Source organism: Schistocerca serialis, chromosome 3 (genome assembly GCF_023864345.2).
Source record: "Schistocerca serialis cubense isolate TAMUIC-IGC-003099 chromosome 3, iqSchSeri2.2, whole genome shotgun sequence".
Lineage (NCBI taxonomy): Eukaryota > Metazoa > Arthropoda > Insecta > Orthoptera > Acrididae > Schistocerca > Schistocerca serialis.
In genome coordinates, this window is record NC_064640.1 from 110,644,815 (window position 1) to 110,788,993 (window position 144,179).

The 144,179-nt window shown below is 39.4% G+C and overlaps 1 protein-coding gene across 2 annotated transcripts; it reads right to left on the minus strand.

Moving 5' to 3' along the window:
• Positions 1 to 15,573: 15,573 nt before the first annotated feature.
• LOC126469792 (TAR DNA-binding protein 43-like) lies at positions 15,574 to 100,431 on the minus strand. 2 transcript variants are annotated; one of them, XM_050097044.1, is made up of 4 exons: positions 100,099 to 100,431; positions 90,643 to 90,770; positions 42,096 to 42,236; positions 15,574 to 18,858 (listed from the first exon to the last, which is right to left on the minus strand). In XM_050097044.1, the coding sequence occupies exons 1-4, from the start codon at positions 100,334 to 100,336 to the stop codon at positions 17,905 to 17,907; spliced, it is 1,461 nt and encodes a 486-aa protein (XP_049953001.1). In that variant the 5' UTR covers positions 100,337 to 100,431; the 3' UTR covers positions 15,574 to 17,904. The 2 variants fall into 2 exon arrangements, with proteins under 2 accessions (XP_049953001.1, XP_049953000.1); XM_050097043.1 differs by having other exon boundaries at positions 90,643 to 90,812.
• Between the last annotated feature and the right edge of the window lie 43,748 nt (positions 100,432 to 144,179).

Here is a 144,179-nt window from a genome sequence, read left to right on the forward strand (position 1 = left end):
GCACACATCATTAGTGCTGAAGTTCAATTCTAGCAGGTCAAAACATCATTAATGGTGATGAAATGTATCAGTGCCAATTTGACTTACAAACAAACACTTGTGCTTTTGGATTTTGCATAATGATGGTGTGGAGCACACCCTCTACTCCAAGTAGATACACTGCCAAATTTGCACTTTAAGGTAGGACAATAACAGCAGACTAGTATCGTGGAATATCTCTTTCTAAGCTTTCCAAAAAGAAATGTCGGATGGGCCAGTATGGGACCTTGAACCATGACTACAACATTACTGATCACAGAAGGGCCGAAACAAGGGGTTTATTTTAGGGCCTGCCTTCTGCAAACTGAACTACATCCACTTCACAACTTACAAATGGACATGTCATTTCTCTTTCTCTCCCTGAAAGTCACACAAATCTTATGTTGAGTTCCTAAATGGGGGTGAAACTGCTCATGAAGCCATTCTCAATAATGTAGGTCAATGAAAAATTGTTTTTACTACTTTTTGTTAGGTAATAGCTTAATCAAACAGTTTTTTGGACACAGAATCCATAACTGACTTGTCTTTTACCTGTCACACACATAATGTCACTATGTGAGTTCACTTATTACACAGGAATTGTGTGTCTCCAGGCTTACATTACTCCCTTCCCATCTTCTTAAAGGATCTAATACAGATTTTTCTATGATTAAAACACTCTTGTTTCTCACTGACAATACTCTAATTTTAAAGGAAAAATATCAAGGTGGCTATTCACAATACGAATTTCGAGGATCAAACATTGTTAACACATTGAACCTTTCCAGCATGTTGGCTAGAACATAAACATAATGTGCTTGTTTTTGTCGCATAAGAATTTCCTAGAATGATATGCAGTCCTCCCTCACTGTCATCTTTTTATTAAAAGTGGAAATCAAATATAAATTTTTGAATGCCAGGTCTAACAAACATATACATACACTTACTCGCAACTTTGCCTCTGACAGATAAGGCAACTTCTCGCAGAGATACTTGAAAACTTTTTCAGCTTGGGTAAGTCTTTCACAAACTGTTTCGTTAGGTTCAACTTAATGTGTGGAGGTAATAATAGAATTTCTCTTGGATCCATGAGGTTCTCACACAACAAGAAGAGCCAAAGTACTGAAATAGTATATGAAACATAAATGTTTATAAATCTTTAATACTGCATTATTAAAAATATTACATGTTAACTGTAGAGAAAAAGGTGGGTGACACAGATCTTTGTAATCGTATTTAGCACACTAAAAATCACAAGAATAAACTACTTTCTTTACAAAAGTTTCTCCATTGTTGACATGTTTCACCTAACCCCAGGACACATATCTTGGATCCTTCTTTAGGTGGTTGAGGAGAATGTGCAATGCACACACGCATGAAACTTTAAGGGTAGGTAGGTAGGTAGGTAGAGAGAGAGAGAGAGAGAGAGAGAGAGAGAGAGAGAGAGAGAGAGAAATTGGCATTCTTGCTTCTTCAATACTTTGGGACAAATGTGGTTACACGGTGTAAACTTAAAGAAAAAGCATAAATACAAACAGAAAATGTGGTCTTTGTTATAAAAGCTTATTAAAAACAGCATGCAATAAAAATAAAGCCTACATTAACAAATGGAAAAGTGTGGCTGACTGATCCCTCACAGAAAACATGGTTGAACCACCTACCTGACATATTAAGATCATTATCTTAATAATTTAGAGCGTGCCACACATATCAGAAAATCTTAAAATTCATATAACCTTTATCTGTTAAAGTAGAGGGCAGATCCACAAATATCTCCTCTCTGCCCTCTTGTCTGACTAGAAAATAAGATCACTTAAAATGTACTGAAATCTGTAGGCAAAAATACTGCTAACTGGACATTCTCCCCACAGGAGCAGGAAGCCATGTGCAATTGGACCATCATATTCATAGACAAATAAGAGAGTCATACGATTTATGTGGTTGGAAAGAGGTACTCTGAATCCAAGGAGCAGACTTAAGTGGCTGCAGCATATTGTATGTCACTTCCTGCCACTCTTCTTCCAATCAATGTATGACTGTGCCTCACAAGAAAGAGCACAGCACAATGAGTCAGAGTATATTCTCTATGTGCTGTCTTAATGACTGCATCTACCAATTCATTTCCTTGTGTTCAGGTAAACATCAAAATGACCTTTGTAGGCACAGAAGGGTGTCCTGGAAAATCTGCACTAATTTATGCTAGCATTGTGTAGATTGAAGGACACTGACATATTAGGGATACGAAAAATTTCTCAGCACGAACATTACATCTGCTCACATGTAACTCTACACCAAATACTGTGTATTCGTTTGAGAAACAGATCTTAGACACTCAGGTACAACCACAGAGAAGCCAAGAATATCTCACTGCTTAAACTCATTCATGAATACTGTCATAAAATTAGACATCTCTCCTTCAGTACAGCTGCTGCTATAAGAGGCAAACTGCATTTTCTGTAAATCCCCCCGATAGCTTCTGATGAGTTCATGGAGCGATTGACTTGATCCACAACACTCATGATGATCGTTCCTCACACTGCTTTTAGTTAGTTGAGCCTTTACCCACAAACCTAAAAGCCTGCATGGTTCTTTGCAGGTGGTTGACATTCCAAGCTTCATAGGGATGTGAATGATTCCATGGTAGTATGGAAATGTGAGCCCTGCAATATGTTCAAAGTACATAAGAGTTTCTAAAGATACGTGTTTCCAAACAGCTTTATCTTAAGGGCAGCTAGCAATGTAGTCCCAAAACACATTAGGATTATGTAAGAGTCCTCAAAGAGAAGGAAAGGACAGGAGAGCAGGGTCATAAGATTTGCGATAGACTCCTTGTCTTCACTTTCATTTGGAGGAAAGTACAGGGAACCTACAGTAACTATAGCAGGTACACTATAAAGAGGGACTACTTTTAAGTGGGGAGGGGAAGAAGTGAGGTGACATAGATTCCCTCAATGAAGGTCACATCTTTGTCTTTAGTCCTCTATCCACTGAGGCCATTTTTTTCAGTGTGGTCTACAACCTCTTTGCTTAGGGATGCCAATATCTTTAAAATTTCTCTTGCTTCTATCTCCATGCTAAGAGACTGCTGGAGAAATATTCAAAGAATTTCACAAGTGAAGATGTGGCTTTTTTTCCATGGTCTGCTGAACCACAACTGCCAAACATTGACTCCCCATTACATGCCACAATTGCATTATTATTCGAAAGTTAAAAGAAAAGTAATGCCTCCACCTTCGTTAATTGAGTTTGGATGGGAATATTTTAATAAATCAAATGCAGAATAATCCTTGGAATGTGATCTTTAATTACCAATATTCACTTTTCCACATAATCACCAACCAATTGGATACATTTCTGCCAACGATGAATAAGTTTCCTGAAGCCGTCACAGTAGTAGTCCACACATTGTTTCCGCAACCACAGTCTCACAGTTCTCTCAACATCTTCATCAGAAGCATGATGTCACCGCAGATCATCTTTCATTATCAGGAACAGGTGGAAGTCAGATGGCGCTAAATCTGGACTGTACAGAGGATGTCGTACGGTGGTGAAATTCAGTCTACTATGGTGGCACGTGAAGTCATTGTCATGCTTCAGGACATGTGACTCACACGTTCTTGTGAAATGCCAATTGTGCTTGTAATTTCTCTCTGGGTGATAAGACGGTCGTCCTGAATCAATCTGTCAACATTTTGCTTATGAAACTCTGTGGTTGCTGTCACAGGACGTCAAACTCTTTCTTTGTCACGCAGGTCAAATGTTCCCGTCTCAACATCTTTAAACTTACTCACCCAACAATGCACAGTACTCACATGAACACAATCACCATAAACTGCTTTCATTCTCTGATGAGTCTCCTTTGAGGTGACATCTTCTGCTGTCACGAATTCAATGACTACACGTTGCTTAAATCACATTGGCCGGCCATCTGCGCAGAGTTCCATACTTCACACTGTAACAACACAACCGTTCAATGCTAAGGCTTCCCGCCAACTGGAACTGTAGAGGAGAGGCTACAGAACAAGCCAGTACCTGCAGCATACCAAGGCTGCCAACTGTTGAAGAGTTACAAAGGTGGAGGCATTACTTTTCAGTCAACCCTCATAACTCAGGCACCTAAAATAGTGCAAGCAGTTTAATGTATATGAACTTTTAGATGGAGTAAGTCTGCGTCTTGCATGCACAGCCAAATTGCCAGCATCGCTGGGACACCTGCGGTTCCTAGTAGGCCTTGAAAACTGGCATTTTAGCCGCACAGTGAGTTGTGTTCCTGGTTGGTTGTGGCAATTCAATCTTGCATCTACCTCAGGATGGGAGTAAGCAGTTTGCCACCAGGCTGCTCTGCATTTGTGCTTGTTGTACATTTGTTGACCTTGAGCATTCTTTACATCATTTTATGAGATCTGTTCTTTTGTGAGGAAAAAATGAGTTTCAGTTCGTAACTTTACTGAAACAAAAGATCGCTCTGAATTTCATTTACCTTAAAGTAATGGTTCCCAACCTTTCTGACACCATTACTTCTGAGTGCAGTGAGCTATTTGCTGGTGTTCCTCTCGCCACATCATCTACATTAGCACCTAAGTAAACTTTAGAATTAAAAAGAATGCTTATTTTTAAAATAGCAAAAGATAGATTATGTTAGTTTTGTGGGTGTTACAATAAACTAACGATACAATTGGTATTGCTTATTTATGATAACCTTTGAGTTTTCAGTCCATTGGGAGTGCTATCTACAGCTCCTTCTCACAGAAGTAGTTTAACTCTCCACATTGAGGATAGACACTTGTTACAAAACCCGCTTCCTTTGAGCCACTTCTCTCCCTAGTGTGAATTGTTTCACCCACACACTGCACAAACATTTGAAATCAACCATGTGTGTACCAATTTACTTCCGTAAATTGATTGCTTGATTGCTGGACTGTTTACATCCAAACTTGCAGAAATTGGAAGACTTCAGGCAGATAATACTTTTTGTCTGACCACCACCAATAATAATAATAATAATAATAATAATTATTATTATTATTATTATTATTATGTTTCAAGGATTAGGTCTTTTGGCCTGTTCCACCTCAGAATTGTTCACACCATCTCTTTAGTGACATCCAACATTTTTCTTGCCATTTGGGTTACACTGCACTGCAGCCTTTAGTTATCCTGTCATTAGACATATGTTGGACATTCTTTTTCAGTTATATTTGTAAAGGGTTCAACATTTAGTCCTTGTCTAATATTGGTATTTCTTTTATGGTCCAACAATGAATATCCTGCTACAAAGCTGAGAAACTTTGCCTCTGATGATTCGATTCATCATAATTAATCAGATGTTGGAGTCCAACATTTGCTACCATGCAGTGGCAAAGGCAATGCTATTACTTTGCAGTATTTAATTAATGTTTCCTTCGACACGTTATATTTTAATGTATGTTGTATAGTTCCACAGAATGTGTGAATCTGGTCAATTTTAAGTAAATCATCTGACTTGGGAAATTTAAAACTGCACCCTACATATTCAGACTCCCTTATATGTTCAATTATTTGTCCATCTATAACAATTCTAGCTCTTATGGCTTCCAATCCTTGAAATACCACCCAGGAATACTACTACTGCTACTAATAATAATTAAAATAGTAATAGTTATATGCTAATAATAATCACAACACAATGTAGCCCCAACAGCAGTGTAGAAGATATCACATTGTCATTGTTCTGTTGTGCTATCAATTTTGTTTACCTTTTGCAGAGTGAATAATGAAGCAATTTTTGGTTGATTGCAGGAACTACCTACATCTTGAGGAAGGTAATTCTATCAGATGTTTATCCATAAGTGATACATGTGTCTCAATTTTGCTGTCACAGGTTCATGGTACAAAGCATGTGTGTAGTTGGGCTGTATCAGTAAGGTGTTCATATCTTCTTTTCACAAGATGCAGTCTACTCCAAAATGCATCATGCTTTAATGCTAGCACACTTATTGGGGGGGAATCACAACACCAAGGTGGAGTTGTGTGACTTAAACAAAAGTTGGTAGGCATGTTTCTACATCTGAAAGATGTCTATAAAAATTTCATGCCAGTTGTATATGAGTGGCACTACTAGTGCCACTATGATGATACAAATCAGGTTTGCTTTAAATACGTGCTGTAACGGTCATGTGTGTTAGTTACCTTTAAAATTGGGTGTGGTGAGTTGATGTTAGTCAAGAATGCCTTTAAGATGACAATGACGCTGTTTGACCGAGGTCATGTAATAGGGCTATGAGAAGCTGGATGTTCCTTCAACGATATTGCAGAAAGACTTGGCAGGAATGTAGCCACCGTGCACGATTGCTGGCACCAGTGGTCACAAGGAAGTACGGTTGCAAGAAGATTGGGCAACAGACTTCAGTGGTGTCAAACGAGAGCTCTTTGGAGGGCAGGGTGGAATTCTGTTGTGTTTTCTGATGGCAGTTGGTTCTCCTTCGGTGCCAGTGACGGTTGTGTGTTGGTTAGGAGGAGGCCAGTTGAGATTGCAACCAACCTGTCTGCATGCTAGACACATCGGACCTACAATTGGAGTTATGATCTGGGGTACAATTTCATATGACAGCAGGAGCACTCTCATGGTTATCCCATGCACCCTAACTGAAAAATTATATGTCAGTGTGCTGATTCGACCTGTCATGCTGCTGTTCATGCACAGCAGTTCAGGGGGTGTTTTACAACAGGATAAAACTTGCCCACATATCACAGTAGTAACCTAACTTTCTCTACAGAGTGTAAATGTGTTGCCATGGCCTGATCAAACACCAGATTAGTCTCAAATTGAGCACATATGAGATGTCAAATGACAACTCCAACGTCATCCACAGACAGCATTAACTGTCCCCGTATTGACCAACCACATGCAATGGGCATGGAATTCCAATCCACAGGCATGGAATTCCAATCCACAAACTGACATCTGGCACCTATACAACAAAATACATGCATGTTTGCATTCAACGTTCTGGTGGTTACACTGGTTATTAACCTACCAGCATTTCACATTTGCAATAGATTATCTCACACTTACATTAAATCATGATCTTGCAGTGTTAATCACTTTCATATGTTTCCTAGACAAAGGTATGCCCAAAATTTTACTACTCTACGTTAATTATTTTTTGCTGTTACGATATTTTTCCTAGCATGTATATGAAAAAATATTCTTATTGATAACTTATGTAACCAGTATTTCAGTCTTACATTAAATAGCGATAATAATAATGGTCCATTAAAAATAAGTCAGTTTCGTGACCTAAACACAATCAAAATCATTTGTTTTTGCACCTCAGGGAGTAATTGCCCACAAGTCTTTTCTAAGGTGATAACTATGCCTTAACATCATATTTTCCTTTGTTAGATGTGGAGTCAGTTCAGCACAAAACTCACTAAAATAAGAACCATTCCAGAGTACAAGAGAGACTCTAAAAAGGTCTACCATTATTTTTTTATCAACTGTGAACGAACTGTATATTTAACACATTTTTAGCATTGGATAAATCCAATGATTTGTTGACATCTGAATTATTTTTCAGTAATAACCTCTTAAGAATCAATTCTGAAACTGGCCTGGCTCACAGAAGAAAACAGCTCTTGCCTCTGAGATTCAGCATGGAGCTAGTGGGGCTTACTGAATGCCACAGCTGTGGGCGAGCATTACTACTGCTGCCGCCCCCCCCCCCCCCCACCCGCCGCTGCCCCTTCCAAACACACACACACACACACACACACACACACACACACACACACACACAAAATGGTTCAAATGGCTCTGAGCACTATGCGACTTAACTTCTGAGGTCATCAGTCGTCTAGAACTTAGAACTAATTAAACCTAACTAACCTAAGGACATCACACACATCCATGCCCGAGGCAGGATTCGAACCTGCGACCGGAGCGGTCGCTTGGCTACAGACTGTAGCGCCTAGAACCACACAGCCACTCCGGCCAACACACACACACACACACACACACACACACACACACACATTTAAAGCCATAATTTAAGAACACAGCACAGCATTTAATGTATTTAGTTTCAATTGTTATATACTATTACTGTTCTCTCAATCGTCCGAAGTCTGTAGAAAACAATGTGGAGTTTATATGAGTAAGCCCTGATGCAAACCATTATTTATTACCCAAACTAGTTTTAATGAAGTTGTGACATTATCAGCAGCCAGAAAAAATATAAGGTAATAGATGAACATTTCTCTACAACTTATGTACATTAATGTGTTAATCAATGAAATACTCTGTGATACTAACGTCCGCATGAGCTCAAACTCACCAGGTAATCATATGAACATCAAACACAGAATCCCAAAATGTTAACAAATGTAACACCACTGTAGTAAATAACCCATGGGTCTGACCATCTTGCCACATGTTGTAAAAACTCACACAATGCTAATATACTTTATCCCTGTGCAAGAAAGTACCTACATAGTAGTTACCAAAGAAACAAATCAGTTATTTAACACATTTTATTCTGCTGATTCCACTTTACTAATCATCCCACTACAGATGTAAATGCATAATTTTAAAGTTAATTAAGGTCAACTGTAGATGTTGGTCACAATAAGAGCCTGTGCTGCAGATGGCATTCTGTATTATCACACTATGTAACTAACTATAAGTGACAGTCAAATTAAAACAAGACAGGTGGAAAAAAAGTTGGTAAACTGTTTATTATTTCAAAAAGGTGAACTGTTAACACATTTACCCCACCGTGAGACAAGATGGTCACTGCCTTCTTGTAAAAATCTTTGCAGTTGCCTACTGAACCATTACTGCATCCATGTTTGTCCTTCCCCACATGTTCCCAAGATTTTTCTGAGTACACTGTAGAAATTTAACTGGGAAGCCTTATACATCCTCCACGCAGGCCCAATCCCTCGCCATGTGATTTCCATATTTTTGGAGCATTGAAGGAAGACTTTTGTGGCTGATGACTTGCTTCAAAGAGGTGTGATTTTGTGGACAATCCTGTTTCTGTATGCAGGCTCAAACATTTTTCCATGAAGAAACTGACCATCTTGTCTCACAGTGGGATAAATGTATCAACAGTTACAGCAATTACTTTTGAAATAATAAACAGTTTACTTACTTTTTCCCATCTGTCCTGGTTTCATTTGACCATTCCTTATACTTGTTGAAACATGAGGGACGGAGGGGGGGGGGGGGGGGTGGCAAAAAAGGGGTCAAAAAAACCATTCCGTTCAGTAGAAAACTACCATTCCGTTCAGTAGAAAACTACTAAGAACACTGAAACTGAAGTTTATTTTATTGCATATTTTTCTGTATTTTCAACTATTTCATGATTAAAATCCCACTAATGGTAAAACAGCAAAAATTAATTTGGTAAACTGTTTTCCATCAAGGCAGACACAGGCACATTGTGCAGTGCCCTCAATGCATATCTGACAGTGAAAATGCTTTGTGTTTGCTTCAGTTTAAAAATCAGAATCAAGCCATCTTGGACTATTTCACTTGCAACTGCATAAATGATTTCACATACTGAAGAACACTTGACCAGTTTTAAGAAGTCGATTTTGTTACCATTGAGCTATCCTTGCAGTCTCTTAAATTAGAAACCATATTTTATCATCACTCTGTGTAAATGCATATTTCTGCTACATACCACTAGAATTTAGCAAAGTAAATCACAGTATTTTAGAAACCATTAATGACATTTGCAAAAGTTAAACAGTGTCTCTTAAATTGTAATATGCAATTCCTAGATTCTGGGTTAAATCTGGACCTCCCATGGAAGAATGCAGTATCTTTTCAGTGAACAGTCTTATCACCATAATTACAAGCACATAAAATTTGGGGAAAATCCTTTGTTTTTATTATTAAAACATGCATGTATTCAGTATGGCAGATACCACCAGAATCTTAAATTTTACCTCATGACTTTTGAGTAACAGTCCATTAACAAAAATGAACTTTTCATTTTATACAAAAATGAACTTTTCATTTTATAGCTTATAAACACTTTCCATGAAAAAGAGTAGATTGAACATATAGTGTAAAATGTAATGCCAAAAAATATGAAAGCTACTGTATATTAGAGTTTGCATGGGCAAATTATTGCCTTAAATGTACAAAAGACCACTAGCGAAAAGTTCCATTTAACACGTCGACTCCCACGAGGCCACTGGCAGCCACAGCATAAACTTATGCCCGACACTGTGACTATGAGGGTGTCAGTCAATGTGTTAAATGAAATTTAAGCACCTAGATGAGGGGGAAAGAAAAAGGACATGAATCACCAGGAATAGTACTGGAAGGACTTTAAAATAATTAAATGACACATAAATATGATACGGGGAAGTCCTAGGGGAAAAACAAATAATGGAAAAAGTAAAGGTGATCACTCAAAATATAGTTTAGGCATTGAGTGGTCAGCCACACAATGCCTCAACTTGCTGAATGGTTGTCTTCACTCCTTCCATTACTTGATATATCATGCTACCATTTCATTTATGTTTACAAGGTATTTGATGTTCTCATGTGCAGCAACACACTTGCCAATATTCTGGGTAGCATAATCATAGTTACACCTACTGTAAAATGTAATAAATATTAAAGCCTTATAGCTCAGGTGTTAGCCAACTTTGTGCCATATGCATCCAAACCATAATGAATTGATACTTTATTTATTAGAAGATTGCCAAACACTATATTTCAATCTCAAATGCACAAAATTTGGCATTAGTAAAGCTTCAAATATCATTTTCTGCACAAAGTACCAAAATGACAAGGACTAAGTAAAAATAAATTTAATTAAGTTTTGTTGATTATTATTGAACTGATAAAGTGTTCTTTAATGAACAAAGAAAATGTTCCAGTTCACAACAGCCTTTAAAATCACCAGCACAACACGTGACTGAAGATGGAAAGGATAGGGAAACAACAACACATCATGAAGTTTTCATATAATTGTCATTCTTTTGTCTGTATAAACACACAATTTAAACTCACACCAAAAAAACAAAAAACACTCAAGATTTGCCTCTCTTTATAGCTTACGTACACACATTGCCAACAATGACATTAATTTATTTGTACCATATTTGCTTCCACAATATTTTCTATTAATAGCAAACAAAATGAGAATCCTGATTCAGAACTTTCCCAGAAGAACATAATTCTAAAAAGTGCTTTCAAAGTAACACTTTAATCCACATTCTACACGGTATTTTGTAATGACATTTTCACAAACTTAAAGGTAATCTAAAATCTGGTGCTAAGGAAGCTTTTCTCAACAATTCAGTTTTAGTAAAAACAGTTTTATATAATCCAATAAGAAGAAAACAACAACTTCACCACAATAGTGACTCTTCCTCTTTTCACACTATGTCTTCACAGTGCAATGGCCTTTTAAATTACTTGTATTACATAAATATACCACAAATCTGGTCTTCATTTACACAACAATTTTCTCGGCTCTGAACAGCCATTGTTAACAGAACAAAATAACTGAGCTACTCTGAATGCACTGGGCAGAGCGTGCAAACTAGTTTACACAGCAATTGCTACCATTCACAGCCTCCTTTAAATACAAATTACAGTACAGGGGCATATAATGTGTGGAACACTCATCATCTCTTTACAAGGACACCAGTTATGTAATGGCACTTCCTGTCCCATAATTATTTTGAACTGACTTCTGTTATTAGATTCAGCAAATATTTCATAATTTTACCTTCTACTCCATCCATTTCTGTTCAGAAAACTATTTTGTCATTAACAGATCCTATAAACAGACTACTAAGAGTAGTCACTCACCAAATTTTACTCATAATAAGCTATTGGTTAGCACTTCTGTCTGCTCAAATGCACAGCATTTCAGGATTATAACTTCATGCAACAAAAATTGTACTGAACTACAACAAGTGTAGTTGGTACACTGTTGAATTTAGCATAATATACTACTTCTCAGGAAATGTACTGATGAAATATGCCAGTAGCAAGATTTACAGAACATGAAGATAGTTTTCACAGTTCACACATTCTGGCACAGAACATGACGTTCATACATTCTGGGACAAAACATGAGGTTGTGATTATGTGAACTGTGAGGATTAACAGAGTCTGAAGCATTAGACAGAAAATATACTCCTCAAGGAACATTTACAAACAGCGTTTTTTGAACTGCATAACTGGGAAACAACCTTATTTACCCCCACCTCATAAAAAAAAAGAAATCAACTATTCCATTTCCACAAATAAGTGATATAAAATGGAATAATGAAATATAAATACAGTTGAGCATTAAGTACAGGACATTACCTTGAGAAATTCAGCAATCCTGAGAACAACATAAAATCACTTCCTGCTTTTGCCTACATTGACTGACTGAATTACACAGTAAGTGATCTTTTTACAACTTTTTCCCACTGTAGCTCATTTGTGAAGACATATAAAAGTAGGGCAAAAGGTTAAGTGCCAACCAAAATCAAAGACCCAACAATTGCATGAAACAACTGACATTTTCAACCACAAAAAATTTATCCATTCAGTTAAAAGGCAGATAGCGACAGCCATATCTAATAAAGTTGCAAAAAAAGGGAAAAAAACTAGGGCAACTATGTATCCATTGTAAAAATTTACTAGTTTTTCACATAATAGAAAGTATTAGGACTGACAGGTTTCATAATGAAAATGGTGGCCTTTTTTCCCTTTAAAGTGTTCCACAAGCAAATAATAAGAGTTGCACAGTATTATACACAACCTTCTTGCTCCAGACCACACTTAAATTACATTCCTTTATAAATACTGCCCACACTGAATTGCTCTCACTTTACATTTTTTTTTTAACATTCTGAAGAAAATATAAGATCCATGCACTTTCAAACCAGTAACTATATATATCCATGCCATCAAAAAGTATTTGTCATATAAAAGAAACAATCATACTGTTCTCAATATGATACAACACTTTAACACTCAATAATAATATAATATATAGATTGTTTAGGAGATAAATAATTATCTTTAATATACAAGTACTGGTAAGCACTACTTTTTACACTGTTATAATAAAACTTCTTCATCAAACACACTCAAAACGACAAACAAGCATTCGACATGCAGACGGGTTCAAGTCATCACTCACTCGCTCTCTTTGAAGGTAAGGTCAGACAGCTTCGGTACTCTAATGTAATAAACAAAAAGAATATCCAATAACAGTATATGCTATGAACTTAACAAAATAGCAACACTGAAGAAAACTAAGGTGTTAGATTCAGCCCTTCATTATGATATCCTCCAGTTCCCATGTCTACTAAATTACTGATGTAAAACTTCAGAAACAGTAAAGTAGTGCCTGGTATACTTAACAAGAAAAACAACATCCAGTGTTTACAGTATGAGGCCCATAGCTAAATATTTCACATTTGACGGATGAGGTGGGTGAAAAATGACATTTCTTCTCTTCAAACCCTTTTTTGTACAGGAAAGGCTGAATCAAACTAATTTCTTACGACAGAAGTTAGGTACGGTACAGTACAACAGAGTAGGCAGCTCCATATAGTGATGCTTAACATTCACACATTTTATCACAGCTTTATCAAATTGTGAGCCCTGTGTCTCAGACGACAGTTAAATGGAAGAATTTTAAATGATACAACATAAATACAAGTCCCACCCTAACTCATTCCTCACACTGAGAAATTCCCATTTTTATGAGTAGATGCATGGTAACATTTGCCACAGCTGACAATAGTGGTTTTAATTCAACTTTCAAGTATTATTTCACCATTCACTGGCACACACAATTAAACAGATTTCTGGATCAATTTTATACAAGTAATTGGTCCAATCACTTTCAACTTTAGTCTGTCAAAACATATAAATTAAAATTACTACACATAGATATCTTTCTTTGTTCCCTGAGAGATTTATTTTTCATTCATCCATCTTCTAAACAATCTACAGGAAACATATTCTCTTTTTCACATCCACCAATGAATGTGACATCTCTTTGAGAGATAATTTCTGTTTTAGTGAACATAAGATCTGAAATATTCTCATCACCAAACCGTTTACTCATATCCACCGTGGCGTAACTATGTAAGAAACATTACTAAAGTTGGTGTCATTCATTCTATAAAAAGAGTAACCGAGAACATCAAAATATTGCTAAAATACTGTGTTTCCCTTCTGAAATTATAAAATATTAAAAACTGTATCAAATGCACACTGCATATCTTAATCTATAGACAATATAACAGTTCTCTCCAGTCTAGTAAATTCTCATCATTTACCTTTGTATCACATTAATTTGCACACTGTTTTAGTTATTTCTGGATTACAAATAAACACATCAATTAGTTTAACAATATAGTCTCCTTGAGCACAAAAACATTTTGCACATATAGCGATGCCTTTAAAAATAGTTTCTGTCAGCACACAATACATCATCCATAAGATAACAGCAAAAGATCAGCTTATTTTGTCAAGTTTTCCATTCTGAAACCAGATTTTTTTTTTTAAACAGAAGAAAATAAAATAAAAGGAAATTAAATTCCTTCCTCGAACAAAACCATTCTCACAGTAGAAATACTTCTATTAAGTTCAAATAATGTTACTGTAATAATACAAATAATAATATTATTAATAGTAATAACAAAACACTGATAACTAGGCTGCTCTGCAGTCTTATACTTCTTTAACTGTCAAAAAACATATCACATTGAACTGCAAGTGAGTGATTCCTTTCTTCCCTGAGGCATGTTTAGTTTACACAGTGAAAAACAAATGGGAGAAAAACTGGCTGCAGATTGAGAAAGATAGGCACATTAGGCTACGAAGTGCAAGTACAACATTCTCCTACAGAATAAAACACTTTTTCGTGCACATTCTTAGGCACATCACTAAATCTGTCAAAGATACCAATTGTTAACACTTTCCAACTTTATGTAACAAATGTAACTATACAAGTACAATAAGGCAGTAAAAACATGAAAGAATTTTGTATCCTTTCCTAGCAATCGTACATTGAAAAACCATATTCAGTTTACTTATATACAATCTCTCTTAATACAAAATAACCACAGCAATTATCACCAGTCACTGCACAGCTCATAAAGTAGTTTAGAGAGGGGGGAGGGGAGAGGAGGAGGATTGGGGAATGGGAACCACAACTAGAGAAAAGTCATGTCCATAATAGTATTGTTCTTCCTGTAAATATACACAACCTAAATTGTCAATGCATTTTCTGAACACCTAATTAATATCATCTTTACAGCAACCGTTATTGCCACATTAGACTCATAACACACATGAGTTCATTCCCAATACTACGAGGGAGAGGTCAATTAGTCAGACTGGAATTAACAGACAGACAATATTAAATGACCAGAATATATGATTAACTGACCTAAACAAATTTGAGTCAAGCCAGTCACAGGACTTACAACATGGTCAGAAGGAATGAGGGAGAGGCTGAGAGTGCTGGAGATGGGAGACTGAAGAGAGGAAAGACAAGTGGGAAATGGGTTGGTGGTGGGAGGGGGAGGGGAAGGGGAAGGGGAGGGGGGAGAGGGAGAGAGAGAGAGAGAGAGAGAGAGAGAGAGAGAGAGAGAGAGTGGGGAAGGGTTCTCTGATCTAAGGTACATATGCTTCCAGTGTCCAGAATATATCCCTCTTCCTATACATCCCTCACCTGTACTACCTGTCCGATATACAGGGTGGTCAGAAAATGTCTGAAACGCTTGTAGTGATGTTGTAGGGGAAGTTGTACTGAGACATAAATGTTAAGAAAAAAATGTGATACGTTGCGCCGTTTCCGAGTTATTTAGCATTGAAGTTAGCCAATCAGATCGTCGCGCGCGTAAATTCAAGTTTCAGCTAACAAGACAAAGCACTCGTTGGGCAACACCGCCCCTGGTAGGCCGCTTGAATGTGAGCGTGCGATGCCCCGATTGGCTAAATTCTACACTAAATAACTCTGAAACGACGCAACATATCGCATTTTTTTCTTAACATTCATGTCTCAGTACAATCTGCCCTACAACATCACGACAAGCGTTTCAGTCATTTTCTGACCACCCTGTATAGGTAATTAAAGAAAGATATATTACATACAGAGGAGGTAATGTTTTTTTTCCCTCAATTCATATTTTCTTTTCCAACATTCAAACAAAACAGTGCAACAGTATTTTTCATACTATTTCTACATTCTTCTCTCAGTTTGATAATTTTGCCTTGCTAACACTTTACACCCCACCCCCTTGCCCGTAGCATATAACTGAGCCACATTATGTTGCCAATGATAGACCTTATCATTAATTCCATTGGCCCAGCACACTACATGGCCATTTGCATTCAAATGTCATACAAGTGTGAAAACAAATAATGGCCTATAATTTTTATTTTGTGCTTTGATTTTAAAACATGGCAACTGTAGACATTTTTGAGAGACTGTAATAAAGAGAAAGAGGAAGCCGTAAGGCCAATGAACTGAACTCTTTAACAAGAAGTAAACTGTAATTAGTAATCGTATAAAATATCTATCGCGATATTTTTATAATGCTGTCATTTAATTATAAAAATATATATGAAAAGAAAACTTAATTTCCTCAATTTCTCGAGCAAAATGATCCATTTCTAGTTGACAATATTAGGAATAGATTGAAATATATACACTATCAATGGAGGTTCAGAGTGAAAGTCAACTACAGTTTACAAAATATTAGTAATTTACATAAAACAGTCTGCAAAGTAATTACTACAACTTGATATCAACACACTTCTTACATGATGTCATTTTTAATCACTCCGCCTTCATTTCTGATGAAATATCACAAATGACTACATTGGCTACAAGTAATTCTAAAAGACCATATTATGTATTATAGTGACCAGAATTCTGGAAACAAAGTAACTAAGTGAAATGAGAAATAATCAGCTTGTTGAGATTTCTGTTACTCACAATACATCTCATGGGAACTCATTTTATCGTCAGATGTACATACAAAGTCAGATGCAGAATTATTGTGTAAGTTTCAGAAATAAGGTTACCAAAGGAGAAACAAAAATCTGACCCAACACTGAACTCAACAAAACAAGAAACCCTCTGTGAAGCATGTACATATATAAGCTATTCAGCTCAATTCATGATTATCTGATGCCAGTACTGAGATGAAGTAATACATGAACAAAAGTTATAAAATTTTAACAATTAAAACAAGGACTGACCTGATATCCATTACAAAATGGCAAGGTTCTAGAAACAGAAAGAACAAAACTTTTCTGAGCACAGAAAGTTAAAAATTTTATAATTCTGCCAACACTCGATTTCATAAACCCATGTTGACTTCATACTACAATGTATTAACAATGTCACACTGTGCTATGAGTTCCCTATCTTTACTGATGATCATGATGATGATGATGATGATGATGATGATGATGATGACAGTACAAAGATTTGAGGGAGACGGAGAATATTTTTGGGATTCTGGACACTGAATACAAACACAATCATCTTACTTCAATTGCGCTGGATAAATGACTTTTCTTTCAGAGCTCTGAGATGCACATTTAAATGTTGTATTTCACAAAGATAGGTTTTCCTATGTTCAGTATCTATCTTAGTAATCAGAAATAACTGGCATGACTTCAGATGAAAAACCTAGGAAGCACAAGTCTAAAATTTCGCGGCAGTTACAGAAGCACCAATGACCAAAGTGGGCAAGCACTTTTCAGAATGACATGACTTACCTTAAGAATATAAAATGATTCACATCAGTTAAGAAAGCATTTTGTAAATAAAGAAAGCATTGTCCTTGTGTTGGAAAGTGTTAAGGACCTGACAGCACATTTTTCTCCACTTTGCTTTTACCTGCCTATTCATATTTCAGGTAGCCTTCCTTGTTGCCTCTTTGAGGCCACGACCCAGGGGCTGGACCAGGCTGCTGGGGGGTACTCGTACCAGGAGCACTGCCAGTTTGACTGGCGTCGGTTCCCCCAGTGGGAGTACCTTGGCTCATCCAACTGAGAAAACTACCTCCAGCTTGCGCTCCTGCAGCAGGGGGTGCAGCTCCTTGCTGAGGTGCAGGGCCCGGCCCTGGTCCACCTGGTGCTCCAGCAAATCCCGGAGCTCCAGGCTGACCGAATGCTGCCGGACCCGGGCCTCCCTCTGCAGCACCCCCTGGCCCAGGTCCTGGAGCCTGGCCACCTTGTAAATTGCCTATGAGACCCCAGCCCGCCTGATTGAGAGCTGCAGCCACCAGTGCAGGATTGACAGTTACGGCTCCGAGGTTCAATGCACCCATGCCTAGTGGATTGGCAACATTTTGACCAGCCCCACCTGCAGCTGGGCCACCGGCCTGTCCTGTAATACCCAACGCTTGGAGATTGGGCATGTCTAGAGCCCTGCCTCCTGGTCCTGGGCCAGCCCGGTTCCATCCGCCACCACCTGCACCACCTCCTCCCGGACCGCCAGGATGGTGATAGTGGTGCGCAGCTCCTGCCGCTCCCCCGAAAGGGCCTGCCAAGTTCTTCGGCTCCCGAGATCCGAGGCCTCTGCCCCCATAAGAGCGACCGTTTGGATCCGTTTTCGGTGCCGCATTGCTCACATGTACCGAGACTCCTTTGATTATGTGGTCTTCACCACACAAGTTCTGAGCCACTTCTGGATCCAAGAAGGTGACGAAAGCAAATGCACGAAATGGTTTTGGGATGAAGACGTCAGTTACTTCCCCAAATTTGGAGAAATACTCACGCAAGTCATCCGACTGCATATCTTCAGTGCACCGTCCAACAAACACTTTACATGGAACTTGCTGAACCTGTCCCTCCTGTAACAAAAAAAGAATAGACTATGAGCATTTCCAGAAAGTTTCTACATTTGTGTGTCATAAAAATTATTTCCTCCTCAATCATAAGACAATAAACAGTATCACAAACTCTGTTTCTCAACAAACACATTTACATACCACGGAGAAATACGGGAAGGCTGAGGCAGAATAGGAGGCGAACAAAAGAAAGGAAGAATGAGGGCTGGGGTCTAACATCTTGCAAACAAGGTCATTGGGAGACAGAGGACACACAAGCTTGCATTAGTGAAGAATGGAGAAGGAAATCAAATATGTGCTTTTCAGAGGAAACATGCTAGCATTTGCCTCAAATGATTTAGGGAAACCTGAACCAAGGTGGCTGGATCAAGATTTGAAATGCCATCCTTCCAAATGAGAGTCCAGCGTGTTAATGAAAGCACCAACTCACTCAGTGGGAGAGAAGAAATAAGGTACTGTGTTTTAATTTAATGTTTTTCCATAAAGTCACAACCACACCATGTTGTACTACCAAATAAATCACAATATGCATGTATATAAGCATAAATACCCACACAATCAAGATGATGCGGAATTGGTGTGGAGGTCAAGATCAAAAATAAAATCACTTAAAACATATACAAAAGCTACTTCACATGTCCATTTCCAGTTCACTACTACAAGCAGAGAAATATTATGGTATGGCCAGCCATCCAATGTAAAATGCTGCCATCAGTGATTACGTGAGGGTGGGTTAAAATTTTAAGTGTGTTGATGAGTATAAGATCCCCAATGAGATAAACAGAAGTAAAATCTGAGAAGCTTCAAATAATATTCATAACAATGAAAGCCTACTGTTTGTCCTTTGAATAGTTCCTGAATCTTGGGCAATGCCTTGACAATTTGAAAGTAAGTGCAAGGTCGTTAAACAGTAAACTATCTGCATATTCATCTATGAACAAAAAAATCCAGATTCTTCACCCACAAATGTGCTTCAAACCTTACAACAATCATCATCAACTTGAAACGTGGACATCACTCATCATGGATCCATAACCTTCTGTGCAGCTGAAGCCAAACATATGTACTCATAAAAGAATTTGAGTGACTCTTCAGCAACAACAATAATGTTCCTCACACTACACAATTTATTTTTATTTTTTTAAATTTTTTTCCAATTAAAAAAAAAAAAATAGGAGGGGAGAGTGCCGTCAGTGAAGAGTGTGTTGACACTAGTTTTCGTCAACAACAGGTTTACAGAAAACACTTTTCAATATTGGGGTGAAAGATTTCAATTAAATACCACGGGGAATGAAAATATGATGAATACAGCATGACTGAGATGGAAACTAAGAAGGTAAAACAAGGACCAGACATGATGAAAAAATTCCTGTCAATTTACAGTGCAACAAGCACAGTCTTTGTTGGAATGGATATCAGGTACTTAATTTTCTTGCACCGGCTGTATAATTATTGGCAGAGTGAATGAGAGAATAGTTATATTGAAAGAAAAATTTGTATCATTTTGACCACTAAAAGGTATTCATATTTGCTCCTAAGAAAGATGTGGGAGACATATATCACTTTCTAGGAAGGGAGCTTGAAAGAACAGTAACACCTCTCACAGAACGTAAATAAACAAGATGCAAGTGCAGCAAAGGGAGCTGCTATTTCTTTCACTTTTAAAATCAGTTTAATAGTAAAAATGGACATATATGGTGTGTTACTGAGCTAACTCCCAAGCAATATTTTAGTCAGAAGTTAAACACACAATTTTATCTTTTCTGATTATGGCAACAAAGATGTCAACCTGGACATATGGGATAAGGGTCAAAGAACAGTAAAAGCAAATTCATACTGTTCATTTTATAAAACAGTATGTTATACACAAAAGATAATTATCACTTCCAATGGCTGTTCATATCAGAATAGGGAAAAGGATTTGATGAGTGCTCTGGCTGACTTGAGACTGAAGCTGGAGGTAATTAGTGTCAACCCAACACTAGAATGTCTTTTCAGCCATTAACATAGCTGTCTGTGTTTTTCAATGCTCATTATTTCCACTTTAGTATTTTAGGTCTTGAACCTGAGCATACATGAGTCATCAGTAACATGGAGGAAAATCCCATGTCCGGTTTCTGTTCTTTCCATCCAGTCCACAACTATTTTTTTAAGTTCACTGTTTCACTCAAGTTTGACGTACACAATATACTTATCTTACACAGGCTTGTTGAATCCAGCACAATAAATCTTGTGTAACTCAGGTATTGGCCTATAAAATTTGACAACTGAACCTAATGAAGGATAGTTTTATGAATGAGAAGCATACAGAGTTGTTGTAGGAAATACGATTTTGGCACCAAATGAAAGAAACTCTACCTTTTTATGTAACTTTTGCACACTGTTACACTGGGAGGGGGAGAAAAAAAGGGTTCTGTGACATGTGAACTGTAAATGACCAACATACTTACGGGGGGTAGTACATGTCTACAGTCCTGGCACAAGTCGAAATACCTACATGGTAGTACTGTACCATGTCACTAGAGCAGCCAAAACAAAATGATGTAGCTCACTGATATAGTGGAAACAACCTATAGCACTTTGTTTTAGTTCCTCTAGCCACATGCCACGAAGCTGTTACATGGCTATTTCAATGTATTCCAGCACTACAAATATAATAATTAAAAATTTTTATGATTTTTGTACAACTATCATCATTGTTTTAGTGTTTGTTTCCATGTACAGCTGCCTAGTATCTTTCATTCTCTGGGATTCAACAAGAAGTCTTACAGGAAGCATGCAACCATATTATATAATTGCAATAGTACTGCACAAATGCTGAAAATGTCACTTAGTAAAACATCATCAGCTGGTGCTACATCTGACAGTCATGTACGTAACGTACAACTTCAGTTCATCTGTATATCTTGATGTGCCTGCTATCTGATGACAAGTTATCCCAAAATACATAATATTAAAGTCAAAAATGGAAAATGCAGGATGGACTGTAACAATATCATGAGAAGGAATGTTACTACTCACCATATAGTGGAGATGCTGAGTCGCAGACAGGCACAACAAAAAGACTATCATAATTATAGCTTTCGGCCATTAAGGCCTTCATCAACAGTTGCCTGAGACTGCAGTCGTGTGTGTAAGTTGCGTTTGCGTGAGTGTGTATGCGTGTGCATATGTGTGTCTATTGTTGACGAAGGCCTTAATGGCTGAAAGCTATAATTGTGAGATTCTTTCTGTTGTGCCTATCTGCGACACAGCAACTCTGCTATATGGTTAGTAGCAACTTTCCTTCTCATAATATTGTTAATGTTAAAGCCATTCATTCACTAGTTTATGACATTTTACTAAGTGACCTATTCAGCATTTGTGCAGTACTGTTACAGCCTTCCATTCTACCATTAAACTGACTTCTTTACACAGCTACAACAAATATCTGTCACATTGTCATTCTTTCTACTACAGATATCATAATTTCCTTTTCTTTCTTTCTTTCTTTCTTTCTTTCTTTCTTTCTTTTATGACTTTCTCAGACATGTAAATTTCATCAGTTAAAGCATCACTCTTTTGTATGCAAATTGTGCAGGATCTGAGGAGACTTTATTCATTTTGTCCTCATAATATAACCTTCAGAAGTTGTGTAACAGCAGGCTGATAGCAGCTGTAGAACTTGAGTAGTACAGTGACATTGTGGCACATGGATGCTTTAAGATGGACTGATTCACATACTTTTTAAAAAAGTATAATTGAACAATGAAATGCTTTAGTATAGTGCATCAATTTCATATGTTCAGGAGTGTAGAGATATAAGAACAAGTTCGTTGCTGCAGTAGGACAGAACTTTTTTGAATTAAAATGCAGTAAAAGGTTTTAATTGGTGTAATAAGACTGAGCATTTAGCATACAATACACTACAGTAATTGTCTGCCACCATGACAAAACCACTGGAGATGGCAACAAGAAGAACACACTTCGAAATTATTTCCAAACGTGAAAACTAAGAAAGTGATGGAAGACCAAAGACAACAGCAATGAGAAATTTGTAATAGCATCTTGGCTAAATAACATTTGCAGATGACAGTTTTTAGTACAGACCACATCAACCAATCAAGGCAGACAGTCGTACAAACAAAAAATGTGGAAGTAATTATTTGAGAGAGTCACTGATTAGTTTGAAATAACTATGAAATATATGTGGGTCAAAGCAAAGGCAAACTTTGTTCATGGTAGCAACCTTACAGTAATTTATTTGAAAATAATCATATTTGTTAATCATATGTCAGTGTTTTATATATTCAAATGAACCTTAGTAATCTATAGAGTATAAATGGAGTTTTACTTGCCCAGTCTATGAAATCAGAAATCATTGATTTTGCGAAATGTAAAAAATTATTCTGGTGCAATCTCCAATGACAGCTATTGCAGATAACTATTTGGTACTAAATAAAACACAGAACTGCATATCACTATTCCAAAGTTGGAGATTCTTAGCCACAAATAACTGGCAATGCAATGATAACAGCCACACAGACAAGTCAATAATTAGTTTAGTACATAATCCTGTTCAAGAGAGAGAATTCTGATTTGTGAAGCTTCACAATCATCAGCTATAACGAAACCTCTGTTGTTTTGTCATCATTAATCTTCAGAATGCATGTCCTATCAGTCCATCGAAGCAAAAACTGAGATGCTATATGTGTGAGCTTCAATATCTGCAGTTTTAAATGAACATGGTTTCAGCAGGTCATATGGTTTTTCCTGCACTTATACTACATCAATGAGATAGTAGCGACAATCGTGCACTGCCAGTTTAATAACTTTATGCCCATTTTGTTTCGTGATCTCATTTATTTCATTAGAACAGATCATGAGCTTTAAGGCACCGACAAGCAGCAATTCTACTCTGGTTTATGACAATTTGGGGGAATACCATCGCTCAATAAGCAGTGTGATAATATTGGATTTCCTGGTATGCATAGTAGGGGCTTTGTTAGTTTTCAATAAGTCCATACTGGCATTCTACATTACAGTAACTGAATCTGGAGGTGGCATAGCAATAACTGTTTTGTGAATATGTGTTTGAAAATACTGTGCATTATTTTACAATGGCTACTTTAGATTTTCAGCACTGATGCCTTAAATGGAAGCTTACTCATGGAATCAGAGCAGTACCTGCTGATTGTGCATTAATGATAATAAGATAAGCTCCTTTACCTACTATAATTTTCAGACTATCACTCCTGTCACTAATTTTCTATCACACTGATGTTTCATGATCCTTGCTTATATATATTTTCTGAATGTAACTAATGTACAGTGTTCCACTGTTTCCTGTCTCAGATCTCTTTTATTCTTCTTTGCAGACACAATATCACTTCTCTTTATAAGTAATATCCTGCCATCAGTAATTTAATCAAGGCAGCAGCCCATATCCTTTAATATTTGTAAATTTTATATTGATATTCATTAAAATTCACAGCTTCATTCATATGCAAAACTAAGTTTTCTGCAGTTGGTTATTGCCCTTTAGAATACACACTGAATATGTAGCCTTGTGAATCTTATAATGAGACTTTGACATTTTAGAGCAGTATGGTCAAGACTTAAGAACTTGTGTTGACCCTTTTTGTAGATTCCATTTGTTCACCACCATCAGTATCTGAATCATCCGAGGACAACAGAGCAGCAAGTTCCTTGTGAACCTCATCTGGAACACTGAGTACAGTTTTTGGCATTGTAAAAAACCCACAGTTTGTGAGATTTTTAAATTAAGTTTCATTTTCTTTATTAAGAGCACATAAGTCCTTTTAATGATGCAAATTGGTTTTGCAAAAACAAAAAAAAGTGCAGCTGCGCTTTTCCAAGAACTCAATCTATGAATCAAGGCATCATGATAGAAGGGAATCATTGAATCTGTTTCAACGTCATAAGCAGAGTGTGGTTTCAGCAGTCTTTGTTGTTCATACTGGAATTGGGACAGTGATGTAAGCCCTTCTTCAGAATTATTAAAAATGGTTTGATGCACTCTGAATAACCATTTGTGTAAGATGGTAAGCCAAGTCCGGCAGATGCAACCAAATGTCACAAGCAAAATAATTTAATGAGACACCTTGAAGCTGTCTTGTAAGAAAACATTTCTACTTTTAGTGCATACTTGACAACTAAGTTGGCAACAAATGGCTCTGTGTGTCTGTGGACTACAAAGTTGCAAATTTCTTGGTTATAATTAAAAAAGGAAAACAGGCTATCACCCATCAATAGATAATTGTACAAAAGCACTCCTTCAAGTACTAGACATACCTACATGGTTGCTTCTTGAGCAATACTAACCCATACTGTGTTTTAACTATTGGTGGTACATCTACACAGTTGTGTCCAGGAACATACCAACTTACCCATGTTGTGTTTTAATTGTTGGTGGCAGTCTGGTCGTTAGGGTTATAATTTTTGGTGGTTACCAACAACATTAAAACTTAAAACACAGTGCACATTAGCCTGCTCTTTCCAATGAAAGAAGAATAAAGAAATTGATGTTGCGTTGCTAAATATCACCATTAAAAAGTACATGCAAATTTGACACACAACGTTTCTGATAGTATGCTTACATAACAACAACTTCTAGAATACTCACAAATAACTGCTGCAGTTTGGTACAATTCTTAACAAATTGTTTGTCCAAAACTCATTGCAGTCACAAAGTGAATGAGCAATTGTCACAAGTGACTTTTCCCAACTTTGACTTAGCATGGCAAGAAAATGGTGAATGACACAGCCTTGAAATTTTAAGTGTGAAGAACACAAAACACTGTATCTATTCCAAATACAGTACACTGCTTATGCCACAACTAGTTGTGATTTTCAGCTGACTTCAACTTGGCCAAATCTGTCATAGACCTTGCATAATATTTTTTAGCCATTCTTGGCAATTTTTTAGCTGTATGGGTATTAGGCTGTGGTCTGAGGCATGTTTCTGTGCCTGATGTTTCATCTCCCAATGCTGGAGATGTCCTCAATGGATACAAAGATTTTGATAGTTACCTTTTGAAACCGAACAATTTCATCAAGTCATCCACAGAAAGCCTCCTAAAACCTTGATTCCTTTTACTTTGAAATAGAATTTCATACATATTTGTTTTATTCTACAGGAAATATCTGCACAAAATTTCATTCAAATTGGAGATAGTCACATGGGAATGATTTCTAAAATTGGTCACTTGATGTGGAATGACCCTACAGTTCTAGCTTGTTAGTGTAGCATTTTGTGCTCTCTAGTCAGTCACCTGTAACAAATGCTACGAGAACAATATAGTCGCCAACATACAAACACGAAAGTGAAAACTGCCACTGAATGTTCAAAGCACACTCAGTTACACATAGAAAAACAGAAGCAAAAGAGTAACGCTACTACCTGCAGCGTAACATAGTGTTCTCCCTCTTGCCAATGTGCATCTTCTCCACCCTGCAGCGTAACAACAGTATTTTCCCTCTTGCTAATGTGCATCTTCCCTGCCTTCTTAACTATACAGCACGCCTAGCACTCATGGATCCCTTAATGCTTCTGCATTTTCAGGATTTTCTCTATCTTCCATAATCACTGAAAGTTAATGCAGCTATTTCACATATTTCCATTTTTTTAAACAAATTGTTATTCATGATTCGCATGTCAAATGTCACCAACAACTATCTCTGGGCAGTGTTGCACTTACAGTTATTATCTGTTTCTACACTAGCCAAGTTGGGACACTGGAGTTCATACCCCTTGTGAAAATGGCTTGAGCAATGTAGACTTTAAAAAGTTCAGAACATAGCACTTACACAAATTCTTCAATTGAATCATGTTCTGAATACTTTTAATCTGACATCTACACCATTACTGTATTAAGTAATCCTTCTTTTCTGAGAGAGTTTACTGGCCACTTACAGCAAGTTTATTGAAGACAGAGCACCAGTTAAGAACACAAGAATGAACTGGGCATGGACTCATGGCTGCAATCAGTCTGGTGAAACTTCAGGCACAGGCAGAATTGAAGCTGTAAGAGCAGGTCGTGAGTCGTGCCTGGATAGCTCAATCTGTAACAACATTACCCGCAAAAGGCAAGGGTCCGAGTTGAATCACTGTCTGGGACACAGTTTTAATCTGGCAAAATTTTATATGACACGACAGCAGAGAGAAAGATTAATTTTTGTATCAGTATATTAACCTGAAGTAATGTAGGGAAACTGCAGGAAAGTTAAATCCGGGAAGCCAACTGCTATTTTGAACCAGTTCCTCATGTATCTTAACTGACATGTCACCTTGCACAATGTGGTGTCCTTGCATTAACTGGAAAAAGGAGTATCACTCTGATGCCAAAAGTTAGTGTAAAATTTAAGAAAGTGCTGTAATTAACAGTGGTTTGTGATTTACAGGAGCAATGTAGTTTTAACAAAGGGAGACAGACACTTCTCCACTTTTTCTTATAATTACAGGAAGAAAATGTTGCTCTCTAGTTAACTAAAAGGTGACTTCAGGCAATTCCCCCCCCCCCCCCCCCCCCCCCCCGCTCCTACATAAACCCATAAAAATACACCAATCCTATGAAATGCTGTCAAGAATGTAGCAGTAAAAACTGGCATTATAGGATTTTTCATTATAGAATTACTCTTTGCAAAAATTTTCCAATAACTATGGCACCACAACTGTAACATGGAAAAATGTTTATTGTACATTAACAGACTGAATTATCTTTAAATGCACAACACTATATGATGCACATGATACCATCTAATACAGTAAATTTGCAAAAATCAAACCTCAATCTATTTAAACATTATGTTAACTTACTGTAGATAACTTAACTATTTTGGCCAATTTACCGATGTAATAAACAGAAAAGTTAGATGGATATTTTACAAGAACATGAACATAGTGAAAATTATCAGTACTACTAAATGGGATGAGAACTATAGTAAACCCTTATTAAAACAGAGAAAGTGTGTGATACCTCTCTCTCTCTCTCTCTCTCTCTCTCTCTCTCTCTCTCTCTCTCCATCCCCCTTTTCCCTCACATGTATACACAAAGGTATACATTGGGAGAGGTTACAGAGCAAATCAACTGCTTCCACAATATATTCAGAGGATGCTTTGACTTGTTCTCACAACAGTAATAAATATTCTCTTAATGCTTACATTAAGTAATGTTTCCCTGTATTCCTGAAGCTTTCAATCACTGTAATACCACTTCTATACTTTATGTGGGGTATAATATGAGTAGGCTTATTGTACAGACCGTTTGTTGAAGATCTTTCACAGAAGAAATTTCTTCTGTGAAAGACCTTTGACAAAAGGTTTGCATGATAAGACTACTCATATTATACTCCACATAATGTGTAGAAATGGTACTACAATGATTCACAACTTCAAGAATACAAGGAAAAATTTAGTGGTTGGTTGGTTGGTTGGTTTTGGGGAGGGCACCAAAAAAGTGAGATCATCAGTCCCATCTGATTAGGAAAGGAAGTCAGCCATGCCCTTTCAAAGGACCCATCCCAGAATTCGTCTGAAGCAATTTAGGGAAATCATGGAAAATCTGAATCATGATGGCCGGGGGTGGGTTTGAACCATCGTCCTCCCGAATGAGAGTATAGTGTGCTATCCACTGTGCCACCTCACCCAGTGAAAAATTTATTAACATAAGCATTAAGAGAATGTTTATTTACTACAATTGTGAAAACAAGCCCAAGCATATTCTGAAGATAATGTGGAAGCAACAAATTTGCTCCAAGCAGGACTATCTAACCATTCCCAATGCAGCTTCCCTGCACAAATGAGAAATGCTTCCAGTGACAGTCAATCAAAGCTGAGAGGTGCAGGTTAAAAAGAATGCGAAAAGTGCTGTTGCTACTGGTCCTACCACCAGGCCTGGAAATTCAACTGTCTGCAAGCTGACAACTTCTACAAGTATTTATGAATATAACTTGACAAGAAGTTTTACGTGCCAACACATCACTGTTACATACAAACATCTCTATCTGGAATAGCAACTATTTTGCATGAGGTATTAATAAAAGGAATTACACCGAGGTGACAAAAGTCATGGGATAGCAATATGCACATATACAGATGGTGGTACTATCATATACACAAGGTATAAAAGGGCTGTGTATTGGCGGAACTTTCATTTGTACGGAGGTGATTTATAAGAAAAGGATTCCAACGTGATTATTGCCTCATGATGTGGGACATTCCAATTCAAAAATCATTAAGGAATTCAATATTCCAACATCCACAGTGTCAAGAGTGTGAACAGGAATCAATGTGGGATGCACTACAAATGTATTCGTTGTTAATGGGCTATGGCAGCAGATCACCAACACGACTGCTATATTGCCCGCAGTGCCCTGCCTGGGCTCATGATCATATCGGCTTGACCCTAGACAACTGGAATACCATGGCCTGGTCAGATGAGGCCCGATTTCAGTTGGTAAGAGCTGATAGTAGGGTTCGAGTGTGCCGCAGACCCCACAAAGTCATGGACCCAGGTTGTCAACACGGTACTGTAGACGTTGGTGGTGGCTTCTTAATGGTGTGGGCTGTGTGAATGGGGACTGAATTCTTTGGTCCAATTGAACCAATCACTGACTGGAAATGGTTACGTTCGACTACTCGGAGACTTAATGTTCCCAAACAATGATGGAACTTTTATGGATGACAATGCGCCACGTCACCAGGCCACAGCTGTTCACAATTGGTTTGAAGAATATTCTGGACAATTTGAGTGAATGATTTGGCCACCCAGATCACCCAACATGAATCCCATCAAACATTTATGGAATGTAATCCAGAGGTCAGTCCACGCACAAAATCCTGCACTGGCAACACTTCCACAACTATGGATGCCTACAAAGGCAGCATTACTCAATATTTCTACAGGTGACTTCCAACGACATGCTGAGGCCATGTTACATCTACATCTACATAGTTACTCTGTAATTCACACTTAAGTGCCTGCAGAGGGTTCATCGAACCATTTTCCTACTACTTCTCTATCATTCCACTCTCGAATGGTGTGTGGGAAAAAGGAACACACAAATCTTTCCGTTCGATCTCTGATTTCTATTATTTTATTATGATGATCATTTCTCCCTACGTAGGTGGGTGTCAACAAAATACACTACTGGCCATTAAAATTGCTACACCAAGAAGAAATAACGGGTATTCATTGGACAAATATATTATACTAGAACTGACGTGATTACATTTTCACGCAATTTGGGTGCATAGATCCTGAGAAATTAGTACGGAGAACAAACTCCTTTGGCCGTAATAACAACCTTGATATGCCCGGGCATTGAGTCAAACAGAGCTTGGATGGCGTGTACAGGTACAACTGCCCATTCAGCTTCAACACGATACCACAGTTCATCAAGGGTAGTGAATGGCGTATTGTGATGAGCCAGTTGCTCGGCCACCATTGACCAGACATTTTCAATTGGTGAGAGATCTGGAAACTGTGCTGGCCAGGGCAGCAGTTGAACATTTTCTGTTTCCAGAAAGGCCCGTACAGGACCTGCAAAATGCGGTCGTGCATTATCCTGCTGAAATGTAGGGTTTCGCAGGGATCGAATAAAAGGTAGAGCCATGGATCGTAACACATCTGAAATGTAACATCAACTGTTCAAAGTGCCGTCAATGCGAACAAGAGGTGACCGAGACGTGTAACCAATGGCACCCAATACCATCACACCGGGTGATACGCCAGTATGGTGATGACGTATACACGCTTCCAATGTGCGTTCACCGCGATGTCACCAAACATGGATGCGACCATAATGATGCCATAAACAGAGCCTGGATTCATCCGAAAAAATGACATTTTGCCTTTTGTGCACCCAGGTTCGTCGTTGAGTGCACCAGCGCAGGCGCTCCTTTCTGTGATGCAGCGTCAAGGGTAACCGCAGCCATGGTCTCCGAGCTAATAGTCCGTTCTGCTGCAAACGTCGTCGAACTGTTCGTGCTGATGATTGTTGTATTGCAAACGTCCCCATTTGTTGACTCAGGGATCGAGATGTAGCTGCACGATCCGTTACAGCCATGCGGATAAGATGCCTGTCATCTTGACTGCTAGTGATACGAGGCCGTTGGGATCCAGCACGGCATTCCTTATTGCCCTCCTGAACCAACCGATTCCATATTATGCTAACAGTCATCGGGTCTCAACCAACGCGAGCAGCAATGTCGCGATACGATAAACCGCAATCGCAATAGGCTACAATCCGACCTTTATCAAAGTTGTAAACGTGATGGTACGCATTTCTCCTCCTTACACGAGGCATCACAACAACGTTTCATCAGGCAACGCTGATCAACTGCTGTTTGTGTATGAGAAATCGGTTGGAAACATTCCTCATGTCAGCACGTTGTAGGCGTCGCCACCAGTGCCAACCTTGTGTGAATGCTCGGAAAGCTAATCATTTGCATATCACAGCATCTTCTTCCTGTCGGTTAAATTTCGCGTCTGTAGCACATCATCTTCGTGGTGTAGCAATTTTAATGGCCAGTAGTGTATTTCCGCATTCAGAAAAGAAAGTTAGTGACTGAAATTTCATAAATAGATCTCGCCGCAAAGAAAACTGCCTTTCTTTCAGTGACTGCCACCCCAACTCGCGTATCATATCAGTGACACTCTCACCCCTATTGCGCGATAATACGAAACGAGCTGCCCTTCTTTGCACTTTTTCGATGTCCTCCGTCAATCCTACCGGTAACGATCCCACACCGCGCAGCAATATTCCAGCAAAGGACGGACAAGTGTACGGTAGGCTGTCTCTTTCGTGGGTTTGTCGCACCTCCTAAGTGTTCTGCCAACAAAGCACAGTCTCTGTTTCGCCTTCCTCACAATATTATCTATGTCATCTTTACAATTTAAGTTGCTCGTAATTGTAATTCCTAGATATTTAGTTGAATTGACAGCCCTTAGATTTGTGCGATTTATCATATACCCAAAATTTATCGGATTTATTTTAGTACCCATGTGGATGACCTCGCACTTTTCTTTGTTTAGTGCTAATTGCCCCTTTTCGCACCATACAGAAACTCTCTCTAGATCATTTTGTAATTGGAATTGATCATCTGATGATTTTACTAGGCGGTAAATTACAGCGTCATCTGCAAACAATCTAAGGGAGCTGCTCAGATTATCACCTAGATCATTTATGTAAATCAGAAACAGCAGAGGGCCTATGACACCACCTTGCGGAATGCCAGATATCACTTCTGTTCTACTCGATGATTTACCATCTATCACTACAAACTGTGACCTCTCTCAGAGGAAATCACGAATCCAGTCACACAACTGAGACGATACTCCACATGCACGCAACTTGATTAATAGTTGCTTGTGAGGAATGGTATCAAAAGCCTTCTGGAAATCTAGAAATATGGAATTGATCTGAGATCACTTGTCGACAGCACTGATTACTTCATGGGAATAAAGAGCTAGCTGTATAGCACAAGAACGATATTGTCTGAATCCGTGTTGGTTCTGTATCAATAAGTCATTTTCTTCAAGTTGATTCATAATGTTTGAGCACAGTATACGCTCCAAAATCCTACTGCAAATTCAGTGATATGGGTCTGTAAGTCAATGGATTACTCCTATTTCCTTTTTTGAATATTGGTGTGACCTGTGCTACTTTCCAGTCTTTAGGAATAGACCTTTTGTCAAGTGAGCGGTTGTATATAATTGCTAAGAAAGGCACTATTGTGTCTGCACACTCTGATAGGAACCTGATTGGTATACCATCTGGACCGGAACACTTGCCTTTATTAGGTGATTTGAGTTGTTTCGCAACACCTAAGATATCTACTTTTATGTCACGCATGCTAACAGCTGCTGTGGTTTCGAATTCTGGAATATTTACTTCGTCTTCTTTTATGAAGGAATTACAGAAAATTTTATATACTAACTCCAATTTAGTGGTACCATCATCAGTAACATTTCCATCGCTGTCGCTCAGTGATGCTATTGACTGTTTTTTGTCACTGGTGTACTTTACACATGACCAGAATCTCTTTGGGTTTTCTATGATATCTTGAGACAATATTTCATTGTGGAAACTATTAAAAGCATCTCACATTGACGTCCGCACTAAATTTCGAGCTTCCGTGAAACTTAGTCAGTCTTGGGGATTTTGTGTTCTTCTGAATTTGGCATGCTTTTTTCGCTGCTTCTGCAACAGTGTTTTGACGTGTTTTGTGTACCATGATGGATCAGTCCTATCTCTTATTAACTTATGCAGTATGAATCTATCTATTGCTGTCGATACTGTATCTTTGAATTTGAGCCATATCTGGTCTACACTTACATAATTAGCTTGGAAGGAACGGAGACTCTCTCTTAGGAAAGCATCAAGCGAATTTTTATCTGCTGTTTTAAATAGATATATTTTACGTTTGTTTTTAGTGGTTTTGATTGATATGGTTTTGAGCCTCACTACAATGACCTTGTGTTCACTAGTCCCTGTATCCATCATGACGCTCTCTATTAGATCAGGATCGTTTGCGACTAAGACGTCAAGTGTGTTTCCACAACTATTTACAATTTGTGTGGGCTCATGAACTAATTGTTCAAAGTAATTCTCAGAGAAAGCATTTAGTACAATTTCAGAAGATGTTTTTTGTCTACCACCAGCTTTGAAAAAGTATTTTCGTCAACAAATCGAGGGCAGATTGAAGTCTCCACCAATTATAACTGTAGGAGTGGTGTGCTTATTTGTAATGAGATTCAAGTTTTCTTTGAAGCGTTCAGCTATTATATCATCTGAGTCAGGGGGTCGGTAGAAGGAGCCAATTATTATTTTGGTACAGCTGTTGAGTATGACCTCTACCCGTAGTAATTCGCAGCAACTATCTTTTTCAACTTTACTACAAGATAAACTACTACCAACAGACACAAACACACAACCCCCTTCTTGATCTAATCTATCCTTTCTGAACATGGTTTACGCTTCTGTAAAAATTTCAGCAGAATTTATGTTTGGCTTTAGCCAGCTTTCTGTTCCTATGATTTCAGCTTCAGTGCTTTCTATCAGCACTTGAAGCTCTGGTACTTTTCCAACACAGCTAAGACAATTTACAACTACAATACCGACTGTTGCTTGGTCGATTCTCGTCATTTCTTTGCCCTGTACCCTTTGAGATTGGAGCTCTTTTTGAACTTTCCCCAGACTGTCTAACCTAAAAAACTGCCCAGTCCACGCCACACACCCCCTACTACCTGTGTAGCCACCTCCTGTGTGTAGGGGACACATGACCTATTTAGCGGAACCCGAAACCCCACTACCCTATGGAGCAAGTCGAGGAATTTGCAGCCTACATGGTCGCAGAACCGTCTGAGCCCACGATTCAGGCCCTCCACTCGGCTCTGTACCAAAGGTCCGCAATCAGTCCTGTTGACGATGCTGCAGATGGTGAGCTCTGCCTTCATCTCACTAGCAAGACTGGCAGTCTTCACCAACTCAGATAGCCACCGGAAACCAGAGAGAATTACATTGAATTGCTGCATTAGGCTGGGCAGAAGCATGTCCGACGCAACATTAGGAGGTATTCCATGACTTTTGTCACCTCAGTGTACATTTTAAATGACTGAAGAATGTAAAGTATTACCCATACCAAAAACGAAGCCATTTGTCATGACAATTATCCCCCACCCTGTGGTGTGGGTTATACGTCTTAATTTAACAGTACCTCTTCAATATCAGAAATCTATATTTCATCAGTTATTCATACTCAGAATTTGTTTCGGATGATAGCAATTGTCAAGTTGTTTTTGAACTGCATAATATCATCACACCACTCTCTCTGCTCTAGCTTTTAAACGTGATTCAGACACACATATTAGTAACACTACCCAAGGGAATTAATGATTTCATTGTGATCACATAACTACTGTTAAACTTTACAATCATGTTTAAATTACATTTCATGACTAAACTGTTACAAATAACTTTCATATAAATGTATACACTGACTGAAATAAAAATCACAACACCAAAAAGTAATTAATGTAGAGTAATAAAATTTTGGGAATACATTTGTTTAGGTAACATATTTAAGAGATTAACATTGCAAGATCACAGGTTAACGTAAGCATGAGATAAAAACCACTGCAAATGTGAAATGCTGGTACACTGATAGCCACTGTAGCCACCAGAAAGTTGAATCAAGAATGCAAACACGCATGCTTTCTGTTGTACAACTGCTGGATGTCAGTTTGTTGAGTGGAGTTCCATCCCTATTGCACTTGGTTGTCCAGTATGGGGACAGTTAATGCTGGTTGTAGATGGCACTGGAGTTTTTATTTGACATGTCGCATGTACTCAATTGGAGGCTGATCTGGTGATCAAGCAGGCCAAGGTAACATGTCGACACACTGTAGAACATGTAGGGTTATAACAATAGTTTGTGGGTGAATGTTATCTTGTTGGTAAACATTCCCTGGAACGAAACTTCCTGGCAGATTAAAACTGTGTGCCCGACCGAGACTCGAACTCGGGACCTTTGCCTTTCGCGGGCAAGTGCTCTACCATCTGAGCTACCGAAGCACGACTCACGCCCGGTAGTCACAGCTTTACTTCTGCCAGTATCTCGTCTCCTACCTTCCAAACTTTACAGAAGTTGATATCCTCAATATCCTTTCTTTCAGGAGTACTTGTTCTGCAAGTTTCGCAGGAGAGCTTCTGTAAAGTTTGGAAGGTAGGAGACGAGATACTGGCAGAAGTAAAGCTGTGAGTACCGGGCGTGAGTCGTGCTTCGGTAGCTCAGATGGTAGAGCACTTGCCCGCGAAAGGCAAAGGTCCTGAGTTCGAGTCTCGGTCGGGCACACAGTTTTAATCTGCCAGGAAGTTTCATATCAGCGCACACTCTGCTGCAGAGTGAAAATCTCATTCTGGATTCCTTGGAATGCTGTTCATGAATGGCAGCATAACAGGTTGAATCACCACACTGACACATACTTTACTGTCAGGGTGCGTGGGATAACCAAGAGAGTGCTCCTGCTGTCATATGAAATCGCCCAACAGACCATAGCTCCAGGTGTAAGTCCAGTGTGTCTAGCACACAGACAGATTGGTTGTGGGCTCAACTGGCCTCCAGTAACCAACACACGGCAATCGCTAGCACTGAGGGAGAACCAGTTGTAATCAGAAAACACAACAGAACTCCACCCTGCCCTCCAATGAGCTCTTGCTTGACATCACTTCAGTCGAAAATGGCGGTGGTACCGTACATCCTCGTGGCCACCGCTGCCAGCAGTCATGCACACTAGCTACATTCCTGCCAAGTCTTTCTGCAATATCGCAGAAGGAACATCCAGCTTCTCATAGCCCTATTACACGGACTTGTTAAAACTCAGTGAAGTGTTGATAATGGCGCCTTTGTCACCTTAAAGGCATTCTTGCCTAACATCAACTCATCATGTCCAATCTCAAAGGTAACTAACGTTCACGACCATTAGTGTGTATTTAAAGTAAACCTAATTTGCATCTTCACAGTTGTGCTACTTGCACCAATCTTAAGCAACAGGTGCAAAATTTGGAGAGACATCTTTCAGCTGTAGAAACAAGGCTACCAACATTCATTTATGTCGCATAACTCCTTCTTGGTGTTGCAATTTTTTTCTGTCAACATAATTCTACTGGCTTTGACACATTGCTATCACTTGTAGAAATAATATTAATTTAACCTTCTACAGAGACAACTCTCAAATTATAGGTTTGGTAACACTGTACTCTTGAGCTCATTGTCAGTTTTGCTACTTTTAAATGTTTCTTTCTGATATAATTTAAGAGTAGTTCCTGGATATGTTAGTGCTGGTACATAACAGAAAATGATGACATATTTTATGCCTAATTTTATGCAAGAGGAACATTTGTATGTAATGATGTAATTTTGTATTTTGTTGGATCTATGGGTTTATTTCATTGAATTTACTCTTGAAGGTTTTATATATCTAATCAGCTATGTGCAACAACTGTGGATGCTGGTTGGGTGGTTGATTGGAGGGAGGAGAACAGACAGTGAGATCATTGGTCCCGTCGGATGAGAGGAAGGTTCGGTAAGGGAATAGGCTGTGGCCTTTCAAAGGAACCATCCCGGCATTTGCCTGAAGCGATTTATGGAAATCATGGAAAACCTAAATCAGAATGGCCTAACATGGTTTGAACAGTCAACCTCCCGAATTTGAGTCCAGAGTGCTAACCACAGCGCCACCTCGCTCAGTCATGGATGTTGATGGTCAGTTACAACATGGCTGTTTTGATCAAATTGTAGCCGATGGCTTCACTGGGAATACTGCAAAGGTGATGAAATGAAATGCTTATTGAGACTCCCCATGTCATTGTAGATAAAGTCCAAAACACCAGAAAATTACTGAACAGGAGCAGAAGATTTATGTCCTTCAGGTAGAGCTAAAACATGAAAAATCTTAAAGCTAAAAGGCGAGAGGGAGAGGAGGAGTAGGAGGAGAGAAAGGGTCTAGGTAAAACACTGTAAGCAAGGCTGAATTTTTTTAGCAGTTTTTAAAGCCAGTTACTCAACAGATTTTACCTGCAGGCAGGATTAAGAGAAGGAAAAGCTTCATATAGATGTAGAGGAATGTATAGTGTAAGAGAACAATCCTAGGAATCATAGATAAGTTTTGAGATAAACAGAATAGGAAAGATAGTTCTGCTGCTAGGAAGAAACACAATGGGTCCTGGACAACAGCTGAAGCAAAATTAGGTTCAGGATACCAGGTAACAAATAAGAGTTAGACTTAGCCAGGTAATAGAAAACTTAGGATAAATGTGTAAGGGTTTTAGCAAACACAATTGTCTGTTTATAGATGGAGGAGCTGGAAATAGCCGGCCTAAGGATGTAAAACACATTATTGGACATGAACTGGACAAAATAAGAGTAATTATCTTACGGGGCTTTGTGGTGCCATGAACGGTTTTGGGCTAACTCTACTGTAAACTGAGTAAACACAAAGCTGGGCAGGCTCCTTGGGATGACTGTGAGTTCTCATATTGCTGGGTTTTTTTTCTTTTTTTTTTCAGTGAATCCTATAGGAAGATGGCATCATACATGTTAATAAGATGGGTGAAGACAAGTTAGCAGATCTACTGGCAGAAAACATAAGTGGGTTCTCAAGCACACAAAGTGTTATGTCTGTGGTTATTTGGGTCAGGCAAGACAACTTTTTTATATTAAACTCCAAATTCAGACAGACAGTGTTACAGGAAATTAACCCTTTCACTGCTATTGACATGCTCTCTGGATTCTGTGCTGAGCACAGCTTTTATGGTGGCTGTACTGCTCGCCAAATGTTGAAACCAGTGCTGGGAGATGGCATTCTGGCCGCAATGAAATACTTATCATCTGCTTTTAAGAAAACTATTTGCTGAAAAAAATTGATTTTTGCACCGCAAAATAGTTATCTTATTTTAGAACAACTATTCATTGAAAAAAATTGATTTTTACACATCTTACAGTCTGATACCATCTCTCAATAAAGGACTGAATTTCTTTTTGTTATTCATCATAGTTATTGCACCACATCAAATTAAGTAAAACATTGCGCAGTATTTTAAAGAGTTTGCAGAGGTGAAAATGTATTGCGTATGCATGACCTCTGCATATGGTCAAGTTTAGGTCATCCACTGCAAGTGTATGAAATGTAATATGATAGTGAATTTTTATTTAAAATTGAGAGCAAAACAATATCTCATTTTGTTCTTGAGTTATTGACATTTTCCGATGGACGTTGGATACGCTCATTACTGTCCCTGTTAATAATTAGTTATGTGGTCATAATAATCATCATATTTCATGAACGGTTCAAGGTATGAAAACAAGTTTTCTTGCAAATGAGAGCACACAACAAGGCACATACGCTGTACAATAAATACTCAAAAACTTTTCATTCACCAAGATATGGAAGTAACTCGACCTCAGCAGTGACAGGTTGGTGGCTCAGGATGCCTACAGACATCAGCATCATAGTAGACATGCATATACATGTCCACAGCACCAGGGAACTGTGAAGCAGGAGGTGTATACGTGTCCACAGCAGCAAAAGAGTTAAACTGACAGAGACTGCCAAGCAGTCATGTGAGAATAGAAGAAAAACTGGAAATCAACTTACTTATTCAGAATATTGGGGTATTTGGGGGGGGGGGGGGGGGGGGGATGGATGTTGAAAAATATACAAATCTACACATGCTACTGTTACAGTATATACGTCCTCACTAAATAATTTTGAAATGTTCAGAATTAATCTTTTGCCTTATTACTCTTGTCTGTTGGACTGGAAGAAATAAGGGATTATTGATGTGTGATGATTTTAATGTAACTTCCTTAAAGGAATATGATGAAATGTGATGTAAAGTTACTATTAGGAACTTGCAATTCAGTATTAGTCATAAATTTCCCTATTCGATTTGCTCAAGCTAGCAGCATGTTTATAGATAATGTATTCATACAAAAAGCTGAAACTAAACAAACATGTGGTAAATGGGTTGCCAGATCATGACATTACATAACTTAACTGCAGGTTCAGTATAGAAATGCTCAAAAGAAAACAGTGAGTGTAATTAATAATAAAACTATCAAAGTTTTCAACAAATGCTATATTGGGACCGATGACCATAGTAGTCTGGTCCCTTTAATCCCCCAACCAACCAACCAACAAATGCTATAAAAAGTGTTGGCTGGGGTGACATTCACAGTAAGTCTAATTTCAAAATTTTTAGTAAATTGGTATCCATTACTTGAAAGGAGTCTACAAACTAACCAGAACAAACAAGGATCAAGTTTTATTTTGTAAACATTACTGTAACAACCTCAGTAACAGTGTTCCCAGATATGTGACAGCACTGTCATGTTTTACAGACCAATGTTTGGGCCACTTACATTCGTGGCCAAAAAATATGTCTGCAAAATGACATGACAACACTGTCACAAAATCAGAAATGTTTTCCTGGAGAGGACACGGCTGCAGAAACCTATTCTCAGACAGTGCTGTAACATATTACGAAAAGTTGTAAAAATATCCAGTATGTGTACCTTGTCAGAAATTGGCAGCTCAAACAATAAAATCAAATCAATATGGAGTATTGTTAAAGAAGAAACAAGGAAAGAAATAAAAAAGACAACACTATTTCTGTTACAGTCAATGGGAACATGAAAGGCAGTTTATGTGCACTGCACATCCTTAATAATTACTTTTTAAAAGCAAGACGACAGAAAACTGGTTCAAAAAGTTCAGAAGAGAAAGCAAAACAGTACACTGAATAATCAAGACAGAGAAAATTAAGTGAAATGAAAATTTTTCACACATCACCCACTAAAATAAAGAAAATCATTAAAGTCCTCAGTTTAATAAGCAACTGCTGCAAAATACTAACATGAATTCTTTACAGATGAATGGAAAAACTGGTAGAAGCCAACCTCGGGGAAGATCAGTTTGGATTCCGTAGAAATGTTGGAACACGTGAGGCAATACTGACCCTACGACTTATCTTAGAAAATAGATGAAAGAAAGGCAAACCTACGTTTCTAGCGCTTGTAGACTTAGAGAAAGCTTTTGACAATGTTGACTGGAATATTCTCTTTCAAATTCTGAAGGTGGCAGGGGTAAAATACCAGGAGCGAAAGGTTATTTACAATTTGTACAGAAACCAGATGGCAGTTGTAAGAGTCGAGGGGCATGAAAGGGAAGCAGTGGTTGGCAAGGGAGTGAGACAGGGTTGTAGCCTCTCCCTGATGTTATTCAATCTGTATACTGAGCAAGCAGTAAAGGAAACAAAAGAAAAATTTGGAGTAGGAATTAAAATCCACGGAGAAGAAATAAAAACTTTGAGGTTCGCCGATGACATTGTAATTCTGTTAGAGACAGCAAAGGACCTGGAAGAGCAGTTGAACGGAATGGACAGTGTCTTGAAAGGAGGTTATAAGATGAACATCAACAAAAGCAAAACGAGGATAATGGAATGTAGTCGAATTAAATCAGGTGATGCTGCAGGAATTAGATTAGGAAATGGGACAGTTAAAGTAGTAAAGAAGTTCTGCTATTTGGGGAACAAAATAACTGATGATAGTCGAAGTAGAGACGATATAAAATGTAGACTGGCAATGGCAAGGAAAACGTTTCTGAAGAAGAGAAATTTGTTAAGCGTCAGGAAGTCATTTCTGAAAGTATTTGTATGGTGTGTAGCCATTCATGGAAGTGAAACGTGGATGATAAATAGTTTAGACAAGAAGAGAATAGAAGCTTTCGAAATGTGGTGCTACAGAAGAATGCTGAAGGTTAGATGGGTAGATCACATAAGTAATGAGGAGTTATTGAATAGAACTGGAGAGAAGAGAAATTTGTGGCACAAGTTTACTAGAAGAAGGGATCAGTTGGTAGGGCATATTCTGAGGCATCAAGGGATAGCCAATTTAGTATTGGAGGGTAGCATGGAGGGTAAAAATTGTAGAGGGAGATCAAGAGATGAATACACTAAACAGATTCTGAAGGATGTAGGTTGCAGTAGGTACTGGGAGATGATGAACATTGCACAGGATAGAGTAGCATGGAGGGCTGCATCAAACTAGTCTCTGGACTGAAGACCACAACAACAACCACAACAACAAGAACAACAACAACAAAGTCCTCAAAAACAGAAGTTTGTATGGAGTTGATATCCACAATAACACATGTAAAAGTAGTGACCCTAAAATATGTAATGTTCTTAATTACATGTGTAAAATTCATTAATTCAAGATATTTTCTGTACTCATATTAAAATATGCCATTTTTAGGCTTCCCTGTAAGAAAGGTGCCTCCACTGATATCAATGATTGCTGTTAACTTGTTTCATTCAAAATACACAGCCGAAACAGACTTTGAGAATATGCTGATGGAAATATAATTTCTGATAAACAGAAGAAGTGTTTGTAAATGTAGTTGTTTCTGCTTAACAAGTCATTTCACACCACAAACAAGTTCCTGATTGAATGTAAGTAGTAAATTACAACTTACAATTGACCAACATGTAACCACACAGATGTACTTTTTGAACTGTGTATGCAATATTGTTTATCATGAATACGATCTACGGAACATGGAAACAACTAAATACATTTCGTATGCATTCCTGACTAAATTATTCTCAGTGGGCCAATGTTTAAGCTATGACAGCATGCAAGTTTAGTGATGGATCAAAAGACTGTAATAGCATACCTTTGAATTTGGGATCTTCACATCACACCACCTCCCATCAATCATATGCCTCTGTGCTAAAACACGCATCTGTGAATCGTAGTTTCCAAAACGGATAAATCCAAAACCTTTTGACTGGCCAGATTTGGGATCTTTCTTCACCTATAAAAGTAAACAATTTGATTACCAGAAAGCAGTTTTTAAAGCCAAACACTCTCATGTAGTGCAGTTAAATACATTATCTTAAAATATGATGATAAACTACAGTCCTCACAACTAGCAGCATTCAGCAAGGAAAAACAGAATATACATGTTAGTCATTTCAAGAGCTGATACACTATCAGCAGATCTCAAATACATTGACATATGCATTGTTTCATGTAGTGCAATAAGTTCTTGATATAAATATGACTCAAATACAAATCATAATTTCTGTTGTAGCCAGAACCATGGATTTTGTACTGTAAAAGTCTTGTATGTCCCACTTTAGCCAAAATGTTCACTTCTGCCCTACATTTTGCAGCAGTTACCTGATCCAAATTCAGTTATCTTCCATTGAATCATCCAAGGATGACTAAAACTATCATAACTATGAAGGCTATCTGGTTGCTGGCATTTTGCACCAACAAATATCTACTAACACATAAAACATGGTCAATATGCATGAGAATAGTGTGACAAGATATGACAAATGCCATGGCCCTGCGCAGAAAAAAAATGGAGGCTCTTCCGAACAGAATTAATCTCTTTTTTTTAAAAAAAAAAGAAAGAAAGAAGAAAATTTACATTACATGAAATGAGTGTATCAATAGAGTGAGAATTTTTCAGATTTCCCAATGGTCACTGCACAAATAGTTGCTGGGTAAATGATTCTAAATACTACAGTGCAAAGCAACATGCTAAATGCCACAGTTATAATATTTTTGATCACATCTGGTCAATAAGTAAAGGGACAATGTCCTAAAGTAAATTTATAACCAAAGTGGTAGTAATACAACCACATTTATTTCATCAGAAAGCAAAAGCCTCATTATAATACACCATTCAGAACTCTACAAATGCTTTGTGGACTGTAGCATACAGCAAATCCATGAAATATCTTTAACTGTTACACGCTTCTCATACATGATCCTTAACAATACCCCTCACGTCCTTGTCACTGAACAAGATACTGGAACTCTCTGGTTCTGGAAGCTGTGCCAATTCTTCTCCTATTGTCCTATCAGGAAGTAAAGGCTATTGAAGTCTAGGTTCAAAAGGGAACACACAAATGACAACGCAAAAGTTAGCAGAGATTCTTGTGTCTGTAAAAAGATCATGGCATGAAGCATACAACTACCACTATCGTACCTTAGCCAAAGATCTTGCCGAGACCTCAAGAAAATTTTGGTCCTATGTAAAATCACTAAGCTGTTTGAAGGCTTGTATCCAGTCACTCGTTGACCAGTCTGGTGTGGCAATAGAAGATAGCAAAAGGAAAGCTGATGTTTTAAATTTCACATTTAAGAACTAATTCATGCAGGAGGATTGTACGAACATACCGTTGTTTGAACATCGTGCAGACTCCCATATGGAAGACATTGTGATAGACATCCCTGGCATAAAGAAGCAAGTGAAAGAGTTGAAAACAAATAAGTTGCCAGATCCAGATGGAACCCCAATTAGGTTTTACAAGTACTCTGCAACATACACCCCTTACTTTGTTTGCACTATCACAAATCTCTCGCCCAGCACAAAGTCCCAAACGAATGGAAAAAAGTGCAGGTGATTCCTGTCTATAAGAAGGGTAAAATTACTGATCCACAAAATTACAGACCAATATCCTTAACACTGGTTTGCTGCAGAATTCTTAAACATATTCTCAGTTTGAATATAATAAATTTTCCAGAAACAGAAACGCTTCTGTCCACAAATCAGCACGGTTTTAGAAAGATTGCCTTTCTCTCAAATGATACCCTGTGAACTATAGTTGAAGGGCAACAGGTAGATTTCAATATGCCTAGATTTCCATAAAACGTTTGACATGGTGCCCCACTGCAGGCTGTTAACAAAGGCATGAGCATACGGAATAGGTTGCTACATATATTAGTGGTTTGAAGACTTCTCAAGTAATAGGATCCAGTATGTTGTCCTCAGAGTGAGTGTTAATCAGAGACAATGGTAAGGTCAGGAGTGTGCCACGGAAGAGTGATAGGATCGCGATTATTCTCAATATACGTAAATGATCTTATTGGCAGGGTGAGAGGCAAACTGCAGCTGTTTGTTGATGACGCTGTGGTTTACATGAAGTTGTCACCACTGAGTGACTGTCGGAGGAGATAAGATGACTTAGGCAAAATTTCTAGTTGGTGCAGTGAATGGCAGCTAGCTCTAAATGTAGAAAACCATAAGTTAATGCAGATGAGTAGGAAAAACAATCACATAACATTCGAATACAGCATTAACAGTGTGCTACTTGACACAGACAGGTTGTTAACTATCTAGGTGTAATGTTGCAGAGTGATATGAAATGCAACGAGCATGTGAGGATTGCAGTGGGGACGATGAACGGTCCATATCAGTTTATTGGGAGAGTTTTAGCAACATGTGGTTCCCCTGTAAAGGAAACTGCATATAGAACAGTAGTGCAACACATTATTGAGTACAACTCAAGTGTTTGGGATCCACTCTTCCGGTTAGATTAAAGGAAGATACTGAAGCAATTCAGAGATGGGGTGCTAGATTTGTACCAGTAAGTTCAATCAACATGCCTGTATTATGAAGATGCTTCACAAACACAAATGGATATCCCTGGAGGGAAAGCGACGTTCTTTTTGAGAAAAGCTACTGAGAAAATTTAGAAAACCTGCAATTGAAGCTCACTGCATAACAATCCTACTGCCATCAATGTACATTTCACATAAGGACCATGAAGATAAGAGATGATAAATTAGGGTTCATATGGAAGCATGTAGACAGCTGCTCTTTCCTTGCTCTATCTGCGAGTGGAACAGGAAAGGAAATGACTAGTAGTGGTAAAGGGTAGCCTCCGTCTCGCACCGTAAAAGCTTGCGGAGTATTTATGTATATGTAGATCATGGACTATACTACATCAAACTTCACACCCGACAGTGCTAGAAAATCTATTATTTGGAAGTTTTATCATACTTTTTGTCATAGCCAAAACTTTTCTGATGGGATGGTGTATATATCTACTACACTATAAGTGCCTGAGAAAACCTGAACAACAGGAAAATAATTGACATAGCTGCCAGAACCAGTGAAGTAGCCTGTCAAGAGTTCCAATATCTTTTCCCATCAAGGGGGAACTGAGGGCTACTGTTAAGCATCATATATGATAAACATGCCATGAAAGTGTGCAGATGGAAGAAAGTTAGAGTAGTAATCACTGCTTCTGTTACGTAAAATTCTGCACAAAAGAGAGCATTACACAATTTTGTACTGTGACACTGAAGCAATACACACACATTTTAGATGTTCATAACATACACAGAGATATACTTCATCACATACATCAGAAATCAAGTTACTTCAATCAGTTACTTTATTATTATGGATTTTCCAGTGTGAGAAGCAAATGAAGAACACACTGGGAAAACTTGGAAAACAAGTTGGCAACTCAAGAGAAAAGTGAACAAATGACATATCATTAACATAAGTATCTGTCAAACAGCAGCCAAAAATTCTAATGAAGATGAACAATGAAAGAATCACCAATATTATGATCGCCGATAAAGCTCCAAAACATCTAGTTAAGAAGGCAAATGAAATCCTAAGGAATGTGCTATATGAGCATTATATAATTAATTAACTCTGAATATAAAGGAAATAAATAGCATGAATTTCAGTATAAACTGGGAAAACAATTGTGACTCTCTAAACGTAAATGGTAACCTATAGATTATGTAGCAAACAAAGGGTTTTGGGGACAAATATTAACTGCTGATTGACATGGAATGAATACACAGTGATGCTGGCAAAGAGAATGTTTATGTGAATGTAGGCTCCCCTGGCAAATACTGCTGGCGAAAAGTTCTTTGTTTTCCAGCTGGGTGCCATACTCATGTCGAGTGCCATGCTCATCATCTTCTGGCAAAGAGTCAAGATAAGCGGTTGCTGTAATATTTGTACTAGTGGAGAAACCCTCCAACTGGCCATGGGTGGTCCTGTACTGTCCAGCCGACAGGTGGGGAGGGGGGTGACGCTACAGTGATGAGGGTAACGGGTGTTCCATTCACATCTATGTGTGGGCGTTCTAGCTTTGTCTTGCGAGTTGAGTCAGATGGGGTGATGGTCACACTCTTGTCATATTGCTGCTAACGTTGGATTCCATGCTGCACTTAGTTTGTATCCTTTGTCTCTGTTGAAAAGATCATCGTGTCCCTGTATTTCAATGGATTCCTTTAAGGTACTGTCTTAATATACAGTTGCTCGGCAAAGCACTTTGATGTCCTGAAAGTCAAAGGTGTGGTCTTCTATGATGCTATCCTTTGCTATCACTGATTTTTCCGTCTTCCTCAGTCGCACATGCCTGATATGCTCCTCACAGCTGTTTTGAAATACAGCATTGCATTTGCTCAATGAACTGTTGATCTCATTTGTAGGCAATGCTGTACATTCCTTTTTATGTGGGTCATTTGCAGAACCAAGCCACTTTTTTGTCTTGGTTGGACGACAGTTTATATGTTGGATTTTTTGAGCAGCCTCACAATTTTGGTTCAGAGTAATCCAAGGAATGGAAGGAAAACAAGTCTCTTGTCATTGTTGTCTTCATCTTCATCATCTTATTCTTCTTCCCAGTTTCCAGCATCTTGTCTCTTCTTGAATGCCCTACGAATCCGTGCTTCACAGTACCCATTTTTGCGGAATACTTCTCTCAGGTGGTGTGGCCTGTCTCGAAGACTTCCTTTAATGCAGGCATCTTGTGTCCTACGTACTGCGATGGTCAGCACTGTCTGCTGTTGTGCTGGATGGTGGTAGCTCATTGCATGCAGGTACAGGTCTGTGTGTGCCTTCTTCCTATATACTGAATGGACTAGTGTATCATTAACCATCTTCCTTATTGGTACGTCCAAGAATGCGAAACAACCATTCTCCTCTATTTCCACAGTGAAAGTGATGTTTTCATGGGTACTCTTGAGGCAGTCCAGAAACTCATCCACAGCCTGTCTGCCATGCTCCCATACCACAAAAGTATCATCGACACAGCAGAAGAAGTGCTTGGATTTCTGGCAAGTAGTTTGAAAAGCAACCTCCTCAAAGTGTTCCACGTATTGGGTTGGGATCACTGGAGCCAGTGGTGATCCCATGGCATCTCCATCCATCTGTTCATAAAATTCTCTGTTGAACTTTAAGTAGGTTGTCATCAACGCATGTTCAAAGAGTTCAACTATTTGTGGCTTGAAATGTTGAGACAAGAATGCCAAAGGAGTCTCGCAGAGGTAGTTTCTGAATAGCAATGTAAAGTCAAAACTAACGAACAAGTCATGTCTTTGTAATCACATGTCTGTACATGTTGTTGTTGTGGTCTTCAGTCCTGAGACTCTTTTGATGCAGCTCTCCATGCTAATCTATCCTGTGCAAGCTTCTTCATCTCCCAGTACCTACTGCAATCTACATCCTTCTGAATCTGCTTAGTGTATTCATCTCTTGGTCTCCCTCTATGATTTTTACCCTCCACGCTGCCCTCCAATACTAAATTGGTGATCCCTTTATGCCTCAGGACATGTCCTACCAACCGATCCCTTCTTCTAGTCTAGTTGTGCCACAAACTTCTCTTCTCCCGAATCCTAATCAATACCTCCTCATTAGTTACGTGATCTACCCACCTAATCTTCAACATTCTTCTGTAGCACCACATTTCGAAAGCTTCTATTCTCTTCTTGTCCAAACTATTTATTGTCCATGTTTCACTTCCATACATGGCTACACTCCATACAAATACTTTCAGAAACGACTTCCTGACACTTAAATCTATACTCGATGTTAACAAATTTCTCTTCTTCAGAAACGCTTCCCTTGCCATTACCAGTCTACATTTTATATCCTCTCTACTTCGACCATCATCAGTTATTTTGCTCCCCAAATAGCAAAACTCCTTTACTACTTTAAGTGTCTCATTTCCTAATCTAATTCCCTCAGCATCACCCGACTTAATTCGACTACATTCCATTATCCTCGTTTTGCTTTTGTTGATGTTCATTTTATATCCTCCTTTCAAGACACTGTCCATTCCGTTCAACTGCTCTTCCAGGTCCATTGCTGTCTCTGACAGAATTACAATGTCATCGGCGAACCTCAAAGTTTTTATTTCTTCTCCCTGGATTTTAATCTGGTTTCTTTACAAATTGTAAATAGCCTTTCGCTCCCTGTATTTTACCCCTGCCACCTTCATAATTTGAAAGAGAGTATTCCAGTCAACATTGTCAAAAGCTTTCTCTAAGTCTACAAATGCCAGAAACGTAGGTTTGCCTTTCCTTAATCTTTGTTCTAAGATAAGTCGTAAGGTCAGTATTGCCTCACGTGTTCCAACATTTCTACGGAATCCAAACTGATCTTCCGCGAGGTCGGTTTCTACCAGTTTTTCCATTCGTCTGTAAAGAATTCGCGTTAGTATTTTGCAGCCGTGACTTATTAAACTGATAGTTTGGTAATTTTCACATCTCTCAACACCTGCTTTCTTTGGGATTATTATATTATTCTTGAAGTCTGAGGGTATTTTGCCTGTCTCATATGTCTTGCTCACCAGATGGTAGAGTTTTGTCAGGACTGGCTCTCCCAAGGTTGTCAGTAGTTCTAATGGAATGTTGTCTACTCCCGGGGCCTTGTTTCGACTCAGGTCTTTCAGTGCTCTGTCAAACTCTTCACGCAGTATCATATCTCCCATTTCATCTTCATCTACATCCTCTTCCATTTCCATAATATTGTCCTCAAGTACATCGCCCTTGTATAGACCCTCTATATACTCCTTCCACCTTTCTGCTTTCCCCTCTTTGCTTAGAACTGGGTTTCCATCTGAGCTCTTGATATTCATACAAGTGGTTCTCTTTTCTCCAAAGGTCTCTTTAATTTTCCTGTAGGCTGTATCTATCTTACCCCTAGTGAGATAAGCCTCTAGATCCTAACATTTGTCCTCTAGCCATGCCTGCTTAGCCATTTTGCACTTCCTGTCGATCTCATTTTTTAGACGTTTGTATTCCTTTTTGCCTGCTTCATTTACTGCATTTTTATATTTACTCCTTTCATCAATTAAATTCAATATTTCTTCTGTTACCCAAGGATTTCTAATAGCCCTCATCTTTTTACCTACTTGATCCTCTGCTGCCTTCACTACTTCATCCCTCAAAGCTACCCATTCGTCTTCTACTGTATTTCTTGCCCCCATTCCTGTCAATTGTTCCCTTATGCTGTCCCTGAAACTCTGTACAACCTCTGGTTTAGTCAGTTTATCCAGGTCCCATCTCCTTAAATTCCCACCTTTTTGCAATTTCTTCAGTTTTAATCTACAGTTCATAACCAATAGATGTGGTCAGAGTCCACATCTGCCCCTGGAAATGTCTTACAATTTAAAACTTGGTTCCTAAATCTCTGTCTTACCATTATATAATCTATCTGATACATTTTAGTATCTCCAGGGTTCTTCCATGTATACAGCCTTCTTTCATGATTCTTAAACCAAGTGTTAGCTATGATTAAGTTATGCTCTGTGCAAAATTCTACCAGGCGGCTTCCTCTTTCATTTCTTAGCCCCAATCCATATTCACCTACGATGTTTCTTTCTCTCCCTTTTCCTACTGTCGAATTCCAGTCACCCATGACTATTAAATTTCCGTCTCCCTTCACTGCCTGAATAATTTCTTTTATCTCATCATAAATTTGTTCAATTTCTTCATCATCTGCAGAGCTAGTTGGCATATAAACTTGTACTACTGTAGTAGGCATGGGCTTCGTGTCTACCTTGGCCACTATAATACGTTCACTATGCTGTTTGTAGTAGCTTACCTGCTTTTTTTTTAAAAACCTACTCCTGCATTACCTCTATTTGATTTTGTATTTATAACCCTGTATTCACCTGACCAGGAGTCTTGTTCCTCCTGCCACCAAACTTCACTAATTCCCGCTATATCTAACTTTAACCTATCTATTTCACTTTTTAAATTTTCTAACCTACCTGCCCGATTAAGGGATCTGACATTCCACACTCCGATCCGTAGAATGCCAGTTTTCTTTCTCCTGATAACGACGTCCTCTTGAGTAGTCCCCGCCCAGAGATCCGAATGGGGGACTATTTTACCTCCGGAATATTTTACCCAAGAGGACGCCATCATCATTTAACCATACAGTAAAGCTGCATACCCTCGGGAAAAATTACGGCTGTAGTTTCCCCTTGCTTTCAGCCGTTCGCAGTACCACAACAGCAAGGCCGTTTTTGTTAATGTTCCAAGGCCAGATCAGTCAATCATCCAGACTGTTGCCCTTGCAACTACTGAAAAGGCTGCTGCCCCTCTTCAGGAACCACACGTTTGTCTGGCCTCTCAACAGATACCCCTCCGTTGTGGTTGCACCTACGGTACGGCTACCTGTATCGTTGAGGCACGCAAGCCTCCCCACCGACGGCAAGGTCCATGGTTCATGGGGGTACATATTTTCACAAAATCAGCTGAGTTCTTTACTTGATGACTAGTGCCCCACAAGCAGTTTTAGAGGTGCCACCAGATATTTGACCAGTCTGTAATTGTGTGAATTTATGGTGTCAAGTAATGGCTGTGTGAGGGCTATGGTCTTTCCAGTTGTGATGTATGGATGTGAGACCTGGACCATTAGAAAGGCTGAACGGCGAAGAATTGACTCCTTCGAATTGTGGTGTTGGAGGGAACTTCTTAGAGTTCCATGGACTGCAAAGAGAACCAACAGATCAATATTGGAGCAAATTAAACCAGATTTCTCCCTGGAAGGTCTAATGTTAAAACAAAAGCTGACCTACTTTGGACACACAATGCGAAGGCATGCCTCACTGGAAAAAAACATTAATGCTGGGGAAGATTGAAGGAACTAGAAGAAGAGGACGTCAGAGGATGAGATGGATTGATGGCATCACAGAAGCAATGTGTTCCAACCTGGAAGGTCTACGGGAGAAAGTGCAAGACAGGAAAAAGTGGCGTGATTTGGTTCATGGGGTCACGAAGAGTTGGAACCTACTAAAGGAATAGAGAGAGAGAGAGAGAGAGAGAGAGAGAGAGAGAGAGAGAGAGAGAGAGAGAGAGAGAGAGAGAGAATGGCTGTAGAGCTGGCCTTTCCTTGTGGGCTTCCATCAATCAGTAAAGGCGTAGCGTTTCTGGATGCTCTGGCTGATCTGGCTTCTTCAATGGAGCCACGGTTTTCCTGGGCATCATCGAGATTGGATCCACTTTGAGCTTCCTGTAGGCGGGGGACATTACGGGGTGGTTTTATAAGATTGCTAAAAAGCAAGAAAAAATGTTTGTTTCATAAACAACTAATCTTACTTCTCTACAGTCTCCTGGGAGGGATATACACTTGATCCAGAGATACTCCAGCTTTTTCTTTCCATCAGAAAAATAGGTTCTGGCAAACTCTGCAAAATACTCATTGACTGCAACTATCACTTTCTCATTTGATGAAAATTTCTTCCCAGCAAGCCAAAGTTTAAAGTTCAGGAACAGGAAGAAGTAACTTGGGACTAAGTCTGGAGAACAGTTTGGATGAGGAACCAATTCAAAACCCAATTCATGCACTTTCATTGTTCTTGTCACTGATGTGTTGGATGATGGCTTATCCTACTCAAAGAGCACTTTTTGCATGTCAATCTTCGTCTTTTTTCAGCCAATTCAAGTTTCAAATGCTCCAACAATGAAGTATAATAGGATCCAGTTATGGTTCCACTTTTTTCCAAATTATCTATGACGATATTCCTCAGGAATCTCAAAAAACGGTGGTCATCACCTTACTAGCTGACAAAATGGTCTTTGCCTTCTTTGGTGCACTTCCACCAGCCTTTGTCCACTGTTTTAACTGCCATTTAGACTCTTGGTGTGAAATGATGGCTCCAGGTTTCATCAACAGTCACAAATTGGCACAAAAAGTTTTGTGATTAAACATCGGCAGACAGTGTTGAAATGCTGTGCTGAATGCACTTTTGGTCAACTGTGAGCAATCGTGGCACCAACTCTGCACACAGTTTCTTCAAAGCCAACTCTCCGTGCAGGATATTATGTACTCACACAGCTGAGATGCCTACAATCTCAGCAATTTCACGAGTTTTTATTTGTCGGTCTTACATTACCATATCATGGATTTTGTCAATGATTTCCTTTGTGGAAATGACCTCAATTGGACAGCCAAAGTATGTTTCATCTTTGGTGCTTGTCTGACCACATTCCAAAAGTAAACAGTCTTCAGTGACAGTGCAAAGTCCATGGGATCTTCATGCAATTCTGTTTTGACTTGTGTAGCAGTCCCTTCAAATGAAAATGTTTAATAATAGCACAAAACTCAGTTTTCTCCATTTTCAATCACAGTTGACACACACAAAAATTCAAACAGCTGTCAACAAAGAACTGTACACTGTATATTCTTGAAATTCTTTATTCAATCCTTGAAATAATCCTGCAAAAGATGCAACATAAATGTCCCCTTATTTACCAGGCTTATCAAACCACCCTTGTGTTAGTGGAGTAGAGGAAGCAGTCCAAGGTGTGTCAATGGAAGAAGCAGAGGAGATCCACATGAAACCTGCAGGGTCATCAACAACTCCTGACTTCCAGAAGCGAACATGACTGTGGCTGGACAGGAGGCTATCCCATCACTGACAGAGGATGCTGACACTATGGTCCTTCCAGCAGGCAAAGTGGATGCTACGGTGCTGATATGCACCGATGACTACCATCATAAAATTGGCTTACTCTACAGGACCCAGCCTACAGGAAGCTCAAGAAGGACCCAATCTCGAGGATGATCAGGAATCTGAGCCTCTGCTGAAGAATTCTAGATCTACCAGAGGCAGTGAAGAAACAGTTCTGTCCCAGGGTGCCAACAACTACCACACCTGTACAGACTGCCAAAAATCCTCACGAAAGGGATGCCTCTGTAGCCAATACTCAACACTGTCAATTCATCAGTTCTCACAATCACAGACTGGCCAAATACGTGGTGACACTGTAGTCATCATGTAACGAACTCGGGCAATTTTGTGAAACTACTTAGGGACATGCAATTATAAAGACATGACCAGCTCATAAGTTTAGATGTTACATCGCTATTCGTGAAAGTACTTCTCCAAGACTTCTTGATGCTGCTTTCTCAACATGTCGATCCACAAATAGTTAAATTCTTTGAACATGCCCTGATGACCACCTACTTCAAATGCAACTGCGAGTTTTGTGAGCACATGGACTTTTGTGATATGGAAGCATGGGAGACAGGCACTGGACAAGTTTCTGAACCATCTTAACAGCATCTATCAAGACATTGCTTTCACTATGGAAATAGAGGAGAATAGTTGTTTCCCTTTCATGGAAATACTAATACGCAAGTAGGTGGATGGTACACTAGGCCATTCAGTATACAGAAAGAAGGCACACAGAGACCTGTACCTGCATGCCATGAGCTACAATCATCCAGCACAATAGCAGACAAAGCTGACAACCCTTGTACATAGGGCACAAATCACCTGCAACAAAGACAGCCTCCAAGATAAGCTATAACACCTGAGAGAAGTATTCCATGAAAATGGGTACAGTGAGACACAAATTAGCAGGGCATTCAAGAAGAGAGAAGATACTGAAAACCAGGAAGAAGAAGAAGAAGAAGAAGAAGAAGAAGAAGAACACAAAGAAGAAGGCAAGCAAACTCGCTTTCCTTTCATATCACGGACCGCTTTCAGACAAAACTGCGAAACTACTTGAAAAAATCCAACATATAATCCCTTTTTCTGACCGTGCCAAAGATGAAAAGAGTGGCTTAGCTCTTTGAAAGACCCACTAAAAAGGAATGTGTCAGGAAAATACAATATGGCCTGCAAATGTGGCCATACATTGGGTAAACACAGTGCTGTATTTTAAACAGCTGTGAGGAGCTCATCAGATATATACAACTGAGACAAAAAAAAATATCTGTGATAGCAGAGCATAGCTTCAAAGAACCTTTGAATTTCACAACACCAAAGTGCTCTGCCAAGCAATCAGCTCCTTGGACAGCATAATAAAGGCATCCAATGAAATACAGAGACACAGCAATATTGTCAACAAAGATGAAGGATAGCAACTGACGGCAGCAGGGAATGTGGCATTATCAGCAATACAACAATACAATGAGAGTGCGATCAGCAGTGTCCAACTCACAAGACACAGTCAGAATGCCCACACAGAGATGTGGATGGAGCATCCACTACCCCCACCACTGCAGCCTCATCCCCCTCCCGGCCCACCAGCTGGAAAGGACATGGCCACCTGTTGCCAAGTGGAGAGGGGTACTCCACTAGTATAAATATTACAGCATCCACATATCTTTACAATTTGCCAGAAGATGACAAGTATGGCACTCGTTGAAAGGTTGCTGTGTTTTAACATTGCCATCTGGCTAGAAACCTGAGAGCTTTTCACAGAGGTCATCAGCATGTTATGCCCTTAGGGGCCTACCATCAGTGTGTAACAGCCAGTGTCTTATGGTGACTTACTGTTCCTATGTACACTTAATTCTCGAATTATGAAATAGGATCAAATGCAGAAAACATGAAAAAATTTTCAAACTGCAGAAAATGGCTGTAAGGATAACAACTAAAAATAGTAGTCCAAGGCAACATAAAGGGGGAAAAATAGGTATCTGCACCAGGAGAATTCATCTACCAAGCTTTGTGCACATTATGAAAAACAACCGTGCACATGTGACAAAAAGGCCTATCTATGATTGTGGGATAGGTGTCAGCTTGTACTGACATTTACCAAAAATCTCTATAATGCATTCTCTATCAGGGATTAAAATTGTATAATGATTTGGCCAAAGAGACAAAAGAGAGGACAGAAATACATTTATTTAAAAAAAAAAAAAAAAGCAGTCCAAGTGTCTGTATTAAATATTGCATAATGCAAAAAGATTACTCAGTGAACTGAGAGTAGTGGTTAATAATAATAATAATAATAATAATTTCTAGAACATAGCACTAATGACTTGCCACTTTTATGAGTTCAAAATCTCACTCATAAGGAGGCGACGTGGCTACAGCTTTTCGGACATGCAGAAGGGAAGACGTGGAGATGTAATAGGGGTGTGACAGCATGCTCCTGATTCTGAAGTCACCTGTGAGTGTGCGAGAGTTGTGTACACTCAAAATCATGAGTGTGAAAAGACCAGGTAAATCACAGTCACCTTCAGCTCGTCTACCTAATATATTGGTGGATGCAGCAGGAAGTAAAAGAAGGCTAGAAACATCAAATTCTGAACTCAGAGTACAGCAACAAGAAAAAAAATATAACCTTCGGTCTGCATGAAATGGTACAAGTTCAGTAGAGCCAGATGTGTGAGAAACTGTTGAAATACGTAATTTTTAACAATGATTTACTGCTACCATGGAGGTATATAGACAAACTGCCAGAACTGACAATGAAACTGCAACTTGAGAAATAATTTTCGAGAAAAATATGTTTTGAGGAACAAAGCTAAAGGTTAGAATAAAACAAGTAGAAGAAAAAGAAATTCAGTTGTTTTGGGTGAAGAATATGATAAAGTGCTGAAATTCAAGGGGAAAAAAGTAATCAGTGCTTACTGCTCTCACACAAGTATGACGTAAGTGTAAATGAGTCTGACAAAATCTTAGGCCAAGAGTCTTTCACAGAAGTTCCAAAATTACAGTTCGAAGGAGTCTTAGTTCACACTTATACGGAATGACACACTTCATATTTCTGCTATAGTCTTTGTATGCCATAGTCACTATAACTCCAATAATAAACTTAAACAATAAGCATCCAATTCCGACTCCTGATCAAACTGCTGGGGAGTTATGTACGTGTGGAGGCGCGCGCCCACACACACACACACACACACACACACAGACACACACACACACACTTGCACCACATGTCATAGAAGTACATGTCTGCAAAATGTATTGTACTACAGACTACAAAACTACATAATTTTAGACCAATCGTCCTTCAAATATCAAAACAGATTAGTACATAACTGGATATTTGTAAAACACTTCCTAACTGTTTGTAAATCATAAATAATTTCCCTAATACAGTCTAGTAAAATCTATCTCCTACAACATACCTACAAATCAATATTCTCAAAAACTTGCTAACTGGAACTAAGTAACTTCCTGGCAGATTAAAACTGTGTGCCCGACCGAGACTCGAACTCGGGACCTTTGCCTTTCGCGGGCAAGTGCTCTACCAACTGAGCTACCGAAGCACGACTCACGTCCGGTACCCACAGCTTTACTTCTGCCAGTATCTCGTCTCCTACCTTCCAAGTTTCATATCAGCGCACACTCCGCTGCAGAGTGAAAATCTCATTCTGGAACTAAGTAGTTATGCTACGCAACAGTATTTTCCATTCATTCCTCAACTCTGTATGGAAAGTCCTCTGTCTCAGAGTTGACATGCTTCTTGTGTACACTAGGTAAGTACTATCATTCATGAGATGCCAGGCTATAAGTTAAAACAAAGTGTACAGGAAAAACTACTCAAAAAGTAATCACTGTACTAAATTTCACTCAGTATATATACACAAATTATTAACATAGCAATTTTTTGCTCTAACTCATTTCCAACTTAGTGTCTATGCAGTACCACACATTTCTCCTTTCCTCATCCTGTACTGCCTAGTCACCTGCCTGCACCAGCAGTACAGTACCAAAGATACAGAAGAGTTTTTAAACTCGTTCTACAACACTCTGGCACTTGAGAGCAAAACAGTGAATTTGAAATTTAAAGTAAAATTTACTTACTTCACTGTACTTGATTCTTTGTTTGGGAATTCACCTATAATGTTCTCTCTTTTCCTGCAATAGTACATAAATGTAAAGCAACATTGTGCTCAGTAATTTACTACTACCTATTCATATACAGGGTGACCATAAGTAAAGTTCCAGTTTCAAAATGCTGTAAAAGAGAAAAAAAAAATTCCTGCTCAGAATTGCATTAAATTTGGAAAAAATATTATCAAAGAAGGGGAAACATTATGTAAAAAAAAAAGATTAATGAATATTTTGCCGCTAGATGGTGCTGTAAGCATCACAACATCAATGTGTTTGGCTATAAATGACAGATGAATCACAATACGATGGCTACGGTGTGCACTGCACATTTAATTAACCGCTGCAATGTGCATGACCTCACATGTTTGGTATTCAACAGTTGTGGCACTGTTAGTTAGGTAAGCCCATCCACCACGGCAAGGTCGTACCACATCGGATGGGAAAAATTGGCTTTTAATTGTCCTGAGGCCAAAAAACTGCATAAAAAGCAACAGTGGCAACCATTTTTAATTGTCCTGAAGAAAAAAAAGCATAAAAAGCAACAGTGAAACTGATTTTTAATTGTTGTGGGACTGGCAGAAGACTTGTTCAATATGCTGTCCACTGTTTTTTGTCACAAGTTGAAATCCAGAAACAGCATCTTCCACAACAGATTGGAGTGTCTCAGGGGTCAGGTTCAGAATGCATGTCTTCAATTCAGCTATGTTTGTAATTGGAGTATGGAACACAGCATTTTTCAGATAACGCCGTAGCCAGAGCTCACACGGATTATCACCAGGTGATCTGGAAGTACAGGCTGTAGGAAAATGATGGCTGATAATTTTGAAATCTCCAAAATGTTTCTGCGGCAGCTGCTTCACTAGTTGTGCAATGTGCAGACGAGTGCCATCTTACATAAAAATGATCCTACCCACACATCCATGCTATTGAAGGGTTGGAATGATGACCTGTGCAAATGACTCTCAGAGCATTTACCAGTGACAATACAGGTAACAGGACATCTCCTTGAAAAAAATATGGCAGTATGACAAATGATGCCACCAACCCACACCACACAATGAAGTGGTAGCATATGATGTCCAAGTCAATTTTCCATTGCCCATATTCTGCAATTCTGTGTATTGACATGTCCTTGAGATGGGAATGGTCTTCATTTGTCCACAGAATGTTCCATGGCCATCCATTGTGCGCTTCCACTTGTGCAAGAAATTCTAGAGAAAACCTTTGTCTTACTAGCAGGTCAGCATGAATTAACTCCAGGAGACAGGTAATTCTGTATGGATAGCAATGCAGGATTTTACGTAGAATATTATGCACTGTGTTCAGAAGCACGTCCAAAGTTCAGGCAATGCCCTGTGTACTGCATACTTGCATACCCCTTCTGTACTACAGTGGCCACATCATCTACCAATGTTGGATCAATGTTTTCCATGCTCTGCCACATTGCACATCAAAAAACCCTGCCTTTTCGAATCTCATAATCATTTTCTCCAGACCCTAGGCAGACATCGAACCAATGACTTTCCTCACACTATGGAGTGTCTGGAGCTTCTGCAGAGCTTTAGCAACAGTACACAAACCTGCATTGAGACAGTCATTCGAAGGGTTTGATGCAAAATGAAGAGCAACAGTGCACCCTGCTTCTTTTATTTCTGCTGCTTGCAATGCCCTGTAGTGGTAAAATTTTTGTTAAACTTTTTTTCATAATGTTCCCCCACTCTTCAAATTTGACATCATTCTGATTAGCAGTTCTTTTTTTACAGTGTTTTGGAACTGGAACTTTAATTAAAATTACCTAGTAATTGTATTTAAGGCTCTCAAAAAGGAAAGGCCTCTAAATAATTAACTAATAGTTAAATGTTTACATACTAATTACTGAGACAAGTTTCTAAAGCTTCAGCGTCTGCCCAAATTGACATATACAAAAAGATATACTAGGATAGGCATATAAAAAAATTCATATGTCAGCCACATTGTGATATTAAGATAGTAGCAGAAATCTGTAGCTCAGAAGCTGGTAACATGTTTCAAAAAAAATTCAGCAATGTAGCAGCCGTTGTTGCTGGTGCTACTGCTGCCGATCATGACAATTACAGATCTCTTTTGGACGTGACGCAAAGGTATTTAGCATATCCTTTAATGTCACAAGATGAGTTGCTCAAAAAGGAAGAAAACTTAAAATGCTCTATTGCCTCGCCTCCCCCCCCCCCCCCCCACACACACACACACATTAAAATCAATAATCTTTTTTATCTGAAACTTATTATGCAAATACAAAATTCAGTATATAAGGACCTACAACATGGCTGTAGGATTGTTCCTGACTGAAATAGGATGTACTAACCACTCCTTTTAAAAACCAACCAACAACACTAACTCTTCCAAGCATAGGTTAGAGACTGGTCAATGCAACAAATTTTAGTAGCTTTAACATTTTCGCATCTTCAGATAATACAGGCACTATGTCTGCATTAAATGTTATTGCAGATCAGCAATAAACTTTACTTCTGCACTCTTGTCCAAGTACAAAATTTTCCATTACAATACAGCACACACTGAAATTTGCATCACAGGCACCACATACTAGTCAATTGTCCCAACAGAGTGTGAAGACACACATAAAAGGAAAAAACTGCTCATGTGAGAAGTCAGAGTAACTTCGTTCCACCAACAATATAAGGTGTATGATAGCCATATAGATGATCTCACTGACCACAGCTTATGGTTCCTCACAACCAGCCCCTTTTCCAATACTGCAAGGCTCTCTGACTCAATACTGCCTGCAGCAGGTTACTACATTGTTACCATTTTTTCCAGACTCCTATGTACTGTAGTTAGCTGCACAACAATACATTGACCACCTACCTAATTAATAGCCAGTATGTCCACCTTTGGCATGGATAACAGTGGTGACACACCATGGCATGGAAGCAATGAGGCCTTGATAGATCGCTGAAAGGAGTTGGCACAATATCTGTGCGCGCGCGCGGACACACACACACACACACACACACACACACACACACACACACACACACACCACCTAATTCTCATAAATTCTGCGGAGGAAGGCAATGAGCTCTGATGGCACATTCTATCACATCCCAGATGTCTTCAATCGGGTTCAGATCTTGTTGTTCAGATCTGGCAAGCCAGCACATCAATTGGAACTTGCCACAGTGTACCCCAAACCATTCCATTAGACTCCTGGCCTTGTGACATGGTGCATTATCGTGTTGAAACATGCTACTGCCATCGGGAAACATGATCGTTGTCATGAACAGGTGTATATGGTCTGCAACCAGTGTACAGTACTCCTTGGTCATCATGATGCCTTGCACGAGCTCCACTGGACCTATGGATGCTCATGTGAATGTTCCTCAGAGCATAATGGAGCTGCCATCTCGCAGTCCAGTTGTCAAAGAGCTGTTCCCCTGGAAGACAATGAATTGGCACCCTCCCATCAGCACGACGAGGAAGCTATTGGGATTTGTTAGATCATGTGATGCACTGCCACTGCGCCAACATCCGGTGCCTATGGTCACGTGCCCATTTCAGTCATAGTTGCCGATGTGATGTTAACATTGGCACATGCACGGGTCATTGGCTGCAGAGGCCCATCATTAGGAGTGTTCAGTTCACTTTCTGTTCAGACACACTTGTACTCCGCCTAGCATTAAAGTCTGACGTTAGTTCTGCCACAGTTCCCCGGCTGTCCTGTTTCAACCAGCTTGCCCAGCCTATGACGTCTGATATCTGTAATGAGGGGTAGCTACCTAACCACACAATGTCTGGACGTGTTTTCACATTGGTTTTGCCATATGTTGAAGACACTCACCACTTCTCGTGAAGAACTGACAAGTTGGGCAGTTTCCGAAATGCTTGTGCTGAGCCTCCGGGCCATCACAATCTGCCCTCCGTCAAACTCAGATCATGCGCCTTCCCCATTCTACACACAGACAGAACAATCACTGACTGATACTACATACACCGTGCCCACGTCTGACTAGCAGCTGTTCCTCGCCAGGTGATGCTGCTATTGCCTGGATCAGTTTATACTGATATTAGGTTGTTGGTCATAACATTCTGGGTGATCAGTGTTCATATGTCTCAAACTTTCATTACATGGTAAGTGTGTTCTGTACATTTTGGGTCATTCTGTCTACCAGGTTTTCTGCTTTAATGCCTATACGATATTAAAGAACTCAGGGAAGCTACTTCAGTGATGCCTCAGTTGATTTAGTGCCTTCAATACTGCATATAGTTTAGTGATACAGTGTACAAATTCCTTACGAATGCTAAGTCTCAAGACATGGTCAGGGAAAACAGTCTAAATGCCAATGAAATCCCTTTAACATTATTCATTAGCAGGCACTAAAATCCAGGTGATAATCTAAATTATGTAATAAGCAGTGGCACGAGAACACACATATAGAAATGTATTGAAATTTACGTGCTTTCAGAGCCAGTGGTTTCTTCTTCGGGTTGAAGGGGGAAGGAAGAAGGGTGAAGGAAATGAGAAAGTCGTCCAGAACCACGGGTCAGGGGATGTTTACCAGATGGGATGAGAAGGAAAGACTGACTGTTGGAGACTGCACCGGACAAGAATTGAAAATCAGAGAGCTTACAGGTGGAAAACAGGGTAATATGCATGACAGAGATTACTGACTAAACACGATGCACAAGTTGATAAGAACAGGAAGTTAACTGCATTGTATGTGGTAGAGGTGAGGGGAGGAGAGGGGAATGGACAGATCAGAAAATAAAAAGGCATAGAAAACTAAAAGGGAGTGAAGAAAGCAATAGTTACTGAGAAGAAATGTTGAGATGGAAGAAATTAATGTAAATTGAGGCCAGCTGGGTGACAAGAACCAAGGACATGTCATAATGCTAGTTCCCACCTGCGGAGTTCTGAGAAACTAATGTCTGGGGGAAGAGTCCAGATGGCACATGTGGTGAAACAGGCACTATAGTCACGACTGTCATGTTGCAGAGCAAGCTCTGCAACAGGATACTGTGTGTTGTCTGTATACACCCTCTGCCTATACCATTCATCCTAAATGATAACTTGGTGTTAATAATCCCAGTGTAAAAGGCCGAACAGTGTTTACTTAATAGCTGATATGCGATGTGTCATCTCATCTCACAGGTGGCTCTCCTTTTTATAGAATATGTTTTGATAGTTACACGGCTGGTATAGGTAGTGGTAGAAGGGTGCACACTGCAAGTCATACAATGGGGATGGTAACAGGGGTAGAAGACATAGGGTAGGGAAATCGGTGCAGAAGGAGCACAGCGTCTGACTAGGATACTGTGGAGACTGGGAGAACAACGAAAAGCTATTCTAGGTGTGTTGGGCAAAATGTCGCAAAGAATGGACCTCATTTCAGGACATGATTTTAGGAAGTCAATAGCCTAGTCAAAGAATCTGATTAACATATTCAAGATCCAGATAATAGCGAGTGACAAGAGGTGTACTCATAAGTAGTTTTTTTGGCGGGACCAGGATTGTATTTGAAGGCCTTGGAATCCTGCTTTTGAACTAGGCTGGTGGGGTAATTATGTCCAGTGGAGACTGAGAATAGTGGTGTATTGCTATAAAGAGTCTGCATCTGAACAACTATGTTTGCCTCGAATTCCAAGGGTGTATGGGAGGAAATGTTTGACATGGAAAGAGTGGTAACCATCAAAATATAAGTACTGCTGTTTGTTGTTAGGTTAAATATGAATGGAAGTGTGTAGCTGACCTTTGGTGAAGATGAAGTCAACATCAAGGAAAGTGGCAGGGAATTTGGAAAATTTAATTGGGAGAAGGTATTTACAGATTCTAAGAATTCTAACAGGTCAGCCTCACCATGAGTTCATATGGCAAAGATGTCACAGTGTATCTAAACCAAAGCAGGGGCTAAAGGCTTACAGATGGCAGGAAAGCCCCCTCCAAGAGACCCATGAAAAAAGATTGGCATAGGAAGGAGCCATCCTGGTTCCCATGGTCACGCCCCTTATCCATTTGTATTTCTGCACCTCAGAGGTTAAGTAGTTGTTGGTACATATAAAGTTTATTAAGGTGAGCAGAAAGGATGTCATAGGTCTGGAATCAGATAGGTGCTGATTCAAGATATGTTCAGCAGCAGACAGACCACCTCCCTCTACACCAACACCCCCGTGTACAGAACACTTTATGTGCTGTGTATACAACTTCATGTGGAGCAATTGGTCTCTTTTAGCATCTAGATTATAGACTCTGCACCATTACTGTGTTTTATGAGGACATTATAATGGAGTTGGACAAAAATATAAAAACACTGCAAGAAATGCATGCTTGAACATAAATGAAGATGCTAGCCAAGCCTGCATGTTCCACTATTTTATTATTTTATTTGACCACAAATGGCACCTGCACAATGTCCTAAATATGTTGCAAGTGTCAGTCGTAGTCAGAACAGTGTCCATGTAGTTGTGAACGCATTATGTCAGAGCTACACTAAGTGTTCAAAAGTATCCGGACACTTGGCTGAAAATGACTTACAAGTTCATGGCACCAACCATCGGTAATGCTGAAATTCAATATGGTGTTGGCCCACCCTTAGCCTTGATGACAGCATCCACTCTCAAAGGCATACATTAAATCAGGTACCGGAAGGTTCCTTGGGGAATGGCAGTCCATTCTTCACGGAGTGCTGCACTGAGGAGAGGTATCGATGTCAGTCGGTGAGGCCTGGCACGAAGTCAGTGTTCAAAAACATCCCAAAGGTGTTCTATAGGATTCAGGTCAGGAGTTTGTGCAGGCCAGTTCATTGTTGTGTAACCACTCCGCCACAGGCTGTGCATTATGAATAGGTGCTCGATCATGTTGAAAGATGCAATTGCCATCCCTGAATTGCTCTTCAACAGTGGGAAGCAAGAAGGTGGTTAAAACATCAATGTAGGCCTGTCCTGTGATAATGCCACACAAAACAACAACGGGTGCAAGCCCCGTCCGTGAAAAACACGACCACACCATAACACCACTATCTCCAAATTTTACTGTTGGCACAACACACGCAGGCAAATGACATTCACCGGGCATTCGCCATACCCACACCCTGCCATCAGATCACCACATTGTGTACCGTGACTCGTCACTCCACACAACATTTTTCCACTGTTCAATCGTCCAATGTTTACGTTCTTACACCAAGCGAGGCTTCGTTTGGCATTTACCGGTGTTATGTGCAGCTTAAGAGCAGCCGCTCGACCATGAAATCCAAGTTTCCTCTCCTCCTCACTGTCATAGTACTTGGAGTGGATCCTGATACAGTTTGGAATTCCTGTGTGATGGTCTGGATACACATCTGGCTATTACACATTATGACCCTCTTCCACTGTCAGTGGTCTATGTCAGTCAACAGATGAGGTCGGCCTGTACGCTTTTGTGCTGTACATGTCCCTTCACATTTTCACTTTACTATCACATCAGAAACAGTGGTCCTAGGGATGTTTAGGAGTGTGGAAATCTTGCGTACAGACATATGACAAGTGACACCCAATCACCTGGCCACATTCGAAGTCTGTGAGTTCCACAGAGCGCCCCATCTGCTCTCTCATGATGTCTAATGACTGCCGAGGTCACTGATATGCAGTACCTGGCAGCAGGTGGCAGTACAATGCAATTAATATGAAAAACGTATGTTTTGAGGGGTGTCTGGATACTTTTGATCACATAATGCAAGTGAATCTAAAATTGGGAAAATTGTTGGTGCTTGTATGGTGGATGCTTCCACAAACAAGGCAGCTGAAGTGTTTGGTGTTTAAAGAGCCACCACTAAGTCACAATGGGGATAAAAGTATGTGTTGAGTGACCACAACAGAGAGTCAATGAAGAAGATTGTGATGAAAAATAAAGAGGGCGACATCTGCAAAAGTCACTGCAGAACTGAATGTTACACTCGTGAATCCTACCAGCACCAAAACAACGTGAAGGAAGTACCACAAGCAGGTAATTGCAGAGTGAGCTGGGATTCTAGAACCACTCTTCAGTGATGCAAATATCTGCAAAAGGAAAACATGGTGCCAAAGCCATAAAACTTGAATTATGGAGCAATGGAAGAATGTGATTTGGTCGGATAAGTCTCATTGCACATTGTTTCCAACATCATGCTAAGTTTACATCCCAACAGTAAAACATGCCGGGGGTTTGGTGATGATTTGGCAGCCGTATCATGGTATTCCCTTGCCCCATTAGTACTCTGCAAGGTCACATTACTGCAAAGGATTATGAGACCATTTTGGCTGATCAGGGCCATCCCATGGTACAACAGTAATATTGTGGTCCAAGATGTCAGGGCCCCTGTTCACACACATCATACAGGACTGGTGTTGTGAGCATGAGGATGAATTGTCACATCTCCTCTGGCCAATACAGTCACCAGTTCTCAAAATTATTGAACCTTTGTAGTCTAATTTGGAGAGAAGGGTGCATGACTGCCATACATCTTCATCATTGTTACCTGAACTTGCCACTATATTGCAGGAAGAATGGTATAAGACTCCTTGGAAACCATACATGACCTGTATTTATCCATTCCAAGATGACTAGAAGCTATTTTGAAACAACAGTTTTCCTACACCATATTAGTTAAGAATATGTGTTGTGTTTTTGGTTTTTCCACATTTTTCTAATTCCAAGTGGTAAACTACACCTTCCAAAAGCCATATGAAATACACAATATTGACTTAATAAAGCTACATATTGGTGCAGAATCTTCTGCCAGTCTTCATATGTGTACACCTAAAGATAAAAATGTGGCACCAAGTTACAGATGTCTGGCAGTTTGTCCAAAATTTCATGGAACAATATTATAGCTGTTGTTGTGTCATGGTCTTCATTTTAAAGACTATTTTGGTAAAGATATTTATGTGGGTCCATCGTGTAAAAGCTTCTTCACCTCTAAATAACTTTTACAACCTACATCCATTTGAATCTGCTTAGCAGTATCCAGGCCTACAATTTTTATCCCCCCACAATTCTCTCCATTACCAAATTCAAAATTCCTTAATGTTGTCATATCAAACAATCTACTCTTTAAGTTAAGTTGTGCCATAAATTTCTTCTTTCCACAAATCTGATTCAGAACCTCCTCATTTGCTTTTCAATCTGCTCATCTAATTGTCAATATTCTTCTGTAGCATCATATTTCAAATACTTATATTATCTTCCTGGTTGAAGTATTTACTGTTCACATTTCATTTCAGTACAAGGCTACATTTCAGACAATCACCTTCAGAAATATACTTCCTAACACTTGAATTTATACTGGGTGTTAACAAATTCCTCTTTTACAGAATTTCTTTCCTCGCTTTAGCCAGTCTATATTTTATATCATGTCTACTTAAGCCATCAAAAGTTATTTTACAACCCCAATAACAAAACTCATCTACAACTTCTAGTGTCTCATTTCTTAATCAAATTCCCTCAGCATCGCCTGATTTCATACAGCTACATTCCAGTATCCTTGTTTAAGTTTTGTTAATGTTTTTCTAATAACCTCTTTTCAAGACACTATCCAACTGCTCTTCAAAGTCCTTTGCCATCTCCGACAGAGCTTCAATGTCACTGCCAAACATCACAGTTTAAATTTAATCTCAGTGAACTTTAATTCTTCTCCAAACTTCTCCTTTGTTTCCTTTACTGTTTGGTCAACATACAAATTGAATAACTTCCTTTATTGTTTGGTCAACATACAAAGTGAATAACTTTACTTTCCATATTTCAAGAGATCGATTAAAACTGCGTCTATACAGGAATCAGGTAATTATCCTGTCACTCAATTAAATTAAAAAGGATGAGTAGATGAAATATATTTCAACACTTTAATTGTGACCAGCAATTTGTCAAAAGCTACTACAGACAATATTGAAGGCAGCTGCCAGATGAACAAGGGAGTGTTCTATGCTCTGTTAGTGGTGGAACCAAAGTTCCAAAGCCCATTCTCAGTGACCACTTGTGAGACAACTTAATGGTGGCAGTAACTGGTGAAATACCAACACTCTCTGGGCTATGTCTCTCAAGTTGGTCAGTAGACTTCCTTTCTGCACTGCATCTGGGTACATCGCACTTCCCTATGAAATTAACCTAATTGTTTGCTATACCACTTCCCTATTGGCGGAAGAATTTATGATATACAGGAACTGTTTTACTCAGTATCTACGTATTCTCCTAAATAATTCTGCAGTATAATATTCTCAACAGTAAATGGCCATGCCATGGTGGTTACACCAGTTTCCATCAGATCACCGAAATTAAGTACCACTGGGTATGGTTGGCACTTAGATGGGTAACCATCTGGACTGCCATGCACTGTTGACCTACAGGGTTGCACTCAGCCTTGTGATGCACAATTGAGGAGCTACTACCTGACCTGTATTCACATGCTAGGGGGGAGAGTCACTCCACTGAGCTGTGCAGGTGTGAGCAGGAGTACATATCAAAGAGTGGAGAATGATTCCATAGCAGTTCTGAAAGTGTGTGCAGTGCCTAAAGTTCGGTCGAGTATGTTGTAATAACACGAATCTCTCGAAAAGTCAACCAATGGGGTAGGTGGTCACTCAGCCCAGTTACTTATTGTTGTGTACTGAAAATAACATAGAAGGAATGATAGGGGGAGCTGCGCTACGACTTCAACAAGAAGCTCTTGGCCTAAAATTTTATGAGGGTGTAGATGTGAGGATCATATAATTACCTTAGAATACACACGAAATGATACATCAACTACTTGCAAGCAGATGATAAGGGGGAGAGGCAAGGAGTTGTATACATAACTTATAAACTCTCCACACTGAGATTGTCCTTCATGAAATTCTCTTCCTGTAAGAATACATGCCTCCTAAAGACATATGGGAGGGAGAGTCATCCTTGTGGGGGAAGTTAAAACAGCTGTAGACCAACTATTCCTACTGCACTGCCCATACCACTGCAAGCGTTTGCTATGGAATGTCTGTGGAGCTTAGATTCTCAACAACATAGTAGTCGATTCAAGCACAGTCCCACAGACCGAAACTATAATAATAATCCAGATGATGGCAACAAGTGACTAGCAGTACTAACTAATCAACAACTCTGAAAGCTCCAAATCGAAAGTCAGCTGTTACTGTGTAATCTCCCTGAGGTACTCTGTACCTTGTCCAACAATGGAGGAACATGAAACTTACAGAATGCTGTAGATACAGTGAACAACTCTCTGTCCATGCATGGTTTTAATCAGTTCTGGATCATTTTTAAAAGAACCTTATTAATCCATGGTATCAAAGATACTGTTCTGCAATTTTAACACTTTTTGTGTTCTCTTTCTTCAGGATTGGTAGGTAAATGGTTCTTTCCCAACCTGTTTGTCATATACATGTAAACCAAATTATTTGTTGCAATGATATTTTTAATTCAATTGCTGTATTTCCCCATTTTGAATGGCTCTATTTAAGGGCCATAAAACACTGATGCTCTTCTTCCAGCAATTTCTTTTAGGGCCCCTTTAACCTCCTTAGACACAAGAAACATCTCAATATTCCCAACAGACTTATAGACTAGTGTGCACAAATTGCACCACCACGAAGAACAATTAAAAAAACTAGTTTTGCCAAACACAACTAATCATTATACAAATATCTAATTAGCTGTTTTAAAGTAACTTTCAAATTAAAATCAGTATTTTGTGAAAACGTGAAAGCTACAATAAGAGCTTTAAAACCTTCTACATTACTACCTCAAACCAAAAAACACTCTTCATAAATGCACTAGGTCAAGGGAAAAAATGTATCTGCTTTGCTCTGATGGAAACTAAACTATTACATATTATTGGGAATTTTACACTGGGAATGCCACACTAGAGTGTATCTAAAGCATCCTTCTCAGTTATTTCCATCTACCTTCTAACTTTTCTTCAAAGCTGAGAAACTACAGTTTTACTATGAGAGATTAATTTCTTTTAACTTTTGTTTCAACACTGTTGATGCACTGCCATGAAGTAACAGAAAATTACAAACTTATCATTGCAATTCCGAACACACATCAGAAATGCAAATTTATAAGTAATATTCAGCATTCAGATCAAATACTTCCTTATTTTCATGGCTAAATTTTATATGTATAATGTCTAGTGCTTGTCATCTCTATAAATTCAATGAAAAAACTAACAGAACTAAAAAGGGCGTGAATAGATGGGGCACACGAATATGAGATAAAGTATGTCAATTTTGTGAACCAATGTGGACTATTAAACTTATTCATTAATTGGCCTCATGGTAAAGTGAGTTTGGAGCTCAGCATTTTGAAGTATCACACTTTGGATTCCTGTTTTGCAAGTCAATTCCTTATTTGTGGAACACAGATGATTGATTTACAAGGGTAATAACCAATGTCTAGTCACATTAACTTTTTTTACTTCTGTACTGTGGCACTGAACTATAATATCAGCAATTTTACAATTAATAGCGTACTGTATTAGCAACATCAGCCTTTCTATGAAACACATAAACAAGTATTACGTTTTCTCAAAGCTGACTGGCTAAGGAAATATTTGGGAATTGAGTAATCCATACAGCACGTTCTGTACATGTTGCATTACGACACAACTGAAACTTCTGATTCATAGAACACAAGATTCACACTGATAGTAAGTGGCTCCCTCCTACTGCCTTCCATCATGGATGATAACTGAGAATGCAAGCGGAATATTGACACTCACCACAGTGTCATTTAATGTGCATAGTCATCACTGTAGTCCACATTAAAGTGACACTCATCTGAAAATACTGTGTGTGGTCAATCCGTATGACACAGTCTGAAATTGTGCAACCATTGCAGCCTAAGGCACTGGTGGATGAAAGTCAAAGGAACCTCCTGTGAAGAAATGCTCAAATGCAACCCTCTTCACGGTAGACACTTTTAAGCTGTGTAATAACACAATTTTGTACCTGCATTAGCACTCCTATGTTGTGTCAATGCACAAAACGAAATTGCAGTTGTGGGTTACAGTGCAGGTGAAGATTATGTCATTTTGTTTCCTCACATTTCTGCTGTTACCAACACAAGGGCGGTGTTATGTCCTGCACAAGCAATAGTTTCCCAGTACAAAAAGCACTTGCTTGTGCCTGCTACATGACCCCAGTCAAGCACTTTAGTCAGCTTACAGAGAATACTCTTATACTGAAGAAGACACAGTGAAGCTGGCAGGGCAGCTCACTGTTTTCTGACAATAATACATTAGCAGCATGGCTCTTTAACAACCCTTCATTACTGATTCACGATTCCTAACAGAGGGCAAAGCTTATCCCATAATCATACATACACCCCACATTTCTTATTCGAATGTCCTATCATGATTTGCGATTTCAGTAAGTGTGTTTCCCTTCTAGTGGTTTCTGGGACTAAATTTTAGAAAATTCTACCAATATGGAATCAAAATAACTGTTCAAGCAATGTGTACGATGGCACAGTGAGAAAACTGATCACAAAGAATAATTTTGATATTTGGTTATCAATAAACTTAACAATGTCTTAATGTCACACAATAAACTCAAAAGTAACACCCAGAAAGAGGAGCCCACAAGTATTCATAAGAAAATACAAGCTTAAAAATTTCAGCCAGGATTGTTGATTTCCAATGTGCAGTAAATGAAGTAAATCAAAATTACCAGTACAAACAATTTTTTTATTGTATTTACTAACTGCTGTGGAGTTTATAAAAGGCACAAATTAAAGCAACAGATACCATGAGGTCCAAACAGAAACCAGTATTTGCAGCTACACCAAATTACAAGTCGCATAAAAATGATTAGTTTCTATTCATTAAGATGGAAAAATCTATTAGCATTACTGACTGCAGCCATTCGAAATGAGAAAATTTATTTATCCTCTACAATGACAAAAATGAAAAATTCTCCTTACAATGAAACTTCTCACCTAGGTAAAATATGTACTTCTGATAAATCTGAATCACAAAAGCAAATGAATACTAAAAAAGTAGTTGTAAATTTACTACATACATAAAACTCTCTTGGGGATCATTCCCTCTTTTCTGGTCTGATAATACAGTTTGCAATAATGCACTACGTATTTAAGAAAATTATTGTAAATGAGAAATGATACAAGGCTGTAGTATTTACCATGAGCATAGTAAATGAGTAGGCTTAATAACTCACTCAGGTTCACAAAATCCACAAACTTTGATTTATCTGCATACCTCCTTAACTCCACACATCATTTTCAGTTCTGTTCATCAGGAGGCTAACATCCACCTGCTTCAAATGTATCCAGTGAGCATACACTTCCCGTAATCTATTCCCCCCCCCCCCCCCCCCCCCCTCCTACAATACCGATCCATACTATTGCATATTTACTTATGTGTTAAAGCATTCGTTTACACTGGACAAAACTGTTATAATGTAGAAGCCACAAATCAGATTCCCACATAATCTCTCTGTCACAAGTAGTTTTCTGTCAGTGTAATACATCGTCAGAAAGAAATTGGGAGTCAGTCTAACATTCCCCCAAATGGTAATGACAAGCTTCTTAACAACATATCAGTTAGACCAATATATCACTCCAAATAGTGAGTTCAGTCAATGTGTCACTCAGACCAACAGCCTTGGAAGCTAATACTACGCACACTGAACAAACCCATATTTTACTTCAATATGGATGTTAAAAAAGTTGCAACAAAACTACTGTCGCAGAAGAAGCTGAGTAGTACCGTGGTGTAGTGGTTATGATACTAAACTGTTGAATGGAGGGTCACAAGTTCAATACTCACCTTAACTGTACCATTTTAATTTCTACATTCGGCTCGAGTACATTCTAGAAATATCCACAAATGTCAAGAATCAGTGTACTGGAATGTTCTGTAGCTGCATATATACTGTATGTGTTCTGGCTGAAGGCAGTTCACTCTGTGCTCCTGATATGTGCAAGTGCAGAATAAACCTCGACATTAGTATTCGTCATTCCTCTAATTACACCTTCTTCTATGTGACATTATTCTGGTGGAGGTGCTGGGTATTGGAACTTGTGATAGTGCACATTATCGACGACACAGTGGCTCCCATCAGGCCACGACAGAGCTGCCGTTTACGTGGCGAGAAACCCGAGTTTGAGCCATATTCAACAGATCACAATCTACCAGAGACAGAAGAAGAAGACGACGTCGCGATGACAACAACTGTGTGCCACCACATGAGACATCCTTCCAGGCTCTCTGGTAACGATGGCCAAGATCCAAACAAGTGGCTGAAGGTATATGAGCGTATAGCCAAATTTAACAAGTGGGATGACACCGTGTGTTTCGCTAACGTATTTTTCTACTTGGAGGGCACTGCCAAACAATGGTATGAAAACAACGAGGAGAAGTTCACAAGCTCGGAAGTATTCCAGGCGGAACTGTGCAAGTATTTCAGCAACACACAACGACAGAAGCGCAGGGCTGAAGATTAATTAAAGTGCAGGGCACAGCGTCCAGGAGAAACTATAGCATCCTACATTCAAGACAGCTTGGAGCTGTTTAAAATAGTGGATCCTAGAATGAAGGAGAAAGATAAGGTTCCACAACTCATGAAAGGTGTTGCTGAAGACATGTATCAAGTCCTACTCCTGAAGGAAGTTTCGACAGCAGATGACTTCATAAAATGGTGCCAGTATATCGAGACAATGCATCAAAAGAGAATTACGTGCAAGACGTTTGAACGGCTTCCAAACGTCGTATCGATATGTCCGTGATGGAGGAAGCAACTGATTTCACAAGTGTTCTTCGTCAGATAGTGAGAGAGGAAGTTCAGAAGGCACTTGGATTGCCTGGTGAGCAAAAAACCGAGATGCTTCAAGGTCATAAGGGAGGGAGTGGAACACACATTGAACCCAATCTCTCGACCTTAATTTCCCTTTAAAACGGTGAAAAATTCGAGACCCATGGGGAGAGACATTTGATGAACATATAAAAAGATTGAGGGTCGTTCTTAAGTGTCTTCAACAAGGCGGACTGAAACTTAATCCAAGAAAGTGTCTCTTTGGAACAAAAGAAATCAAAATACCTGGACACCTAGTGTCAAACAAAGGTGTGTGGCCAGACCCAGAAAAGGTGGATCTATAACGGAATTTCCTATTACCAAAAGTATTAGAGATGTGAGAAACTTCCTCGGATTATGTTCATATTACCGTCGTTTTATCAAATACTTTTGTATCAAAGCCAGGCCACTCCAAGAGTTGTTCAAAGCTGATGCTAAATTGATCTGGGATAGTGCTCGACAAGATTCTTTCATTGTGCTGTGAAAAATTCTGACAACTGACCCTGTACTTGGTCTGTATGATGAGGGAGAACCTACAGAACTACACACAGATGCAAGTGGGTATGGGCTCGGTGCTGTTCTGGTGCAAATTTCAGATGGAAAAGAGACGCAGTTGCACTCGCGGTACACGAAAGATCGGGAGAATGAGGACAGACAAAAGTTAGTAGAGATTCGTGCTGCTGTAAAAAGAGTTATGCGCAAAGCATTCAACTGCTACCACTGTAATACCTTAACAAAAGATCTTGCTGAAAACCCAAGGAAATTCTGGTCTTACATAAAATCGGTAAGCGGGTCGAAGGCTTCCATCCAGTCACTCACTGATCAGTCTGGCCTGGCAACGGAAGACAGCAAAACGAAAGCTGAAATTTTAAATTTAGCATTTGAGAAATCTTTCAAGCAGGAGGACCGTACAAACATACCGCCGTTTGAGTCTCGTACAGATTCCTGTATGGAGGACATAGTGATGGACATCCCTGGGGTTGTGAAGCAGCTGAATGGGTTGAAAATAAATAAATCGCCAGGTCCTGATGGGATTCCAATTCGGTTTTACAGAGAGTACTCTACTGCATTGGCTCCTTACTTAGCTTGCATTTATCGCGAATCTCTTGCCCAACGTAAAGTTCCGAGCGACTGGAAAAAAGCACAGGTGACGCCTGTATATAAGAAGGGTAGAAGGACAGATTCTCAAAATTACAGACCAATATCCTTAACATCGGTTTGTTGCAGGATTCTCGAACATATTCTCAGTTTGAATATAATGAATTTCCTTGAGACAGAGAAGTTGCTGTACATGCATCAGCACGGCTTTAGAAAGCATCGCTCCTGCGAAACGCAACTCGCCCTTTTTTCACATGATATCTTGCGAACCATGGATGAAGGGTATCGGACGGATGCCATATTCCTTGACTTCCAGAAAGCGTTTGACTCGGTGCCAGCCTGCAGACTCCTAACTAAGGTACGAGCATATGGGATTGGTTCCCAAGTATGTGAGTGGCTCGAAGACTTCTTAAGTAATAGAACCCAGTACGTTGTCCTCGATGGTGAGTGTTCATCGAAGGTGAGGGTATCATCTGGAGTGCCCCAGGGAAGTGTGGTAGGTACGCTGTTGTTTTCTATCTACATAAATGATCTTTTGGATAGGGTGGATAGCAATATGCGGCTGTTTGCTGATGATGCTGTGGTGTACAGGGAGGTGTCGTCGTTGAGTGACTGCAGGAGGATACAAGATGACTTGGAGATGATTTGTGATTGGTGTAAAGAATGGCAGCTAACTCTAAATATAGATAAATGTAAATTAATGCAGATGAATACGAAAAAGAATCCCGTAATGTTTCAATACTCCATCAGTAGTGTAGCGCTTGACACAGTCACGTCGATTAAATGTTTGGGCGTAATATTGCAGAGCGATATGAAGTGGGACAAGCATGTAATGGCAGTTGTGGGGAAGGCGGATAATCGTCTTCGGTTCATTGGTAAAGTTTTGGGAAGATGTGGTTCATGTGTAAAGGAGACCACTTATAAAACACTAATACGACCTATTCTTTAGTACTGCTCGAGCGTTTGCGATCCCTTTCAGGTCGGAATGAGGAAGGACAAAGAAGCAATTCAGAGGCGGGCTGCTAGATTTGTTACTGGTAGGTTTGATAATCATGCAAGTGTAACGGAAATGCTACAGGAACTCGGGTGGGAGACTCTAGAGTAAAGGAGGTGTTCTTTTCATGAATCGCTACTGAGGAAATGTAGAGAACCAGCATTTGAGGCTGACTGCAGCACAATTTTACTGCCGTCAACTTACATTTCGCGGAAGACCACAAAGATGAGATAAGAGAGATTAGGGCTTGTACAGAGGCATATAGGCAGTCATTTTTCCCTTGTTCTGTTTGGGAGTGGAACAGGGAGAGAAAATGATATTTGTGGTACGAGGTACCCTCCGCCACGCACGTATGGTGGATTGTGGAGTATGGACGTAGATGTAGAAGGTTATAGCCTATGCTTCTAGGACACTTACAAAAGCCGAGAGAAACTACTCAACTACAAAAAGAGATGTCTTGCTGTGATCTGGGTCATGTGCGAATTTTGAAAGTATCTCTATGGAAGGCCATTCACAGCTGTAACAGACAATTAATAACTTTGTTGGTTGACAGGTCTTAAGGATCTAACAGGACGACTCGCCAGGTGGGCACTACGTCTTCAAGAGTATGACATCATCATAGTGTGCAAAAGTGGAAGCAAACACTAAGTTGCCGACTGTCTCTCAAGAAACCTTCTGCAAGACCATCAAGACTTTGATGAAGATAGTGACTGTCTCGCTGCACTCCAGGATCTCTCTGCTGAGCAAAAGATGGACGGCAAGATATCTCAAATTATGCTTGCCTTAAATCAGTCAGAGGATGTGAAAGGACAATTTAAGGCAGTTAATGGATTACTTTGCAAAAAAATTTTGATCCATTTGGAAAGAGGTGGCTACCAGTGATTCCTAAACAGATGTGCTTAGATGTTCTACAGAAATTCCATGACACACCTGAAGCCGGACATTTACAATTTATTAAGACCTATGATAGACTCTGAAAGAGATTTTTCTGCCCAGGTTTATTTAGGAGTGTCCATCACTACGTGTCACACTGTAGACCTGTGTGTCGCACTGTAGAGAGTGCCAGAGGAGAAAGGCAGTTCCTCAGAAACCACCTGACCGACTCATACAAATTCCACAAGCCAAAACGCCTTTCCAGCGTGTTGGGATTGACCTCCTTGGATGATTTCCAATTTCTGCTAGTTGCAATAGATGGATTATTGTTTGCACTGATTATCTGACATGCTATGCCATTACAAAAGTTGTGAAAACGGCCAAAGCATCCGATGTAGGCAATTTCATCGTGGAAGACATTGTATTAAAACAAGGTGCCCCAAGATTGTTAATTACGGATCAAGGGAAAGTTTTTCCATCGAATCTTGTGACAGAGATAAACCGTCAGTGCAACATTACTCATCAAATGACGAACAGGCTTACTGAATGCCTTAATAAGACCTTGGGCGACATGCTATCAATGTTTGTCAATGTTGGGCAGAGCAACTAGGATGAGGTGCTACCTTTCTTGACATTTGCCTACAACACCGCCAAACAAGACACCACAGGATTTAAGCCATTTTTCCTGGTGCATGGGCGTGAGGTGACTACGACAATGGACACTGTGTTGCCGCTACATCCTGATGATGTGGACAACGACTACATCGGCCAGGTGTTAACCGGAGCTGGCGAAGCTCGGCAGTTAGCTCGACTCCGCACACTGCAGGCTCAAGAAAACGATCACCGAAGGTATGACGCAAGCCACCGCCCTGTTGTCTACCAGACTGGTGACCTCATCTGGATCTTCACTCCCGTTGGGAAGGTTGGTCTCTCTGAGAAGTTCCTCAGGCGCTATTTTGCAACTTATAAGGTTGCAAGACAATTGTCTGATGTTACTTATGAAGTTGAAGATTTCGACCCCGACAAAAGACGACGAAATATCAGAGATACGGTCCACGTCCTTCGAATGGAGCCCTACAAGGATCCTGCCCCACAGGGTAAATTCGAAGCTCCGGCGACAGGCGCAAGAAAGGTGACGAAGAATGTAGCGGCAAAAGAAGTTCTAAGAAGATCACCTCCAGGGCGCGCATCACTCATCGGGAGTCAGAGTATGCAGAACCGATGACTCATTCCCAGACTAGGAGGACATAACACCGAGATGCTGTTCTCTTAAGGAGGGAGCAATGTCGTAGAAGAAGTTGAGTAGTACTGTGGTTATGATGCTAAATTGTTGAATGGAGGGTCATGAGTTCAATACGTCGTGAGTTCAATACTCACCTGGACTGTACCATTTTAATTTCTATATTCGGTTCGAGTACATTCTAGAAGTATCCACAAATGTCAAGAATGAGTGTAATGGAATGTTCTGTAACTGTATATATATTGTATGTGTTCTGGCCGGAAGCAGTTCGCTCCACGCTCCTGTATGTGCAAGTACTGAATAAACCTTCGTTAAGTGAAGTTAGTGTTCGTCATTCCTCTAATTACATCTTCTTCTAAGTGTCAATATTACACACAGATAACAATGTCACATTCAGTTAATACATAGTCTGTGACGGAGAACAATGACATGTAAAAACTGAAAAACTATTGGTTTTTTAAATACAGGATTCAGTAGAAACAAACAAACAAACATACAGTGTTGATGGTTTTTCTGTTGTGTGCTACTGTTGGTAATGGTTCACATGATGAATCGAGGAAATTCAACACAGCGAATCATGAGCGAGATGTAGGTAGCAATTGAGATTCTTGTTCACCATTTTCTATGGTTCATAAATAAAATTAGCTCATATTCCTTTCTACTAGGTTAGGATTTAACAACCACATCAGAATTTTCAGCAAAATCTTAGACACATAAGTAGGTTATTGCAGTAATGAATGTATATCTTGGGCTACACTGCACATCAATCCACTACTGCAACTGCATTCTCATACTGAGATTCATTGGCATTGCTAACTCACAAGCAAATTACAGCTTTCCCAACCCAACCTCGACCTTAAGGTAGACTACAGGTAAGTCTGTCAGTGCATCTAGTTTTCTTCCACTCATATTCTTTGGCTTATCAACTCACAACAAAACTGTCACATTCCAACCCAACATAGGCCTTGGGCTATGCTACAAGTCAGTCTGTCAGCACGTCTAATTATTTTGAATCACCAAAGGAATACAAAAATCAGTAATCAGCCTTAATCCTTTGATTACTGTGGACAAGTTAACTCATCATGCCGCGCCAATCCCCAGGTGCCGAGGACGCGTTAATCGTACTGAGCAACAGGTACCTCCACACTCTACACGTATTAACTTTGGGTTCTTCTGTTCTACGAAAGAATGTCATGTTACCATGACTGGAGGGAGTGGACATACAGTTTCTACAGCACTTGGCTCACAAGCTACCTAGGAAACATTCAGCACAGTACCAGGAGGCCAGCACAGGTAAGACAGCAGACAGGAAGCGGTCACAGAAAGAAGGACTTAGACTCTAATGACACAGCACTCAGCACAGCCTGTACCAAGCACCTCTGAAGCAGCAAAGGGCTAAAATTGGTAATAGCCAGATAATTAAAAGTTATTCTGGTGCTCTCCATATTGAAAACAAATGTAATCAGTTCATATACTCTGATGAAAGAAGTAACTGATTCAGTGAGTCTCAATGGCTACCATATAATATCACCTGATTGGTTATGACCAACACAAATGAACTGCTAACATCAGCATACAACACCAGAGTCAACAACAGTGTAAGTTCACTGTAGAGAAAGGTTTCCTTTTGAAAAGCTAATGTGAAAACGGGAGAAGTAAACGGTTTGGAAAGATGGCAAATAAGGATCAGGTGTGTTCATTAACATTTGCTTGAATCTCTCTCTCTCTCTCTCTCTCTCTCTCTCTCTCTCTCACACACACACACACACACACACACACACACACACCAACTACAATATTAATTATTTGTTTAACGAACCAGTTCCCAGCTGTTATGCTATCATCTGGTACATAAGATAACTATGTGGTGCAGTGAAATTTTATTGGATCAAAGATTTTAAACAAGTGCACCTACAGAGTATCTCCATTTTCAGAGATTAAATATGTTAATGTTAGAATTAGGAATAAAACAAGAGATATTATTTCAGTGTAAATGCAATGTAAGATTATTTAACCAAGATAAAATATGTGACACATTAACTAATGAACTATAAACAAATTACAACAGTTGTTCACAGAATAAAATAACTGTACAATAAACTTTGGCGACATCTTTGAATATCTCACCAAAGTTTGTTATTCAATTATATTCTTCTATGAAGAACTGTTGTAGTTTGTCTATAGTTTATTATTTAATGTATCACATATTTTATCTTAGTTAAATAATCTTACATTGCATTTACACTGAAATAACACCTCTTGTTTTATTCCTAATTCTAATATTAACTTTTTCATCTCTAAAAATGGAGATATTCTGTAGATCCACTAGTTTAAAATCCTTGATGTAACGAAATTCACCGCACCACATACTTATCTTGTACCTGATGATGGCATAACAGCCAAACACCGGTTTGTTAAACAAATAATAAATATTGTAGAATATGACACCATTGTTGTGCGCATTTCATTCCCGTATAAAATATTCGAGCAAGAACCGACAAAACAGTCAGTCAATGCAAGTTCCCCATTCCTTAACTAATGCCCTAATGGTTGTTTCAAATGTGAATTGCCAGAACTTTAACAATCGTAGTATGTGAATGTATGGCTCTTTATCAATCCATCATCTATCTTATATGTGGACCAAATACAGCCAAATAGTTTTAACTGATTTTCAGCAGTTAAACACAAATCAGCAGCAACCTCAAGCCATTTAACATGCCATGCTTTTTACATGGAAATCTGAGTGGTATCAAAACAAAATAATAAGTGAAAGCCAAAATAGTACATTCGGACTTCGGTGTTGCAGTTTTGGAAGAAGAATGCACTGCAGTTCCTACTTTCAAGCCTTGCATGGTTGCAAATGTAACAGATATAGAGGAACGTTATTGCAAAACTGTAAAAAAGTCACTCATTTGAGGGAAAACCATTGTACCCACTAGATTTCATATCACTTATGTGAAGGAACTGAGCCCTCTTGCAGCAGCAACTTCCAATATATTTCTGGAGCAATGGAGCTTCCATGCAACTGGAAAGAGACAAAGGTCATTGTTTTGAAGGGTCAGAGGATAAATGCACAGAACTAAACACCTACATCACTTATGTCAATCTATGGTACACAAGTTTATACTTGGCTACAACGTGTCAAACAATTCCTGTGTCAGAATCAACACAAATACCACAAGTGTCATATGTACTACACCCAGCTCTCTCTTTTCATTTGTGAGATCTGTAAACCCCCCCCCCCCCCCCTCCAAATCTTTATATCTTTCAAGCTATCATGCCACATGTTAAACTCAGTGAACTGAAGCTGTAATGAGCAGATCCAAACATAACTCTGCATATTATTCTAAAAGTAATATCAGTTGTGTTACAGAGGTATGACAGTACTGCTGCTATTGAGAACAGATATAGAACACAGGGCAAATAAATTTTAGCCCTCTGAACCTGTTTGCAGACAACACAGCGGTATACAACGTGGCCAAATCAACAGAAAACTGTTTTGGATTGCAAGAAGATCTGCAGGTGTTCAACATTTTATGTAATGGGTGGTTGTTGACCCTTAACATAAACAAATATAATGTAAGGTGCATAAATAGGCCAATAAACAAATATAATGTAAGGTGCATAAATAGGCCAAAGTATACACATGTTTCATTATACAACTGCTAAACATTCTAACTGCTCACTACTGTCAAACATCAAGAGAGACCACATCCAGACTGATTTAAAAAGGAAGCATCAAATAACCCTTGATGCAAGCAAGGCATATGCCAGGCAGCTTCCTTGCAAGGAAGCTTCAATCATTCATTCACAGAAGAGAAAGTCACTTACAAAGCACTCATCTAACAAAATCCTGTGAATTATTCATTAATCTGGGATCCTTCCCAAGTTGGAATAGTGGGGCAACAGAAATTTCAGAGAAGAGCTGCACGATTCATAATGAGTTTGTTTAATTAGTGTGGCGGAGGCTACAGGAAACATGCTGCAAACCTCAAAAAGGTTTAATCTATTCTAAGAGCAGACATTTGAAGATGAATCAAGAAAGCTGTTATTGTCTCCCACACTCATTTCACATAACTGCCATGATGGTAAAATTCTGGCATCACTGTCTTACACAGAGGCATACTGAAAGGCACATACTTTGCACAGCATCTGTGAACATAACAGAAGTAAGTAAATTGATACTGTTTATAATGAACACTGCGCTACTCAGTAGACGATGAGTTGCAAAGTACATGTGCAGATGAAACCAGAAACTAACAACAGTACAGCTTTTATAAGTATATTTTGAAAATCAGCTGTGTAAAGACAAATGGAATTTTCAAAAGGGTAACTCAAACACCTTCTTACAGTATTCATAGTGTAAATCATGGTCACTAAGAATAAATATAGGGTATTCCAAGAGGAATGGTTAGTATTCAGGAACGTGACAAGAACTATCATTCTAATGAAGAAAAGACTACGAAACATGGCCTCTAAAATGCATATTTCAAGAGCTATGAGAACTTATACAGTAGAAGAGGTGTTTCACAGTATGAAGACAAATGAGTGCGTATATCTAAGATCTCTGATCAGTGACACATGAAAGTGTGATAACGAAATAAAATAATGTATCATCCTTGGCAGAGCCACAATGGTTACACACATTAAAATCTGGCAGAAATGAGTAATATCCAAGACAACAAAGATTTGCTCAAGGAATCAATGGTGCTCTGTACGCTCTGATATGGCTGCAAGACCTGGACTGTGAAAGATAGTAACAAGAGTTAGATTGACGCCTTTGAGATGTGGTGCTGGCATAAGATGTTACACATATCATGGACACAAAGAAGAACCACATTTCCACTATAGAGGAATTTAACATCACAAGAAATTTATCTTCCTGTGTCAGTCACAGATACTTCCAGTTCCTTGGGCACATTTTGAAACAAGAATGAGATAATTTAGAAAAGATCAACATGTAAGATGAAACTGAAGGCAGACGACCATAAGGAAGAGCAGTGACAGTTGGTTTAAGTGAGGAAGATTACCAGTTATCTTTTCACATTACATTAAGAAGAGCAGTGGATGGAGAATGGAGACATCAAGTCGAAGAATCAGTAACTTAAGAAATGAGGTCACGACACTCTGCAATGGGTAAATGGACTAATGTTGATGATTGAAGCCATATTATACAGTACCAAAAACTCTCTATGATTTGTGAATATGAATTTTGCATTTGATAATAATCATAGATTAAATTTTAAGTTATTAAATTTCGCTTCCAGTGAATGTTTACCACCAAGCATACTTTGCCGTAAACCATTAACTAGCCAGTTTGTTTATAAAAAATGTGTTGTGACTTTAGGACTCCATAGCCTGTTTCACAACACAACTCAAATATGTGGATGTGTAAACTAGGTTTTCTACTGCTTACAAAATAAATCTTTTCTAGTTCTGTGAGGTTATCCTCTGCAGCAACAGATTTAGATGATTATTTTCTGCAAACTGAACAGTTTGATATTATCATTTGCTTTTTAATTTGTGTAATTGTGTCTGAAAACTGATAAACCACTGTGAAATGCATAGCAGAAGGTACCTCCTACTTTTCAGTAGCAGTGTCCTATTTAATATAAAACTGCAGCAGTTATTTATGCCCAAGACAAGATGATGATGAATAAGATCATCATCAAAGGGGAGAGATACTGCAAGCAGATGCTTTGAGCACAGCATACAAATCATAGAGACATTTCAACACAATGAGAAAATGTCATTATGACAACACTGCAAAAAATTCAGCAAATGAACAGAGGAGTACAATTGTGAAAAAGAGACTGTATAGTGTTAGTGTATTTTGACTTTGAAAAAAATCTCCACATGATATTGAGTATGTAACAGTTTGCAGGAACTTTAATTTTTTGTTCAATATGAGGATCAATTGAAAAAGTGTACATGTATAATTAGTGGGATGCACAGTGACTTGAACACAGCATTTTTGCACACTATTCTTGAGACAACCCAAGTTAGAGATTGTAAAGCACCAAGTAATATGCTCAGTCCAAGTCTCATCATATGTATTCACAGTTTGTTATTGCTTGTTCGACACTGTTTACAATATCTCCGCATGCTAACAAGTTTTTCAAATCTTCTGACACTATCATTGCACCTCATCTACATTATTTAAGGAAATTTAGTTAAATAAAAAATGTGAACCCAAGCAATCCCCACTTTTTTAAAATGTGAAGTAAGTCTCAAGTTTGCAAAAATACAAATTATTTGTGACAGTGTTAGTTGGGATTCACATTAAGCCTTGTGCAGATTACAAAGGAGGAAATATTGTTTAAGGCTTATGGCTACAGCTGATACAGTGACAAATGGCCAAGTATGGCCAAGGGTGTCTAAAAGGCAACTCACTAACAGAAACACACACACTTACATACATATGGATAGATTGTCCTGGCTTTTATTTCAAAAATGATTTAGATATATTGCCTGTTAGGAAAATAAATTCAGAAAACTTGTTTAATGTGTTAAGAACATTAGTGGTGTCTGTAGATGCAGCTGGATTTAAGATTCTTTCACATGTTACACATATTAGTGCTATCAACAGGAAATCTATCACACATTTTACACAGACACGACAAATTTCCTAGACAGGAATCAACAATTGTTCTTTCTGCACGACAGTGAATGTACTTAATAAGAGCATTCGAAACAACTGGATAAAGCTGAAGAAACATAGGCAGATGCTTTGTCATTTAGATTAGCCTGGTACTGCAGATTATGCATATTTTTTTGCAATTTGGGAAATATATGCTACAGAGAACCCAATATTGATGCAATATGTGTATGAGATCTCAGTAACTCACTGTTCTTTACCTTCTAAAAGACAAAATGTTGAACTCGTTATCTGAGTGTTCAGTAAATATGTGGAATATAGTTTGGCGGTGTTGGGGTTGCTTCATAATGTAGCTAACTAGGAAGGTGCAATCGATTTTTAAATAGAATCGAGAGTTGATGGAGCATAGTCAATTTGAAAACACTAGTGAAGTTAATTTAACACAAAGATGATATGCACAAAGAAGCCTTTGACCAACAAAGCACAAAACATACAATACAATTACCAAAATACATTTATTAGGTGGCAAGACAAATGGAGAAGTTTAAACTTACTGAATGACATGCAGCATTTTCGCTAACTATTCATAGATTAGTGCACGTAACCAAAGACTGAAGCAGGGAATTGAACATGGCGTACATCCTGCTGAGCAAGTTTCAAACGGATTCAGTCTAGGCAAAATTTGTTTTTTTACAAGCAATAACCAGAATGTCAGTACCATATCTCACTTGGGCAGAGACATATCAGAAACAAAGTGAAGACTCAATGAGAATCTTAAAATTAAATGTGGCAACTGGGATGGATGAACTGTAACACCCCCCACCTCCCAAAAAATCACTGATACCTAATGAAGATAGTAAGGTAATGCCAAAGTAGAACAGACAAAACCCTGTAATCCTCCAGTGATTTGGTATCAATGTTGATCGCCATCCACAATAACATGGATGTATTTACAAGTAGGTAACTTTGATGGTTTAACAAACATTTAACATGCTCTGGAGAACCTGGTGTTCTACAATTGTATTGATATGACTGACAATAACTTACAAGCAGCAGTCACATCTTCCAACAAATGAAACAGGTGTAAATGTTAGCAGAGACAGTTGTTAAATGGTATGAGGTAATTGTATTTCTTCATTTGCTCACAAGCAATAAGAAAGATCATGTAGCTTAGCCCTGCCTACTCTCATTTCACAATATTTATTTTTCAAACTTTTAATCATTTATGACTAAATTAAATCCTGAGAGTGTACTTAATCACTGACGACCCACATTAACTAACAAGTGAGGTACTGTAATGTCTGTTAGTCTGTACTTTGCCAACAACACCACCACCACCACCACCACCACCACCACAGCAAAATTTCTGAAACTATAACCACTAAAACAATAACCACATTTGTGACATAGGAAAAAAAATGGAAATAAAGTGTAACTGCAAAAGAATGAAATACCACATAACTAGTGTATTTTGAATGTGGTTAATGCAAAAACCCAAGTAGCCACAGTACAGTGTTATTGCTTACAATGTACCACCCAGTGTTCAAAACTGGTTCCTCGGTTGTAGCTTCAGTACACGAAGATGGACAGCATTTTACAATATGATCTTTTTACTGAGGAACAAAATGTTTCTCAGCTGAAATTAGTGTATTAAAGAAGAGATTCCTGTGCGTGATTGACCGCAGTAACAAAATTGTTTTATTATTTACTCCACATCAACAGCAATCCACTAAAACTAAGGACATTAATAACATCACAGCTGCTTTACTGTAATGTAAATCAGAATGCCACACTTCACTCATTCTGTGCTTTAGTCATTTCTGCAAAGATTTTTAAAATATTAGGTTAACTGTAGCTTCTCTTGCAACTGCAGAATAAATAACAGGTGAGAACAGTTGTAACATTGAAGTTACATGCATAGGAGAAATAATTTCATAAGTGGGGTTCTCAGTCACTTTTCTTGGGCCATCTAATGATGCATGTAATTTTTCTTGTGATTATTGTGATTATTATTATTACTATTATTATTATTATTATTATTATTATTATTGTTATCATCTTCATCATCCATCATCATCGTCGTCATAAATCACGAATCTGACAATGTTGCTGAGCACAGCCATGTTCAAAAAATTAACATGAATTTCAGCTTCAACTTTGATCTTATTAAGTTGATTTACATTTTTTTTATTTAGAAACTTTGCTGGTCGTAAGCAAGAATGCTAAAAATGATACAGTAATCACAGCTATCAGTGGATATGACAGTACTTCTTCACACTCACTGCTGCAGGATTGTGCTAATTGTTCACCAGAAAATTCAGATAAATTACACTAAGATGACAGAAGCAAGGATGTTAAAAGTAGAGATCAAGAATTTTATGGTGACCTATGTACTGACACAAAAAGGAAATCTAAAGCCTGTATCAAAGATTGGAAGAAAAGCACCAATAAAATACTGAGAATGTATGGCCAATGTATATTGGATCTAACAAAAAATTTAAAGTGCCAAAATTACTCAAAATACTTCAAAGAGAGGCACAAAAATTATGTCCTACGTGCACTTCAAAGACGTGTCAACTATCTGTTCAAATGAAGTGTTATCAATTTTCTACTGGTGGTAGGAAGGCAATATTTAACACATCAACTATCTGTTCAAATGAAGTGTTATCAATTTTCTACTGGTGGTAGGAAGGCAATATTTAACACATTCAGGGAAACAATGTCATGGGATCAGAGGAAGATGTATGTAATCAGTCTTGTGGACATAATTCCAACCAAATGTCCAGGGAAGTTTACTGGCAAATCCAGGAGAAAAGCACAATGATTTATTATTTGAGGAATGATGGAAAACAAAGTATGCAAAAAGATTTTTCTCAGTACTCTTGGGATTAAGGAATGAACTTTTCGATACTGGCTCAATAATTCCACACATGGGCCCTGATCCAGAATCATCATAAAACAAATTAAGAAAAAAGATGAAAGACCCTCCATAAAAGAATTGCTGGAATGTTTTGTGAAATTCCCATTGCACTACTGCAGGAAACCCTCCTCGGAGCTGTACATCAAGCCTATTCTACAATGCAAACGACATTTGTATGGATTCTAAAAGGAAAAATGTAATACAGAGAAGGTGCCACCATTAAGTTGGGCCACCTTTAACTTGATTTTTGAAGAGGGCACCCTTACCTTATTTTCCTCCATGAAAGACCAGTGTGACTTGCAACAGGCTCAGAAACTTGACTGAAGACATGTGGAAGTACCACGCAGAATGGAGAGAGCAGGTAAGGCTTTCAAAAAGATGCCCAGCAGATGCACTGCTCAGTGTACACCATGGACTTACACGCCGTGAAAGTAGCTTTATTTCTACAGGCAACTGCAATTCATCATAAAACAAATTTGGCTGGTCATAACTTAGAAAGCCTTGAAGCAGTATGTTACTGGTTCGATGAAACACAAGGTGAATTGGTTGCATCAAGTTTTGCCTCATGTATCATGGGCACTCCAAAACTATAAGGAGGACCCCATCCAATTCATTTTGTATACTGGCAGCTCCACATATCAGAACAGAAACGTAACATTATCAAATGCTCTTTTAAGACTAGCAACTGATACAGGAGCATTGATTATGCAAAAATTTTTGGAAAAATGTCGTACTCAGATGGAACATGGTCCAGTTCACAGTCCCATAGTGCGCAAGCTTAAAGGATATGAAGTTACACTTCCTAGCTAATACGCCTTGATATATAAAGAGGTGTGAAAAAAGCCATGGCCTTATGAAGTTCATTACCTATGTCACTTCTTTTTCACAATTTATGCAGAGAAAATTTTGTGGCTGTGTGACTCAGTTAGGCATGGGAAGTTGTAAAAAATGAACCTACAGTTATAGACCTGATGGTGATACAGTATTTCTAAATGGTATTATTTGCTACAAGGGCATTTTCAACAAAGAATGGCAAGAAATATCAAGGAGCCTGAGAAAAATTCTTAGAAAAGTCCGCTTCCCAAAACTACACAAAGCAAGACTGAAAATCAAGAATTTCAAATGGGATCATTTACAACCAGAATTCCATTGTTCTTAAGGACTGTCACTGCTATTACAACATCCCTTACGAATGGTCATCATCTTGGAAGTTATTGATTCAGGAATAACACTGCAGTGTAGTTCATTATTGCTGCTTGAATAACATTTGGCAGCTCTTTCCTTGAAGAAAAGAAGTTATACTATCAGAATTATGTGAAGAGCATGTGTATTTGAAGTTGTTTCCGTGAAGCCTATCAATCAAAAAAAAAAAAAAAAAATTTCCAAAATGATAGAGTTATTAGCTTTTTCAGCCCCAATAAACAACATAAAAGTGGCAAGTCACATAGGAGACTTGCAAAAAATACTGGGTAACATACTCTACCACAAACACATAGACAGTTCTTCCACATAACTGTCTTTGTTAAGCTTACTAAAGAGTACTTTCTTTGGTTCACTTTTTGATTTGATGCGAAACTTTTTAATATGATCTGAAATTTCATTGTAGTGCTACAGTGCAAATTTAGCGTCTCTATGAAATGCGTCAGGTATTCTAGACAGTTACTTGTATCTACTGTAAAACATGTGTTTTGCTACTTAATGGAGCAATGTTTCTTCACCGACGACATATCTAATATCTGTTTCTCTATCAACAAAACTATCAAAAGGGTTTCTGTAAAAAACTTAATACCTCATACTGACAGAGTATTCATAGAATCCTGTAGCAAAACACACACTGTAACATGACTAGACACTGGGCTCCTCACAACGCCACTGATACCATCTAGATACAAGATGCCTCTTAAAGAGCCCAGTGAAAAGACTAATACCTAAATGCCAATATGCACTAAAAAAAGCACCTAAGTACATGGAGAAACATGTTCCAAAGTGTCACACAACCGACAATATATCTAACACCTGTTTCTTTTATCAACAAAACTATCAAAAAGGTTTCTGTAAAAATTAAATGACGTACACTGATCAGTCACAACATTATGACCATCAACCTACTATCAATATGAACCCATGTAGACGACAGCAGCATCACCTGGCAGAGAATGACTGGAAGTCACATACATGGACAGAGTAGGTAGTATCAGTGAACATGCTGTCCATGTGTAGAATGAGGAAGGTGTACTATCTATCTGAGTTTGACTGTGGGCAGATTGTGTTGGCCCAGAGACCTGCATTATCATTTCGGAAACTGTATGACTTGTCGGGTGTTCAAGGAGTGCTCTGGTGAGTGTCTTCAACACGTGGTGAAACCAAAGTGAAACCACATCCAGGAGTTGTGTGGTTGGGGAGCCACCCCTCATTAGAGATGTCAGACACTGTAGGCTGGGCGGACTGATAAAACAGGACAGGCAATAAACTGTGGGGGAACTAACATCAGAGTTTAATGCTTGGCAGAGTACAAGTGTGTCTCAACACACAGTGCAGCAAACACTCCTAACGATGGGCCTCCGCAGCTTACGACCCGTGCATGTGCCAATGTTAACACCATGACATCAGCAACTGCAAATGAAGTGGGCACGTGACCATAGGCACTGGATGTCAGTGCAATACCAGAGCACTGCATGGTACGATGAATCCCAATATGTTCTTCATCATGCCAATGGGAGATCACTAATCCATCGTCTTCCATGGGAACAGCTCCTGGACACCTGTACTACGGGATGCAGACAAGCTGGCGGTGGCTCTTTATGCTCTGTGGAACAATCATGTGGGCATCCAAGGATGTAGTGGAGCTCATGCAAGGCACCATCACAGCCAAGGAGTATCGTACACTGGTTGCAGACCACATACACCCCTTCATGACGATCATGTTTCCTGACGGCAGTGGCATTTTTCAACAAGACAATGTGACATACCACAACACCAGGAGTGTGATGGAGTTTGAGGAACACAGGGGCAATTTACAATTGATGCATTGGCCCTCCATCTTTCCAGATCTGAACCCGATCGGGCACATCTGGGATGTGACTGAACTTTGCGTCAGAGCTCATCGCCCTCCTCCTCAGAATTTACTGGAACTAGGGTGTGTGTGTGTGTGGGGGGGGGGGGGGAGGGGGGGGGCGCATGTGCCTGCAGATGTAGTACCTACCCCCTCCAGTGACCTACCAAGGCCTCAATGCTTCCATGCCATAATGTGTCATCACTGTTATCGTACCAAAGATGGACATACCGACTATTAGGTAGGTGGTCGTAATGTTCTGACTGATCAGTGTATTGACAAGAGTATTCATACAATCCTGTCGCAAAACACATACTGTAACATGACTATGAACACCTGGCTCCTTGCATCACCGCTGATACTATGGAGATAAAAAGATGCCTTCTAAGAGTTCAGTGAAAGAAATAATATCTAAATGCTAATGTGTGCTAAAAAACGTACAAGTGCCTGGAGCAACATGTTCTGAAGTGTCACATAATGCTAAAGACCTGAGCTGAAGCAGGTTTATTTGCTTTCCGCCATTACATGACGTGATAATTAAGAGAAACTTCCGCACTATTTCATTCGAACTAACGCGAAACACATACTATAGCATTTGTCCAGAGTCAGCAGGGGATATAACTGTACGGAAATGATTGTCAGGCTATGACCCAAGGTCTTCTCCAATTTTAAAGGTGAAGCACATGTTAATGTTGGAAGGATAACAACACAGATGTTGTTAAAAAGTGAACTTCACATTCACTCAAACAGAGGTAACAGTAGGACATACAATGTGTGGCTTCTGCCTGATTACTTCAGAGGTAATTACTTACCATTCTTCAACTCTATAGATCTTTAAAATAGTTACAGTGAATATACTTTTTACCACACTTCATAGCTGCTTTAAATGAGAACATCTAATGGCTGTTATCAGTATTGCCAATCTGACAAATGAAGCTTTATCATCATCATTCACCTAGACTTGAAAAATAAATCAAAAGCTATAACTCACCTGTGCCATAAGTACTTCGCCAAAGGACTCAAAATATTCTCGCAACTGCTGTTCGGTCGTCTTCCAAGGCAATCCGAGCACTATGAGATCCGAACACTTTAATTTTGTCTCCATTCTTTTTGTTTTTGCTGTAGAATTTTCCAAATGATCATCAGATTTTCTCTTGTTTTCTGCAATTCCACAAAATTTCTTTGACAAAGGAAATTTGGAAAATTGCCAAATAATTGAAAGTTCCCAAAAAGCTACCGTGAGAAACCAGGTTTATCACTGGACCAAAGAGCAACACCTGAGTAACAGGATGTTTTTGATTCTATGCAATAATTCCAAATGTTAAGAATCATTAAATTACAAAACTGTGACTAGTAAGTGGGCCCATTTGATTATGATGTAACAAAGTTGCTGTACAACTTGTTTCAATACAGCATCCCCCAACAAAGTGGTTTGTTGTAATTTGTCTCTTGGATTAAAAGTGCTTCAGCTACATGTGTGCTTCAAGGTTTTGGAAAAGGACATCACCTATTTAGCCTCTCCTAACATACAGCCTGAGGTGAATTGTTGTGACATGGAACATGACAGAATAAAATAATTAATTTGTGCAATGCTATTCAGTTGAAAGGCAGCATCTATTAGAATTCATTTCATGGGCCACAAAAATTAATAGCCCAAATAAAATAAATTAGACAACGACAAATTACATCCAGGTCATCATTTATGCCTCTCACTTGTTGAAAAGTGATGCTACTAGTTTCCCTGTTAGTTAAATTCCCAATGAAAACTAACATATGAAAGGTCAAGCCAAATTTTAGCACACTTTGAAGTGAAAAATGGTATAGATACTACTGTGTATGTATATTCTCAATACTTTGACAAGAAGTGATTATTTGTGAGGGATATGAAACTGACCACTCAAGCTTTAGCTGTTTTCCAAATAAAAACTACTATAAACAGTTTGTCAGCCTACACATGTATATCACAGCAACACCTCTTTCAATGAACTGTTTGAAGTACTCAATTACTGTGTAACAGTATGTGATAACAATGAAATATCTACATCGCTATAAGTGACTATCTCCTGGAAAGCATACCATGAATCATTCAGCATGATTTTACAGAAAAAGCAAAAAACTCAAGCATGAGTGAGAAACATTGATTTTTAGATTTCAGCTCTCTCTGTTCGAGGTAACCTTGAATCACATGGTGGAAGCAATCACAGCACTCCCTGGGTCCGATAAAGTTTTCAAAAAGAAAGCTACAGGAGGTAATGTGAAAACAAAACACCACCATAAGATCGCAATGTTATACTTACGTAAGTAGTTTAATGCAAAATGATTTTGGAGTGTCCTACTGCTGGAATATAATGTTAAATAACACATACTTAGCATACTACCAGTGGATTTATTCTGTATGTTAAATATCTGGATGGATACGAAGGTTATCTGTTGGCTGATGGGCTGTCACAATCCAGTAAGGAATCTCCAGTTTACCACCTATGTCTAAGCAGTGCAGCTGATAGATGGGAAAGTTTGTTTTCCAAATTTGTAACTTTTTACAAATGGTGCTGACATTCCTGATGATACTCAGGCAATTTATAATGAATACTTCGCTTCCCATCTCGAGTCCAGTAGTGATAAAAATGATATTGACTGTGAGCCACCAAAAAATGTAAACATAATAAGCAATGTGCTTCTGCTGATTTCACTACTTGATTCATCACCTGTAACTTGGCCTTTTTAATTTTTTATCATCTCTCATGTATACGGGAAGTGTAAAGTTCGATTCTTATTGCATGAAATACTATGTCATTTTCAATGGTACATAAACGTAACCAGAAGCCAATGCAGTTGACAAGAGACACTTCACTCCGAAATGACAGTAACGTGCCTCAGTCATCTCCAGAGAAGTTTGTACAGCAGTCTTTAGTCTCGTTGTGGCTGTGAGCAGATGTGTAGTGGAAACCAGTTTGTGAACAAAAATTTTTCATGATAAGTTCAAGCACCTGTTTGAGGCTATGTGATAAATGGTAATAGAGTCTGTGATGCTAAAAGGAGCAGTCAAATGAAAATGAGGCAGAAGAAAAGGAAGTAAAGTAAACTGTTTATTATTTCAAAACTAATTGCTATAACTGTTAACACGTTTATTCCACTGTGAGACAAGGCAATCAATGCCTTCATGTAAAAATGTTTGTGGCTGTCTATTGGACTATGATTGTATCCTGGTGCATCTTCGAAGCAAATCAATGGCCGCAAATGTTTTTCTTCGGGCTACCCAAAAATATGGAATACGTGGAGAGGGATTGGGTCTAAGCTCGGATGTTCTCTAGCTTGTTTTCACTATGCTGCAGAAGATTCACTGGGAATACCTTACACTTCTTCCATACGTTCCCCATCTCTCCCCATGCGATTTCAATATTTTTTATGCCCTGTAGAAAGACATTCACGGCTGTCGATTTGCTTCAGACAAAGAAGGCATGCCTGGGTACAGTCATGATTCCATTGTCACCCCAAACATTTTTCCACGAAGGCACTGAACATCTTGTCTCATGGTGGGATAAATGTATTAACAGTTACAGCGATTACTTCTGAAATAATAACATGTACTTACTTTTTCCCATCTGTTTTGTTTTCATTTGACTATCTGTTATACTTACTTGTGTGGTCATGGGATACCACAAATTCAATATAAAATATTATCAGACCCCATCTTGAGGGAAGGCTTATTGTAATTAACAAAGTTATAATATAATATTTTTGAGATATGGTTAGGACAGAACTGATGTAACAGACAGTAATGTATTAAATTTCCTGAAACACATAGAGGATGCATTAGTGGGTCTAGTGTTTGAAATTTGATGGTAATACCAACTAAATAAAATAAGGGTCGAATTTATTATTTACAAATATTTGCAGGATACTGTGCTGCATAACTTTGAGAGTTGTAAATGTGAAACAGATTTGAGAAACAACCAACTCCCCAGAAGTTTTCCTTTGTCACTTTTCCTGCTTTCCATGTGGACATATTTGTAGTTTTCTAATAAAAAAACTGAAATGTCATATGAAAATTATTAACTAACTACTCAGTTTATTACTATCCATGATGAAGCAGCTAAATTTCCTTTAATATTTTTTGTGTTGTATCCAAGTTTGTACTTCATTTTCTTGTCAGTCACTCTTATAACTCTGGAAGACGGGGGGAGAGGGGGTTTAAAGTTACAGATCTATAGTTTTTAAGAAACTGGTGTTAATTTCACCTCTTATAAGAATAGCTCATAAAAGAAAAATTTGATTTTTAACGTATGCTGAACATTAACAATGTAGTGTAAACCATAATAGTGGTTATCACATTACAATGATGTCTGTCAGCCACCAATAAAATTGATGATAGCAATAATAGTCACCAGTTGGTAGCATGTGGTTGGCAGTGGGGATAGATAGGAGGTTTTGTCCTACAGAAACCCTTGTATGAGCTAGAGCCTTTGGAGTCACAGCTGACACTCCTCTAGCACAAATGAAAATAGAGGAAACTGCTGAAAGATAGAATGTGGGCATTATCTCACATGTTTGGGTCAAATGAACTATCAATACCAGATGTCAGATTCATACCGTGATGTTATATACTGTGGCATGTAACATCACATGCAGCCAAACAGAAAGAGAACACAATAGTAACAATATGTTTTTTTTGCATCAATATTATTTTTCACAATGTGGGCTGAGGTGACAGACTAATCTGTAATGTAGCCCAAGGTCTAGACCCAGCTGAAAAATGACTCCATGTTTTTGAGTTGATGAAGTCAATGAATGTGAATATGAAATCTTAGCTGTGTTGTCATTTCTTACATGTAGTGTACACTGCACTCTACATTAGGTTGAAGGGCAACTGTGTAGTGTGTTGGCAAAAATAATGAATATGAATCCAAAATATTAATTGTAGTGTCATTCCTTTCTGTAGCATATTCTGAGGTCTAGGTTAGGTTGAATTGTGACAATTTAGTTGACAATTGGTGAAACGGTGTCTAAGGCTTCAATTATTCCATCTCTTCCTTCCCTTTTGATTCTACAATGTTTGCTCTGTTTACCTGAAGCGTGCACACACACACACACACACACACACACACACACACACACACACACACAAAGCGCATTGCAAGTCAGGTAGTATTTCTCAAAATGTGAAGTTCAATAACAATGGCAATATTTTAGTGTATTGAGTGTTTTTTAGAAAAATGGCTGAAACCAATGCCTGTCACAGCCTAAATACAGAACAATAACAAAGAAGGAAAGTTAAGAGTTTACCAGTTAGTTGAAAAATGGTTCAAATGGCTCTGAGCACTATGGGACTTAACTACTGAGGTCATCAGTCCCCTAGAACTTAGAACTACTTAAACCTAACCAACCTAAGGACATCACACACATCCATGCCCGAGGCAGGACTCGAACCTGCGACGTAGCGGTCTCGCGGCTCCAGACTGTAGCGCCTATAACCGCACAGCCACTCCGGCCGGCCCAGTTAGTTGATATTGGGACATTAGAGGTAGAGCACTAGCTCAGATGGCAGAGGGATAAATGAAACAATCATGGAATCTTGAACCAACTTTCCAAGCATTTGCCTATTGTGACTCATGAGAGATAATGTATACCATAATCAGTATGACCAGAGCCATTGTCTAACTGCTGAGCCATCTCCCTTGGTACAATGAACAATGACTTAAAACAAACCAAATACGACATTACATAGACACAATTTTCACTGTCTGCCCAGGTGCACTAAATAAGCCACAGTGCGAATATTATTGGTAATATGACCATGTAATAAGATGCACCGAATGTAATAAAGCAATGTAGAAAGTTTGAATTCCTCTAAGCTTAACAAGCTGAGTTGGAAGTGGAGTGGAAACAGACTTAGTCTATATTTTCATGGACAGAAAGCAGTTTGAAACTCATTCTTACAAAGTGACAAATGATACTAATGCATGCCACATGCTTCCTCACATGACATATGCAGTAATTGGGGAAAAATCCTCTTTAGTGGTAATGAATTACTTACATTATAGTATGTGATACTCTAATGAAGGCTAACTGGTTAGAGGGATATCTGGTGAATAGCGTCTTCTCTGAAATCTGCTGGTGTGAGTGTTAATAGGTATGTTATTTCTTGTGAAAAGGGATGAAGGGTCTTTACATGCCAATATCATTGCACCGTATTAGAATATCTACTGAATGAAAACTGCAAATGTCATTATGAAAGAACTTTAAGGTATACCATGTGGCATTCAAGGTGATAACATCACAACAACAAAAATACTCTAGTAATGTGCCTGCTTGGTCAGAATATTGATTTGGACCTAACCATACATTCACCGGATGTTTTGGATACCAGCATGATACTAGACTGTGGATACTCAACATATATGCTTGCCAATATTGGAGCTCTCCTTGGAGAATGGTATCGCAACCCAGTATACCTGCCAGAACAGAGGCTACACTGAAAGTAAAGTAAGCACTAGGCAGCAACTGGACAGCACCTCAAGCAGTGAATAAAAGTGATTGTCCTCAGCACGAATAAGGTATCGCACCCAGTTAGCAACTGCATATATCATGAATATTATTATGATGTATGACATCATTTGATTTATAAAAAGTAAGCACTCTCTCACAGAAACATGACAGGAAAGAAATGCAGAGGAATAAATAGAAAGAAGTAATCATTCAGAGGAAAATTTCCTGGAAAAAAGTACAAAAAAAAGGGACATAAAAATGACAATACAGAAAAGACGAAAGCAACGTCTGTGTTGTTACTCTTAGCTAGTTAGCTAATCAACTTGCAATTTTTCTGAAAATATTATTTATTTCCACTATACTACCAAACTACTCTCTTATTCTCCAAATTTTAATGAGAAAATTATAACCAATGCCTGCACAAACAACTACACAGCACAAAAGAATTAGGGGAACATGTGTCGACATCAGGCATGTTAAATCTCTTTTATACAGACGGTATCTGTCATTTTATTGCATAGCTATATTCACTTTCCATGTATGCAACAATTTAAGTCATTCCCCACTTATCAACTGTGTCATGCATTACAGGATCAGGTGACCCCTCAGGAGGAAGTGAGCACTGGTGGCCCAGTGTTCTCTGGTGAAGTACACAGACGGCAGTTATTTACTAACATTGTATTCAACCAAGCACATGCAATGCAACATCTTAATACAGTACAAGTTGCAAGGGCAGTCTGTTTGATCCAAGAAGCATATACTTTCTGTCATGTTGCTGCAGATGTAAATGTCTGTCCCACTGTAACCCATAGGTTGTGGACACAATACAGGGAGGCAGATCAGTACACAAGGTAAAAAGAACAAGGTCCCTGATGTGTGACAATCCCATGTGAAGAGCAATACCTGAACATCTCTGCATTGCGGCATCATACTGCTACCACCAGAGCCCTGCAAGACAACCTCAGAAGGGCAACTGCAGATGCTGTTTCCAATTAGACCATTTGGAACAGGTTGCTAAAAAGGACCTTATGACATAGGCGTGCTGTTTGAGAATTCGCTTCATAAGTCAACATCTCACAGCTCGCCTTCAGGTCTGGTGCTACCACATCAAATGGCAACTTTGTTATTGGCAAAACATGTTATTCACAGATAAGTTGGTATTTCCTCTGATGCAAGGAGTTGGCCATGTTCACATGGAGAAATGTATTTTGAGCAGTACTCGCCAATTATTGTCCAGGAAATCAACAGATCTGGCAAAGGTTCTGTGTTGACGTGGGGAGGCATCATTATTGACAGCTGTACAGATATTGTTGTCCGCGGTCACCTTCCCACCAGGTGCAACATCGAACACATCCTGTTGGCAGCTGCGTACGGTGGTGGTCCTGCATGTGGTGGGTGTCACCATGCATGTCTTGTAAAACCTGGACACTAAATTAATGGTGCGCCCAATTGTGAGTACCGACCTAAACTCCGTTGCGCATGAGTGGGACAAGCATGACAGATGTGTTAGTGATTGACTTGTTCCACCACAGACTCTCCAAGATCCATCAAGGGCTCTCATTGAAGAATGGAAAAGGATACTGCAGGGTGACTTCCGTAGACTTATACGGAGCATGCCATGTAGGTGTCAAGAACTGATAAATGCTCATGGAGGGCACATCCCATGTTACTGAAACTCTCAAAGTCCAACAAACAGTGCCCAGAGTGATGGGATGAATGTTTGTTTCTACTTTTGACACCTCTCTGACATTTCAGTCCTTGTTATGTAAATGAACAAGGACATTGTGATGTTTTGTCATGTACTTAATTTTTGAAAGATAAGGGTATAAAAGGGTAACATACTCAGTCCTCAATTATGGCTCAATGGTGTATGGCAGATGCCCAATGTCCTGTTCCCCCTATTTCATTTGAGCAGTGTATTACAGCACCTCAGCTATTATTTAATCATTGTTATTGCTTCTCCTTCTAACACTTCACTTAATCTGCTGTGTTGCGAGGATTGGTTAATCCATCAATTCCCCCAAAATTAATTCTTAGGCCATAAGTTGGAGATAAAGTATTTACTTTCACTTCCCTCAACCCTACTCCATTTCTCTCTCTTTCTTTGACCCCTTTACAACAAGTAAAACATTTGCAGTACATAAGTGTTTAATTTATTTCTTTATTTGGAAAACAGCATTTTTGCAATGGTCAATATTGACAATACATTCTGTTCATTCATAAATTACTCCAATGTCAATATGTGTAAGCCTATTGGGATAATAAGCTTGTAATAAGCTTGTGGATTTCAAACTAGGTATCTGGATTCATTTGTTAGTTTACAATGCCAATGTGTTATGATTACACATCTATGGCGACGTATTGGTGACCTACTTCCAACAGCGGATTAACAGACTGAAAAGATATCAATTGGACCTGGCAAATGTAACAGTTTCTCTATGGGAAAGTATATTACAAAATAATGAATTTTTAATATGTGACAAGCTAGTAATCTTACCATCACAGTGTTGTAAGAAAACTGACCCTTTAGACATGAGAAAATTCTCAGTTATACTTTTGTCATTTCAACTTTGGATGTTCTATGCAATATTAGTTATTTCCCCTCTTTTAAATACGAACAAAGGCAATTTTCCATAGACTTATTCAAAGAAAAACATATCTATTACAAAAATCTGTTTGGTTAATACACACAAAAACACATTTAAATATACCCTAAATGTTTGCTGATACACAACAGTTGTTTATTTATACACACACATACTATAACTTATACGAGATTTTTAATATATGGAGCAGTTGGTCAATAATTATTTTAAATCACATTGAAATTCATGGAGTTAATTTATAATGTATACTGAAAGATAACATTTTACAACACTATGTGCCTTTTTTTTATCAGTCACCAAAGAAAGATACTGACCGGCTCAATTGAATAATAATGGTTAACACCGTTACAACTATTATAATCTAGGATCGAACAAAGAACTTTTAATGCAAGATCAGAAATTTCTGAGAGAATTATTTTTACTTTACACAGAATGCTTATACGATCAATTGAAAGTGTACTCTTTTGTAATATAACTTCCAAACATGCATTAACCTGACTGCAACACGAATGCGAATTTAAAAGGAACAGAATCAGTAGTATTGTTACAAGCAGATCCACAGAAATCAACAACAACAAAACAACATAGTTGGCAAACACATCTTTACAGCACTACTGCAATCAGCCTAACGTAAGCACGCCGTGACAACTCGTAATTTTTGGGAAGAATAACAAATTGTAACGAATTACATTCAATATGGCATTCATTAGATATCTTCACATCATAAGACCACAAGTTTCAAAAGGGTGTCACAAAGTCCGTCATCACATCGAGAAGTACATAAGGCATGAAAGATTAACGGAAAATATAACGTCATGTCACTTTATGTTCGTCAGTTGCACTCTGCAAAAATGTTACACAGTCAAATAAGTCTATACTCTGAATACATATAACTCTGGGTTGTGCGGTATTGGTACTAGCTCCGTCAGCTGAACAACCTGTTTTCTGCAGTTTGAAAATAAAGACCCTGAACAGCGGGACAGTGGTTGGAAACTTGAATGGCAACTTCGAAGGGTAAGACTATTTGTTTACACAACTTGAACCGTACTAAAATAAAGTAGGCAACAAACAGAAAAAATGTTTTCGGTTGTTAACAAGTGACATAGAAGCAGGCAGTTGTAAACTAGGCAGTTTAAATGATTCCACGTCAAACACATCAACATACAGTAGATTTGTTTGTTTGTAAATATCCTTGATAACAAACTATGACACTGACAAAAACAAATCCAAACATAATTAAAAACATTCTTCCTCATCACGTTACTCCAGCTAAATGACCAGAATCTGCGCACTCTCGCCAAGAATGAGAGAAAGTACTGTCTGTACACACTCTAGCCAATACTTCATATACTAACCTTTAGGAAACACGCAGTAATACACTCCAGTTCCCCAGCCATTCTCTGGAGGGTGTAACCTTCCTTCTACGAGTCGAACGCCTCTCATTGTCCGGGATTCTGGATTCCGATACTTGAGACCGCAGGTACCAGGGAACTGAGCTGCTAGCGTTGAAAGCAATAATGTACTATCATCTTCGGTAGGGAGTTCTATGGGTTCTTCTCCTTCATCTTCTGCGACCTGTAAGTACGCGCTCATTATTCACTTTTATGTCAGTTTTACACTTTATCACAACACAACTCAGGCGCAGAACAGCGTCGTTTAATCGTCGGGTAGTTTAACATAAGCATCTTAGGGTGCCTTCAGAAATGATGCACAAAGATCTTCAACACAGTATGGAATGTAGCACTCAAGCACTGCCAGCAATCACACAACTGTATTTCTACACAGTCTTTGCGAAAACAACCTTTGGTACACAATCGACATTAACCCTTATGAACGGCAAGATGTATGAGTTTGAATGCGCAGTTTGTTATTATATAAAATTAATACTTTAGAGTCTTGAGACCATAAATATATATACAATGCTAGCAACAGCACCTAGTATTGCTAGTCTACAACAAAACTCCTTGTCAGTAGCGTCATCATCAAAATATCCCAAAGAATTGTCAGTACTGATGCATGAAAGATATCTGTATAAGATTCACAACGTAAATGGAGCGCTAAAATTGTATAAAGGTTATGATAATTGTTATACAGCAAACGTACAATCAGAAATCAAATGATAAATACATAGCGTTATTTCAGTATTGATTTTATAATTCATCTCTGCATGTTTCAAAATATAATTTGCTACTGCTTATTGGGTCTATATCCCACTATCCACAATATCATAGTGATCCGAATCGAACTAACTTTTTCATTGGGTCCGAAAAAACCTGAAAACCTAATTTTTAATAAGGTAGGGTAGAGCTGCAGTATTAACCAGCGTCAGCAACACTGACCTCTGTAAGACTGCATACAATTTACTGAACAGTACCATCGTGTTTGTCCTCTGTGTCATGTAATCATTATGACTGGTTACACAACGCAGTTTTCTGTGCATTTTTAAATTTGCTTATATTTCATGCCTACCAATAGATCGGGTGTCCCAATGTAATGTTTTATGTGTTCAACACTAAAATTCGAAGTACATTTGTTCAGAAGATAGGGTTAACCAAGAGTATTTCAGAGTTCCGAGTAGTGCACACCTATCGGTTATCTGCGGTACTACCGTAGGTGGCGAAAGGTAAGAAAAGCCCAGCTGGTACAAACGGGGTTGCCGGTGGGAGGGTACTCATAAAAGTCCAGACACTTACGTCTAGGGAGGTCAAATCTTGGTGCCTATCGGACGCTCTCGACTGGCCTCGGGTCTGCAAATCGTAGGGCTTTCTGGTGACAGTCAGCGAAAGCTTACAGTAGTCTACTTTGTACTATTCGCGTGTTTTGGTTATAATGCATTTGTTTAAGTTAATAAAGCGCTCATTTGAAAAATGTAAAAATAGAGTTGTAATTTGTGCTCCGCAATATGTGGCAGTAACGAATGCCTACATCGCCAAATTGACCAGGATACAGCCATGATCAGCAAAATTTCAGTAAAAATTAAACTTCTTACAACAATGCGGTGTCGGATCTAACACATCTTGTTTGTTTTCGTTTGTTGAGGAAATAGCGCTAATGTGTGTTATAAACCGTATGCAAACCAAATTAATTTGATTTATAAGGGGAAAAAACAGTTCTTTTAACTAAGTGACGTATACGACACGGCCTTGTGGCATTTGTTCTGATATTCCACTTTGTGGCAGGAAAGTTTACAATACTCACAGATGGCCGTCACTTTTTTCTTTATTTTAGGAGAATGAAAATCAGCTGAGGAGGTAAGGAATACAGCTTCCTAATAATCCTGAAAATCCTTACTACAGATTACATTTCGACATCATTCTCTGTGGCTTATAATCACGAACGCCTTAGTCCGAGCTGTTCCAGAAAATTATGGAAAAAACTATGTTGCCACAATGTTCTTCTACGCTCATACCAAATATTAGGTTTCTTATATGTGGAATTTGTACCAAATTTCATCAAAATCGTAACTAATGAAATAATAAATTTATTAATAATCGTTATTATTTTAAGATAAACAATATTATTCATTTGATGCGGCATAGCCTATGTAAGTTTACAAATCGTAACAAAGAAACAAACTATCGCTTGCTTTGTTATGATTCTCACCATAAAAATCTGTTTTGACGATTTTCTATACTTCTGTAACTGTCATTAGCAGTGATAATTTTCATTTGCTTTTTACTTATCATTAAAAACACAAATGGCAATCAGGCAGCAAAAACAGTTTGTATTCTAAACTCTCACTGTTGTACAGTGCTAAAGTAGTGTTAATAATCATTAATCCTGAATTCCTGCAACACAGTTCGCACTTTACTTGCAATTTCTTCATTCGAAACGTCTTTAGCAAAGAAAATTTCCTAGGTCACTACTATTGAGACTATGCACTATGAAACAGTTTGTCCAATTTTCAAAATATTTTGACACAGACAAGTATAAATACAGATAGTACAGATCTTGCTCTAATAATAAACTCATTAAGCTAACTAGCTTACATCACAATGTCAGTCAACTGTTTCTGACTGTCCACACCAGCGCAATACTTTAATAAATACTTCTGCACCTCCAAGAGAGTGAAATATACTTACAATAGTTTTTGTGTTATTGGCAGGTTCAGTCCACTGAAAGGAATGTTACATAATAATGCAAAGCTACTCGTAAACTACTTTAGTCAGAAAAGAACTTTTCTAGAGAACTGCATGAAGTTCCGCTCCTTAAAGTTAAAATTCAGCTTCAGGTTAATGAAGGAAACCAGCGACAATGACGTTTGTGCTGCCATCAGCGATAAACACCGGATTCATTCCAATTTGTCTGCATAGTCCTCTGTAATCAGAAATGTATAGTATTTGTCGTTTGAGATAATAAGAACTGGAACACTTTTCTCATGAAAAATTACTCGTTGTTCAGAGAGAACTTACGTATGTTTTTATAATGTGTTCACCATAAGAATAAACCTGATTTAAACATTACACTATGTATTCTTCACGTTTGCTTGAATCGCATTGGATTTCGTTTTACGTGCAGCGGAAGCCAAGCTGTATTCAGTCCAGTCAAGAACGATCATAACGATACGTTTTATGCTGTGTTACATGCACATAAGCTGAACGATAATGCAGGAAAACAACTTTACTGGCGCATTTAACTTTAACAGCACTGGGCAACCAGTTGGTCCAACTAACCTGCAATGAAGTGAGCAGTTGCAGTTCAGACATAAAAAGAGATGAGCAGAGAAACAGCTTCAAAAAAAAAAGTTCAAATGTGTGTGAAATCTTATGGGACTTAACTGCTAAGGTCATCAGTCCCTAAGCTTACACACTACTTAACCTAAATTATTCTAAGGACAAACACACACACCCATGCCCGAGGGAGGACTCGAACCTCCGCCGGGATCAGCCGCACAGTCCATGACTGCAGCGCCTCAGACAGCTTTTTTTTTAATAAAAACATTTATTAAAAAAAAACAATGTTACACATTCCAAATACATACTAAGTTATACATATATGAAGTTATTTAAACAAAACGGTTTGATCATTTCAGTTACACTGACGTTAAGGAAAGACAACGGAAGATTGTATTACTGACTAAATTACCAGAAAGAATTAAGTTAAACATCAAGAAAATTTTTTTTAAAGACATTGAAACTTCAAACCTGAAGAAGTAAAATCTGCACTTTGAATTACATGAGCTCCAATCTTTACAGAAGCATAATTAGTTCTTTATGATGGATATCAGCAAGTTGGTGGGATAATTTTAAATATAAAATAATTTAATAATCATATTAGACAATTTCTGAAATACTTGAGAATGGCAGAAAGGAGATATATAATAAAGTTGACTAGCCTTCCAGCTACACTTTCTGGATATTAGTTGCATGTTAAGTATCTGAAGTGATCAGATCTATATAACCAGTCTTTCACTGCGAAATTGACTTACACATCACAGTGCAAAAATGAACATGGCAATGTGCCAGCCATTGAATATTACATTTATCAGCTAGAATCTCATGGTTTTAATGAATCGATAAGGACATTTCTATAAAAACTGTCTATTTCCAAATTTCTAATATAAGCCAATAATGCACCTTTAATGTTTTGTGTTTTGACACTATTAGACACACAATCTCAATGTCACATAAGTTCTGTGCATTACTCTCTGAAGTAGAAAAAGCACACATCATAAATATACTGTAAAATCTTATATAATATCCTTAAGGTAACTACAATACATCACTGTCAACACAGTCTTCTATTTTATATTAACCAATGCCCATTCTTTCAAATACAATTTTTAACATATTACCGAACTTTTCCTTGTGGAACTCAAACAGCATGTGTACCTTGAACTCCATGATGCTATCGGATCCTAATTTGTTAAGGACGTAGTTAACAAAATTTCCCAGCAACCAGTAAACAGCGTTATTTTTTGCTTCTGGGAAATAGCATGCTTCAGGCCTGTGTATCAATGACAGCGATATATACTCAGGGGATGTTCTTGTAATCAGAACTATTTGCTCCCAGATCCACTTCCAACTATTCATGTGACCACTAGATGGCATTGTTGACATAAATTTGTTTCACAGAGTCCAATTGCGTGCAGTCTTTCATTGGTGCTAACTATGTTGTTAATTGTCTTGTACCATGACGTTTTTAGATTAGACGTGAGCACATTAGAACTAATGTTTTTCCAAATCTCAGTCCACTCAATGATAGGAAACTGTCGTTCTATTTTGTTCCTTCCTTCGCTTTTCTTTCATTCCCCCATTATGGCTCTCGATGTTAAGTGTCGCGACTGCCTGAGTTCGACACTGACATAACTAAACTCAACATAGAAAATCCTCACATGCTGTAAGCGACTGTTGATATTCTGCACATCAATCGGGGGAAGCAGGCTTGGAGGTTTAATGATCTCGAAAAGTTGGCTGGTTATGCTTTCTCGCGAGTCTCTTATTAAATTAACTTGCCTTTTGATAAAAAGAGCAGAGGCTTTATCCGTTATATCAGTTAATCCTAATCCACCGTTTTTAGGATCTAAAGTGGCTACTTTAGCTGGTACTCTGAACACTTCACCTTTCCACAAAAAGTTGGTGATTTTGGACATTATTCTTCTCGCTATCATTCTCGGCATTGGAAACAGCTGGGCAGTATAATAAGCCTTAGCAAGGATGCTTGAGTTGATATACTGTGTTCTTTGAACTTGGTTCATATATCGAGTTAAATTCTCTACAATGGCTCCTTGCACTTTATCTGCTGCAACTTTCCAATTTAAAGCCGTCATTTTTATAGGGCATGCTGTCAGGGTGATCCCAAGTGTTTTATGTTGTCGGACTAATTTTGCCCACTCGACGTTGATATTATCAGAACCTCTGAGATTTAACATATTACTTTTTTTCTGTTTGCATTGGCTCCAGATGCTCTACAGTATAAATCAATCACTGTTGTTAACGTGGTTACCTCGTCATTATTCCTTATAATGACCCCTATATCGTCAGCATAGGCTCTTATAACTGTTCTATTTCCTGATAATGTTAAGCCTTTTAATCTAGGATGGACATGTCGGAGGAAAGGTTCCAGCGAAATGGCGAAGAGCGACATGGACAGAGGACTTCCTTGAGGAACACCTCGTTGTATTTGCATCGGCCTGGATTGTTGACAGTTCACCGCTATTTTAGCATTTATTCCAGTTGCTATGTTCTTAATCAACTGTATGACCCTATCGTTGAAACCTGTTTTCTTCAATGTCTGTAGAAGATATTCATGATTTACTACATCGAACGCTTTATAAAAATCTAAAAACAATAAAGCACACTTTATGTTTGTTACAGAAGTTACTGCAATGATATCCCTGAATTCCGCTAGATTTTGAAAAATGGTTCTGCCTTGCACACAGTTCTGATGTTGACTAATAATTTTATCTGTAAGGCATGAAATTCTCTTGTTTATTATTCTAGCAATTAATTTATAATCAGAATTCGCAGTGAAATTGGACGAAAAATATTTAAATCTTTGTTTCCATAATTTTTTGGCACCAGAACAATTTTACTTTCCTTAAACTCAGCCGGAATTATTTTACGCTGAATAACCTCATTTACAATGTCCGTGATTTTCGCACCTACTATTGGCCAGTAACGGATGTAAAACTCTGCAGGCAGACCATCCGGTCCTGCGGATTTTTTTGGTGGTGAGGCACACAGAGTCTCATATACGTCTTCTTCACTGACAACCTCGAGAAAATTTTCGTTGTCATCTTCTGTCAGCTGCGAGGCTAGGATGTCAAGGAATTCTTCCAAGGAAGCATCACTACTTTGATGTACAAAATATCGCTCGCAATAATAGCGATAAATCTCGTCCTTGATATCCTGCTGGGTTCTGAGAATCGTACCGTTATGTTCGAATTTCATCAATAAAAGTCCTCCCGTTTTTCGTATGCTTCACTAAATGATATAGGGAAGTAGTTTCATCTTCTGACACCGAATTTGCCTTCGATTTTATTTTCAACCCTTCCATTTGACTTCTCTTGATATTAAGTAACTTGGCTTTGACTTTTTTGATGTCTGCTATCCGAAGTGAGGAACCTGCTGAGACTTGATCATATAGATCTCTCAAATAGGAATAGTAATACTCTATAGTGAATTCATTTCCCTTGCGCTCTGGGCACTGTATTGAACAACTTTCTTCAACTTTGGTTTTGCCATTTTAACCCACCAGTCAATAGCAGTGGCATATCTACTACAGGCTCGCAGGCATATTGCCCATGTTTCTTTAATCAGACTTCTAAATCATGATTTACTAACAAGGAAGTGTTCAAATTCCACTGATTCTTGAATCGGCGAATCGGCTGTGTTGTTAGATATATGCAAGCTAAGACACTTGAATGGTCTGAAAAGTACGTAGGAATGGTTTCTACTTTAGTCACGGAAGTTTCAAGATTTTTAGAAATATATAGTCTATCAATCCTGCTACGTGATGTTGCCGTGACATACGTGAACTCAACAGTGGAGGGGTATTTGATTTCCCATATATCCTTTAATTCTAAACCAGTAACTAGTTGTTTTAGTTCACTTGAGAAATTAAAATCAGGTAACTGATCTTTTCTATTTAAAATACAATTAAAATCACCTCCAAGTAATAACTGTCTTGGCGATTTCCTTAACAAGTATATCAGGTCATCTTTGAAGAAACGTGCCCTGTCAGCTCGATGAGAACTTCCTGAAGGGGCGTACAAGTTGATGATAGTCACATCATAGATATTTAGTCCTATTCCCCTTCCGGATTCCAGTCGTTCCACCTCGATTATTGTAATCCCCTCCCTCACCAAAATAGCTGTTCCAACACTTGTTTCGGGAGATACATTTATGTAACTGAAAAAACCGGGAATTACCAAATCCGAAATTACAACTTCTTGTAACAGGGCAATATCAGTCGCGGATTCGTACAAAAATTCCTTAAGGGCCGATAATTTCAAACTGGCGTGATTTTATTTATGTTTATTGTGGTGGCAGAATAAGATTGCGTCATTGTGCTGTCACTATGTAGTTGTTTTGATGAACTAATTTAGATTCCTGTGGTTCAGGGTTCAGTTAAGCTGTAACAGTTTTCTCGGAAGGCTGAACATGGAATAACACTTCAATCAGTTTATTAGTTACTGTCCCGTTTTTTTCTACTTCTGATGTTTTCTCTTGTACTGCAAGCAGACTGATTTCCTGGTAAACTTACTGATTTTTCCTCCAGTGATTCGTGTACGACCGTTTCGGACTGAACATTCTTTGGGCTTGGGTCGCCCCTACCGGATTTTCCCTTCCCTTGGTTACGAGCTATACTCTCATTTGGTTGCGTCGGTATTTTACTTCGTGGCTTATCTGGAGCAGCAGCAGACGCTTTCGCAATTTCGGTTGCCGGCACCTGCCCTGAGGTGTTGACCGTGATTTCAGTTTGGCCACCACTTCCTCGTTCTTCATTAATTTCACTCACTTCCTGATCGAGGGAAACAAATGGAGACTGCAGTTTTGCAACCTCTCCCTGACTTTGTTTATTAACAGATAGATTCTGATCTTTGCAATCGGCTACTGCACCTGTTGTTTCTTGCAAATTAATGCTGCTTACACCCCCTTCATTTTCTGGTACCGTATGTGTATTATCTTTCTGTTCATTAGTTTCCATTCGCATTTTGCCTTCAGGTTCCTCTGCCTCCTCATCGCACTGTTTTTGCTTGCGAAGTGAGGGAGTGGGACAAGACAGCTCGTCTTCTGAACAACTATCAGTTATCTCCAGAGGTCGTTTTTTCGGTTGCATTTCACTTTCACGAGTCGTAGCAACAGGGTTTCTTTTTGTTGTTAACGGGGGAGATTGACTGTTATCGTGAAGGGAGACATCAGCTTGGCCCGCTGCGTTAACATCCTCAACCAGTTGTTCCGGGCTATTCTTTGGTAACAGATCATCTAAGGTAAGCTTCTGAAGCTGTATCAAATTACTTTTAAGAACAACAGTTCGCCGCGGACATTTCTGTCTGAAGTGGCCGGTTTCGTTGCATATATGAAATGTAACTTCCTGACCTGTATAAACAATGTGTGCCTTATACCCACAAACAGTTATGTGAGACGAAATATTCGTCTTAACGTCCATCTCTACACAGTGGACCCCGTTAAAACACTGCAGTTTAAAGCGAGGCTACCATCTTTCATTTGCAATTGATTTAACGTCTCCGTGGTTTGAAAGAGCTTCCTTAATCTTATCATTTTCAATTTCAACGGGAAGATTCAAGACACGAACGGTTTTGTAATGAATGTCCGCTCCATAGATGGAAACCTTACTTTTATAACCATTTATATGTACAAAATCTACTTCATAGCCCCACTTTCGTAACACTTTATCAACAGTCGAAGCACTGATTAACTTGACAAAAACACAGTATTTTTCCTGATCCAGTTGCCACGTATGGACTGTTTGAGAATTTAGACCAATTACCTGTGTAATCCAGTCATCTATTTCCAGGGATGTCGGCTGAACAGGACGGGATTCCTTGTCAAAAGCAAATACCAGAGTATTCTTCCTGAAGTTTGTAGCCATGGTTAATCAAGCGTAGCAATTTCGGTTAAACAACCGAAATTCCAAGTAGCAGCAGCAAGACCAGAAAGAGCGATCAGATCACAAGGAACAGGAACGAACACGGAGATTAACGGACGGACGGCACTCGGCGAAGCACAAGTACAGAGATGTAAACACTGAAGTGCAGCGCAACAGTTAACAGCGGCCACTCGCGAGCGCGGCTGAAACGGAACTACTCGGCTAATCCCGCGCGGCGAAACAGCTTCGAATGTCATTTAATTTTTAAAGAGAGTAAAATAATATTCGGCAAAACCCGTAAGGTGGCTCCAGATCAGTTGTGTTGGGTTGATATTGTAATGGCACAGCGCAAAATGTAAAAATACAACATCCGTAAGGTGGGCTCGATACTGTGTAAATGATTGTTTTTTCTGTTTTTCTATGACACTTACCACTCTGGTTCGTGTGAGATTACATCTATGGTATAAAAAAATGGACAGAGTCCAAATAAAAAGAATTTGATTTTCCATTTTGTTCTAAAAATTCGACTGTTATGTTTTCTTAATTTAAGCAACCTTTATTAACAATCTCTCATAAAACATCGATAATTACGAATTTATATTTGAAATTAAAATGGGAATTTCGGTTGCAATATGTAATTATAAACGAGAACACGTGCACTATTCATAAAAAGTGATGATGAATCGTACAATTACGGAATGTAGGTATTTCAAATTGAACGAAAAAAAGGATGACCAAGGTGAGACTTGATCGAGTGAGCCATGAACTACACGACATTATCGATCTACTACGCTACAAGTTCCGCTATCCATGCCGTGTGTATTTGTAACTCAATTGTATTAAATATACACTATGTGTTCAAAAGTATCCGGGCACACACAAAAACATACTTTTTCATATTATGTACACTGTGTTGCCACCTACAGCCAGGTACTACATATCAGCGACGTCAGTAGTCATTAGACATCATGAGAGAGCACAATGGGGCACTCCGCGAAACCCACGGACTCCGGATGTGGCCAGGTGATTGACTGTCACTTGCGTCATACGTCTGTACGCGAGATTTCCACACTCCTAAACATCCCTAGGTCCACTGTTCCCGATGTGATCGTGAAGTGGAAACGTGAAGGGACACGTACAGCACAAAAGCGTACAGGCCGACCTCATCTGTTGACTGACAGAGACCGCCGACAGTTGAAGAGGATCGTAAGGTGTAATAGATAGACGTCTATCCAGACCATCACACAAGAGTTCCAAACTGTATCAGGATCCACTGCAAGTATTATGAAAGTTAGGCGGGAAGTGAGAGAACTTGGATTTCATGGTCGAGCGGCTGCTCATAAGCCACACATCACGCCAGTAAATGCCAAACGACGCCTCGCTTGGTGTAAGGAGCGTAAACATTGGACGATTGGACAGTGGAAAAACGTTGTGTGGAGTGACGAATCACGGTGCACAATGTGGCGATCCTATGGCAGGGTGTGGGTATGGCGAATGCCCGGTGAACGTCATCTGCCAGCGTATGTAGTGTCAACAGTAAAAATCGGAGGCAATGGTGTTATGATGTGGTCGTGTTTTTCATGGAGGGGGCTTGCACGCCTTGTTGTTTTGTATGGCACTGTCACAGCACAGGCCTATTGATGTTTTAACCACCTTCTTGCTTCCCACTGTTGAAGAGCAATTCAGGGATGGCAATTGCATCTTTCAACATGATCGAGCACCTATTCATAATGCACGGCCTGTGGCCGAGTGGCTACACAAGAATAACATCCCTGTAATGGACTGGCCTACTCAGAGTCCTGACCTAAATCCTACAAAACATCTTTGGGATGTTTTGGAACGCCGACTTCGTCCCAGGCCTCACCGACCGACATCGATACATCTCCTCAGTGCAGCACTCCTTGTAGAATGGGCTGCAATTCCCCAAGAAACCCTCCAGTACCTGATTGAACGTATGCCTGCGAGAGTGGAAGCTGTCATCAAGCCTAAGGGTGGGCCAACACCATACTGAATTCCAGCATTACCGATGGAGGGCGCCACGAACTTGTAATTCATTTTCAGCCAGGTGTCTGGAACTTTTGATCACATAGTGTAGTCCCTCGGAAAACTTCAAAGCCGAATTTTCTGTAAATTTATGGAAAACATTAAGAACAACCTATTTCTCGGCAGTTCTTAATCGTGTTCCACACGCGTTTTACTACGGAGCACAAAGCAACTTAAGCCATTTTCATACTGCGCATTAACAGCGCGACAATCAGTGCACAATAGTACATAGACTGTGACTGTACACGGTTTTTTTAAAATAAAAACTACGTAGCTGAACCGTGATTAAGAAAAACGCTGATAGCTGTTAATACACACCGTAAGGTGGCTCGCGGAGTATAGATGTAGATATCTTAAAGTTTCATTTAACATAGTTTAGCAAATACATATCTAATACATAAGTAGAACCCACTTCCAAGAATGTATGTGTGCTATGGTTTCTGACCCATCATCGGATTTGTGTTTGTTTGCATCAGGTTCATTTTCATGATGAATGGAGTGTAGTTGTGGGATATATTTTCGAATAACTTTTTGTTTGTGTAAAGTCTTTCATTATCCTAAACTAGGTCGTAAAAGCTGCATAAGCGACATATGAGGTTAGCATACCTTTTTGAATTTCACAGGAATGAGTCAAGCAGCTCTTGGCCCTTTGCAAATGTATAAGCTCTCACTGGCTGTCACGTGGAGGCTCTTAGGGCCGGTTGTATAACGCCCAGTTAAATCCAAGGTTAGCTAACCACGGAATAAGCTAACCACGGTATAGCTTTGAAAGCGCGTTGTACGATGCCATTTTATTCTCTGGTTAGTTTACCCTGGAATAGCGATCTCTTTGAGTTAAATTGGCAACAGCAGGAGAGCACTCTGGGTATTTTTTGCGCGTTTTTAAAGTTTATTTACGTCTCGTCGTCTGCAAAAAGAGCTCGATTCAAATGAGTGAAAAGCTATCGAGAGCCCAAAACTATTCCCTGGAAGATGTACTAAAGCTTGTCGATACCGTTCACGATTTCAGAAGCATAATAGAGAACAAGAAAACGGATGCAGTATCATGTAGTGAAAAGGTCAGTCAAAACATTTAAATAAGCTTGTAATGTATGTATAATGAAATATCTCGTGAAATTGTTTAAATGATTAAGTTTTCGTTGTTTGACCAATAACATATCTTTCCATATTTCAGAACAAAGTATGGGAGAAAGTATGCGATCTCTATAATTCACAAACAACATCATGCAGAACCAGTGATCAGCTGTGACAGAAATATGACACGCTAAAGAAAGAGACCAGAAAACATTATGCCGCATTAAGGCAGCATTGGCTCCAGACTGGCGGTGGGCCTTTTGTCGGACATAAATTTTTCATTGTGTGTACAAAAATACACAATTTAATTAAACTTTCTTCAGATGGCCACACTAGTCATTTTGATTCTGACGCAACGTTCCTAGGTAAGAATATTCTGTCCAATATGGTAGACGATGAATTTCTCATAGGCAGCTAATATAGTAACTATTTTGAAAGGCAAGCAGCTTTTTGAAATAATGAACGTCATGTCATCTTTTCAGAGACTGCAACAACCAGAGACAACACAGGTGTCACGGAGTTTAATTTCAAAATTAACATCTGGAAGTCATATAAAGTATATACCGATAAACTGAAGGAGAGGTCGAGGTGTTTTCAGATGGGCTGGTGTGGAAAATACTAATGTTGAGAAACACAACAGCTATGTTCCATAGTTTCCTGATAATCTTACTGTGTTAAACTTGGCTTGAGTAAGCACAAATAGTTCACAGACTTCAGTGAAGAATGGTGGAATACAATGTTGTCGCTCTGAAGCAAAAATGGGCCTCTCATCCAAATATATTCACTAAAGGCTGAAGTTGTTCTTATTAACTTATAAAGGTAACTGTCAACAGATGTTATGTATTTGAAACAATCCATTTTTTTTGCCATCAGCTGTACATTGTAACTTTATTTTCTACCAGTTCCGGTTTTTTCAACCATCATCAAGGAAGAAAAGTAATACACACGGATGGTTCAGAAATACATTGTGTAATTACTGTGTTATTATTATAAAATCTGCAGTGGTCAAACAGCTAATCATCGAGAGTAACAAACACTGCAGATTTTATAACAATACAGTAATTACACAATGTACACTCCTGGAAATGGAAAAAAGAACACATTGACACCGGTGTGTCAGACCCACCATACTTGCTCCGGACACTGCGAGAGGGCTGTACAAGCAATGATCACACGCACGGCACGGCGGACACACCAGGAACCGCGGTGTTGGCCGTCGAATGGCGCTAGCTGCGCAGCATTTGTGCACCGCCGCCGTCAGTGTCAGCCAGTTTGCCGTGGCATACGGAGCTCCATCGCAGTCTTTAACACTGGTAGCATGCCGCGACAACGTGGACGTGAACCGTATGTGCAGTTGACGGACTTTGAGCGAGGGCGTATAGTGGGCATGCGGGAGGCCGGGTGGACGTACCGCCGAATTGCTCAACACGTGGGGCGTGAGGTCTCCACAGTACATCGATGTTGTCGCCAGTGGTCGGCGGAAGGTGCACGTGCCCGTCGACCTGGGACCGGACCGCAGCGACGCACGGATGCACGCCAAGACCGTAGGATCCTACGCAGTGCCGTAGGGGACCGCACCGCCACTTCCCAGCAAATTAGGGACACTGTTGCTCCTGGGGTATCAGCGAGGACCATTCGCAACCGTCTCCATGAAGCTGGGCTACGGTCCCGCACACCGTTAGGCCGTCTTCCGCTCACGCCCCAACATCGTGCAGCCCGCCTCCAGTGGTGTCGCGACAGGCGTGAATGGAGGGACGAATGGAGACGTGTCGTCTTCAGCGATGAGAGTCGCATCTGCCTTGGTGCCAATGATGGTCGTATGCGTGTTTGGCGCCGTGCAGGTGAGCGCCACAATCAGGACTGCATACGACCGAGGCACACAGGGCCAACACCCGGCATCATGGTGTGGGGAGCGATCTCCTACACTGGCCGTACACCACTGGTGATCGTCGAGGGGACACTGAATAGTGCACGGTACATCCAAACCGTCATCGAACCCATCGTTCTACCATTCCTAGACCGGCAAGGGAACTTGTTGTTCCAACAGGACAATGCACGTCCGCATGTATCCCGTGCCACCCAACGTGCTCTAGAAGGTGTAAGTCAACTACCCTGGCCAGCAAGATCTCCGGATCTGTCCCCCATTGAGCATGTTTGGGACTGGATGAAGCGTCGTCTCACGCGGTCTGCACGTCCAGCACGAACGCTGGTCCAACTGAGGCGCCAGGTGGAAATGGCATGGCAAGCCGTTCCACAGGACTACATCCAGCATCTCTACGATCGTCTCCATGGGAGAATAGCAGCCTGCATTGCTGCGAAAGGTGGATATACACTGTACTAGTGCCGACATTGTGCATGCTCTGTTGCCTGTGTCTATGTGCCTGTGGTTCTGTCAGTGTGATCATGTGATGTATCTGACCCCAGGAATGTGTCAATAAAGTTTCCCCTTCCTGGGACAATGAATTCACAGTGTTCTTATTTCAATTTCCAGGAATGTATTTAAAAAAATAAAGTTGTTCTGAGACTGCTGTGGTGTTTACAAAAAGGATCATTTCCAATACAAAACATTGTGTATCAATATTGACATCATGTGTCTGAAATTAGGACACTACTGTTTTATCAAACCGTTTTGCAACATGAGAATTCACATTTTTTGTTAAAACTGCCATACAAATAGCAGTGGCGTAGCGTGAGAGGAGACTTTGAGACTTAGTTCCCCTGTATTCGTGCTTAAAAATATGCAATAGTAATTCATAACAAAAATACAAACAACTTTGTACTAAGAGCACTAAATGTGCGAAGACATCATTGTAGCCCGCGCCGCCGCACCCTTAGTATTGGTGTAACTGCCTGCTTGAGACTCGACTGCTCTGTCTCTGCCTCCCTTCCCTTACCTGGCTGTGTGTGCCTGAGCGTTCTCAGCTCCCCTCCACTTCCCCTCTTCCACGAAGGCCGGTGCGCTGCACTTGCTAGCAGGTATCGAGACTAGTCTCTGCCGCTTCTATGCTGGCTTTTAACACAGAAGTGAAAAGTCGCGCGGTTTGTGTTCATAGTCATTCTTGGGTGATTTTAGTGCATATTTTCGTTGTGTCGCCAACATGAGTGAGCCAGCAGCTTTACACCTTATAGAATTTTTATTAAAAACGCCTTTATCTACATTGACGTACGAACTGAAGGACAAACAACCTACTCCTATACTGAGTGTTGTTTTAAGTGAAGCCAAACAAAAACGCACTTTTCAGACAGCCTGGTACGAAAAGTATGCTTGGTTGACTGCGAATGCAGTTAATAACAGATTGTATTGTCATATATGTCTTCTGTTTGGTGGTGAAATGGAATGATGCAATGAGGGCATTTGCACAATAAAGAACTTTGACAGGAAAGCACAAAAGTGTGGCAGAGTGGTTCTAGGCGCTTCAGTCCGGAACCGCGCGACCACTACGGTCACAGGTTCAAATGGATGTGTGTGATGTCCTTAGGTTAGTTAGGTTTAAGAAGTTCTAAGTTCTAGGGGACTGATGACCTCAGATGTTGAGTCCCATAGTGCTCAGCGCCATTTGAACCATTTATGAAAGCACAAAAACATCAGACATCAAAACGTCACCTGCAGAACAAAGAATCATTTCAGTTATTGGGCAAAAGTAGAAATGAGCACGCCCTTTCTGAAGCCGCTGGTCTGACAGCAATAAAATACAACGAACAAGTTGCATACAGCAGGAGAGTATTGGCCCGTCTTATTCAGGCAAGTGTATTTCTTTGTAAACAAGAACTAGCCTTTTGCGGCCATCGAGAAGACGAATCCTCCAGCAACAACGGTAACTATCTGGAATTGTTGGATTTACTAGCTCAAGGAGAGCAGTTAATCTGAGACGATCTGTCATCATCCTCAACCTTTAAAGGAACGTCTCCAGATATACAGAATGATGTAATAGAAATGATAACTCTGGCAGTTAATGAGAAAATAAAATCTGAAATTCAGAACTGCAATTTCATTTCGAATCAGGCTGATGAAACATTAGGCGTATTATGTAAGAGTCAAATGAGTATAATATTCAGGTCCTGTATTGCAGACAAAATTCAGGAAAGATTCGTTGGATTTTACGATGTTTCTGGAGATAAAACTGCTGAAGGTTTGTCAAACATTGTTCATGCAGTATTGAAAGAATGGAATGTGGAAGGAAAAGTGGTTACTCAACCATACGATGGCGCTTCAGTAATGGTGGGCAGAGAAAGAGGATTACAACAATTGGTGAAGCAGTTCTGTCCCTATGTGCTGTTTCTTCATTCTTACACACACAAACTGAATGTGGTACTGTTACATGCCTCCAAAATCATACGACAAGTACGCATGTTTGTAAGTGATCGCCGGCCGAAGTGGCTGAGCGGTTCTAGACGCTACAGTCTGGAACCGTGCGACCGCTACGGTCCCAGGTTCGAATCCTGCCTTGGGCATGGATGTGTGTGATGTCCTTAGGTTAGTTAGGTTTAAGTAGTTCTAAGTTCTAGGGGACTGATGACCTTAGAAGTTAAGTCCCATAGTGCTCAGAGCCATTTGAACCATTTTTGTTGTAAGTGATCTTACTGCAATCCATTCGTTTTTCAGCAAATCATCAAAACGAACAGTATTGCTAATTGACACAGGATTTAACCTGCCACATGCAAGCAACACTCGCCGGGACTTTCGTTCCAGGGCAGTTTCAACATCTAGTCATTTCTCAGGACTATCTAGTTTTTTTTAATTATACATTTGATGATACAGACTCTCAGTGGGACCCATAATCTTTGAGCTGTGCTTTGGGAATGAAACCATGGATAGATGATCCTACGTTTGTCTACTTGCTTTGCTTCTATATAGGGTGCTTTTTTATGTTGATCATCTCCTTATTGTTATTCAGTCAAAATTTATTAGTATAACTGCTTGCCACGACGAAACAAGAACTGTTTTGAGAAACTTACGACAATTAAGAACGGAAACATTCGTTGATGAATGCATTAAATGCAGCTTGTGTTTGAATGGCAACTTATCATTCTGTGACAGTCAAAAGACATCTCTCAGGTCACTAACTTACGAGATACTGGATTTGAAAATTGTTCAGATGGAAAGAAGGTTTCAAGACTTTCCCCAAATTCAGTTTGTTGAACTTTTGAACGAAAATTGTTTCCTGAACTATCAAAAAGAATTCCTAAAGTTGAAACTGCTTCAATTATTAGAACAGTACCCTTTTTTCAAACAAGAACAAGTTGAAAATGAAATTTGTAACGTATACGCTGATGAGAAAAAACACTTATCTCCAAGAATCTTAAAGTTCATTGTCAACAATGATTTAGATTCCGCTTATGAAGAAACAACGAAGTTCCTTATTTTGGTTTTGACCCTACCCTAGGGTGTCCATTTCATTTTCATTGGAAAAGGGGACATTTAAAATAAATTAGAGAAAAACCTGGGACAATGAAGAAAAAAAAAACGGGACACAAATATTGTAATGACTAAATTTAATACACATACAACTTTACCTTTACAAAATGCACTCAGATGATCCCAGATCACTTTTTACAATTATTCTGCCACACTATCACCGTACTTTTCACTTTTATGTACTTTATCAAGAAGTGCATTTTCATTTGAAATTGTATCATAAAAATCAGTACACGATACACCATTAAAGTGCGTTTTGAAGCCGGCAGAAGTGGCCGAGCGGTTCTAGGCGCTACAGTCTGGAACCGCGCGACCGCTACGGTCGCAGGTTCGAATCCTGCCTCGGACATGGATGTGTGTGATGTCCTTAGGTTGGTTAGGTTTAAGTAGTTCTAAGTTCTAGGGGACTGATGACCTCAGAAGTTAAGTCCCATAGTGCTCAGAGCCATTTTTGTGTTTTGACAATGAGCAAGGCCCTCACTGTTTCAACTTTCATTATGTTTTTTTCATCTGAGCACAAGGAGTTCACTAACGAAAACACATGTTCCACAGCAGCATTTGACCCAGGAATTGCCAGACAAAACTCCACCAAATGAATCATGTTATTCATGTTAATTATTTTACTTTTGAAATAAGCAAATATTTTACACCACGTTGCACTGACACTTTCTTTGTCTCCATCTTCACTTTTTATGAAGTTCTGTGCACATGAAAATTTATCGAACAGTCCGTCTTCATCAACAGGAAAATTTGGTACAATACTTTTAACAAAAACACAACAGTCCTGAATATCCTTCCACTGTAGCTGCTTCTTTTCAATATTAACCCAGTCAAATGCTTTAAAAGGTGTGAGAAATGGTAAATACCATTCTTTAATATACTCAATGCAAGAGTCATAGAAGATGGCAGCATAAATATGAAATTGTTCTACAGTAATTTCACCCTCTCCTTCCACCTTTCTTATAGTCTCGTGTACAAAGGATGTGAGAAATCTTTCAGGTTTTCTACATTGTAATTTGCCCAATAAGTTGTTTATTTCTTGATAAACTTCCACTATTGTGATTTCTTGTTTCTCAATACATTTAATTGTTGTGGAGAAAGGTTTTAGCTGGCTAACAGGAAAATGTAGAAGAACAATAGACACAAGGTTATCAAAGAATTGTTTAAGGATAACAGGATACTTATCAAGGGAAATGAAATATGATTTCAAAGCAGGAAATATTTCTACAATTCTTTCCAATGCTGGTAGCAGAGATAGCCACTTTGTCTTGCTGTGCCCAAGTACAGTTTTGTATTCAGTTTCAGTAAACTCACAGAATAACTTAGGATATTCAATCCATACTATACATATGTGGAAATGCTGGCAGATTTTGTTTACAATTAATCGGCAGTCGATGGGTAGGCAATCTGAGCCAATTTGTAAGGAATTGTGCACCACATGTGCTGAACAGCCAACACCTACTATATTATTCACTGTGTTCTGTTGCAGTTTATAGAACAAATTGTTTTTCCCTTTCCTCTGCTTACCACCAAAATTGGTGTTAGTGTTGTCTGCAGAAACTGCAATCACCTTTCCCTCAAGATCATATTTCTTTAAAACCTCCAGCACATAATTCTGAAGTAAATCTGAAGTTCCTCCAGCTAAATTAACCAATTCGAGCACTTTCACTGTGATGCCATTTTCAGGGTGAAAATATCTGATAAGAAGAGGAACCAACTTCAAATCCAGATGATTCTTTGTATCAATCATTACAGGAATGAATCGAGCACTTTTCAATTCATTTAAAACCTGCTGAGCTGCATACGCTGCAATAACATTTGAAATGATTGCATTACATTTTGTGTGTCCACATGTGAATTTAGGATCGAATAGTTTTTTAACAACTGCTGTAGTGCAGTCCATTGACTTAAATCTATGGTTATGCATTACACTGTGGCATGCAAACGTATCTTCTTCTGCTGCCAACTGCCTATCCATTTCTGTTACTGATTTTAAGTTTACATACTAGTCACTCACGGATTTATTTGCTCTTTTCGTTTGATCACTCATGCGATGTTTCTTCGTCTTAATGTGATTCACAATGTCAGACCTTCCACCATGACCAATAGCAAATTTTGATCTGCACAACGTACATTCTACAGTTTCTCCACTACCAGTGATAAAAGGAAAGTCGCTTATTATATGGCTGTTAAAATTACACTTTCGTTTTGGCATAATGAAACAGTGATTGCACACTGCAAAACATTAACAGTGTGGTGACGAAAGCCAGAGAGCAAGTATCAGTGGTGTAGAGTATCTCTGGACCGAAAGGACGGATTCAGTGGATCGATTTAGAAGAGAGGAATCTTCTTTGTTATTCGTAACCTATAGCGCGTTTAAAATTACTTGCGATTTTTGACTGTTCGGCACATGTTTGGGGTATGCTGAAAGTCACACGCTTCCTAGCGCAAATAATTGCGCAGTTAATAGCTAGTCAAACAACCAGTAGGGTAAAATACTGTAGCCAAGCGGAATCATAAAAAAATGGGACATTTGAGCGTCCCCAAAAAAACTTTCGGAACAGCTGGACATTTTGGTAAAAAACGGGACTGTCCCGGGAAAAACGGGACGAATGGACATCCTACCCTACCTGCAACTACAGCAAGCAGTGAACGAAGCATGAGTACTCTTACACGAGTGAAGAATTATTTAAGGAATTCAATGTCCAACATCCGGCTGTCGTGTTTGAGCACGTTAGCAATAGAAAAGTCACTAATTGGAGAGCTATTCAGTGATCAGATATTTGTAGACCGAGTTATAGACTTATTCGTGGAAAGAAAAGACAGGCGCGTTGCACTTGTGTACAAGAAAATGTAAGTGCTTCTTCTCTTTCTGCTGGAGTTTTACAAATTTGTCATCGTTTCTTGAACAAGTTAGTTATTATTATTATTATTATTATTATTATTTGTTGCTGTGGTAGTGGTAGTAGTAGTGTAGTAGTAGTTGTTGTTTTATTTGATGCGTTTTGTTTCATTTGTTTAAATGATTGTTTATTGTACTATTTTGTTTCCCTATAATAACTGCAGAGTCTCCCCAACCTTTCCAACCACGCTACGCCACCGACAAATAGTACCCATAACTGGTGTGGATTTTCGATTTCGTTAAGTCTATTATGGGACTGTCTTCTAAATAAAACGAGTCAATTCTTTCTACTACTGCAACAACTGCAACACATGCCAGATATGCAGGACTATTTTGCCAAGAATCGTCGTTTGAATGTGCCTAATTTACAGAAATAACACAACGGAATTCACGAAGTACGGAAAGGAAATACATTTTACACAATTTAACAGTATTATCTTAGAAAGCAGAGAAATAGTTTCACCTGTCCACCCTATGCTCCAGTTTCTGACGTACAAGATTGAAAAGACGAAGCACGGCTTCCTTTGACAAGCGAAATCTGCATATAAATTCTGAGTCGTCGAATTCATCAAAATAATTCGGGCGGCGTCTCACTTTCTTCTCCTTCCTCATTTTTATGAGCACCTCAGCCTAAAACTCGTCACCGCTGTCTGAATCTATGGGTATTCTTGCCATCTTTAAAACTTACTCCATGGTTAAGCTGGCTAACCAGCCAGAAATCACCGGCTAAACTATCCCCGAGTTTATTCTCCGGTTAGGCGTTAGCCCGGGTTAGTACAACGCGTTTCTCGCGCTATTCCGCGGTTAGAGCTTAACCGACTGCTAACTGGGCGTTGCACAACCGGCCCTTAGTGCTACAGACCCGAGCCAGTCGAGTGCAACCGATCCGCTCACCCGATCGGCACCAAGATTTGCTGTCCCTAGACTAGGGTGACCAAATTATTTTCGGTGAAAACCGGGACACATTCACCTGGGTGCCAATGGACACCTCATTCCACATGTACCCAGGTTTCTTAATTTTAAATGTTGTTTTGTTCTTGTTCTTTGAGACACAATGATAAAACTCGGCACAATCCATTTTGTAGTTGTACAGGATCTGCAGGATTGCTTCAAGAGAGTCCACCTCCATTCTGTTTCTTTCATCAGTCCACTGGATATTCATGAACGAAAATATTCTTTCCACATTGACATTATGGGCTGGGATTGCAAATAAATACCTTGCAATTATTACCAACTCAGAGTAATGCTGAAGACAGTCACAGCTTTTAAAAAGCTCACCCACTTCTCATGACATTCCAATGGCGTTTTCTTTTTCATCATTCCACTTGTGAAGACTTTCTTCAACAAAATTTGTCAGTATGCCGAACTGATCAAAGAGAATGGAATCATCGATTTCAATCTCTTTGCTCTTCAAATAAGAAACTGTCTCTTCAACACTTTCCCATTTTGGCACTCTCTTCAGTAACATCCAATCAAACACCGGCGATGAGGGTAAATGTGAGGCGCTCCACTTGCTGAGATATTCTACACAAGTGTCACAACACTTGTTAACTTCTTCTCTAAAACTCCTTTCCGCTGCTTCTGATACTTCTGCTCTTTTAAGGACGGATTTAACATTAAAAGAAATGAACTGCTGTTATCTCCTCTTAGTAACAGTTTCCAGAGTATTTTTCAAAACATCATTTACCTCTATTACACTTTTGTGCTTCCCTCCATTTCCTTTATCCCATGCTGCAAAGTGTTAAGCTGACTGTGAATGAACCATAAGTAGGCTTCACTTAAAGGGTTACTGAAAAACTGAACCAATATTTTAGGGGCTTTGTCTTCATTTAGGAAAAAATCTTTTAACGGTTCAAACAGGCGGATTACTCTTTCAACTGCTGGAAACAGTGATAACCAGCGAGTTTTCGAGTGACACATTACATTCATATATTAATTTCCCACATAATCACAGAACTCCTTAAGCATCTCTGTTCTAACAGTATATATGTAAAAGTGTGAGTATACCTTCATGACGATAGTCCCAACATCACAGCTTAAACTGTCAACAGATGTCTGCACGCTATTGTGTAAAACATGTGCAGGGCACCCTATGCCTTCAGTTTTTTCATGCAATGTTGCCTTTAATTTGGTAAATACATTGCATTTGCCTTGTCTTTTTAAACCACCAAAGTTTGTGTTGGTGTTGTCTCCACAAAATGCCACGCATTTATTTTTCTCAAGATCAAACATTTCGATGGTATTCATACAAAGTCTTGAAATTTCGTCAGATGTTTCATTAGGTAGGGAACTCACCTTCAAAAGTTTGGTCTGAATTCCCTGATTAATATAAAAAAACTGAACAACAAACTGAAATATTTTAGTGGCTTTATGATTGCTGGCATCAGTGGATGTCCCGTAGAAAGAAGACGTCCACCATGGCTTGTACTAATAAAACAGTTACATACGGAATACTCTGCTTCGTAATCAAAACGACCTTTCTTAATGAAATTCCATTCCTTTGAATAACAGTCATTGAACTTGCAGGCACGTTTCGGCATTGCGTTTCACAGCACTGCAGCAATAATACCACTAATATGAGAAAAAACTGTTGCAGTTTGTCTGACAAAACATCAACTACTACACTGTTCTGACAATGAGTGTATAAGTGGCGCGACAATCGGACGGTTTCATAGCTCTGTTACAATAATACAACTTACTACTTGTTGGCCAAAGTACCGCTCAAAGTGAATTATTGCCCGAGTGTATCAATACTGATACTGTGATTACTAGTATGGGACAATGGAGGTTTTCGACAAATAAGCCAAAATATATTAATTTCTTGTGTTGTATTTCCTTTAATATAGCGAAATCCCAAAAATTTTAAAGTTTCACGAAATGTATTTAAAAACTGAATTCCGAAACAAATTTTCGGGACACCGGAACACAGGGATGAAAACCGGGACAATCCCGGTTTTCCGGGACGTTTGGTCACCCTACCCTAGACGCAAGTCCAGGCGGCGTAAGATCCCAAACAGCTCACAGCGCTGTTGCCAGCTTTCAACTGCAAAGCACTAACGGCCGCAGGCGAGAGCCATCTGCAGAGCTACGACAAGACTGAGGCGTTGCCATAGAGACGTTTACAGACTCGCCTTACGTTATTGGTTGAGGCATGCCCACGAAACTGCCGCGCCAAGGCCACTGTAACTGTCAGGGCTCAACTTACGCCGACTCAACTGTAGTTAGCGGATCCGGTTAACAGGCGAATTAGTTGCAGCTTCCGACAAGCGTGCTCCATCCTGGAATGTATAGTGATATTAATTAGAGTTTTTTACGACTGCAACTGGAAAATATTTATGGAATATTCCATCAGTACTTGAAGGAACATAGACATATTAAGAACGATGTACACATTATTGATGATCCATAACAATATTTATTTTATAGTTTGTTGCGAACTGGCTTTCTAGGCCACCCTCAGACAACTTTAAAGACAACTCCACCTGACCAACGAGGTATACAGGTCCTGTGGCATGCGTCACAGCACATGACACTACAGGTCTTAACGAGTGCCGTCTCCAGCGGGGAGCGAGTTGCTTTTTCAGGCGAGTTTAATAATTCTTAACCGTACGTTTAAAAGTGTCCGAACTGTCGATAACATAAGACAAAGTTAAGACCTTTAGTAGGTACCTTTCCACTGACGTACTGATTTCCCATCAGCCCTGTGGGTCGAGTATTGTTCGTGAAAACTAAGCTGACAATCAGCACAGTGGCTAATGAGAGCTACTGCAAATGGGAAATGCATTCACGGTCGCTCCCGTCAGCTGCCGCGCCGAGTGTCAGTTTAGTTTCTTCGTATAATACGTTTCACACTACTTTTTGCAGGAATTGACGTTAATTGTGACATAGTGACTCTGTGAAGGCGAGCAGAAACGTGGCTATCGATTTGTCGATCGCTATAGCGCCGAGTTCATGTTTATGGACCTGTGAGTGGAGAATCTCACAGTTGTAGCGAGAACTCATTACAGTAATGTGTTTGTGGTAGCGCAATCTGCGAAATATTTGTGACAAGAAAGGATATGCATGTTATTGCTCATTGTTTCACCCGCAGCAATTTAAACTGTCATCATACTTTCCTGTCAAACCACACACTCGGAAACTGCCACATATTCGGAAACAGAGAGCCAAATATTTATGAGAAGAAAGAATATGAATTTTAATGCTGCTCGTTTCAATCACAGCAATTAAAAAAAAAATGGTTCAAATGGCTCTGAGCACTATGGGACTCAACTGCTGTGGTCATCAGTCCCCTAGAACTTAGAACTACTTAAACCTAACTAACCTAAGGACATCACACACATCCATGCCCGAGGCAGGATTCGAACCTGCGACCGTAGCAGCAGCGCGGCTCCGGACTGGAGCGCCTAGAACCGCACGGCCACCGCGGCCGGCACAGCAATTAAAGCTATCCTCTAAGGTTCGTGACAAACCACACACCCGGAAAACGCCACACATTCGGAAATAAACAGCGAAGCATTTGTGATAAGGAGAATATGAATTTTATTGTTGCTCGTTTCACTTGCAGCATTTCAATGCTGCCCTCTTAGGTTCCTGCCTAACCACCCACTCGGAAATCATTACATATTCGGAATAAACACCCAAATATTTATTTCCTCCTTCGTTCTCTAATCGGAATGAAATTTCATATGATAAAAAATGGTTCAAATGGCTCTGAGCACTATGGGACTCAACTGCTGAGGTCATTAGTCCCCTAGAACTCAGAACTAGTTAAACCTAACTAACCTAAGGACATCACAAACATCCATGCCCGAGGCAGGATTCGAACCTGCGACCGTAGCGGTCTTGCGGTTCCAGACTGCAGCGCCTTTAACCGCACGGCCACTTCGGCCGGCTGTCGTATGATAACATACTTGTATTATAGTCATAACAAAGTCCCAGACTTTGTTAACGCTAAGATGATTTGCGAACCTATATCCTTTCACTCCGTAAACCACGATGTTATCCATTATGCCAATGTTTAATCGTATGATTTTTATCTCAAGTCTTGTTTATCATAATATTTCTGCAAGCCTAGTATCACTGCTGCGTTATTAACTAACATTTAATGACAAAAGTGATGTGTTTGTGATACATTTTCATTGAGCCATTGGTTTCAAACAGCCAACTGCGGCACGCACATTACTAAGTAAATGAATAATCGAAGTGCAAACAGTTCACACAAGGGTTGTTCACACGCGCTCGGAACAGTCGATAGTCGAAGACCCACTAGTGACGTCACGACTACAAATAGTAGAGTGCAGTCTACTCGACCCTCAGACCTGCAGAGAGCCGAGCGTTTGCGATGTCTGGCGAACAGAGCGACTAGTGTGACGTCACAAATTCGTTGCGGGTATAATTTCTAGTGGATCCTATATTGTAAAGCATGAAGTCATTATGACCTGTACACGCTGTATCGAAGTCGAGAGACCGTGATCATGACGCTACACTGCAGTAGCCATTATTGCAAATGAATTAAAAATTCACGAAGAAATAGCGTGCCGCGGACGCTTGGCGGTGGTAAGTCAGGGACGTGGCGTGGATGGGACGTGAGCAATTCACACTGAAGAGGCGCTACCAGAGCGACGCTGGACGGTCGTGCTACGGATGGACCAGAATATGTCGATTTCATGAGACGAAGATATTAATGGACTGGATCTTTATTAACCCGCAAATGTTGAGCAGCGACGAAGATATTGTGTACAATCGTTAAGTTTGAAAAAAAGGGCAGTAGTAGAGCACAGTAGGCGTAATGAAAGAACTGAACATGTATCACGAAAATTTCCAGGATTTTTATTGAATGTCTCAAAAGTGTTTCTCTATTGCGTTAGACAAAATGAAGGATAGCTTTCAGAGAAAAGCAATGAAACTAAGATGCTTTGACCATAATTCCTACGTTTCATATGGTTCTCATTTGAACGTAAGACTAAATATTGCTAATTTTGATAGAAACGCTCAAAATATTAGTATACTTTTCCATAATCTGATCATTCGTAAATATTTCATTGCTGTACACCAGAAACTCTTCGTTACAGGGCATAGTTTCCTATCACGTGGTAGAGATTTGGCCTTCATAGTAAGGCATAAAATATCCTATCACCCAGAAAACTGGATTTCCAACGCCAAGAACAACAAATTCCCCCTGGCAAGGTGGAACCAAAAACTTTCAGGGATATTATCGCACTAGACCATGGGTTGCAAAGAGACATATTAAAAGTAACTGGCTACATATTTCATCTGAATCCCTACTTCACTAAGGGGAAGGAAAGTAATAACATCTAGCAGCTATGGATTTGTCGAAGCATTGCAAAGAAGCTGAGAGGTACTGGGAAAAGAAATCTGCCATAAGATAAAATTAGAGTTTTCCCTGTCTTGTGTGATAAAATTCTGGCAGTAAAAAATATCAAGAATAAAGCCTTACTTAACATGTGACAGTATATCCAAGCTGAAAAACTTAATTTCTGTGAGCAAATATAAATGAATATTGGATTTGCATGTATGTCTGGCAAAACTCACATGATGACTGTAAATGTTTAGTGTAATTGCAAAAGAAATGATGTTAAATTTTTCTGTGCCTTCTGCTGCTACTTGTGCAGATTTGTATTATAGTAAACATTATGTCTTTTTACCTGTGTTGTTGTACTTTCTCAAAAGAAGATTTCCAATTCTGCATTGAGTAACAGGTTCAGCAGCACAACGTTGTAATTGCGTAGATTCAACGTTTTTCGTCGTGGAAAATAAAATAGACAGTGCTGTTTTTCCAAAGACAATCTAATTGTGTAAGAACTACTACAAAACATGCAAAACAGTGTACATCGTATACACTGCCTGCAAGAAGAAAGTTGAACTATGTAATCATAAAATAGGGCAGCAAATAGGTAAGCACAAAACATCCAGAATGCGGAGTACTTTAGTTATATCAATAGCAAAATACCGTTTCTCATTCATTGCTCGTTGGAACATACGCTATTTGTTCGACACTATGTTACGAAAATAGTTATTGAATCTCTTGTGAATGAAACTGTTAGTGTAGACAAGGAACATTTATGTATACAGTACATAGCTAACTCTGTCACTGGATCTGCAACTATCTACATTTAGTTTTAAAATGAAAATTATTCTTAATGCAATATTAACTTAAAGTGTGATTGTAAGTGACTTATGATGATGATGAAACGGCCTATTGGACTGAAGTGTTAACTGTTGAGTTAAATGGAATGTGTTGTGCCATACGAAAATACACTCGCTGGTACAAAGGTGTGTACTTTGATTTACTGTAGAAGGAGCTTGAGCAGAACGTACAAAATATTAGTTCATTTTATTACAACAGAAATATGAAGATTTACTTAATTTTATACAATATGTTTCCCACAGGAATGTTCTGAGGATTTACAAATGTTTCTGAATATTAAAGTGTCATTTGATACAGACTAATTTACAGGACTCTTCATCGGAAGAATAATGGACATTAAGTTCACATGATGTTATGGCTAAGACATTTAATACATTGGTAGTGTACCTCAGATAATGCTGACATCTTGATTGTTGACTGCGAACTGTGCAGCGAGTTCCTCTATTCAGCCGTTGCTAGACCATCAATCGCAGCGGTGTAGTTGGGATTACGTTCAGAGTGGCACTGATAACCGCCGTCAGACAACGTTCCCAGCGGTCGCTTGATAACATCGGACGGCAGCTTGGTCACTGTGCGTTCGCGTCATTCATCAGTTTTTGGCGGGTACGAGCAGGTTAGGTTAGAATCTATTCTATGTATGAAGTAGGATAGATTTTAACCTCCAAGGGTGGTATGGGTACCACAATGCCTCTTTTAGGGCTGTCGATAAAATTTCGCTATACCGATATATCGATAATTTTCCAAGAAGTATCGATATATATAAGCGGTGTGTTTTCCACTTGTATATCGATATCGAAATGACAATATAGATTGCCGATATTTTTAATTTGTATTGTATTTTTTTTTTCGCAATTTTCGATAAACATTTGAAGTGGTTCATTTGAAATTGTAGTGGAACATAATTTTACTTGCACTGTGTGAAGGAGTCTTCCTACTCATTGAGCTTTCATCACATCCAGTCTTAGTCTTTGAGCCCGCATCTCGTGGTCGCGCGGTAGCGTTCTCGCTTCCCACGCCCGGGTTCCCGGGTTCGATTCCCGGCGGGGTCAGGGATTTTCTCTGCCTCGTGATGGCTGGGTGTTGTGTGCTGTCCTTAGGTTAGTTAGGTTTAAGTAGTTCTAAGTTCCTGATGACCATAGATGTTAAGTCCCATAGTGCTCAGAGCCATTTGAACCATTTCTTAGTCTTTGACTGTGTTAAGCAAGTATAGGTGCCGGGTGGTATCAAGGAGTCCGAATGCACTGGGGAGTGGCAGTGTGAATGGGACAACAGTATATCCGATGAGAGGAAATATTACACCAGTTGCGTTAAAAACAATTTTTAGCGGACCTAGTGTGGTATTTCTTCACACTGGCATTCTTCAAAAACAGTTGCTGAAACTGATGTGCAAAAATCTAAATGACAAGATTGGTCTTTGCGGTGGGTGGAGACGTGTGAGGGGAAATGCTGACGTAATCGGCGCTCGGGGCTACCAGCAGAAACTGCAATTCTTAACTTCACTGTGCAAATTTGACACTACACCTGCTAGGTCGCTGGCGTTTACAAAATTGAATAAAACAGGGAAGTCGACATGAAGTGTTCCAAGCAATTTCGATATGTGACGCATCCGAACAATGGACCCATTTGACACCTTTTATTGTGCCACTTTTCTGCAGTTAGCATTTCTTAGCTAAGTGGTTATCGCCAAGCGTGAACGTGCGTCGTTTTCCTTTCAGTTCTTGCTCTGAGAGGGGTAAGCAGGCTGCTAACTTGTTGATGCACAGAATATCTAATAATAAATCAATACTTAAATATACAGCTCTAAAATTGACACTATATTCACAATAGGCAGCCAATTTTTTTTTTTTTTTTTTGCCAGTCTGTCGATATTTTTCCGTCTATATATGGATAACTTTTTTAGATATATTGGGAGCCGATAGTAATATATTTTATGGTAAGTGGCGACTTCGGTGTATAAAAGATCTGACAATGATGTTAAGAACACATAATGGTTAATTTACGTGGTAAAAATAGATGTTTCTATTGTATGATGAATGGACAAAATTTTTGTGTGAGTAAGCAAGTATTATTTAGTTAATGAAATGTAGATTTGTGATTTCACAGCAACTCACTTTATTTTAAAAACGGTGATTCTTAATACAATACTGGCAGTGGAATATTCAAATAATCAGATTCTAGTACTGGGAACTTCGTAACAAGATTTCTGGTGGCAATATTATTTCAGACTGAGGGTAGCTTTTAATAAAGAAAATCAACTACTGTATATTACAGTGTCTTTTAGTGCACTTGCTAGAAGCATAGCTCCAAAACTAAAAGTTTCACAGTATATAGGGTGCAAGAGTGAAAATATTAGCTTTTGAATTAGTATTTAGGGCATCGTAAATGGCATCCAACTTTTAAACTGAATTTTTCAGTACACGGTATAGTCCTGATCACTAGGAAGATGTAATCGCCAGATGTCAAATGTCGAAGCGTCACTTATAGTTTTGCTCGAGCCAGAACTGTATTTTTAACGTGAGTAAAAATAGAGCTCACATCTCATCTCTAAAAGCACTCGAAACATGTTGGGCTGAAGTTAACCTTCAATGACTGTATTCAGCATACATATGAAAGACAAACACGAAGTTTGGAATAAGAAACTCTGAATACCTAACACACTCTGAAGTGGAAATACACACGTACATCACAGTAGCAAACCACTTCATGTAATAGAATCACCAGACTACTGGCAAAACAACGCCAGTAAGCAGTGATAATAATTTGTAGACAGCTAACATCCACTTAGCACAACCCAAAAAGATCCACTACAGTAACTTTAATCATAAGATACACCATCCTTGCCACTTGAAAAGATTATTTTTCCAGGTTATTACTAACGCCTAAAATTTTCGGTAAATATCTTGCATAGTTGTGATTTCCAATAAACTTGCATTTCAGTCCACAGATTCCACACTATATACCGATTATGATATTTTTCATCTTCAGGATGCCACAAACTACTCCTTTTATTGAATTTATCTGTTTCTCAAAGTCTGTGTTTCGTGTCGTGTCGGCCATTATGACCGAAGAGAGAGAACTGGTTTGAATTTCATCGATTGTCGTCCGAAATCTGTACGTTCAGGCGATGAGGTCGGTTACACTGTGACCGTGCACGTATTGACGTACTGATTTTAAAAGATGGCTATCTTCGGCTGGTGTCTGTCGTCTCAGTAATCCACATATATCGGTCCCACTGTGACCGCCGCCTAGGAGAGGTGGCTACGCTGGCATTTCTCATTCGTTGGTGTGACATCCAGTGACTATAGTCTTCTGAAGTTTCGGTGTGAGGTGGCAACTTTGCTTTGGCATCCCGTTTTCCGGATGACACCACAAGGTTAAAATATTAAACTACTTGAAAAAAAATTCCTTGCCTTGTTACGCCCTCCTACATCTAAGAACAGTAGGTTACGTTTCGTGTGTCAGGGCAGACTACAGGTATGTAGCCTGCGTTGTCACACCCTACATTTTTAGGATTGTGATGAATATCCAAACTACCTTCATAATGTAGAAATGGGTAATACACATAACTAGCCAAAGCGTTCAGTGCATTGCACCGCTTAAAATGACAGAAAGTTGTTCTTCATTATGAAAGTAATTTAAAGAAAAATACAAACATTAATAACCATGTTAAAAGTAACACATTTTCTATGAAAAGAACTTGGGCGTTCTGCTAATTTTAAGTAGGCCTTTTTACAAAATGTGTGTTGCATGGTGTTTGCAAGGTCACTGTAATATTTGTATCAACCCTGCAGGGGGCGCGTGGCGGCATACAGTGCCGCCAATTTTGTTTTCGTTCAATAACTACGTCAGCGCGCCGAGCACACAATAGTGGTGCTAGATATGCTTCGATTGTTCAGTGACGCGCCAAACTGCATTACTACGCCGTCATTATACCCACCATAACAGCTGTGACTCACCTGTGAAGTGGACGACTGCACCGAGACGGCACTGCGTACCGCACGCGCCCGGTAATGTAAGTACATGTAGCCGTACCACTGTCGAATGTTTTGGTGATTACAAGCTTTGTTTTACAACTGTGTGGGTGAATGATGATGTAGTTATAACATTGCTTTGGTATTAGAATTATTTTATTGTCTCGCAGGACCGCACAAAGGAAAGGATTAACACCAGAAGAAATTGAGCGTCTTCTTCTGCAATCATCTGACGAAGAAGATTACGCAGATTTCTCTGACAGGGATGAGGAAGCAGAAATAATTGAAACTGCAGATCATTACAGCGAATCTGAGTAGTCACGCGTTGACGGGAATAAAGTGAAAGGAATGCCACACGATGACTGCCATTTTTATATTGATAAGGACCAAGAAACTTTGTAGATAAATAATCGTTAGCACTACCAGGGAAACCAAAACGTAAGAATATAATGAAAGTCCTACCTGGCCCGAAACGCAATAGTAAAGAAGCTAAAACTAAAATTGAAAGTTTTCTCAAATTGTTTGATCCTGAGATAATTGATTATGTCGTTGCAAACACAAACAAGTACATAAATAACAAGAGACCACCTGAGAATTACTCAAGGGCTAGATATGGCAAAATTACTTCTGCTTCTGAAATATAGGCTCTTTTAGGAGCAGTGTTTCTCTTTGCTGTACAGAAAGGAGGACACACAAATGTATTAGAACTGTGGGCATCAAATGGAACAGGAATGATTATTCTAAGGGCAGCATTTAGCTACAAGCGCTTTATCTTCTTGCTCTGGTCACTCAGGTTTGACGATACTTCTACAAGAAAAGAACGACTAGCAACTGATAAACTTGCTCCCATCCGCAATCTCCACTCAGCATTTTTGAACAACTGCAGAAATAACTACAGTCCAGGGGAGTTCACAACCATAGACGAAATGCTTGTCCCATTTCGCGGACGTTGTGGTTTTTTTCAGTACATGCCCAATAAGCCCACTAACTATGGATTGAAGTTGTATGCATTGTGCGATAGCAAGACATTTTATACTTTTAATTTTGAAGTATACTGCGGCAGACAGAATCCTGGAGCATATATTGCATAAAACCAGCCAATGGATATTGTGAAGAGATTGGTTGAGCCAATCAAGGGAACTCACAGGAATGAAACTACGGACAACTACTACAGTAGTTACCCTGTAGCCCAGCATCTTTTAGAAAATGGGCTAACGTCCATTGGAACATTGAAAATGAACAAGAAGGATATTCCTCCGGAATTTTTGCCCAACAGATCGCGAGAAATTGGAAATTGTCTTTTCGGATTTCAAGATGATTTCTGTCTTGTTTCGTGCCAAACAAAAAGGAACAAGGCTGTGCTTTTCCTGTCGTCAATGAATGAAACTGCTGAAATCGACACCGCTACAGGCAAGTCTGTTGCAAATTTGGACTACAATGCAACAAAAAATGGAGTCGATACTGTGGATTATATGTGTATATCCAACTCTACACAAAGGAACACAAGAAGATGGCCCTTAGCATTGTTTTTTCGTTATTTGGATATTGGTGGGATAAATTCCCAGGTCTGTTTTTTTGCAAACAATCCAGAGAAAAGATTCAGAAGAAGAACCTACCTAACAAACCTGGCCTTGGCTCTGATGGACTGCCATTTGAAAGAAAGGGCTCAGCTCTCTACTCTACCACGAGATATTCAAGGATTTCTGTCACCTCATCAATCAATTCTCGCCAATCACGATGAGACTGTAAGGAGGTGTGGGAGGTGTCATCATTGTGGTGGTAAAAAAATAATAAAACTACTGTCACTTGCAATAGCTGCAAAAGATTAGTTTGCAAGCAACTTTGCCACAATGTTGTCACATGTAATGATTGTAGAGCTTCTCAGGAGGAAGAAAGTGTGTGGTTCTTGATATGTATGTACTCACTGCCTTATTCTTTATTATTACTACAAAGTTTTTATACGTATTATACGTTTTTGTGAAACTTGCTTTAACAATGGTAAACAATGGAATCATATCTGTGGTTATAATTTATTTAGAATTTGTTATTAAAGTAGCGCTTAGGAAATATTCTGGAAACGTATGTCAAATATTCTGTAACAATTTTAATTTTCCCATGCACCTTGGGTATATGTATACAAATCATATTAAAATTGCTGTTAAGAATGATGTATAAACAATAAATAATTAATTCCACCAAAATATTAAAAAAACTGCTTTTTTACGTATTTAAATGTAGGCGGCACTGAGTGCCGCCCGCGCTCGCTGATGCAACAATCTTAAGCGCGCCTGCCGCAGGGTTAAGATCCAGTTAATTTTATTTCTAGCTTGGCGAAAAACAGAAATTGCGCAGCATATATCGTATTGTGAGGTCATTTTTCGGAATGTTGGCAAGTTCCTGCTTTCAAAGAAAGAAAAGAAATCAGTAGCTTCCAAAATTGCAAAGACTATACCAACAGAAGATTAATGAGCTGCTACTTCTAAGGGGCCTTTACACACTGAATAATATTGTCAAACACTCAATACATTGACCGTCTGAGGGCGCCAATTGACGTACTGTCAGTACTAAAAATATTGACGAGAAGCACTGATGGGCGTCAAAAAATCTCAGTACTGTCAACACACACTGAACGTGTGAGGTCAAGGATTGACATTTTGACAAAATGCTCGATTCGGATGTTGATAGACCTTCATAAACCAGCCATGTGGCGTTACAGAGTGCACTGTTTATGTTTTCAGTTTACCTTTGTTCATACTGTATCTCAGATTCAATTTTTTAAGTTGTCTTTTTACGCAAAACGGTTTTAATAGGCCAGTGCAAGAGTACTTATTGTATATAGCACTTTCGGATGGTAACTGAGAGATTCTCTACGACACTGCTTACTGTATTAAATTGAAAATATAGTATAGGTTGATGAATTACATAGCAGTTTGGAAAAACGCCTCCACTTCGAAATATACGTTATTTAATATCTGCAATGTCCAGTAAGAGGTTTGTGAAATGCACTTCAGTTTCACCAAATTATCACAAAACGTGAAAAATTGTTTAAGTTAATTGCCTAGGCAGATACAATTACCTCAGAGGTTTACATGCAATTTTATTACATGTAATTCTATTTGATTTAATTACAGAACGAAACTTGAAGCACTCGAATGGGCTGGCTGTCACCAGATATCTCGAAGTAACTCCTAATTCCTTATCGACAACGATTGACCCCTCATTAACGTATTTTATTCTCTATTTTATTACTTATCGATATTACTACACCATGTTCAGAAAAACAATAGAACATGAACCACTAGAGATAGGATGTTCGCATTCACAGGACATGTACATTAGTATGTTCTGCAGAAATGATTAACATATTAGTCACCTTGGTTCAGCACGTGTCGTGTTGCCTAGTAGGCGCAGGGTCTGACATGGGCCCCGATAATTTGTTCTTGCGTGATGGCATCGATGCGTATAAGGCGCAAATGGCGTCCTGTGGTTTATCCATCCATGCTGCATTCACCTGGCTCCAAAGTTCGTCTGTGGTGGTTGGCAATGGGCCTCAGCATCTCATCCGTCATTTCACCATATTCAATAAATTTTCGATTGGCGACAAGTCTGGTGATCTGGCGGGCCAGGGCAAATGGCTGACATCCTGTGACACCAAGAAGGCACATGTTCGTGCAGCAACATATCGTCGTGGATTGTCTTGCTGAAAAATGGCGTCTGGAGTGCTGTGCAGAAAGGATGTGGCTACGGGTTGCAGGATGTCATTCATGTGGGTCACACTTGTCACAGTGTCCTGGATACACACCAACTGTGATTTTTGGTTGTACCCAATAGCAGCCGACACCATAAGGACTTGAGTTGATGCTTTATGTCTTTTACAGTCACTGTGATGCCGCTCCCTCTGTCTGCAGTAAACCAAACTGCGGCCATAATTTTCAAACAAATAGAACCTCGATTCGTCCGAAAACCCTATCTGGTGCCATATCTGTCCCCATTGACGTCATTCTACACACCATTGCCATCTTGCATGTTTATGCACATTAGTCAAAGGTCGGCGGAGAAGTGGACGACGCGCACATAACTCGTGCTGTAATAAACGGCGACGGACTGTCACCCCTGGTAGTGTACGACGTGTTACACTGTTCCACTGTTGCGCCAGAGCTCAGGAGGACAGAGATCTGTCCTGCAATGGTATTTGGATGTGGTTTCGATCTTCTCTGGGAATGGTCTGGGTAGTGCGACCTGGTCCATCTCGGCATGTTCTATGGCCTTTCGTGAATCATTCTGCATACACATGTTGCACTGCCGGGACACTTCGTTCCACATAAGCAGCATTTTCCCAGATGGATGCATCACTTTCTGGTATGCCAATAATGCTCACTCTTTCAAATTCACTGATTTGACAGAACGGTTCGCGCTTACGTCTGCGAGGAATCCTGTATGTCTGCTCAAGTGACACAGATCCATTACCTTTGTTTTATAGCGACAACGAGAGCCGCAGGCACATTTTGCCCGTAGGTGGTGTTGCGCTGCGATATCGATGTTGATCTTAAACCCGAGAGCCGACATCGTTCAAATGCTAATCATTTCTGTAGAACATACTAATGTACATGTCCTGAGAATATGATCGTCGTATCTCTAGACGTTCAAGGTGTTCTGATTTTTCTGTACATGAGAGTAATTTTTCGTACACTGCAGGACTGGTCCGAAACTAGTTTATGAAATCTTTCGGGGACATAATTCTGATTTCAGTCAGTGGGCTAACATGTGACAAATTGCTCCTCTTTTTCATCCAATTTCCCCTTTTTTGTTGTTTTCTGTTGTTACAGCTAATATAACTGCGGCACCCCCTCCCCCTCCCATCAACCATGGACCTTGTCGTTGGTGGGGAGGCTTGCGTGCCTCAGTGATACAGATAGCCATACCGTAGGTGCAACCACAACGGAGGAGTATCTGTTGAGAGGCCAGACAAACGTGTGGTTCCTGAAGACGGGCAGCAGCCATTTCAGTAGTTGCAGGGACATCAGTCTGGATGATTGACTGATCTGGCCTTGTAACATTAACCAAAGCAGCCTTGCTGTGCTGGTACTGCGAATAGCTGAAAGCAAGGGGAAACTACAGCCGTAACTTTTCCCGAGGGTATGCACCTTTACTGTATGTTTAAATGATGATGGCGTCATCTTGGGTAAAATATTCCGGAGGCAAAATAGTCCCCCATTCGGATCTCCGGGCGGGGACTACTCAAGAGGACACTGTTGTCAGGAGAAAGAAAACTGGCGTTCTACAGGTCGGAGCGTGGAATGTCAGATCCCTTAATCAGGCAGGTAGGTTAGAAAATTTAAAAAGGGAAATGGATAGATTACAGTTAGATACAGTAGGAATTAGTGAAGTTCGGTAGCAGGAGGAGCAAGACTTCTGGTCAGGTGAATACAGGGTTATAAATACAAAATCAAATAGGGGTAATGCAGGAGTAGGTTTAATAATGAATAAAAAAATAAGAATGCGGGTAAGCTACTACAAACAGCATAGTGAACCCATTATTGTGGCCAAGATAGATACTGAGCCCATGCCTACCACAGCAGTACATGTTTATATGCCAACTAGCTCCGCAGATGACGAAGACATTGATGAAACGTATGATGAGATAAAAGAAATTATTCAGATAGTGAAGGGAGACGAAAATTTAATACTCATGGGTGACTGGAATTCGACAGTAGGAAAAGGAATAGAAGGAAACGTAGTAGGTGAATATGGAATGGGGGTAAGGAGTAAAAGAGGAAGGTGCCTGGTAAAATTTTGTTAAGAGCATAACTTGATCATAGCTAGCACTTAGTTCAGGAATCATGAAAGAAGGTTATATACATGGAAGAAGCCTGGAGATACTAGAAGGTTTCAGATAGATTATATAATGGTAAGACAGGGATTTAGGAACCAGGTTTTAAATTGTAAGACATTTCCAGGGGCAGATGTGGACTCTGACCACAATCTATTGGTCATGAACTGTAGATTAAAACTGAAGAACCTGCAAAAAGGTGGGAATTTAAGGAGATGGCACCTGGGTGAAGTGACAGAACCAGAGGTTGTAGAGAGTTTCAGGGAGAGCATAAGGGAAAGATTGACAAGAAGAGGGGAAAGAAATACAATAGAAGCAGAATGGGTAGCTTTCAGAGATGAAATAGTGAAGGCAACGGAGGATCAAGTAGGTAAAAGACGAGGGATAGTACAAATCCTCGGGTAACAGAAGAGATACTGAATTTAATTGATGAAAGGAGAAAATACGAAAATGCAGTAAATGAAACAGGCAAAAAGGAATACAAACGTCTCAAAAATGAGATCGACAGGAAATGCAAAATGGCTAAGCAGGGATGGCTAGAGAACAAATTTAAGGATGTAGAGGCGTATATCACTAGGGGTAATGTAGATACTGCCTACAGGAAAATTAAACAGACCTTTGGAGAAAAGAGCACCACTTGCATGAATATCAAGAGCTCAGATGGAAACCCAGTTCTAAGTAAAGAAGGGAAAGCAGAAAGGTGGAAGGAGTATATAGAGGGTCTATACAAGGGCGATGTTCTTGAGGACAATATTCTGGAAATGGAAGAGGATGTAGATGAAGATGAAATGGGAGATATGATACTGCGTGAAGAGTTTGACAGAGCACTGAAAGACCTGAGTCGAAACAAGGCCCCGGGAGTAGACAAGATTCCATTAGAACTACTGATTGCCCTGGTAGAGCCAGCCCTGACAAAACTCTACCATCTGGTGAGCAAGATGTATGAGACAGGCGAAATACCCTCAGACTTCAAGAAGAATATAATAATTCCAATCCCAAAAAAAGCAGGTGTCGACAGATGTGAATATTACCGAACTATCGGTTTAATAAGCCATGGCTGCAAAATACTAACACGAATTATTTACAGACGAATGGAAACACTGGTAGAAGCCTACCTTGGGAAGCTCAGTTTGGATTCCATAAATGTTGGAACGCGGGAGGCAATACTGACTCTACGACTTTTTTTTTTTTTTGTCATCAGTCTACTGACTGGTTTGATGCGGCCCGCCACAAATTCCTTTCCTGTGTTAACCTCTTCATCTCAGAGTAGCACTTGCAACCTACGTCCTCAATTATTTGCTTGAAGTATTCCAGTCTCTGTCTTCCTCTACAGTTTTTGCCCTCTACAGCTCCCTCTAGTACCATGGAAATCATTCCCTCATGTCTTAGCAGATGTCCTATCATCCTGTCCCTTCTCCTTATCAGTGTTTTCCACATATTCCTTTCCTCTTCGATTCTGCGTAGAACCTCCTCATTCCTTACCTTGTCAGTCCACCTAATTTTCAACATTCGTCTATAGCACCACATCTCAAATGCTTCGATTCTCTTCTGTTCCGGTTTTCCCACAGCCCATGTTTCACTACCATACAATGCTGTACTCCAGACGTACATCCTCAGAAATTTCTTCCTCAAATTAAGGCCGGTATTTGATATTAGTAGACTTCTCTTGGCCAGAAATGCCTTTTTTGCCATAGCGAGTCTGCTTTTGATGTCCTCCTTGCTCCGTCCGTCATTGGTTATTTTACTGCCTAGGTAGCAGAATTCCTTAACTTCATTGACTTCGTGACCATCAATCCTGATGTTAAGTTTCTCGCTGTTCTCATTTCTACTACTTCTCATTACCTTCGTCTTTCTCCGATTTACTCTCAAACCATACTGTGTACTCATTAGACTGTTCATTCCGTTCAGCAGATCACTTAATTCTTCTTCACTTTCACCCAGGATAGCAATGTCATCAGCGAATCGTATCATTGATATCCTTTCACCTTGTATTTTAATTCCACTCCTGAACCTTTCTTTTATTTCCATCATTGCTTCCTCGATGTACAGATAGAAGAGTAGGGGCGAAAGGCTACAGCCTTGTCTTACACCCTTCTTAATACGAGCACTTCGTTCTTGATCGTCCACTCTTATTATGCCCTCTTGGTTGTTGTACATATTGTGTATGACCCGTCTCTCCCTGTAGCTTACCCCTACTTTTTTCAGAATCTCGAACAGCTTGCACCATTTTATATTGTCGAACCCTTTTTCCAGGTCGACAAATCCTATGAAAGTGTCTTGATTTTTCTTTAGCCTTGCTTCCATTATTAGCCGTAACGTCAGAATTGCCTCTCTCGTCCCTTTACTTTTCCTAAAGCCAAACTGATCGTCACCTTGCGCATTCTCAATTTTCTTTTCCATTCTTCTGTATATTATTCTTGTAAGTAGCTTCGATGCATGACTTATCTTAGAAAATAGATGAAGGAAAGGCAAACCTACGTTTGTAGACTTCGAGAAAGCTTTTGACAATATTGACTGGAATACACTCTTTCAAATTCTGACGGTGGCAGGGGTAAAATACAGGGAGCGAAAGGCTATTTACAATTTGTACAGAAACGAGATGGCAGTTATAGGAGTCGAAGGGCATGAAAGGGAATCAGTGGTTGGGAAGGGAATGAGACAGGGTTGTAGCCTCTTCCCGTCTGTATATTGAGCAAGCAGTAAAGGAAACAAAAGAAAAATTCGGAGTAGGTATTAAAAGCCATGGAGAAGAAATAAAAACTTTGAGGTTCGCCGATGACATTGTAATTTTGTCAGAGACAGCAAAGGACTTGGAAGAGCAGTTGAACGGAATGGACACTGTCATGAAAGGAGGGTATAAGGTGAACAACGACAAAAGCAAAACGAAGATAATAGAATGTAGTCGAATTAAATCGGGTGATACTGATGAAATTAGATTAGAAAATGAGACACGTAAAGTATTAAATGAGTTTTGCTATTTGGGGAGCAGAATAACTAATGATAGTCGAAGTAGAGAGGATATAAAATGTAGACTGGCAATGGCAAGGAAAGCGTTTCTGAAGAAGAGAAATTTGTTAACATCGAGTATAGGTTTAAGCGTCTGGAAGTCGTTTCTGAAAGTATTTGTATATAGTGTAGCCATGTATGGAAGTGAAACGTGGACGATGAATAGTTTAGACAAGAAGAGAAGAGAAGCTTTCGAAATCTGGTGCTACAGAAGAATGCTCAAGATTAGATGGGCAGATCACATAACTAATGAGGAGGTATTGAATAGAATTGGGGAGAAGAGGAATTTGTGACACAACTTGACCAGAAGAAGGGATCAGTTGATTGGACATATTCTGAGGCATCAAGGGATCACAAATTTAGTACTGGAGGGCAGTGTGGAGGGTAAAAATCGTAGAGGGAGACCAAGAGATGAATACACCAACAGATTCAGAAGGATGTAGGCTGCAGTAGCTACTGGAAGATGAAGAAGGTTGCACAGCATAAAGTAGCATGGAGAGCTGCATCAAACCAGTCTCTGGACTGAAGACCACAACAACAACAACTGCGGCACACGCTTTCTTTCGGGAGTTCATGATAACTTTGTAAAATGGTTTTGCCAACTGAGGATACTGGCAGCAACATTGAGAATGAGATTTTCACTTTGTAGCGGAGTGTGCGCTGATATGAACTTCCTGGCAGATTAAAAACTCGGGAGTTCGAGTCTCGTTCCGGCACATAGTTTAATATGCCAGGAAGTTTCATATCAACACACACTCCGCTGCAGAGTGAAAATCTCATTCTGGAAACATCCTCCAGGCTGTGGCTATCCCATGTTTCCGCAATATCGTTTCTTTTAGGAGTGCTAGTTCTGTCAGGTTTGAAGGAGAACTTCTGTAAAGTTTGGAAGGTAGGAGAAGAGGTACTTGCAGAAGTAAAGCTTTGAGGACAGGTCGTGAGTCGTGCTTGGGTAGCTCAGTTGGTAGAGCACTTGCCCACGAAAGGCAAAGGTCCCGAGTTCGAGTCTCGGTCCGGCACACAGTTTTAATCTGCCAAGAAGTTTCAGCAACATTGATGATGTGTGGGTTGCTTGAAAATATTGAAGTTCTGTCAAACTACTTGTGTCAATAAATATTGAACATGTGAAAAGTGGACCAAAGAGAGAGCTAGTGTAGTTTGCTAGTACAAGTTACCTACATCAGGGGCAGGTATGAACTCAGGGGCAAAACTATTGTTCTCCTTTGGTTGACAGGTACTTACCCTATTGTTCTCCTTTGATTGACAGGTCCTTAACCTATTGTTCTGCTAAAAGGAGCCCTCCTTTTGTTTGGCAGGTCCTTACCTATTGTTGTGCTAAAAGGATCCTTCCTTTTGATTGGCATGCACTTAACGTATTGTTCTCCCACCACCTCTCACGCCCTCTCCCCCCCCCCCCCCCCCCCTCAGGAAACCTCACCTCTTGCTACCATAGGTACACTTTCAAGTCCGAGTTAACGGATAGCCCCTATCACTCTTATCAATTTGATTGACTCCTTAATTAAATTGATCAATTAATTATCCTCTCCCCCTCTGGAAAACCCCATTCCCTCCCACCCTCCCTCCCAGAAATTGGCAGGAAAAAGACTCAGTTGATTGGTGATTAGGAGGGAAATCGATTGCAGTGTGTAGAGTATTATTTAATTATTTATTGCAGTGTATACAATATAGTTTATTTATTTAGTTAAAGAATTCGTCCAGAATTCGATTGCTGTGTACGGAATATTGTGTAAACAATTTAGACAATGTGTGGAATATTGTTTCTTTAAACAATTTAGGGGATTCACGGTAGTGTATAGAATATATGGAAATTGATGGCTCTTTGATGGATAGGAAGGATCTCATAACAGGAAATTCAAAGGCATATTGTTTATTTATAAAAAAATTAGTTTGTGGGGTTCAGTTTCTTCTGCCCATCATTCTCTGCTGTTCGGAAACATGTAGGTCTTGTAAGAAGTAATTACATGGGGCAAATATGTTGCATAACCCAATATTCTGCACTGTAACCTAATGTTCAGCCCTTTCTTGGCACTTAACCTATTGTTCTGTTAAGTGGATTTCCATGTCACCCCCATTTCCTTAAACTATTGTACCGCCTTTGATACCAAATTAAGTAGTTAGTTATGTCCGCCCTCCATTTTCTGGTACACTTTTCGAATTTCACATGTTTTTGCACGCCATTTCTGGCACATTCGTCTTTGTCCCCCACCCTCTTAAACTATTGTACTGCGTTTTACATAAAAATTATGCAAATTAACCTTGTGTTCTGCACTTAACCTGCTGTTCTGCTCCATCTAACCCACTAACACATACCCTCCCCTCAACTATTGTACTGCTAACATCTTGTTGATATAAAAAAATTATGCAAATAAATAAATCGATATTTTTCACATGTATGGGGTAGTTTTGTTTTAGTCCACAGCATCCTGTTGGTCGGTGAAACCGATGGATTATAGTTTAAACAAAAGATCGCTAGTAAAAAATACATCCCGCCACCTGACACCCGACACCGACACCGCTGACTCCGAACATGCCCCCAGGAGTTGGGGTGCACCGGCAGCTCGAGCGAAGTGACGCCATGACCATCAGCTGCCGAGCCATGCACTGGTGTCTGTTCGGGTCCCGCAAGCATGAGGTGGCGACACCCCTTTCATTTGACATCTGAGAAATTCCTGTCGAAACACATGTTCACCTAGGCAGCATTGCTGCAGTGATGACGCATTGCTGTGATGCAGATCCAGCACCAAGAGATGTTTGCATAGCAGCTAAAAGGTTCTCAGTGTTATACCAACATCACATATCTATGTAAATAACAGAAAAATCCCCCCTCTGGACTCGCCATAGAAATCTGTTGCAATGCTTCCCAGAAGAGCACAGGTGGCATTCTTCCTAGCAATCCTAACAGGACAACCCATTCGTCACTGAACTTACCCGTCAAACTGCTGCCGGTGTGTGAGCACCATCCGTCATTGTTTTCTGCAGATGAGACTTTCAGCAGCAAAAAAACTATTTTGTACAGATCGCCATATTGCACTGACAGTTAAACCCTGCAAAAGTGCCCTACATATCGTGAAATACGGAAAGACTCTTACTCAATTACACTGCTCTGCCACTGAGGATGGGAACTTGAATATTAGAGTATGAAACCGATCTCCATCCCAACAATATATCACTGCATACCATGTCGATGTAGTAAACATACAATTCGTATCCTGCACCATACAAAATCGCCCCTTTTACATCATTCATATAGCTATCGACTGCCAGACACTCTTAACATATACCGGGAAGAGAGACAGCACCTCACACCACTAGATATTTTCCCACAGCCAATGGTCGCAAGTCACCCACTTCTGACTCTTGACCAGAGTGCCCTTGGCAGACCGAAGTCACTTTCCGAACTGTTGTACAAAGATGGGCTGGTTTCTACACTAATATCCACACTCTGGGGATTACA

What these genes read in the sequence shown, in the direction of transcription:
- LOC126469792 (XM_050097043.1), bottom strand. Translation starts at nt 100,336, where the DNA reads ATGAGCGCGTACTTACAGGTCGCAGAAGATGAAGGAGAAGAACCCATA. An exon ending in TTACTGCGTGTTTCCTAAAG is followed by an intron (nt 90,813 to 100,098) that starts GTTAGTATATGA and finishes GTGGAATTGCAG; the next exon opens with AAAACAAGAGAAAATCTGAT. An exon ending in GCGAAGTACTTATGGCACAG is followed by an intron (nt 42,237 to 90,642) that starts GTGAGTTATAGC and finishes TTACTTTTATAG; the next exon opens with GTGAAGAAAGATCCCAAATC.